Below are 144,179 nucleotides of genomic sequence, written 5' to 3' on the forward strand. Positions count from 1 at the left end.
TTACGAGAGGGAAGAGGGAGGAAGAGAGAGAGTAAGGAAACTTTATTTTTCAGAGGAATCCGGGCCTCCAAGGCCCCATGGGTTTCCGCACGACCCCACCACACTCAAATGTTCATGCCTAAAAGGTCTATGAGGCTGGCAGCACGGCTAGAAACGAGTTGCACTATTGCATACATCTCCCCTGCTAACTGCATTTCGCGAAAACAAAGAAAATATCATCAAACCTATTCTTCATGGTTTTCTCCTTTGCACGACTCAACCAAAGCTGACGAACCAGTGTGTGGCTTCAACGAAGTTCCGAGGAGCCTTAACGGGACCACTGAGATGACCTGCTGGGAAGTAATCGCAAAAGCTGGTTCTCAAGGCTCGACTTCGCTGAGCGGATGGACGCGTCATCCACAAGAACCAGGGGATAAAACCACTACCTCTCCTCGTCGCTGGAAAAATGGTACTTCGGACTGCGTCTGCGCACCGAGCTACGCGCGTACTCAGTTCGGTGAGTGCGTTGCAGAGGTCGATTGCTTGAAATGCAAACCCAAATTCCGAGAGGACTTTTCGACCTGTTCAACGGACTGTCAGCTCGTCTGCAACTACACGGTGCCCGACAAGTGCTACTTCCTCTGCGTCAGGGGTTGCTTCTGCATTCCGGGCCACGTCCGGTACGTAATTTGCACCACGAATGCCAAAGTTGGTTCAAGGAAGAGCGCCACTAACGTCTAAATATAGCATTTTTGAGGCTTATAAGTAAACAAGTGCTGGTGTAAATCAGAAAAGAGATGAAAATTTGATCTAGGTAGCTTGTTATCTAAATTCTAATTGTTAGCTTTTACAGATACACCCTTACTAACAATAATAAATTTGCAGCTCGTAACTAAATAAGGAAGAGTCAGTTTTAGAATTTCGTGACCACAGTTGCGCTTCGCGCTGCGCTCGACTGATTATGCCCATATGTAGCCCACATTCCATTGTGACCTTCCGTCCACGCTTCGTTGAAGCTTCAAGCAGCGGTGAGCCCCGCAACGAGGAGCGGGATGAAGGTCACATGCCAGGTCAACGTAACGTCAGGTTTGGCTGATTTGCGCGCAAATGGGGACGCTTTTGCAACCGAAATTTGAACTTGGCTCTTTTGATCTACTTTTCATATCTAAGCTAAAAGCAAATAATCCGCCCCATCCTTTTTTTCGAAGGTTCAAATATATTTGCGCTCGAGTGCTCTAAGATGTGGTATACTGACATCGTTATTTCGTTTTGGCTGCCAGAGTATCAGAAGTTTACACATAATCATAACCTATTTTTAGCAGAATACTTCTCGCAGTATTTGCCGGACTTGACCTTTCAGGCGATACTCCAAAATCCCCTTCTCTGTGCAGTGTTTCTAGTTTCTGTGTGTGCTTCTCCAGAGCCATACAAGACTTCGCATCGTCATTCTCTAAAATGTTCCCCAGTCGAATAAGGAATTAACGGGTACTTAACGCACACACCTCGTTTCCTCAACATCATCTTCATCGTCATCAGCCTGACTATACCCACTGCAGGGCGAAGGCCTCTCCCATATTTCTCCACTTAACCCGGTTTTGTGCTAGCTGCATCCACTTGACCTCTGCGAACTTCTCAACCTCATCCGCCCACCTAACTTTCTGCCGCCCCTGCTACGCTTTCTTTCTCTTAGAATCCAGTTTGTTACCCTAAGCGACCATCGGTTATCCTCTCTTCGCACTACATGTCCTGCCCATGCCCATTTCTTCTTCTTAATTTCCACTAGAATGTCGGTAACTTGAGTTATTTCTCTGACCCACTCTGCACGCTTCCTATCTCTTAATGTTACCCCTACCATTTTTCGTTCCATAGCCCTCTGGGTTGTCCTCAACTTAAGTAGAACCCTCTTGGTTAGCCTCCACGTTTCAGCCCCATAGGTGAGTACAGGTACGATGCAACAGTTTTATACTTTCCTCTTGAGCGATACCGGTAAGCTGCTAGTCTTAATCTGCGAATGCTTGCCAAATGCACTCCACCCTAATTTTATTCTTCTTGTTCCGGATCTGCGGTTACTACCTGTCCTAAGCAGACATAATCGCCTACTACTTCCAGTACTTCGCTACATAATGTAAACTTCTGTTCCTTCCCAAGGCTGTTGAACATTAGCTTAGTCTTCTGCATATTTATTTTCAAGCCTACCTTTCTACTTTTCCTGTCTAGGTCAGCAATCATTATTTGTAGTTCATCTCCCGAGTTGCTTAGCAAGGCAATGTCATCAGCAAATCACAGATTACTGAGGTATTCTCCATCTACCCTTATCCCTAACTGCTCCCATTCCAAGTATCTGAATACTTCCTCAACATACTACTTGTTTTAAGCGTATTGACTAGTTGTCGGTGGCGCATGGCAGCCTGACAGCCCATCTTACAAAAGTGAAGAGCTAAGGGGGCCATATGGGCCACAGTGCGCAGTTGAAAAGTAAACTATGCGACCTGGGAGTATTTTGCCAATAGTGCACATGCTATACCTTGAATGCATATGAGCTGCAATCGAGGAACAGCCCGGTTTTGCAGCAGAAAGTGGGAAAAAAATACAGGAAAACAAAAAAACAACGAATATAAACATGCGCGTCAAAGGATGTGTTTGTTTCCTTATAACACTGAAAAATGTCATGGAAAGGAATATCACGCAAAAAAAAACAATGTCATATATACGCAGCGTATGTATGGGAAAACAGTTATGGCCACTGCTGCTTCACTGGCCCTAAAAGCCTGCTCTACATGACGTCACGGCTGTCAGCAGGTAATGAAAGTGAATCACGCTTGCTTTCATGTATCCTTCAAATCCTATCATCTTCTCTCATTCCACCTTCCCTCTCATTTACTTCTGTGTAGCCTTCCTTGCAAGGGAGCAAGCCGAAAAACGTTTCTGGCGACGCTCTCTGCGTTTTCTTTCACCCACAACACGTATTTACCTTTAATGGAAGTACTGGAGCCTGATGTAAAGCTGAATGCATTCAGTTTTACACCTCGGAGCTTCAAAACATATGACAATACACTTACCGATCAACATCTTGTTGCATCGTTGCAAACTCGACATCAATACCATATTTGTGAAGCAAAACAGTTTTGGCCCAATCTTAAATGCTGACCGCGGAGAAACTTCTCTGAAAAGGCGTTTTGAGGACTCGTACGAAAAACACCATTGCTTCTAAGTAAAAGGCTGGCCAGCGAGTTCGGGGAATTTTATCCTACAATACTGTTGAGAGCTCAAATAGGAACCTTTATACGAGGCAAAGATAGAAGCTTCTCTCCAATGAAAATTTTCTGCTCGAGTAGAAATCTGTTCTTTGCAGAGGAGCTTACATCTAGGCCGATGAGGTTATCTCGAACCCTAGGGTTCCTACAGTTCGAAGTAATCTTCTCTGTATCAAGCTTTCATGCCATAAAAACACTATGGAGTCACGTTGCCTTTCTAAATATCAGATAGAACTATTGTTTGCAGACAACCACACCCGCGAGTATCGCTTACTCCCGGGTGTCCCATTGCCAGTAAAGTCTTTGTGGATTTCTTGCCGAAGTAAACGGTCTGGTAACTGAGCCCGTGCTTGGTGACAATGTGCAGGTCTACGCCAACGGGGCCGTGCGTGCCATTGAAGCAGTGCCCGCCTAGGTGCAGCCATCCGAACATGGTGTTCTCGTCGTGCGCCTCGGCAGACCCACCTGTGTGCAACGTCACTTCCCTCATAGCCCACCGTGTCTCCCGGTGCCTGAACAGCGGCTGCCGCTGTCGCCCCGGATACGTCCTGCACCCGATCCAGTACAATACCTGCATCCCGCGGTCGCTGTGTTCCGAAACATCTTGGCACTAAGATGTCACGGACAGCCATTTTGAACCGAGTTTACTAGGGGGTAGAATATAAAAGGTCACGCATCTGTGATAAGCTCATCAGCGTTGATAAAAAAAGAAAAGCTCACAGAACGTGAACAAAACATCTCGGGCAAGTTGGTTCATCCCGAGGCAGAACAGCGCAAGCTAGACAAGGACGAGGAAGGGAAGACAAGACATGTACGGCAGTGACTTACAAGTGAAGATTTGTTTTCCTGACACTTCGCTAAATATGCAGCAGCATCAGCAATCCGGGAGAGCAATAAAACCTGATAAACAATAATTGGCACCAGAAATCACATAGGATAAGCAAGATTATCCAGCTCCTAATAAGAAACGCAATTCCTTTTTTTTAAAGAGGGGCTATTGGAAAGGTGCTGACACAACAATCTTTACGATACGCGATGTTTATGACTTCAGCGATTTCTCACTTGATATTGTTATCGCCCCTGCGCATCACGCTCGTGTCGCTCACGTAAAGAGCGCATTCACAGTCATAGCAGTGAATGCCAAGGTGGCCTGAGATTCGTTGTTACATTTTAGTTGCGCTCGGACAATCTCCTATTAAGGCATTTGCCGGTCTGGTCTATATAAGCCACAAGATAACGGGATCGATGTACACGAAGCCATCGCAGAAAATGAACCGGTCCCGATGATTTATGGTGCATCTGACGTTCTTGTGGCACATTTAATTAGCAACAGAATCACGTATGACAACAGTAATGAACTACTAAAAGTATATATAAGCCAATAAAGCATAAATTGTCAAAGAAACTAATCCCACAATCAGGAATGTGCAAATGGACGTAACGTTACTCATAGAATCAAGCACTGCGGTTGGCAATTGTTGGCACCATTCAATGGTTTTAATGTGATAATATTTAAATGGAAAACTTTTCGATTCTCATCACCATTGTCAGGCAAGAGGAAAAAGTCAGAAAACTCGTGATTCAGAGGTCTCACTTGGCTGTTCACCAGTCATGGCTCGTTCACCATCTCCAGCAACCTCTCCCTTCCCTCTTCCCCGTGCCCCTAATATCAGTGGGGAGAGGGGAGAGCTTTTGTTTCGATGTGAGGGTCCTACCTGAGCACGGAAGTGGTCGTGTGATAACACGTAAAGGCAGTTGCACCTCCCACAAAAGCAGCCTTGGTCACGAGCGTGGCAGCAAGCCGACGGGTGACCAGTCTTTCGTCGCACTTGCTGCACCTCGAACAACCGTTCCTTCGGCATTAGCCATTATTTTCTACCAAAAACCGAACAAGCCGCAGGCAGCAGACACCAATAGTTAACGCGCCTGTGCTCACCGTGAGACGCCGTAGCCGCTGCAGGGAGTAGCACGCCATATTCCGCACTTTTGCAAGCAACTCATGAAGGCTTGGGAGCTCGCTTCCGCGTGAGACTGCGAGCGTGTCAGCCACGTTTTTAGCAGCCCCTCTCTTGACAGAGCGGTACATCATTTGCTCCTAGCAGAAATGTATAGCTGTCTGGAGTTGCAGGGGATCGACGAATGTCGTTGAGCACCTCGAGAGTGCTGTATGTTTAGCGCACTAGCGGATAATTTGAAGACAAGAACAGCGGTAAGGATTTGGAATTACGTAGCATGCCCACGTTGTTCCCCTATTTCGCAAGACGCCAACTGAAACTAATTATTTCGACGGAACTGTCTTTGTCGCTGCGCTTAAGCTTACGATGAAACGTATCGCGTAAACCAAAGCTTTCATACAACTGTTTACAGCAGATATGATTTTTCCTTTTGCATACTACGCTACGAGATAAACTTCTTGGCTTGTAAATCCAGCACGTCCTTCTTCTTGACCTTTTGAAACATGGCGCATACTCACATGGGGCATATAGATGATTTTTTTTCAACTGCGATTAGGAACATTTGATAGCGCTAGGTATGAATTTTGGAAGAATGCGTTGATACAAAGCGACCGAGCAGCAATTAAAATAAAATAAGAACATAACATTTGGTGGAAAAAGATCTGAATGAAATTTAAAAGAATTAGCACTTAAACTTACCAGTTGCAGTTATGTGATATTGTCGCATAGCGAGCTATGCCTATGTCGCGCGCCGTTTTCCGGACCCGTGCACAGCCGGGGAGCGGTCCTTTTTTTCTTTTGCACGGCGTCGCTGTGCTTTCCCCTTCTTTTTGGGGGGGGGGGGGGTATTCACGATGTACGCCGTTCGGAAAATGGTTAACGGCTGTGAAGGAGGCGAGCTGTTGAAAGCTCGCGTCCCAACCGGTTAACGCCTGAGGGCTTGGGGGCGACGGCTGAGAGCACGGACGGAGCTTTGTGTTTTGTGCCGTCTGCGTCCTTGCGGCCCATGTGTTTTTGGTTTACCTTTTGTGTGTTTGGGTGCCAGGCGGAGATGCGCCGCGTCTTCTAGAAATTCACGCGGTGCTCGCCAGGAAACAACCTCGCGGGCACCGGCGTCCTATTGGTTTCTCAGCTGTAAAGAAAGTCGTCTCATTGGCTCCGATAAGCGCATTTCCGCCTGGTAACAAACACTGCCTGGAGAATCCTGAAGAACGTGGACAGAGGGGTTTTGGCGGCAAGTAAGGGAGGACGGCGACCATCCGAGCTGCTGCTCGGGACCCCTGCTCGGAAGATGTCGCGTTGGCGGACTGATGTGTTGTTAATTTGAATTAGTTGTTTATTTGGTACTACTGGATTCGCTTTAATTATTGTTTGAGTTCATCTTTATTAAATTCAGTTAACTTGTATTATCAAACGAAATCGCCTGGTCCCTTTCTTCAATGCGGCGGAGCCGTCGTGCCGTCAAGAAAGTTCAACGTGCGAACACTTCGTTACAAGTGGTGGAAGGTGCGTGGTAACGACGACCCCGCTCTACCGGAGATGCGCCCCCATCTCAGGAGTGATCCGGACATGCAGGCGACAGCTGACTTCGCTACGATGACGAGCTCTCAACAGAGGATGTCCATCCCCCCTCCTGTTTTTAAGGGAACCCCTGAGGAGTCCGTGGCGGAATGGCTGACCTGCTACGAGCACGTATCATCGTTGAACGCTTGGGACGACGACACAAAGGTGAAATTTTTGTACCTTGCCCTTGATGGCGATGCGAAGAAGTGGCACACCACACAGCTGCTTACCGGTGCGCCGATTTCGTGGAGTGACTGGGCGGCGAAGCTCAAGACCTGCTTCAGCAGCCGCCACGCGACGGAAATCGCTCACCTTCGGCTGCAGAATCGAATACACCTGCCGTCGGAGACTCCGGAGCAATATTTTTATGATGTGCTGCAGCTGTGCGCCAGGGTCGACCGCAAAATGCCGGAAGAAGACAAATTGCGTCATCTGCTGCGGGGCCTGCAACCGGCGACAATGGAGAAGATGATAATATCCGATCCGTCCAGCTGCGCCGACTTCCTGCAGACACTGCAACGCCTCAGTCGGGCCGCGCTGATGGGTTTCACTTCCCGGGTGCTGCCGGCCACCGCAGCAAACACCACTTACCTGGCAACGGGACCCTGTGTTTGTAGTTCGGACATCTTGCCAACAGCTGGCAGCGCTAACGAGCCTCGTCCGTTGACTGTGCCGGGATCTGGGCAGCACCACCTACTTCCCACCTACACTGCTGCCTTCCATGATCAACAACAAAGGCTCGCAGGTGAGCAAGATTTCAAGGCGATCGCCGCCTCTCTAGAATCATTATCCGGACGTCTAAAGACAATGGAAGAAGAAATTTTTCGTAGGCGCGCGCCATTGCCCCAGAGAACCTCGCGTAACGACGACGGACGGCCGCGATGCCACTACTGTAACCGAAGCGGTCACATAGCTCGGAATTGTCGCCAGCGATGGAGAGACGAGGACCGCGAACAGAGAAATGCGCGCGACGAGCAGGCTCCCAGTCCGGGAAACGGGAACGGCCGGGCTTATTAGGTGGTCAGCCTGGCCGATCTGTGAGCGTGATGACCGAAGACCAACTCCTCACGGTCCAAGTCGAGGCAAATAATTTGAAGACCACCCTTCTCATCGACACTGGCGCCTCCGTAAACATCATTTCTTCCAGCTTCGCGGCTAAAATTGCTTCAAAAGTCGAACTAACTGAGGGCACTGCTTTTATCAAAGGAATCAGCGGAGACTTATTAGCACCTGTAGGAGAAACAGAAGTAGTGCTTCAATTCGGATCGACCAGATTCAGCGTAAGATTCATTGTCCTCAAGGACTGCCCTTATGAGTTGATAGGAGGGCTCCCATTTTGCCGGCAGTCAAACCTGCTGATTGACTTCCTCCGTAAACAACTAAAAATAGGGAGTGAAGTGTACCAGCTGCACCTCAATACTAGCGTGCAATCGCAGTCAAATGTGGTCACTGCACGAAGTAAAGAACAAGTTTCCATCGAGCCTCGTACGGAAGCCATTTTAAGGGTACACATACCGAGAGACGGAATTCAGCTTGTCGAGCCAAAGTCAACCCTTAGAAGTGGACTGCAGGTGGCGCGGACTGTCGTGAACGTGGTTGGTGGGATCGGCATCGTCCGTGTTGCAAACCCTACCTTGCTGCCGATAGTGGTACATCGCGACGCGAAGATCGGCTGGGCCACATCACTTCATGAGGCGCAACTCGGACTCGCCGTGCCACACGACCCCACTGCGACAGAGGACTTTGACGTCCAAACTGGGCCACACCTGACGCCATCTGAGAGGGATGAGCTCTTGTCCGTTATTCATAAGTTTCGTCACCTGTTTACCGGCGAGCACAATCCGATTCAGCGCACTCACGTAACGGAGCATACTATAAACACGGGCAGCTCAGCACCCATTTGTCAACATCCGTACCGCCACTCACCCTTCGAGAGGGAGTTCATTAAAGCGCAAGTGGAAGAGATGCTTCGTGACGGAGTGATCAGAGAGTCGCACAGTCCCTGGTCATCGCCCGTCGTTCTCGTGAAAAAGCCGCAGGGAGGTTGGCGTTTCTGCGTTGATTTCCGAAGGGTGAACGCGGTTACCGAGAAAGACGTGCACCCATTACCGCGAATCGATGACATTTTGGATCTGCTGCAGGGTTCTCGATATTTCACGACGCTTGACCTCACTTCAGGCTATTGGCAGGTAGGAATCCGCGAAGAGGACAAGTCGAAGACAGCATTCGCATGCGGCTCCGGTCTGTACGAGTTCAATGTCGTTCCTTTCGGTCTGTGCAATGCTCCCGCGACATTCCAGAGGATGATCAACAAAGTTTTGAGTGGTCTTCTCTGGAGGGTGTGTTTGGCCTATTTGGATGACATTGTCATTTTCTCGAAGACCATGAAAACTCACCTAGAGGACTTGGAAAAGGTGTTAAGCGCTCTTGATGAAGCCAACTTGCGTCTGAAGCCGGAAAAATGCAGCTTCGCGCAACAAGAAATCAGGTATCTCGGGCACGTGCTGACTGGAGAGAACATCAGACCAGATCCGGACAAAATAGCCGCAATCGAAAAGCTCCCAGCGCCAAAAAACAAGAAAGGAGTTCAGAGTTTCCTGGGAATCTGCAATTATTATCGGCGTTTCATCAAGGATTTCTCCCTAATCTCCCGACCTTTGACTAATTTGACAAGAAAGAATGTTTCGTTTGAGTGGGACACGGCATGCGAGGCGGCCATGCAAGCGCTCAAAGAGAAGCTGACTACGGCGCCAGTTCTGCGTCAATTCGAGCCAGGCAAGCCCATCGAAATCCATACGGATGCCTGTGACTACGGTCTTGGTGCTGTGCTGGTTCAAAAAGACGAGGGTCGGGAACATGTCATCGCCTACACCAGCCGTCATCTCAACAAAGCGGAAGCTAATTAAAGCACCACAGAAAAGGAATGTCTGGCTGTCGTTTACGCCTGTAGGCAGTTTCGACCTTATATATTCGGCAGTAACTTCACCGTGATCACAGATCAAGCCAGCCTCGCATGGCTGATGAATGTCAAGAATCCGAATGGACGCCTCATGAGATGGTCCCTGCTGTTGCAAGAGTTTGACCTGACTCTCAAACACCGCCCAGGTTTGAAGAACGCAGATGCAGACACCCTTTCTCGCCTGCCACGCGAGCCGGCACCGGTTAGTGAAGATAACTTTGCACCGCTGCTTGTGCTAGGTCGCGTGGATGTAGGCATGAAGCAGAGGGAAGACCCTTGGATGAGAAAAGTGATAGGACACCTGGAGAACCCGGATTCACCCGTTGCCAGAACACTGAAAAAAAACGGCACGGTGTTTTCGAATGATCAACGGTGTGTTGCACAGGCGAGCGAAAGGTTTCGAGTCAGACTACGACGCACTGGTTGTACCAAAATGTTTGCGGTCAGAGGTGCTAAGGGGCTGCCACGATGATCTCACGGCGGGACACCTCGGGGTCAAGCGCACATGGGAGAAGATACGTAGGCGTTACTTCTGGCCTAAGATGTTCGCGCAGGTGTCAAACTACGTGCTGTCTTGCCCTGACTGCCAGACGCGCAAAGCCCCACCGGGCAAACCAATCGGGTTTCTCCAGCCTCTTCCCCCGGTGGGAATGCCTTTTAAACAGGTTGGAATGGACTTTTTGGGACCATTTACGAAGAGTCAATCCGGAAACCGCTACATCCTCGTGATGACTGATTACCACACGAAGTGGGTCGAAGCAGTAGCATGCCCGGCGGCTACAGCTGCTGAGGCCGCGCAGGGCTTTGTGCGAGAGATCGTCCTACGCCACGGGGCACCAGGCCGCATCATTACGGACCGCGGACAACATTTTGTTGCTTCCTTGATTGAGGAAATATTTAAAGCCATGGGTACAGACCACGTGAAAACAACAGCGTACCACCCGCAAACCAATGGCTTGTGTGAACGTTTCAACCGCACGCTTGCCGACATGCTCAGCATGTATGTCTCCTCGCATCATCGGGACTGGGACGAATTCCTGCCTTATGTTCTTTTCGCCTATAATTCGTCGCAACACGAAACGACAGGTTTTTCACCGTTTTTTCTTCTTCACGGACACGAGCCAACACTTCCTGTTGAGGTGGCCCTCGGTATCGCACAAGACGACTGTGACGAATTGGATGCTCACAAGGTGGTGCACCGGCTTCGCCAGGCGCGCCAAGTAGTAGCTCAGCGTGAGAAAGACCGGCAAGAAAAGAACAAAAGGGCATACGACTCCAAACGACGGGATGCTGTTTTCTATCCGGGAGACCTTGTGTACCTGTGGACGCCTTCTCGATCGAAAGGAAAGACCACCAAACTGCTCCACAGATACCACGGGCCGTTCCGTCTGCTCCGGAAGGTACCAGAAAATAACTGGGAGGTCATCGATCGCACCGGCCGAAAGCGGGATGTCGTCAACGCTGAACGTCTGAAACACTACCACCCACGGCTTGCTTCTGATGAGGACGCCGACGACGAGTCAGCAAACGGTGATCGTGGTGATGGTGTGCATGCGTTTGAGCGCTGTGTTCGTGTCTCCGCAAGGCCAAAACGTGTAGTGGCCTCGACCGTGAAAAAGAGTGATCGCGGTACCTCTGCTGGAAGTGCGACTGAGACATATTCATACTCCGAATCAACATTTCAGTGTAGACCCACGGGAACTCGCACCAACCCCAAAGGAGTAAGGACCGATTATGACAGTGATACCGAGATGTATTACAGCGCGGACGGAAGTGTTAATTAATCCGCCGTGACTTTGTATATACTCCCGAATGTTTTGTGTTTTGTGTGAATACGTGCAAGTAGACATTTTGAGTGTGCCCTGTAACATTTTTACTGATATGCCAATGTTTTATTGCGTGTAAGTGTTCTTCTCTACCTTCCTGGTTGTAATCTGTTTCACCTGACATTTATATTTTCTCGTTTTGTCGGGATTGCGTATATTTTATTCAATTTTGGTATTGTTGTGTGGTCCTATCCGGTAGACGTAATTTCATTTTTGAACCTTGTACATAGTTATTCATAGCATTTCCTTGCGGTTTATTTGTACGGGCATGATTGTGACCGAGTGGGACACTCTTTTTCATAGGGGGGAGGTGTCGCATAGCGAGCTATGCCTATGTCGCGCGCCGTTTTCCGGACCCGTGCACAGCCGGGGAGCGGTCCTTTTTTTCTTTTGCACGGCGTCGCTGTGCTTTCCCCTTCTTCTTGGGGGGGGGGGGGGGGGGGTATTCACGATGTACGCCATTCGGAAAATGGTTAACGGCTGTGAAGGAGGCGAGCTGTTGAAAGCTCGCGTCCCAACCGGTTAACGCCTGAGGGCTTGGGGGCGACGGCTGAGAGCACGGACGGAGCTTTGTGTTTTGTGCCGTCTGCGTCCTTGCGGCCCATGTGTTTTTGGTTTACCTTTTGTGTGTTTGGGTGCCAGGCGGAGATGCGCCGCGTCTTCTAGAAATTCACGCGGTGCTCGCCAGGAAACAACCTCGCGGGCACCGGCGTCCTATTGGTTTCTCAGCTGTAAAGAAAGTCGTCTCATTGGCTCCGATAAGCGCATTTCCGCCTGGTAACAAACACTGCCTGGAGAATCCTGAAGAACGTGGACAGAGGGGTTTTGGCGGCAAGTAAGGGAGGACGGCGACCATCCGAGCTGCTGCTCGGGACCCCTGCTCGGAAGATGTCGCGTTGGCGGACTGATGTGTTGTTAATTTGAATTAGTTGTTTATTTGGTACTACTGGATTCGCTTTAATTATTGTTTGAGTTCATCTTTATTAAATTCAGTTAACTTGTATTATCAAACGAAATCGCCTGGTCCCTTTCTTCAATGCGGCGGAGCCGTCGTGCCGTCAAGAAAGTTCAACGTGCGAACACTTCGTTACAATATGGAGAATTTCGCATATTGAACCCAATGCGAATCCTTTGGCGCTGATAGAGACATGGAGAAGCCTAACCAGGAGAGAGCGACCTCCAGGCAGGAGAGAAGAAAATGGCCCACAGATATAAATTCCCCGCGTGAGTCACATGGGTGTGTCGGTGTCCACCCAAACTAGCATAGATATAGGTTCCAACTGGGGATCCTGAATCGCAACAGCGTCATTAATACCTCACATATTCTCGTTTTACATGAGCAGGTGTTCCAATTATACGCTAACTGCTGATAGTCTGTGGTATTTTGGAGCCTAGCTGATGTATGTTGGAACCGCTGAAACCTGCAAATCGCCAGCAATCTAAAGTTAGGAACGGCGTATGTAACTGACGCATTAAGAACCGGTCTTGCTACGAAATCAGCCACCCAGCGGGAATGAGCAAGTGCTTGGCCAGGGACCCCGACAAAACGGACTTTTTTCAAAGTGCATGGAATAAAAAAAAATCGAAGGAAGCGGCCCAAATAATATTTTTGTGATGTTTCAAACCAGGCTAAACTGGCAAACAATCAGCAAGGTTGATAAATTGTGTCATTAGACTAGGAAGTTTGCGCATGCAGAGCCAATAAAAGAGCCAAATATTTCGCAAATAATATGGGGATGTAATCCGGGATGCGTACAGAATAGCACCATGACAAATCCTGCGGAAACATGTGAACTGCGGCTGGTAGAGGCACCTGTTGAAAGAATAATGTCATGAGTATATGCTTCCAGTTGATCAGAAAAAAAGGGTTTTTAATATGTTTGCAGGTATGTGTTTCATATAAGAGGGGTAAACCACTGTTCCCTGCGAGTCACCAACCCACTGCAAACAACTGAGATAAACACTAGTTTTGCACGTGCTCATCGTTTCTGCAGGTGCAGCGGGGGCGTAGCGGTAGAACATCCGCCTCGCATGCAAGAGGACCGGGGCTCAAATCCCGGTGCCGCGCGGTTCTCCACCAGATAAAAAAAAAATCCGCGTGTCGATGGAATTGCATAAACAGGTTTGGGATGCGACCGGATGCCGGTAAACACCTCCGGTAACGCACTCCCGCACCAGAACAGGCGTTGGCCACCCTGGTGCAGTAATTAGCCGCAACCTTTCATGATTAATTCCATAAAACCCCGGCCCTCAGTCACCAGCGGCTGCGGAACAATTGACCACGGCGGCGGTCAGACCTGCGACGCAGCAGGGGGTGCTAAGAATTCCTGGCTCCGCTGGACAGGCCGCCATTGGAAACTGACCCTGGCAACATTTAACACTAGAACCCTAGCTAGTGAAGCTAGTCTAGCAGTGCTGTTAGAGGAAATGGAATTAAATGGGATGTCATAGGGCTTAGTGAGGTTAGGAGGCCGAATGAGGCATATACTGTACTGAAGGACGAGCATATACTGTGTTATCGAGGTTTATCGGAGAGGCGAGAACTAGGAGTAGGTTTTCTTGTCAATAAATATATAGCGGGCAATACAGATGAATTCTATAGCATAAATGAGAGGGTGGCAGGCATCGTAATTAGGCGTAGTAAGCGGTATAAACTGAAGGTTATACAGGCCTATGCACCTACATGTAGTTATGATGACCAGGCAGTTGAAAGCTTCTACGAAGATGTAGAATCGGCAATGCGAAAAGTAAAGACGCAGTATACTGTACTAATGGGCGACTTCAATACCAAGGTAAGGAAAATGCAGGCAGGAGACCAGGCAGTAGGTGACGATGGCATTGTTTCTAGGAATAGCAGGGGGAAGTTACTAGTTGAGTTTGCAGACCGTAATAAGTTACGAATCATGAATACCTTCTTCAACAAACGGAAGAACCGGAAATGAATATGGAAAAGTCTTAACGGGGAGACTAAAAATGACTTCATACTGTGTTCAACCCCCGCCATTATGCAAGGTGTAGAGGTAATCGGGAAAGTGCGATGCAGTGACCACAGGATGGTGAGGTCTCGAATTAGCCTAAATCTGAAGAGGAAACGCCACAGGTTAGTAAGAAAGAAACCCATCAATGAATTAGCAGCGAGGGGGGGGGGGGGCAGAAGAGTTCAAGATCTCGCTGCAAAATAGATATTAAGCTCTAACTGAGAATGGCGACAATACCCTAGAAGCAATGAACAATAAATTAAGAGATCATTACTGAGTGCGCAGTAGAAGTAGGCGGTAGGATAGTTAGAGAGGGTAACGGTAAGCTGTCTAAGGAGACGAAAAATTTGATTAAGAAACGCCAGAGTATGAAAGCTTCCAATCCAACAGACCAGATAGAATTGGCCGAGATATCAAAGCTAATCAATAAGCGCAAGGTGGCCGATATAAGGAAGTATAACATGGAGAAAATTGAACATCCTGTAAAGAACGGGAGAAGCCTTAAAGCGGTAAAGAAGAGATTGGGCATAGGAAAAAACCAGATGTATGCGATAAGGGACAAGGCGGGCAACGTCATCACTAATATGGAAAAGATAGTCAAAGTAGCCGAGGAGTTCTATACAGATCTCTACAGCAGCCAAAGTAGTCAGGACCGTAATGAGACTGGCGGTAGGGAAAACAGTCAGACGTTCTACCAGTGACGAAGGATGAGGTCAAGAAAGCATTAGAAACTATGAAAAGGCGGAAATCAGCTGGAGAGGATCAGCTATAGCTACAGATTTGTTGAAGGACGGGAGGGATGACCGTATTGAGACTGGCGGTAGGGAAAACAGTCAGACGTTCTACCAGTAACGAAGGACGAAGTCAAGAAAGCATTAGACACTATAAAAAGGCGGAAATCAGCTGGAGAGAATCAGCTATAGCTACAGATTTGTTTAAGGACGGGAGGGATATCGTGCTAGAAAAACTGGCCACCCTTTATAAGCAGTGTCTGGTGTCATCGACGGTACAGGAACCATGAAAGAATGCAAACATTATCCTCATTCATAAGAAAGCGGACTCTAAGGACCTTAAAAATTACAGACCAATCGGCTTACTGTCTGTTACGTATAAGGTATTTACTAAAGTACTCACTAATATAATCAGGACAACCTTAGACTGCAATCAAGCAAAGGATCAAGCAGGTTTTCGGAAACAAAACTCTACTCTCGATCATATCTATACCATCAACCAGGTGACAGAAAAATGCTCGGAATATAACCAGCCCTTATACATAGCATTCATTGATTACGAAAAAGCATTTGACTCAGTAGAAACCTCGGCGGTGATGCAGGCATTGCGAAATCAGGGGGTAGACGAGCCATACCTGAAAGTGCTAGAAGATATATATAGTGGCTGCACAGCAACCATAGTTCTGCATAAAGAAAATAAGTAATAAGTATGTTTATTATAAGTAACAAAATTTCCATAAAGAAAGGTGTTAGGCAAGGAGACACAATCTCCCCAGTACTATTCACAGCTTGTTTACAAGAAGTATTCATAGACTTGGAATGGGAGCAGTTAGGGATAAGGGTAGATGGAGAATACCTCAGTAACCTGCGATTTCCTGATGACATTGCCTTGCTAAGTAACTAGGAGGATGAACTGCAAATAATGATTGATGACCTAGACAGGAAAAGTAGAAAGGTAGGCTTGAAAATCAATATGCAGAAGACTAAGGTAATGTTCAACAGCCTCGGGAAGGAACAGCAGTCTACGTTAGGTAGCGAAGCACTGGAAGTAGTAGGCGAATATGCCTACTTAGGACAGGTAGTAACCGCAGATTCGGATCATGAAAAGGAAATAACCGGAAGAATAAGATTGGAATGGAGTGCATTTGGCAAGCACTCGCAGATTATGACTAGCAGCTTACCGGTATCGCTCAAGAGGAACGTATACAACAGTTGCATCTTACCTGTACTCACCTATGGGGCTGGAACTTGGAGGCTAACCAAGAGAGTTCTATTTAAGTTGAGGACAACCCAGAAGGCTATAGAACGAAAAATGGTAGGGGTAACATTAAGAGATAGGAAGCGTGCAAATTGGGTTAGAGAAATAACTCAAGTTACTGACATTGTAGTGGAAATCAAGAAGAAGTATTGGGCATGGGCAGGACATGTAGTGCGAAAAGAGGATAACCCATGGTCGCTTAGGGTAGCAAACTGGATTCCAAGGGAAGGAAAGCGTAGCAGGGGGCGGCAGAAAGCAATTAGGTGGGCTGATGAGGTTAAGAAGTTCGCAGGGGTCAAGTGAATGCAGCTAACACAGAACCAGGATAATTGGAGAAATATGGGAGATGCCTTCGCCCTACAGTGGGTATAGTCAGGATGATGATGATGATGATGATGATGATGATGATGATGATGATGATGATGATGATGATGATGATGATGATTGTTTGTGCGCTGAATTTCTTCTCCCGATTGCAGACGCCTCAATGCCTCAGTTAGAATCCGTATTTTCCACGAAACAACGCGCGCCAATGTTGTAGTCGGAATTGCTTTACTGAAAATATGATGTAACTTTCTAGGGTTTCCTACTTCTTAGGTTAAAGGAAAGACGTTAACATTTAGTCTCGTGTCTTCGAGACTTCGTATGGTTTTGTGATTAAATTTTCATGTCATATATCACAAACGAACTAGAACTTTCCCGTTATAGAGACGCAGCATCCAAAGGCGGCTCCGGAACACATATATATACCGGGTGACGACAAACACAGCTAACCGCGATTGGCTGTTAACCGTGGTTAAGTTCGGGAACCTCGGTTAAGCGTAACCGTGGCTAAGCCTTTTTTGCCGAAAGCCATCGTTGCACCTACCCCATCTTGCCTCCGCACGGGCGCTTTCTTTGCTCTGAAATTACAAAACGTGCCGCTAACGATATTTAAAAGAGAAGCGATCTGGAAGGAATGGGGGGAAGGTATAGATATTGGCTTGGGCGTAAGTGAGAAATCAAGTTAAAAGTTGTTTTGATCAAGTGACCTTTCCCCGTGCCTACGTCATCAAAACAAGTATTTCTGGACCCACGGTTAAAACACCCAGCATACCGAGGCGGCTCCAACCGGGAGAAAAAAGGCTGGGACGCATAGCGAGGCAGGAGAAGAAAGAAGGGCAGAGGAGTGCCTTTCACTACAAAAACCAATTCACAAGCGAAAGCGGGCGATTTTGTTCATCGGGCAACGCCCGTTTGACGTCACGTTGTTTACACCGGGGAGAGATGTATTGTTACGGGGTGCAAGAGCGATCTGTTGCGGAAGAAGGCAAGAGGCGCTTGGAGGAGTATGGCGAAGCTTCCTATTGTCTACTTCGTTTTGTTTTAATCTTTTCGGTCCTCCAATTCCCAGAGCACACTGTATGAACTCACGCGTCAGAAGAAAGTAAAACCAAGGTAGGTGTCCTACAAGTACATGACGTGGGTCGCTTAATTCGTTCTTTACACCACTCGAAATCATATTTTGCGCCGCTTCTGGGGCGAAAGAACCAAGTGGCGTGAGTCTCATTGGATCTATTATCACATTACACCGCGTGGTTAATTTGTCAGCGTTCAGAAAAACGCAGAAAGCTGTCACTCCATGCGACCGAACCCTCCGTACCACCCAGCCAGCAGTAGAATGATTTGCCCACAAGCCAAACCACACCTTTCGTCCCTTCTCCGATATGTTATTCGTGACGTAGCCCTAGAGAGGTCTGTTCTTATCGTTGCCAAAACAAACGCACAGAGCAAAATTCAGAGAAATCCAAATAATTCCTGCATTGTACTTGACCGTAAGCAGATTTTTGCGGGTATACCCATGTGAAGGAAGAAGCAATTAGCTTGTTTTCGTCCTTCCGGGCGAATCGTACTAAAATGTTAACGGGTTAGCTCACGCAGTTACTGGCAATGCTCTAAAAATTTCTTTTTAGACATTTAGTTTATTCCATTGCTGCAGGCTGTCTTAGAGAAGCTGGCTTTTGTCACCAGACAGCTCCCAAGGACATGTCAGTAGCATGATCGCTCAAGTACAAATGCATTCTAGGCGTAATCCTAATAGATTGCGTTCGAACGCGTCGTATCCTAATCTAAAAGTGGTTTCGCCGGCACCATTCGGGTGTTCTCGTGAGTAGTAGTGCACTCTGCATCAGTACTGTCAGAGTCCTTCAGGACTATGGTACTATTCAATGTGGTTCAAACATGCTTCGTTGCTTTACGGGTGCCGCTGGTTCTATCGATACGCGTCGCATTCGTTGTTCCACATTGCACTTATGTTCCACATTGCACTTGAATGGTGGACCAACTAAAGCGACCAAACGTGAGAGGGAGGCATGTTCTCAAAAGTGAATTTATTGTAGTTTTGCTTCTCACATTCGCATGGTGTTGCTAACAATAGATATAGAGTTCACGCTCGAGGCGAAAACTACACAGCGACGGACAGCTTCACGCGACGCGCCTTCAGAAAGGAGACCAGGCAGGAAAGGAGGCTTTTGCCCCACGAACGAAGCCGGTTTTCATTAGGTGCGCCCACCTGCCGACATGCTTCAATGACGTCACATTGTTCGCAAACAGGGAGAGAAAGGTGTACCGATGGCGCTGCTTGCCTCGCGCTCCGAACGTTGAACGATGCATGGCCTCCGAGATCACCCTCACGCGCGTGTTTCGCGCGCGGAAGTGATCTCGGAGGCCATGAACGATGTCTCGCCGTTCCGCTACTTGCCGATAGATGGCGACGCAGAAAAGCGGACTGTCTAATGTCGCAGGGAATTTATAGCAAGGTCACAAAAAACGGAAATAGACGAAGAAGGGGAGTGTAGTCTGGGAAGCGATCATAAACGTATAAGTTTGCAGATGGGGCCCTTGATGAAAAGAGAAATACAACTTAGACAAAAAGTCAACGCAAAATTAAACGACGATCAAATAGCGCAGATAGCAGCAGACATAGAGGAAGCAATAGAGAAAAGCCCCATGGAAGACTGGGATTATGAACAGGTAGAACTACTCATAAGGAGTAAAATTAAGGAGGTTAAAGTAGCAAACCGCTGGAATGGAAAGAGGAAGCCACGGAGCTGGTGGAATAAGGAAATCAGGGAAGCTATTGAACAACGACGGGCTTCTTCAAGGGAACACCGAGTGGCAAAGAAAGCACAGTTATCTCCGAAGGAAATCGACCAAAAATGGGAATCATATCGACAAAAGAAACTTGAGGTACAGACCCTCATCCAAAGTAAAATAAAGCAGTCCCCCGATCGCTGGATGGCTGACATACACGATGCCTCTAGAGGCGGAGCAAGAAAATTCTGGAACCATATAAGCTGGCTAGAGAAAAAGAATCAAAGAAAGCAGGATCGAATTCAAGATAACGCGGGAAATTGTTTAAAGGGAGACAACACAATGAACTACATTACATCAGTTATAGCCGAGTCATTTAAGAGCGACGATAGGGTAATATCCGCAAATCAGGAAGCAACACAAGATAGCAGAATGCAAAGCAGCTTAGAACTGACCAATCTAAACTGGAAAAAGGCAGAAAAAAATATTTTTAAAAACACATCTACAAGAATAGATGGAATTCCGATCAAGCTGATTAATGAACTTGGTCCAAAAAGTAAGCAAACGTTGTTAAAAGGTTTTGGAAACAGTCATAAAAATAAGCAAATTCCAGACAGCTGGCGACATAGTAAAATGAATTTGATTTATAGAGGGAAAGGAGAAAGGATGCACATAAAATGCTACAGGCCGATTACCATAACATCTGTTATGTACAGGTTGGCCATGCAGGTGGTGAAATTAAAGGTGCAAGCATGGGTAGAAAGTAACGATACTCGGAGAACTTCAGAACGGCTTTAGAAATGGTAGGCGCTTAGAAGATTAGCCTGTTCGTGCTTACCCAATGCATCTAAATATCTAGAGTGAAAAATAGACCTTTGTATTTGGCCTTCCTGGACATAAACGGGGTGTACGACAACATAAACAGGGAACTCCTGTGGAACATAATAAAATAAGAAGATATCGGTTATGAGATAATAGAGTTCCTACAGAAAATATACCGAGATAACAAAGTAGAAATTACATGGGAAGGATTAAGAAGTACAGAAGATGACAAAGTATGCAAAGGATTATGACAAGGCTGTCCTCGATCACCGCTGCTGTTCATGCTTTATATGATAAACCTGGAACGGAGGATACAAAAAAGTAACCTAGTTTTTAACCTGCCGTATAGATTAGGTGGATGATGATGATGCTCAGGGCCATACCCTTTGAAACGGATCGGCACCAAAACTGGTGCGCAGGCCAAAAGTGAAAGGGAGAAAGAAGAAAGTTAGAAAAAGGAAGAACAAACAAACAAAAGACGATAGAGCAGCGCCTACCCGGTTTGATGTATGCACACGATATTGTGCTGCTAGCTAAGAGTTTATAAGAATTGCAAACTCTAGTTAAGTATTGCGGAGACGAAGGGGACGCTCTAGGCTTCAGTTTTAGTGCAGTTAAGTCGGGTCTGGTGATTTTCAACGGCTGAACTGATCAGGGTCTTAAAATACAAAGCCATGAAATACCCAGAGTAGCAGAATATAAATATATGGGGGTATGGGTAAACGAAGGATTGGCATACATTGGAAAGCATGAGCAATCACTTAAGGCCAAAGGGCGAAGAAATGCCGGGATAATGAAGCATAGGGCATTGTGGGGATACAACAGTTATGATGTTTTGAGGGGTATTTGGAAAGAAATTATGGTGCCCGGACTTACTTTCGGAAATGCGGTTTTTGTGCCTAAAATCAGAGGTACAGTCGACATTAGAAATATATCAGAGAGCCGTTGACGATCAGCACTAGGTGCCCACGGCAAAACCACAAATGAGGCGGTACAGGGAGATATGGGCTGGACATCTTTCGAAGTACGGGAAGCTCAGAGTAAAATATTATATGAGGAACGCTTGAGGAAATTGGACAGTAACAGATGGGCAGCTAAAGTATTTATATATCTATACTTAAAAAGCGTTGACTCACAATGGAGGAAAAGAACCAGGAAACTAACTAGTAAGTATGCTAGTTACAAAGACGGAGAAATAAAGAGCTTAACGCAACAGGTGAAAAACACAGAATGTAGAAATTGGATAAATTCGATGGAAAAGAAAGAGAGTGCGGAATTATACCGAAAGTGGAAAAGGCAGATCAGGAAGGAAGCTTTCTTTGATAACTCAAGAGGCAGTGCCCTACTTTTTGAAGCTAGATCAGGGTGCCTTAGAATATGCAGCTACAAAAAGAAATTTAACAATTAAAATGACGCATGTGTTGTACGTGGTAACTCCAGTGTAACAATTTACCATATTATACTCGAATGTAATGGTATCCATCCGGAAGTTGATGCAGGCGAAGTCACTGTTCCCGAAGCTCTGGGGTTTAGAGATACCAGGGGCCGGGTGAATAAACCGGCGGTGGAAGCTAGCAAAAACGACTATTGGTGGCTTAAAAGCAGAGAAGTGACGTAATGTTAGTAACGTAGAAACAAAAATTTAACAAATAGAATGATGCTATAGTTAACCAATATAAAACAATAATTAAGATAAAGGGAGAAAAATGAGCATGGTAGCTACTGCTACCACCCCGTTTCAAATGGGACGCTCCTATATTCTATCCATCCATCCATCCATCGCTAGGGCACGGCCGGTCTCAAGGGTGAGCGCGCGAAGAGAAGCGCGCTCGCCCTCGAGACCGGCCGTGGCACCCTAGCGGACGCGATCGTTCGTTCGATTCAGCTGCACTCTTCGCACCAGTTCCGTAAAGTTCTGCGGCGGCGCCGCAAGGAAGCAGCGCCAGTTCCAGCAGTTCAGGTGCAGCATCGGCACCAGCTGCTTCCAAACGAATGGTGGAGTGCAGGCCAGGCCGACTGCTAGCCTTAGCGTCGCCAACAAGCTGCGATCGGCTGTGTGCAACATCGCGTCATCCGACGCCCACGTCCAGGTTAACTTGATGAATTTTCAAATAGCACATGACAACGAAGTTTTGCAATCATCCAGCCGCGATGCTTTTGGCCTGTGCGTTGTAATAAACGGCACTTGTCACAGGAACACGATCGAATTCGCCAAGGTAACGGCTACGCGTTCTCACAAGTTGACACACGCATGCGCTGTGATGCATGCTGATTATATACTTCAATCCTATGACCATGTGCGCTTCTATCACCGGCGATCGAAGCGCACATAGTCATGATTGAAGTATACGTATAATCAGCATGCATATATGTTACCTTGGCGAACTCAATCGTGTTCTCGTTGACAAGTGCCGTTTATTAAAACGCAGAGGCCAAAAGCATCGCGGCTGGATAATGCCAAAACTCCGTTGTCATGTGCTATTTGAAAATATATCAAGTTAACCAGGACATTCTGGCGCGATGTTGCACACAGCCGACCGCAGCGTGTTGGCGACGCCAAGGCTAGCAGACGGCCGGCCTGCACTCTACCATTCGTTTGGAAGCAGCTGGTGCCGATGCTGCACCTGAACTGCTGGAACTGGCGCTGTACGCTTGCGGCACCGCCGCAGAACTTTACGGAACTGGTTCAAAGAGTGCAGCTGAATCTAAAGGACCTACAGTTTTGCAGAACTTTTCGTGAAATCGACCTGCATGACGTCTGCACTTTTTGAAACGAACGGCGTGGTGCAGAGGGTGCTATGTTGCATTGCTGAAACGAATGGTGAAGTGCAGCGCCACGTGAACCAGTTCACGTGGTTCAGGTGAGACGAATGGACCTGATCGTTTAACATGTTTTTTTTTTTCGACACGGACATCCAATTCGGTCTCTATGGTTGTTTGACTTCAACATGACTGTATTTTTATTGGGGGGCGGGGGGGGAGGGGGGGTTGCCGCCGGGGCTTCGGTGTTTTGAAGATTAAACGAAAGTGCTTTACTACGCTACCGTTTGCTGCAGCATTGACCTTTTATCTGAGAAGCATTTTGAGCCTCACCTCATGTCGAAAAAATTAGAAGTCATGTACTACAAGGGACCCGTTCATTCGTACGTACACCGCGGTGACGATGCCTTCCCTGACTGCCCTGCACACTTGTCGAAAGTCAAGAAGGAACGAAAAACGCCTGCTGAGAGGCATGATATTGTTCCAGTGCCAAAGACACAGCGTGTTCCTTGCGGGCCGCTCTACGCGGTCCTCAATATGATGCGGCGAATCAGGACCTGTGCGTCTACGGAGGATAGCCCGCAGAAATTATCCTCCTCGGACAAAACATATCGTGTCGCTTCAGCTAGTTGTTTCGAATCTCGCCGAACATTTTACTTTCGAGATCTTGCCAGGGCTTCCATCGACTCTAACTAGATGGAGTCAGAAGCGTTTCTGAGGTCCGTAATTTTCCTGCTGTTTGTCTTGTAAGTCGTACATGTGCTCTTTCGCTCACCAGTGATACCGATTATGTCTTGACCTTTGAGAGTAAAGCTAGTCATTTGCCCCCAATCACTTGCATGAGGTTAATTACGAGTGCAATATACAGAGTTTCAATCAGTATATAACATGCAGACCGATTCACAGCCCAGGTAGCTCAGGCCTGCGTACATTTTCTGATCGTGCGTGAGATAGTTCCTCGCTATGCAAATAATTTCAGTTTTCGTGTATTTTCATATCCATAGTAATGCAAATAGAAGACATCAGATTGTTCCTAACTGAGCTAGCCTAAAGAATAACGATCGCTCATCGCGGTCCGCCCCTCTGGCTGGTGGCTGCAGGCGCTGCGCCGAGCTGGCAATGGCGGCTTCCTCGTGTTCATCCGCTTGCGCCGCAATCTTAGCAGCACGTGCTGGAAGGGCCATGGAGCGCAGCGTCTCCTTCGCTGTCTCCGGAGTTAGGGCAGCGCGCTGTGCTACATGCACTCGATCCATCTCCCCAAAAGCGGTGACGAATCGAAAGACCTGTCGCGGCGTGCGCTGTGCGAGCGAAATCCCCCTTGGCTGATTTCCGCCTGCTTTCGCAGCTCGCGGCGGCGGGTTTCTTGGGAGGACTCCATGGCCGGGGCCCCCGGGAGGTGATTATCCCAGGCCCGGGCCAGGGGCTGCAAGACGTTCGAGCAAGAGGGGCTCAACGCGAGGAGACGAAGCGCGCGGCCAGGCCAGTCCGAAGTTGAGGGAGCATGAAAAACACGCTCTGCTCCGTCGGAGGTCGGCGAGGGTCTCCGGGAAGACAGGCCGCTTGTGTCAGCAAAATACTGCAGAAGCGTATTCACAACGAGAGATAAAATATTTGGTGATATATATATATATATATATATATATATATATATATATATATATATATATATATATATATATATATATATATATATATATATATATATATTTGAAGTCGACATTTCGACAGGAGCCCTGCCTTTCTCAAAACTGAGGGTACAACTCAAGAGGTGATAAAAACAGAATATGGGTACATACAGGTGAACCAGCTGCGTACGCACAACACACAAGCACACACACGAGCGGAGAGTAGGGTAGTAGGCACAAAGGGTCATTCACCCAAGGCGCCGCCCGGGAGTTAGCTGTATACAATACAGGCAGCGGCGGAACAACCTCGGGAGAGAAAAAAAAAAAAAGAGAAAAAAAAGGAAGAGGTGGGGGACGCTGTTTGCTGCAGATGGTGAAATAATTTGCGAGTCTCTCTAAACGATGGGAGCGCCAAGCGTGAAGAAGATTTTTGCGAGAAGTGGCGGACTATGAATGATGAGTGCGTTCCCATTGAAAAAAAAAAATTTTCTTTCCTTTTTGCTGTATCTGTTATCCTCCCCTCCCTTGCTCGGACCCGCTGGCCCAACAAGATGAAAAAAAAAAAACACAACCGGGTGGACATTGCTGGTTAGAAGAACCTGTCAGCGGCGAGTGAAGTTCTAGCCTGCTTAGAGCGGTAAGCAGCTTGCGACGAGAGATGAACCTCGGAGGAAAAAAAGAAAGAACAAAAAAATTCTGCGGGACAGTAGAATGGTGAAATACTTTGAGGTTCTCGCTAAAAGATGTGAGCGCCAAGCATGAAGGAGGTTTTTGTGAGAAGTGGGATATAGAGGACTTCAAAGAAGCGAAAAATAAAAAGGAGAGAACAACCGGAGGGAAACGAGGAAAACTTTTAAGAGAGAATGATTGATATATGAGCTTAGCATTCAACTTGCAGGGCTCGTATAGAAGACATTGCCCCAATGTTTTCGTTTATCCCATTATAAATCGCCCTAAACTTATAAATAAAGTGTGACTCACGTTGCTCCCGTTCCCGAGTATTATTGAATCCCCCTGACTGAGTCGAATGAGTGCTGTTTCTGGTTCGTATGTTTTGAGAAAGGAAGGTTGGGCAGAGAACGGACATGAGCAAGGTGATTATTAGATCGCATCCGTAGAGGGGTAGCTGTCATGCCAATATATTGCATGCGGCATACACCACATTCTAGGAGATGTATGACGTTTCAGGCATCGCAATCAAAGTTACCATCTATTCTCCACTTAAAATTTGACGCTGTGCTTGTTGCGCAGCTTGATGTCTGCATGTTCTTGCACACATGGCATCTACTCTTTCCGCAAGGCCGGCACCCCAACCGTGAGTTATTACCTATTTTTGAGTGAACTAGAATGTTGCGGATGTTTTTCGGTCGTCTGTAGACAACCTGGGGAGCAGTCGCGAAAATATTGGAGAGATGTTCGCTCTGTTCTAGAATGTTGAAATGTTTCTTTAGGATTTTGTTCACGTTTGGGGGGTTACTCGTGAAAGTGAGTACCAGACTTGTTCGACGGTCTATTTTTTTCCTTTCGTGGGCGTCCCTCCAGTGTTTCCTCTCGGTTGAGTTCATATGCCTTTTTCATGGCGTCGTCAACAATATCTGGCGGGTATCGCCGTTTAGTCAGGACTTCCCGCATACGTTTTGCGTTTCGTGCAAAGTCCTGATCTTGAGAACAAATTATTTTGAATCGATGAGCCTGAGAATATGTGATGCTTGTTTTTGAATGATGAGGATGAAAGCTTTGAAAATGTAAGTATTGTTGCCGGTCCGTGGATTTTCTGTATATGCTGGTGGTAAGCGAACCTTCATGGACCGCATTGTCAACATCCAGAAAGTTAATTTCGTTTCGGGAATATGTGTGCGCGAAGGATATGCTAGGATGGAGGAAATTGAAGTTTTGAATGAAATGCAGGAGTGATTGTTAAGTAAAAATTAAGATTCAAGGCTATGCATGAAGATGTTAGCATAAGTTGCCCATGGCGGCGCCGTTAATTTGTAAGTAGTGTTCATTGTCGAATTCAAAGTTGTTGTATTCTTGTACTAGTTTCGTCAATACCTCTAGAACTTCTGGAGTGGGGGATCCTTCCTTCCTATTCTGATTATATGCCTCAATTAGAGCTTTGATGCCGTCGGAATTCGGGATATTTGTATATAGGGAGACTGCATCTAATGTTACAAGGAAAGCCCCCCTGAGGAAGATTTAGACCTGCTATTTCGCGAAGGGTGGTTTGTTTCACGTATGTGGGATGGGTGTGTTCCAGGTATGTGTCCAATTAATGTGTCAATGTAACTGGAGATTGGTTCTGTGATTGTGCCGATGCCGGATATTACAGGGCGGCCAGGGTTACCCCTTTTATGAATTTTCGGAAGCACGTAGAATCGGCCCGGCGACGGGTGTGAGGCGGTCAGGGCTTTGCATAATCGTAGGGAGATGTCCCCACCTTTCACCAGCTCATTTAGAGTTCCTGCTATGAAGTTTTGATGCTCTAGAGTGGGGTCCGCTTTTAGGTGTTTATAGAATTTAGGGTTAGAGAGTTGTCTAATGCCTTCCTCAATATACTTGTCCTTGTCCATGACAACTGTGCCGTCTCCTTTGTCTGCGCGCAGGAATTTGTAGACAGTGTTCGGACACTTGCGCTCAAGCGACACGAACTCGTTGTCCTTTTTGTATTTTGTAAATAATGTACAAAGCTCCCCTTTCCTTTCTTCCTGTCGCTCCCCTCTGTATTTCCATCGCTATCCTCTCCCTATCCCCTTGTCTCCCACCGGCTGCCGCTCAGGTGCTTCAGATTTTAGATAAGGTTGCCGCGGCCGGCAACACTCTTTTCCTTATTTTCGATTAATAATAAATCACTACCACCCCCACCACGGTAGGTCGTAGTGGTGGTAGTGGTTGATTTATTTATTTTTTTTTAATAATCAAAAAGAAGGAAAAAAGTATTGCCGGCCGCGGCAACTGCTCTCTAAAAAACTGAAGCACTTGAGCTGCGGCCGGCGGGAAGGAAAAGGGGATAGGGAGAGGATAGCGAGGAGAAGTAGAGAGGGGAGCGATAGGAAGAAAGGACAGTGGGAGCTTTGTACATTATTTACAAAGTACAGACGGTCAACAAGTTCGCATCGCTCGCGCGCAAGTGTCCGAGCACTGTCCACAAATGCCTGCGCGCGAGCGGCCACTGCAATTGTTTACAATATATATATATATATATATATATATATATAATATATATATATATATATATATATATATATATATATAATACCATTGATGTATATACATAGTCGCGCGCACGTCCCTCTCGCCCCTCAAATTGGCGGGGGTGACAGTACGAGCACAATTCTCTATTATGGTCCGCAGGGGCAAGAGGCACTTAGGAGCACTATTTCAAAGGCTCCCCTGCTTTTCGCAGTGATGCAGACACATTGTCCCTGTTTCCCTAGCTCGCCTCAAGCGAGGAGACATGGCTAGGTTCGCCACCATCATGTTGTCAAGGGAACGAGCAATCACTAAAAGGATGAATCAGCCGAAGCTAATGTTAACCATATGATCAGTGAACAGCAGCAGGGCAGCGTCTTTCGCTTCCCCTCTTGTTATCTGGCGTGCGGAAGGGAGCTAGCTGGCTCCGGTAGCCTGCTTACAGTTGCCTTAGTGAGCTAGTGTGATACAACTTCAGGGCAGTATATTTCACAGCTCACTTCCTCGAAAGCGACCTTGGTCAGCGCACTCGCCGTGCTCGGCGAGGGGGTCGCTTTCGGTGTTGTTTGTCCGGAAGTTATTTTTATGTAGCTGGATTCTCAGATTTAGGACTTTAATGCGATACATATGAGAAGTACCGGGTTAAGTGGAGATATATGGGAGAGGCCTTCGCCCTGCAGTGGGTATAATCAGGATGATGATGATGATGATGATGATGATGATGATGATGATGATGATGATGATGATGATGATGATGATGATGATGATGATATGAGAAGTGCTGTGGCGAAAAACGAGCTTTTACCAAGATACATGGAGGAATGGGCAAGAATGAAGGAAACCAGGATGAAAAGATAGATAGGGAGGAGAAAAGGAGGTACATGAAGCAGCTAGAGCGCGCGTCGGAGAACCGAAAAGTTGAGCGAGGTGAAATATACCGCGGTGTTTAGGCGACCGGACCAGGCAAACGTACTTTACTCAGTGCGGTATTGTCAAAAAAATGTCCATTAGTACCTAGAAAACAAAGGGCAGAGCTATGCAGAGCTCTAGAAGCCAATCTCCTGAGAACCACAGCTATACTCGATCTGGGTACATACTTCTTGGTAGCGCTACCAAAGCTACCCCGCACCTCCACCAAGATGTTACGTGAAGACTCAATCTATTTACAGTATATTTACAAGACTGCAACTGGCATAGCAGCGAGCAGCACCACGGCAGAACAGTCCCACTTCTTCGCGTAACAATATATGTTCAAACGCTGCAGGAATGCGGAAGGCTGAGATACCGTACTTTAAAGTGCGCTTGAGCCAAACGAAAATGTTGATGCTGATGTTGCAGTGTGATTTCTGATCAGTGCTTTCGCATGCGACTCGTATGGTTGTGGTAGTGGCTTATTATTAAATAATCAAAAAGAAGGAAAAGAGTGTTGCCGACCGCGGCAACTGCTATCTAAAAGTCCGAAGCACATGAGTGGCGGCCGGCGGGAAAGGAAAGAGGATAAGATAGCAGTGAGTACGATTCGACCAAAGTGCAAGAACGGCATGCAAGGCTGCTTGATATTTGCATAGGCAATCCGGGATTTCTCGCGATAGTGGTAACAACACGGAATGCGTTGATATTACAATCGGCGCGCTTTAAGATTCAGTGCAAGATTCATGAAGTTTAATTAGAACAAATGGCTTGACCTCTGCCCCAGCAACTCCTCCCACGGACGTGACCGCACGTCAGAGGACGTCCCGGTGTTCGCAGTTGGTCAATGTTCGCACGCTCAAACCGTTTGATACTAGACATACGCTCTGTCCTGTCGCAGGCTGATGATGATCGCAGTGTCAGCGGGTGAAACCGCTCTATGTGAAGCGGACGTTTTTCTAGTTGAGCATCGCGTTTCTTTTTCGTGTTCATCAGGGTTACCAGATGGGTGCGAGCACTCATTGCAAAAGGTGTTTAAAACGTAGCCCAAATGTAGATGTCATGTAGCCCAAAAATAGCCCAAAATAAATGCTTAAAAATACGCACGAAAATTAATACGAACAACATCGCTCTCTTGCCGCTCCCTTCTGAATCGCTCCGTTCCGCCATTCTCTCCCTCTTCCTCGGATTCTGCAGCCCGTGCAGCTATCTGCTGCTTGATTTTTTTTTTTTTTGTTATTGTTGGTTTTCTTTCTTTTTTTTTGCAACATGTGAGCGACGCACGTGGCTCAGTAGTAAGTTAAGAGTGCCTGCTAGATGTCATGTGAGGATCGAATCATGGTAGACGAATATTTTGGGTGGCGTTAAATGAAACGGCTTTATTCCGCATGTGAACAGCCCGCACACTTGTAAACGTGCACAGACGTACATACATATTTACACAACATACATATACAGAAGCAACATATAAACAAGAATATGATAAAGGCGAAACGAGATTACACCATCCAGGCTACATGTGCATGTAGCTGTTTTGTACTACGTATGCATGCATGCAGACATTTATATGCTTTCTAAAAATAATAAACAGATCAAAAGTACGAAAAATATCGAGTTACATGTATACAAACACCACTTTAGCTTGCCTTATACATGTGTACTCTCAGTACATATATAACATATTCCACCATGCGCATAACATATTTATATAATACAAATATTGAATACGAGGAAGCATACATGTACAAGAATGAAAATAACAGAAAATGAGGAGCACATCTAAAAATACCAGTATACACTGAAAATGTATACACCCGACCTTTCGGATCCGGAATGGCAGTTCTGAACACAACTTCACGAGGCCTGCGATGAAGGGCTTGCCGTGGCATCACCCGTTGTGCCATACAAAATATGTTGAAATGGGCGAGGAACTCTACTGGTTGGTTTGAAATCTTTTCAACCTCCGCATGTCCTGGCCAGCCCAAACTTGACATGCAAGACACTTTCTAGTGTCCCGCTTGTCATTCTATTCTAGAACTCTGTTTTTGTCAAAGACATTTGACTGAACCACACGCTCAGGGCTGCATTAGATATCGGCGGTGCCAGTAGGGAGATAGCAATCGGCGAAATCAATGAAAACATAGAATCTCCGGCAGAATTTTTTAAGTGCCACACGCTTGACCAAAACTGCGTGACACCGCCTTCTGTAGACAGGTTGTCAAAGTTACCCTGCAGGAGCATGGTATTCAGATTCCAGTGCAGGTACACTCACTGGCAATATGAATTCGGCGAATGTGCGGCGGAAAATGTCAAAGCGAAAAAAATCTTTGTTCTTTGACTCTAAAAGCCGGATGTTTTCAAACAGCTTCATGTCATCCGGTAATCGTTTTAGCACGTTCTTGATACATACCGAAAGGAATAATCGGCACCGCTCTAATAGTACGGTCTTAGCACTTTTTGAAAGAGTCGAGGAAAACTGATTCCAGCGTGCAAGCTAACACATGCATTACGTGATTTTCCGTTGTTAAGTAAGACGGCAAAACTATGCGTGCCATAAGGGCTTTAACGAACAAGCTTTAATCCGCATTAATTTTTACAGGGTCTGGGTCTTCTGATTGAAAGAGATTGTTTACTCGGTCGAAATCGTCAACAATGGGGCTCAGAAATTTAATAAAGAGCAAATTCTGCTCGTCGCTGAACATTTCGCTCAATAATTTTGCGGTGTAGCATCGTTCTGCCGTTTTAACTGAGTCAATTAAAACTTCGGGCTCTCAGGGCATCCCATTTTTTGAGGACTGACCTCAGTGCTGGTGCTTTGCTTAGCCAACGCGTAAAACAAACGCCGATGAGTTTGTTGTTTGTTGGGTAACTGGCCAGCGTTCATTGATGCGTAGGTAGTTTTGTACACCTGTTGTGTTTTTGGCGAATGATCGAACCAGTTGAAGGTCTCCCGGACAATATAATTTGTATGTGTAGGCAGCACATCAATTATTTCATTACAAGCCAGTTGCAAGGAGTGGCAAAGGTACATGGCCAGTATAAGGCGATTTTACTCTTTCCAGCACGTACCTCGCTGCCTATCGCACCGTTCTACCCTTCCTTGGCAGTTGAAAATTAGTTTAGTTCATAAAAAGTTTCACCTCCCAACCTTCCTTTCTGATCAAGTGTTTATAGGCACGTCCCCAGAATATCGGAGGTTACTCAAACGTTCACGACTGAACTTTTATCTCCTGCTCTTATCCCAATTCAATCCTCTGAACGCATCCTGCAAACACAATGAACAGACAAGATAAATTAGTGTCACGTCGCTCTTTAAGATAAAAAAATGTCTGTGTTTGCATACCCCATACGAGTGAGGGCCTCTATATGTCTGAAAATTTTTAATGGGCTTAACGTGTTGGTGATGCTTTCGTGATGCAGTTCTTGAGGTGGCCTACATCGACGACAGCTGACGACAACGAAAACAAAGGGAATATGCTTCAGTACTAGAAGAGATAATCACCAGAAGGTTATGTTAAGGAAACAGAATGCAGTTAAATATTGCGTGAGAAGGCTGTTATTTAGTGTTTTTTTTTTTTTTAAGACGCGACGTCACGAGTGCCATCTTTGGTCTCGCAGGCTAGCCAGCCTGATTCCGCAGTGTACGCAGAAACCGGTTGGTGATAAGCGGATTTCACTGCCCTTGCTGAACCCGATGAAAATGTTGGTGAAAACTCTGTATCTATTGAAAAGGTTGCACAGAAAGGGTAGGGAGAGGATTTTCTATAAAATCAGCCCTTCCAAAAGGGGCAATAAGACACCTCCCCACGTGCCACTTCACCATCCCCCGGACACCAAGAGTGCCGCCGCGACATTAAGCCGGCATAACCCGTGTCCGGTATCCCCCCCCCCCCCCCCCCCCCCGTGAATATCCCAAAGTCCCCAACCAACCAACCAGAATCTACTCCTCCATCAGGTGCAACTGTGGGCGAGTTGCTTGCCTTTTGAAGCCCTCGTTTAGTCATCCGCCGGGTCACCGACTATATATCCTGGATGTAGTGGAAAGGAAGAGTTTCTAGGGAGACGCCAACATTCCTCTGTGTCTGCTGAATGTGTTATGGTTCAAGAATCACTCGCGAAGATGCGGCTCTGTGTCCGATACTCTATGTTGGCTATTGGTACAACGATTCCGCGGAAGTTATTCTTGTGGAGACATGTCTCCTATGCATGAACGCGACAGGATGCGGATCGAGTTAATTATTCGAGAGAAAAACTGAGTTTTGAAAAGGAAAAGCCTCTATTCTCTTCCTCTACGTTTTCCCATTTCCCTCTAAAAGGGGATCCGACTCGACCTCTGTCAAGCCTTCCAACCCCTTGTTAGCTCTTCCATCGCTGTTCATTTGTTTGGCATCCGTTTTGTGCTGCTCTCCCTGGTGTAAACAGTGTGATGTCAAAGAGCTGTTGCCCGATGTGCAAATTCAGCCACTTTCCCTTCTAAACTGGCTTTTCTAGTGAGGAGCCTTCCCCTCCGCCTTTGTTGTCCCTATTATACACGCTTCCCCCTGCATTCCAGTCTTTAGAGCCCCTGTGGTACAGCAGTACACGTTCTACCCACCCGTCCAGAAACAGGACATAGGCCAGGAAAGGTCTATTCTTTCGGGGAAGTTCTTGGTCTCACCATTGTGCGACGCCGAGCACTCCAACGAGGGGAGCTTTTTCTTTCTGGCGAGGGAGTGGAAGTCGTTTTTTGTGTCGTTTGTAGGCCTTCCTTTCCGGGAATAAGGGTAGGGGCAAAGGTTTCACTGACATTTTCACATACGGAATGCAAACACGTTTTTACCGATGACATGTGCTTGGGCCAGAGGTAGAATTCTTTTTTTTTTTTTTTAGTTTTTTCTGCCCCCGTTCGGTAACACTACTAGCGAGATTGCCTATTTGGAAGGATAAGAGTTTTCCGCGACAATGCTTATCTGCACCTACCGAGCACCGTACACCTGCCGCATTTTCGGGGTGGTGGCGTTTTTGGGAGTGTGGTTGGTTGCGGCGCTTCGTTTTTCTTTTTCCTCTTTGCATTGCTCCCTGAGCAATAGACCCTCACTTGGTAATAACGTTCCCTTGTCCCTTGTCTTGTTGTGTGCGCGAATTATATTCAATGAGAGAAAGACCCCCATAGCTGTTCCTGTGGTTTACTTGAAAAATTGACCTTGAAAAAGTGAAATAGGTACTGAGGAGGCATGACAGCAGCGGGAGATGTGTCGCACCAGCAGAGGAGGCTGCACTCCTCATTCCCATTTTCTTCCTTCCACGAGACCATTAGCCAGAGCTTCATTTCAGTAGAGTGCCCTTTTATAACTTCACCGTGGGAGGCAGAAAACAGGCTGGTTCACACTGCCGACTCGCGAAGGTCACGCGGCTCGATTCGTCACGGAAGGGGAGGCCCGTGACAAGTGCCGATCGACACCGAGTATTCACCGACGTGCGACTCGCATCACAACCCCATCTCCGAACAAGATTTGAAGGAAGAGCCGACTTTCGCGCCTTTACGGCTTCTTCTACCGCGCTTGGGGTAGATCAATTCGGATTCATTTCGGGTATGATTATGTGTTATCAGCGAGGAAGAAGATCTTATGGTTATACCCATGTTTAGGGCTGTTTCGACAGCCAAAAGCGCTCTAGTTTCACGAAGACGGAAGCGGTGGTGATGTACGCGCCGTTTTTTGCGGTCTCGCAATATAGCAGATCATAAAATCACCTCATGCCCGAGCGTCGAATACATGACCAATACGAGTCAGTTCAGTTCAATTCAGTCGTTCAGTCGTGTCCGACTCTTCGTGACCCTATGGACCATATCACGCCACGCTTTCCGGTCTCTCACTATATCTTCATAACATCACATAACTTCATCTGCAGCGCCTCGAGGATGCCATCTAACTATCGCGTTCACTGCCTACCCCTTCTCCGGTGACCCTCAACCTTCCCAACATCAAATCTTTCTCCAGCGACTCCTCTTTTCTCATCAGATGACCAAAGTACGAGTACAAACGCGAATTAGTACGTTTCACTCTCGCAGTGATCCTTAACATGTGTGCCCAACCATTGCGGGCGCAGTCGATCGTGCACACGAGCGCATGCACTCTTGAATTTTCTCGCCCTAGGAAGAAGGCAGAAGTGCTGCTGATTGGCTCAGTAGTTTTGCGACTTGAACCCGCGTCGCAAGAAATCGGTCAGTGACTCAAACGGGTTGCTGGCGACTCGTTCGAGTCTCCCCCTCCGTGACGAATCGTGTCGCGCGACCTCCACGAGTCGCCAGTGTGAACCAGCCTTGCACGAGCAGGTCGTGGCAGCAGGTGGAGGTAGTTCAATACCTACCCTTTATTAACGCTGACAACGCCCCCCCTCCTGGGGCCCTATTCTCGACAATTCGCCATTTTGTTAAAATTGTGACGTACGCGTAACGTGTGCAGTAGGACGGTGCCAGGACACAAGCACACAATCGGGTTAAGGACTTGGTCGTCAACAGAAAAGATCCACAGATTTTCAAAGTAGCTCCAGCACTGACGAAGAGGCGCCGGCGCAGCCGGTAATGTCCATCTCTGAGGACAAAACTCGCAGTCTCAAAGTATTACTGTTAGGTACTGGCTGTGCTACCCACCTGTTTCGAAAAGCCGCGTTATGACCAGCTACCGTCAGGCCACCAAGTCTGCTTAAATTTCTAACATAATGTGTCGGCTTGAGTTTGTAGACAGCGAAAAGCAGCACAGAGAGAGAGAGGAGGGAGAGAGAGAGTCTTCCACAAACACACACACAAACACACACACACACACACCACACAGGGGAAGGCACACACACACACAGGGGAAGGCACACGCTGGGCCTTACACCTAGCCCGTTAAATTTTCATGCGCTGGCGTGCGAAAGGCTCTTGCGAAACGCAAAAGACGTCCGTCCGAGAAAGAGAAGGAAACAGAAGAACGGAGTAGCAGGAAGGTTAATTAGGCGATTCTCAGGCTACCGTACACGTGCAGAGGGGGATAAATGGAGAATAAGGAAATAAAGCGAAAGATGACTGAGGAAATCGTGGTATGAAGCTAGGGCGGCGCCGCGCATGCGTATTCTTTACTGTCGAGACGGTAAAATGCAAATCAATAAAGGGAGATTATTTTCAGGCTGTATTAAAAAAAAGCAGCCAACACAAAATGTCATTCAACTATATCATATAATTAGAGCGTACCGTCATAACGTGCTCTGGAAATTTTTTTTTTCTAAAAAAGTATAAGCAAATAGTGAGCCCGCATGCATATTAAAAGAAACCTTTATATATGAAACATATCACATATGTGGCAAGCAAACATGTGTCATGTACATGGAACATACATTCCTTTATTAAAATAGAAGCTGTGAGTATTTCTGCTTGCTTTGCCCATCGTGGAAAGGCTGTTCAATTCATGAACATTGCAGTGAGTGCATAGCACGCAAGGCAAAAAAAGGCAGTGTTTAGGGCAGACGTTTAAGAAAGTCTTTGGTGATCCCTCGCTGCCTGTCGCGCGAAGTTACTGCACAGCCATCGAGCCATATGATCCCCTCAGGTACGTTATACTCACGAACCGATCACAGATAATTAGAAAGCATCGCGGTGCTCTCTGAAATTCATGACGGTTTGGTGGGCGCTGTTTAACACAGAGACAGAGAGAAGAAAACACGCGACTGGCGTCTTTATTTTTCTTCTTTTCTTTATCTCTGTGTTAAAGAGCGCCCACGAAACTATCATGAACAACCTACAACTCACCCAAATTCCCTTTCTGTTGCTCTCTGAAATGTCTCGTCTCGCGCAGATCAACCGCTTGAGTCAGCGGGTCGCATTGCTGCGCATGGCAACGACGGCACGGATCGATGGTTTCTCTATGAGAGCAAAGCATTTGCAATGGAAGGGTAGCTACGACCCTCGTGCCTCTAAACGCAGCTGAAAAGTTCCCTTATGACGTCGTTTCAGCGATTTCTGCAATTACAAGAAGATGTGTCAGCTTGCTTAACCCCCCACCAAACTCTCTACCAAACTGCAGTGAGCTAACAGCCGCCTACACTGCACGTCGAATTCGCCATGTTTTTTTCGCGACCGCCTCAAGTGGTTCAAAATGCGGCGCCCAACTTTGGTCATTTACAGCAATGGCAGAACATCATTTGCGTAATGAAACGTCATTTTGACGTCTTCATTAAATGTTTATGTATGGTATTCGCCGCCACACAACGTCAGCCAATCAGATTTCAGGAGTCGGCTGTTGACAGTGGGTGGTTCATTCCAGTACATTCGTAATACAAGCGTAAGTGCTTCCTTTTCTATCATATATACCTCTGTTTTCCCTCCACAGTTACTTATATATACTCTCCATGCATCATGAATACCAGTGCTAAATAATCCGTTTTCATGCTTACATCATATTTACGTCACCGCAAAAAGCCATTTCGACACACCAAAATTTCACGCCACAAATTTGAAACACATGACTGTTCTGAGAGCCAATCAGAGGGAAAAAAATGACGCCGAACGGCGGCCATGTGTGTCAAGAATAGGGCCCCTAGGCACTAGGGTCTAAATATAGCCCCAAAATAGCCACCTAGCCAAAATTGTTTTCACACCAGACAGGACAAAAAGTGGCCCAATTTGATTATTTATAGCCCAATCTGGTAACCCTGGACTGTTCATCGTTTCCAAAATGGCGGCTCACTTTGACGCCGAACCCATCGCTTATAACAAATTTCGTAGCTTTAGTTTTGGTATATTTTTGATACAGAGTGATGATTGTGCCGCAGAAATGGGACCTAACAATAAGTGTTGGTTTTTTTATAAAAACAGCTACTGTTCTAACAAGATGGCGCCAGTAGACTGAATTAACTGCTGAGCCAAAAGTGCAGAAGTGACAAACAGCGTAATGTCTTGCATAATGCTTTTTAGCGTGCGTAAACCTATCTGTGCTAATCTAATACTTTCTTGCATAGGTCGGCGCACTTGTGAGTGCACTCATATCGCCTCACTCACACCCACGCAGCAAGTGTTAGTGGATGCGTATGAGAGTGGTCGTGAGTGTGAGTAATCAGTGGCGATGAATGGGAGCGGCCGTGAGTGTGAGTGCGAGGCCGAGAATGGGAGCGGTCATGAATGTGAGTGGCCGCAAATGGGAGCAGCCATGAGTGTGAGTGAGTGGATGCGAGTGTGGACAGGCATGAGTGTCAATGGCCATGAATGGAAGCGTGCATTAGTGTGAGTGGACGTGTATGAAAGTCACCTTGAGTGCAAGTGAGTGGCCATGAATGAGAGAGGGCATGAGTGTGAGCATGAATGAGTGGACGTGTACCAGTGACCGTGAAAAGGAGCGGCCATGAGTGTAAGCGAGTGGTGGTGAATTGCAGCGAGCATGAGTGTGAGTGCGAGTGAGTGGGGTTGAGTGTCACTGGTCGTGAGTGTGAGTGAGCCCCTCCTAATGGTGCTGACCTATACATGTAGATGGCGCTTACGCTTCTCGCTTGCTATTCCCACTGCTTGGTGCAGTGCAAAGGACCACACGCTATGTTTCAAAGCAGTCAATTTATCTGGTTTATAATTTGAGTTTATCCGGCTAAACCACACGACACATACGTCACTGCTGCTTTCACACATGCATATGCAAGCGCGAAAACAGGTAACTAACAAGTGACGTCACAAACAACGCCGACCATCAGCCTTACTATTTCACCTGGTAACTACTGCCTGCTAGAAGCACTCGCCAGAAGGATGATGATCGTTGCAGTGGCCGACACTTTGGAATGGGTTGCCTGTTTAGTTCCACAAAGCTAAAGGCATAGCTAAAAAGAGTAACAAAAAAGATAGAAATAGGCAGTTCCAGCCGGGTCTTACTGAAGTGTATACTGCTGCGCGTGCAGCCACCAAAGTCCAAACGTCTCGTTGTTACCTTGTCTACTGAAGGTATCTCTCTACTGTCAAGTTTATGGTACCGCTATAATACTGCGCCTCTTTGTACGGGGTGGTGACAAATCAAGCGGTGCTTGCGGTACATTTTGTACATCTGTTGCAGAGGCTTGTTATCATGGTCAATGGTGCACATCTGGAATTCCTGCTTTCGGTGCTCAACATTCACGGTGTATTGTCATTCACAGTTACTCCACAGTAAAGCAAAAAAAATAATGCAGAAAGAATGACAGGGAAAGGAGCACATGCACAATAGGGAGCTGTCAACAAGCCTTTCTACTCAGTGTAATTTCCTTCATGCAAGTGCAATGACTGAGCTTTATGCGAAATATGTGCTTTTAGGCCAGAGTTGTTACAAGTTAGCTAGTTAAGATAGATCAGCTAACTTTAAAAATTGAAGAACCCACTTGCAGAAAAGATGTAAATGACATGTTTCACTTTCTCATGCATATTATATCCCCAGGGTGCTGGGCTAGGTGGTCATCTGACATTATAGTGATTTTGTCGAGTGCAAAAGGACAGGGCAAGAAAAGACAATGGCAAAATGAAGCGTTACCCGTAACTGTTTATTGTAGTCAGAGGCATACTCGCTGGCCTACACAAGTGCAACCATGTGCAGCACTTGAAGATGCATTAGCGGCATTATCATTATCGAAAAATACATGAAATATTAAAGGTTTTACTTCTTGACTGGCACTAGGTGGAAAGATGACTATGAGGACACAGACGAATTGACAAATGAAAAAACTTTATAGATCAGAATAGCATGGTTACAGTCAACACGGACAAAACTTTAGAGTATAAACAGTCTGCATGGAGCCGCCTGAGCTTTCTCTCTCATTCAGCTCAGGAGTAGAACCCTTAGATTCTCTCCATCTCTTCTTAATCCCTCGGCTCATTGCCGATTGGGCAGACCCTCTCACGGGCAGGCCTTCCGACGCAGCAGTAGCCTGTAGCTGCTTAGATAGGCTGGCCCACCGCTCTACCAGCAGATTTCACGTGACCCGGTAATGCCCAAACCAAGAGAAGCACTAAATGGCATGCACTGCTGGTATCACGTGACCACACATAATATAAGAAAAAGAAATTGCATATGCGCACAGATTTCAAGCGATCTAATAGACACCACCAATGTAAAACACAAATGACCAAACGAACTCGACGGCGACAGCGTTTACCCTCTGCATTTCATCGCGGCGCGGGCCAACCGAGGACGAAGTACGCACGCAAAAACAAAATGGCCCTCTTCCTTCCGTTTTCCACGAATGGCACTACCTGGCCGAAGCCGAAATGCCTTAGAGTGAAATCACCTTCGCGTCACCATTCAACCTGTCAGCTCAGACCAATAACGGGCAAAGGTTTATATCTTCCCTGCTCAGCGCATTATTGATAGGATGGCACCAGACGGCAATGACGCAACCATAAGCTGGCAAAACACAGCATGAAGGACGGTCGCTCTGCAAGCACGATGTTTACACACTGGCAGTCCCGCATGCTTTTCTGGCCTCGCTCGCGCGAGCCAAGGGTGCCGCTTTTTTAATGCCTTCTTGAGATTCTTACCCTCGACCGGCCAGAAATGTACATACATTTTCGGCGAACGTGGAGAAGAGGGGAAGGGGGGGGGGGGGGGGGGGGCGACACAGGCGCAAGATTGTTCCCGCGAAGTCTCTGTTTAACGTAAGAGCATGCACTCTGACAGGTCCGAGTTCACGCTTCCATTGTGATACATTTCTCTTCCCGTAAATATGCCCAGCCCCTCAGCGTGAGCCCTGAACGAGGTTCACGCATTTTGCCTGATACGTCACCTCAAGCTCTGGGACTCTACAGAAATCTGTTTTCAGCGTTATAAAGAACTATTCAAATATTAGTGAAGCAGTTTGGCATTTCCTTCTTGATAGGAATAGTTTTCAGTTTAACAAGCTTTTTCTTTTGTTATTTACAATGAGTGCATGCCAAGCAACGCTGTGCACGATGTGTGCCTTGTTTTCATTATCACTTAGATTTTTTTTTGCATGCTCCTTAAGTTTATTGTTCACATGATGCCCTGGCTGGCTGATATACTTGTCAAAGACAAATCTTATATAAGATCTTGTAGACAGCGTTAATGGCATGTTAGAATAAACTGTTCTAATGTTATTCTCGTAGCCAGACATTTCCTAGCTAATAATGTGGCAGCTCACCAGGCCACTTGTGTTTGTCTTCTTCTCTCTTATTCTGCCATTTTGTGTTACTTAATAAAATCACCAAAGAAGTTTCAATGCAATACTTGTACATGATAGCGAATGGGTACCAAAACCAATATACCGTTGAAAATATCTTGTGCAGTTTTCATATACATTACTAGCAAGATCCCAAGATCTTTCAGTTATTAGCAATTAGACTAAATTATGACTCATCACAGCACAATTATGCAAGAGACACAAAGAGTCAAACAGCGAATGGCTGTTCATGACCAGGTGCCTCAGTGCCATGCATGCCAGGGGAAATCAATTCGCATCTGCATTTCACTTTTAAGAAACACATTACTTGCAGCCATGATGAAATGAAGCATGGTTTCGCCTTTTCAGTTTGTATACATGTCGGGCACTTTCCAGTGATCTGGTTTCAATTGGGATTTCCACTTCTATGCTCTAGATCTCGTAGGAAGCGGAACACTCCGAGCCTCTTTTTGTGTCTTTTGTGTGGTAGCAAAATCTCCAAAGCAACCCAATTGCGCAGCATGCACAACAATCATCCACTCTCGCCTCCTAGTACCACTGTGGAGGCTGGGTGGCACTGGGTAGTACAAGTGCAGTCACCACCTTGAACGGCGGTGCTGCTATCAAGGCACCCTAGACAAGCTCAACCCATTGCCCACAGTGAGTAACACCATACACGAGGACAGAATATATAGTGGACAGTCAAACACTATGTCATTTGTAGACTCCTCTGCCACACCACAGACTGCGCAAAAAGTGTGGTCCATCTTAACTCGACTCTGAATCTGCTACAGTTCATACTATATGCACTGCCCATGCCCCTTTCTTCTTGATTTCCACTAGAACGTCAGTAACCCGAGTTATTTCTCCGAGTTGTTAAAAAGGAAGCAGTCAGTGTCTTGGAGGCAACTACAAATTCTTATCCATGCCTGTCTTTATACAGCAAGATACATTCGACCGTATACAGGGACACATGTCCCTGGTGTTGACAAAAACCGACAATTTATCATATTACATGGGCCTGCCAGAAAATAAGAGCAGTGCCTATAATTCACAACGCCACGCCGGAGCAGTGGGAGGCTGTGCTGTTCAGTTCGGAATCGAAAGACCAGCTTTGGCTGATTGAATAGGCCAGCCGGACAGCAAAGGCCACGGGAGTCCTGGAATGAGGACTCAACCACGGGAGCTCTACAGCTCTACATTTTTTTTTGCATTATATAAAGTCTGCTCTCTCTCTTCTCTGACCCATTCTGCAAGCTTCCTATCTCAACATTACGTCTACCATTCTCTGTTCCATAGCCCTCAGTCCTCGACTTAAGTGTAACCTTTATCGTTAGCCTCCGCGTTAAAGCCCCATAGTTGAGTACAGGTAATATGCAACTGTTGTACACTTTCCTCTTGAGTGATACCAGTAAGCTGCTAGTCATAATCTGCGAGTGCTTGCAGAATCTGCTACAAATTACAGCGAACGTGCCACTGAAGGTACACTAAAGGTGCGACAAGATTAGACATTTTATACTCGCATTAAAAACACCTACAGTGAGTCAGTGACCATCCTGCCTCCACGACAGGCATGGGGGCATGGGGAGCCACCCAAGAATGACTGTGGAAGCAAACAAAAACATGTTCAGAAAGTTTTAAATTATCTCCTATAGAAAATAATGGCCCTCAGCCATCATGGGATGCTTATAGACCGTTTACAGAAAGTAGTTCCACTATTCCTAACAGGTGACGCCACTAGGACGGCCGTCATTGCTGGCCTTCGGAACGCATCGGAGCGCAGTGCAGACTGCTGCTGTGCATCTTGTGTAAAAATGCCGGCTGACTTTTAAACACCGCTGCTTTGATGCAGGTGTCATCTATATTGTCGAAGTATTCTGCAAGGAAGTAGAGCTAATGACCCTGTTGTTTATCGGCGGAAGAACAGACGATGCTTTCTACATAAGGTGCACATCATGGCCTAGGCCACCGTTTTTCTTGGAGGTGTAGCATGAGTTCATGTTCCTTTCTGGGACAAGAAAGTGCGTGAATTGTAGAGAAAGGCTATACCTCACACACCAGCTCATTTTAGCACCGGCAGTAGCCATGGGAATGCGAGAATGACCCAGACGTTTTCTGAGTAGTTGTATATTGCGTCTTCGCACTGCTGCCGCTTCATTTTTGCAGGGCGTTAAGAAGTACCTTGATATGGCTATTAATGTCTATTCATTTATAAGAATTGATTGTGCAGAGAAGGAAAGTCAGTGTGGTCATGTCAGTGAATCTGTTTGCTTTAATTAGGTACATTTCCCAAGGACATGGGGTATCGAATCCCGGCCGCGGCAGATACTTTTCGATGAAGCTGAAAACCCAGGCGTCCGAGTGCTGTGCGATATCAGCGCACGTTAAAGAACCCCAGGGGGTGGGGATTTTCGCAGTCCTCCACTCACAGCCTGAGCCGCTTTGGGACGTTGAACCCCATAATCCAAACCAAGCTTTAATTAGGCAAGCACTGCTGCAATACATGTAATGACTGCTGCTTTTATGAAACTAATGCACAGGCCAATGATGAAATTTACTATTATAAGATTTTTTATATCCCCGCTTGCTTGGGTTCCCTACTATGGGTTCTGAACTCCGGTGCAGTTTCCAGTCACTTTTGCCCGAGTGCAGGTGAACGCCGCTGAGCGTCTGATGTGGCCCTCAAGCAGCCTAATAGCCTTTTGAAGCCAGGATGTTTACCGGAGATAAACCTATAACGTATCAATTGTTCAGGGATTACACGCGCATCCACATTGAGCAGTAAATATTGTGCACAATGTTAAATGGTGAACATTCATAATGCGTCTCAGCCAGCACGGTCTGAACATTCGCGTCCGCCCTTTGCGCAAGAAAATTAAAAAAATTAAGTTTGAGGGGATAATCAGTTTGTAATCTGTTCAGTTTTAACCTAAATCATATTTTCCACAAAGAGTGCTAGAGAGGGAATAGTTAAAATAATAATAAAAAAAAAACGAGTCGACGGCTGACTGGTTTGTCGAAACGTTCTAGCCAATGCAGACAGTTAGGAGGACGCAATAAATGAACTGCATGGTTAAATTGAACATTTTTAGCACCTACACATACTATGGTCATTCACATTAAGTTTCTTGGCTGTTTACTAGCTCGTTGCCCCCGGCGATAGCGGGTACGCCGCACTGTGCAGCCGAGTACCAGCGCGGCGAAAGCCGTCAAACCAGAAGGCCCGAAGGCCGGCGATGGCAGAGGGGTCACATGATTACCTATGGCAGCGCCCATGCGCTCGTGCTGTAAAGGGTCTATAGGCGCTTGACATTATAGACTATGGTTCTCAATGGCTCCAGCAGACATGATTCACTGTAACCTGTTTTGAATATGTATAGCAACATAACAAACCTGTTTCAATCACTGACCACTGGAGGTTTCTTTATTTGGTACAGGACTGATGGCGGCTGATGTAGATGGTGTGTTCCAAGTATGAAGCTGCATCTGGGACATTTTCGGTGACAGTTTTGACGCACACAGCAATTTGTACCTTTTGGTTCCTCTCATGAAGGCTTTCAAGGAATTCAATGCTGGGGCAGTCATTCCCCAGTGCCAGCTTTCCGAGGCCATACATGCCTTCTCTAGTCAGAAGAGGTACATTTGGGAGCATCCCGCCAAACAATTTGTGTACAAGTGCTGATGCTTACAAAATGCACCCTGCTGACCTGAGCAGCAAGTGCATAAGTCAACATAAGCGTTCATGTCATAGATCTTGCTGTCACTGCTGCCACTTGAAACAGCATAGCTGCTATTGTCTTTGCAGCCTATTTTCGCTTCAATGCCCTCCAGCAGTTTTTTTTAGCAATCGATCATAGAGTGCTGTGTGGTCAGTCACGCGCAGACATGGGCATCCTCACGAGGATGAACCCTCATGAGGGCGTCCTCACCCTCACCTCGTGAGGATTTGATTCAATGAGGTGAGGGCGAGAGAGGAACGGCATTGAAAAATTCGTGAGGACGAGGGTGAGGGAGGGCAGAGGCGGTGAGGTGCGGGTGAGGGAGGGAAAGATACAGAGTTTGAGGGGAGAGGGCAAACCTTCCACGAAAGGCGTAGTTTCTGTATAGTGAGAAAAAGCACCTGGCAACACGAAAGGCACGAGTGACCACACTTTCTCCTCCACTAGGGTTGTGTTGTATAGAAAACAGATGGAATGGGGCACAGGCGCTTAAGCAAAAAGAAGCAGGAACGAAAGCCACAAAGTTGCCCCGGTGCTCGTGGTAAAGAAACGTGGTAAAGAAACGTCTAAAAACGACACTAGAGAGCTGCAGGGAGTCACTGAAAGCAATTGTTTCCGGCCTCACGGAACACGACGGGACCGGGAAAATACACAGGACAGCCGTTTCTAACTGCTAACGTTTCTTTGCCATTCAGGCAAACGCAGGTCCAGAGAAAAAAAAAAAGCGTGTCCAAAAGAGCTGGGACACGCAGTAGAAACGTTGAACACAAAAGACCGAAGTGGGGTGATCTTATCTGCTGCGACCCTGCCATACGTTTTTTGTTATTTTTCTCCTCCTTCAGAGTGGCTTGCATGAGTAGTAGACGTATGAGAAGTATTTCTTGACAGTGTCTCATGACTGTCTAGTTAGCAAGAGTTTACATAAAACTTTCATAAAAAGTGTAAATTACAATTCGCAGCAAAACCAACGAAAAATAAACAACAGTGAATTTGTGCTGATAAGAGCTCCAATAAAATCAACCGCAGTTCAATATCTGATGCAATCTTTGTCATGTGTTTGCAGAAACAAGCAGAATTTTCTCATTTCTTTTACCATTTTTTGCTTTATTGTGAATTAGCAAAATCATCATATTGTGTAATATTAATATGCACAGCACATAATTACAATGCATTGTTTTTCAGTAATTTCTATAACATCAGGTTTTAGTTTATCTATGTTCTTAAGATAGTTTTCTTCAGATGGGTTTTAATATCATTAGTGAAGTAATAGCCTGTGAGCACTGAGCGCAATTTCACGAAAGAGTTGTTTCATTTCCAGTATCCAAAGAGTGTGTTCGCATTTCGTGTTAACCTGTTGAAGTCCTATACCGGAGTAAGGTTCTCCTATTAACATCCATTCTGTAGTCAAAATAAGTTTAATGCATCGTAATATCCGAAGATCGTAAGACATTATTTTATGACAGACTCGCGCATTACAAGGGTATGACAATGCCGCACCGGGTTCTATGAATCTTTGCCGAATGCGCTTCCAGGTTGACTTCAGCTATGAGGTGCCAGCGCAAGGGTGCTTGCAGTTCTTAGATACATTTGTTGCTGTTCGCAAAATCAAAGCGTGCTGATGGTATGAGCCTCACTAAAAAGAAGGTATTTTAAACCACACAGTCAGCTCATTTTAAGTTTCCAAGGGTATTGCTAAAAAACTACCTGCATGCCGCTCTTGACAAATCGTGCCTACATGAAATGACACATAGCATAGATGTTTGGCTGCAAACACTGATCAGTGCAGGATTTCCCTGTGAGGTGGTTACCTTGTTTTAAAGGGCCTTGCTAATGATGCTAGTAATGTAGAGGAGCACCGCTGAGCTGAAGAAGCGCAAAGTACAAGACCCGTTGTCGTTCCATATTACTATCAAATCTCCCACCAATTAAAAAGCATGGCTCAGAAAGGTGACGTCCTGTTAGTCATCACTGCACCAAAAATTCTGGCTGGAGTGTGCAACATGATGCAGGGAAAGCACAAGCAGGGATGTAGCATCAATCGCATAGACAGGTTCGTCCCGAGGGAGAGTACATTCCTTTACCGTACACGGCTGCCATATGCCAAAAGCTACATAGAAAAAATTGGATGTCGCAAAAACGGTACACTTCAGGAGCTGCACGCACGAGTAGGCGCACTGGCGGGAGGAAAAGTAGAGGGGAGGGGGGGGCAACTGAACGTCTGCTGCCGCCACTGCATCAGGCTGCAACTCGATTCCGTGAAACGACAATCTTGAAGAAGTTCACGTCTAAACTCAGCAGAAAAGTATATGAAGCATACTGCATTAAGATGGAATTCACACTTGTACTCGCAATTGAGACCTCGGTCGCCTTATCTGATAACTTAAGGAGTTTAAATATCCCACACATGTCAGCGTGCCAGTCTTTAGTTTGCCATTACTTTGCCAAGATCAGCTTCACTCTAGGGGTGACCATGTTTATGTCAGCTTTCAACGGCTTCTTATCCAAAGTATGGTTTCCTGTGCTTCAATGTTGCAGAAATAATGCAACCGCTGAAATGAAATTTTTAACTTACACATAGTGGGGTTTATATCAAGGAAAGCTACAAAGCGTCTCTTCACACTTGGTGATAGAGATCCGCACGGGCTAGGCCCGACCCGCCGTGGAGTGTTTACCCACCGAGATGAGAGGGTGACATCGAAGTCCAGCCCTCCAGGACGCTTGGATCTTGAGTACAGGCTGTAATTTTAGCTTACGACTTCATGAGATCGTTTTAATAAGTATCCCAACATTTTCTTAACATAAAGGTGGCAAGCTGAGATGAAGTACCTGTATGCATGCTGCCAAGGCTAGAGTCGCACCAGAGAGCACCTGTCTCGCATACTGTTAAAATGTCTGCCAGGTCTGAACAAAAGGAAGACTTCGGGGAAGAAAGCTTCGAGGGTTTGCGTGATACCTGCTCTCGAACGCTACCCTTCAGCACCTCACACTCACTCTAAGAGTGACTCAACAAAGCAGACAGCTGAGGTTAAACGTTTTTGTTCTGTGCAGTATAATGCCTTTGAGGACCCTAACGGTCACTTCAGAGTATTTATTAGTGTTATGGCCTCTTGTCTTTGCTGACAATCTATGGAGGAGGACCGCTCTTCTTCTTCCTCCAGAGAGTTGTCCACATGTATGACGAAACCCTCGTGCACCTGTTTTTGAATGTCTTGCTTTGCTGCTTGAAGTGTGTCTGTGGTGTCAGCGTACATGAACTGCAATTACAAGAGAAAGAAAACATATTTAAAATGTAAGCACCTAAAAAACAATGTATAGGAAAGGCACCTAAGAGATTTATAAGTTGCTACAGTATTTACGCATGTGCTTAATTGGTCTGTTTGGTCGGGAAATTCCAGAAAGAATGAGATGCTTGGCATGTTTTGTTTGAAGACCTTGCTAAAGGTTAAAAGGTTTTCACTCGAATTGTATTCCTATTTGCTCAATATGTATGCACAATTGTTGCATTGTACGCATGTACTAGTGTCATTGTTCTGGGAATAATTTTTTGTACACATTCGGTGTTTCACCATACTGCCTGAACAACCAACAAGCATACTGTGCTTAGGTTGGACAGGAAAACCAATGTACTAAACGAACGTGAATAAATTTTGATTTGATTTGACTAAGGCATAAAAGACCTGCATAAGGGCATAATTTCATGGTTTATTCATGGCAGTGAGCACAATGCAAGCTGATCAGATGCACTGAGTGAAAGAAACACTGTTCCAAAATTCAGCATATAAAATTGCTTAGGGACATAGCCAAACATTATTCCTCTTGCTCTGCATCGTATTAATCTCATGTTTATGGCCTAGACCCTGACTATTCTTCAGAACCAGTAGTTTTACAAACTTCATGTTTCTGGTCATCAGTGGGGTTACAATTATGCCCCTGAGAATAAGCAGCCATTGTAAGGCACGTGAAAAATCAGGTACAAACAAAAAAAATTCCCGTTTGATCCTTATTTGCACCAATCTGCCAAGAAATCTACTAGCTATACTGTATCTTCAATGTGTTTCTTTTTTCTTATTTTTTTTATGTTAGCAACTTACTAGGTATATAATGACCAGAGACAGCACTCCTCAACACGTTTTGGTAGTGGGTGCATATTTCTGCTTGTAAAGTTTTTGTTCTCAGTTTTGTAAATTTTTATGGGCAATTTGATGCTGACCCTCAGTTTCACCCGTTCTTCAACCAAATACCAAATGCCTGGATAGCATACATGCACTGCATGCTCTATTAGACATTCCTATGACATCTTGTGACAGTCTCAGCTGCTTAAGGCCTGGTCTTTTTCTGCTGAATCGGTTTCCGATTACTGTTTCTGCACACACTGAAATTTTTATATAACTGATAGCAAATAAACTCCATACCTTTTTCACACTATGTTTAGCAAGTGTAAGACACCTCCACACTGCCTGCACGACATGGAAGTGGCACAGGAGTTGTCTGGCTTGTGATCGGCTTTCAAGGAGGACGGCCTTCTCTGCAGCACTGTCATCAGTCATAAAGCTTTTTGGTGCCTGCAGATAACAACTGGCCACATATTCATACCTTTGTGAAAGCCAACTCATTCTCAAGACAGAAATTTGCAAGTGCAGTATGCATAGATTGAGTGGACCTCTAGAGGCTACAGATCCAATTGTATTGTATGGCAGTTCAGCTAACTTTGCTACATTACCCTGCATTGCTTTGATAGCTTTTACCACAATATGGTTTGTCAAATCAACTCTATAGTTAATCATCATCATCATCATCAGCCTGATTATACCCACTGCAGGGCGAAGGCCTCTCCCATATTTCTCCACTTAACCCGGTTCTGTGCTAGCTGCATCCACTTGACCCCTGCGAACTTCTTCATCTCATCCGTCCACCTAACTTTCTGCCGCCCCCTGCTACGCTTTCCTTCCCTTGGAATCCAGTTTGTTACCCTCAGCGACCATCGGTTATCCTCTCTTCGCACTACATGTCCTGCCCATGTCCATTTCTTCTTCTTAATTTCTACTAGAATGTCGGTAAGTTGAGTTATTTCTCTGACCCATTCTGCACGCTTTCTATCTCTTAATGTTACCCCTACCATTTTTCGTTCCATAGCCCTCTGGGTTGTCCTAAACTTGAGTAGAACTCTCTTGGTTAGCCTCCACGTTTCAGCCCCATAGGTGAGTGCAGGCAAGATGCAACTGTTGTATACTTTCCTTTTGAGCGATACCGTAAGCTGCTAGTCATAATCTGCGAGTGCTTGCCAAATGCGCTCCATCCCAATCGTATTCTTCTTATTTCCTTTTCGTGGTCCGGATCTGCGGTTACTACCTGTCCTAAGTAGACATATTCGTCTACTACTTCCAGTATTTCGCTACCTAATGTAAACTGCTGTTCCTTCCCGAGGCTGTTGAACATTACCTTAGTCTTCTGCATATTGATTTTCAAGCCTACCTTTTTACTTTTCCTGTCTAGGTCATCAATCATTAATTGCAGTTCATCCCCCGAGTTGCTTAGCAAGGCAATGTCATCAGCAAATCGCAGATTACTGAGGTATTCTCCATCTACCCTTATCCCTAACTGCTCCCATTCCAAGTCTCTGAATACTTCCTCTAAACAAGCTGTGAATAGTACTGGGGAGATTGTGTCTCCTTGCTTAACACCTTTCTTTATGGGAATTTTGTTACTTTCTTTATGCAGAACTATGGTTGCTGTGCAGCCACTATATATATCTTCCAGCACTTTCACGTACGGCTAGTCTACCCACTGATTTCACAATGCCTGCATCACCGCCGAGGTTTCAACTGAGTCAAATGCTTTTTCGTAATCAATGAATGCTATGTATAAGGGCTGGTTATATTCCGAGCATTTTTCTATCACCTGATTGATGGTATGGATATGATCGATAGTAGAGTACCGTTTCCGGAAACCTGCTTGATCCTTTGCTTGATTGCAGTCTAAGGTTGTCCTGATTCTAGTAGCGATTACTTTAGTAAATACCTAGGTAAAATAGGTATTCACTATAGTTAATACAGACCATCAGTTTGTGCCTCAAGTTTTAAAGGACATGAATTTCTACTCAATTTAACTGACATGATTGGCGATAAAAATTTAGGAAGCATTCGTTAACTCAGATATTCATTTTTGTGAAGCAAGATGTGAAGCCCAAAATATTAAGGTTCACAGAATCTCAAACCAACCCTTGAAGCAAACTGCTGAAGCTTCTTAAAAATTGTAGACACTACTGATAGTCATTTCTCATATTGTTAAGCAGTGCCTCATCTGCTACTTTCAAGAACAAGCTGAAGCAACCCCATTTTATTGCAGGAATGCACTTAACAGCTGAATTAAACTTTCACCTTTCTTTGTCTGCCCATCTGCATCACAAGGGAAATCTCAACGGGACTATTTTCACCGCCACTCGAACACAGAAGGGAGTTAAAAGAAACAGATGCAAAATATAGGTGCATCATGGTAATCACGTCCATCCACGCAATTCCGAAGCAACAAATAGCCCCAGGCAACCAAGCGGCTGGTGCAAAAGCAGACACCCCCGAAAAGGACCTGCGCGCATGTAATGGCTAGCTTGCAGCTCATGTGACACTGGCATCACTCTTGCAAAAAGATGGTGCAAAATTTGTGCACAGTAAAGCATGAGGCCGGAAGGGAAGATTTATAAATAACAAAAATAGAATCTCAAGCTCGTGAGTGAACAAATGTTGTACATGGTACATCACTGCTGCTGTTGTATGGGTGCTTACTGATGTGTCGTCGGCAAACCTTGTCATGACCACGTGATGTCATCCCGTGGACATAACGAAAGGGACATAATGAAAGAAGTGTAAAAGCTTCTTTGGTGACAACTTTCCTCATGTGGTGTTTAGTATAAGGATCAAACGGAAACATTGAACAGCATGCGTGCACTTCTACATTAGCCCATTAAGGACCGGTTTCTTTTTTTTTCAGTTTTCTTGAAATAAATGTTATATTTTAACTTAATTCCATACACATATGTCACATATAAAAAACTATCGCTATTGTGTTATTAGTTTAGGAAATATAGCCCGTGACCATATGGTCACGCTGGGCCTTCAGGCTACAGAAAAGTGCATGGAGTAACAAATGTTTATTTCAAGTGGCGAGAAATGACAAAAAAAATACTAAGTGAATATTTGGCCACTTATTTAGTGCGGTAGGGTTTAAAGCATGGAATACACATGCCAATGTCGCACTTTGAGCATTGTGTGCGCACCGCGCTGTTGCAATTGTCCCCAGCGCATCTTCGCCTCTTGCTATTGGGAACCGGTACAACAAAGTGGGCCACTTGGTCATACCGTGCAGCAGTCAAGACGTCACCAGTCTTTGGGGTTCTTCGTCGACCAGGTCCTTTAGGTTTATTGTCCCATCGCATTAGATGACTTTGTGCGATTTGCCTACGGAACTCAAGCTGAGTGATGTTGGACCCTGTGCTACGAATAAGCGCCCGGGCATTGCTGATTGACACATCACAAAGCCATGTGAAGATCGGCCACCACCATTTCTTGCCACGGATTCCGATCCTGTAGGCACCTACATTCGCATCCATCTGGTCTGTACCTCCCATAAAGCTGTTGTACTGCGCAACAGCATTTGGACGGGGTACTTTGATTCTTTTTTTCTGAGCGCGGGAGTACCTGTCCGCAGAAGACACTGGCTCTACACCGTGTATGGTGTTCACGATGGTTACAACAGTATTGTCCATCCAGCGGACAACGATTATGCCATCGTTGCTCAACACGTGCTCTTCATGTCCGCGAGGTTGGCGCTTCACGAAATCCGGTCGAGCGATAGGGCACTCTTTCGGAACACGGTTCTGCCTCACTGTGCCCGTACCTTCGTAGCCCTGTCCCTTGAGATGCCTAAGTAGAGGGATGCTCGTGAACAAATTGTCAAAAATAGAAAAAGAATGGAAGATGGTGAGCTTCTGCCGGGAGTTCATCCACCATTTGAAGAAGTGGCGCCGCAGCTTTACCAAAGTTCTTTTCATATTTTGCAGACGTCCCTGGGTTTCCCTGCTTGCCTTGATACACTTCAAAGTTTACAAGGTAGCCATTCTTGGCGTTTAGACACCAAACTTCACACCCGAAGCAAACTGGCTTTCCCCGTATGAATTGTTTACAGCCATGGCGACCGTAGTACTCAATCATACTTTCGCCATAGCTCAAGTGACGCGCAGGCTGAAAGTGCTTCAGAAACCTCGCTTTCAACAGCGTCATCAATGGGCGCAACTTTGTCAACTTGTCGCTGAGTGTCAGGCTCGCGTTGTCCGCACAGTGCACAAACCTCATTATCTGTATGAAGCGGTTTCTTCGCATGGCGTTGTGAACCATTGTGCTGCGCATGTCCGCACCGCTGTCCCAGTAGCACTTTTTTCCTGGCAAGCGGGTATAGCCGGACAAAACGAAGACTCCAATAAAGCATCTAATTTCTTCTCTGGTGACCTCCGGATCAGGCATATTCAAAAATAGCGCATATTTTCGTGTTTGCTCAACCAGCAGCTCCACTACGGCTTTATCGAAAAAGAGTTCGAACAATTCCACAGCGGAAAAGTCCCTGTAAGCGGAAAAGTTTGGATCGGGAAATATGGCAGGACTCTTTTGAAGATCCCCCTTCTTCCACTTCAAAGTCAGAGGTAATTTCGCAGAAACGCCTGCATCACCTGCAGGTAACGAGGTGTTCGATGCCCCGTCGCCTTGCCCGGCATGGTCGTCATCGTCGTCGTCGGAATCACATCCACCAATGCGGCGTCCGTCCGTGAAAACAGTTTCGGCTCCGGCTCTCAGCTGCCTCCCACTCAGGTTGTCAATGAGCCCGCCGGAATCCTCATCTGCAGAGTCCTCATCCGAATAGCTGCTAGCCTCTGGTGGTTCTATGTAAATTGCTGACACGTCATCATCTTCCTCTTCGAGTATCTTCGCTATTTCTTCCAACATCAACCTATTTAGACAATAGTGCATTAAATGAGTATTGCGGGCACAATCTTGCCATAGTGTGAGTAAAAACAATGCACATATGAAAAATAAAAAAATTTACGGAGCCCTAAGGCCCAGCGTAACCATATGGTAACGCAGCAAAACATGGGCTCTTTCCTTCATAAAACAAACATCAATCCCTCCAAAACGCTCACCGGTGGTCGCATATTCAAAGAGCTATACGGAGGTAAGCGCATCCTCCTATTGCCTAGAGGAACAGTGCAAAAAACACACTTACCCACGGAAGCGTTGCATGGCGACACACCTCTCACAAGAGCACTATTTCCCGCCTTTTAGAGCAGCTGACACAAAACACGGACAGCTCGTGACACCTGGCGTCCAATAAAGTAAACACTAAGCTTTCAAACGGTGCATAGGAGGAGATTTTGGCGCGGGTTTTTGAATCTGTATATATCGAAATGCTTCATGCATACTAGCGTGACCATATGGTCACACTGATCCTTAATGGGTTAGGGTAATCTGGGTATAGCATAAGTTAGACCACAACTTTTCAGCAGCAATGTTGGCTAACCTGTGAGGTCCAAGTATCCCTAGCATTACCCCACATTTCTTTAAAAAAGAATGTGCAGTATGGTTTACGCTCTTCCTTTGCCAACATTACGTCCTCCAAAGCAGAATGGGTAGTTCTTCTTGAGGAACTTGAAGGCAGCTGTGTAGCACTCAGAAGTCTTGCTGCTGTGGACGATGACTCCTATGACACGGCTCCAGCTGCTATTGCGGTATCACTGTCACAGTACTCGTTGAGTGACACGATGCTGTAGAATCAATGAATATGATTTTGGAGAATGATTCAAGTAGCTGGGCACACCTCATGATTGGAGTCACAAGAACGATCCTTTAACAGGGCATAGCATGACAGCATAGCATGTGTCACAAAAAAAGTTAGCGCCATCATGAGACCCTAAAGGCAAATAGAAATGATCTTAAATTCATGGTTTACTGCTTATATAGATGGAGACTACATTTTGGCTAAAAGCTAAACTTCAGTAAAGTAGGAAAGGTCACAGAATGAAAGATATGCACATTGCTGCCACCACCTGTTTCTACAGTTAGATTTCAGTTGCATCATAATAGATTTGTTTGTTCAGGAGAACAAAGAACGAAGGATGACGCACCTGAATAATATGGCAACATTATCGCTACTGGCAGTTCTCATTAATTTCTCCAAGAAAATAAAAACAGTATGCACAATGAAAATAAACTTATTACACGGTGTCAGCACTGCTATAGTAAGTTTACATCAAAGTAGAAGAAAAATATTGCAATGCTAACTACTAGCATTTAAAAAAAAACCTAATTCTGTCAGACATCTCATATTTATTTTATAAGAAGAAAATACTGGTGTTGTCCTTAGTATTCCCTTAATATGTTACTCCAAAAGGCAGCTCATTCTTTTCTGACACTATGTATTACTGAAACTTATGCTGCACATTTTTTTTATTCCCTTGTTCATGATAACTTTCACAAAGCTTGGTGGACATGCATCATTTTATTGCTCCACAAATCATTTTAATGTCTGCCATCTCATGGGGTATCTGAGTACATTATTTCTAAGGCGATGCTTCATTTTTAGCATCCCCGCTTCACTAACAAAATCTTGGCACTTGTGTTACATTGTATCAAGCATTTTACTATAAGACATATCATTTTTAATCACTGCTATAGACCTCTTCAAAAAGTTGTCGGGGGTTCTGCCATATTGGATACTGAGCTGTGCTCACAGCATGGGGAGAGCTGAGGATTATCTCCCCCGAACCAACTCCACAGCCAAGTAAAGCTGTTTCGCCGAGGCTGTGAAAAGGACTATATATCACTTTCAGTAACAGATGTGAAAGCTTTCAAATATTGTTTGCGACTTCATTGGCACATCGCACAAAGCATGTCCATTACCATAGGCTGATTTTTAGTTTCAATTTGCTGTTTTCACTGTTCTGAACAGGTTTTTCTCAATACCTTGACAAACGGAGAGAGTGGACCCTGAAACGTGATATAACAATCAACCGAAAACGTTCAATAACCCCGGAAGCTGCTCTTTAGAAGTGCTTGAAGTACCCTATTAATGCCAGTTGTTTCAAAGCTTAACTTTGTTTTTTTATTTTATTTTATTTTTTTTTGGTGCTCATGTAAATGAACTGTCCTTCACTTGGAAGTCGTTCTGTCAAGGTTCACTACAGAAATCTTTCACTGACATACATCTTTTTCCAGCACGAAATGCTTCTTGGATCTGTGCTACACAAGGAAATACAATTTTTGCGAAGTATATCACGTATTAACATCTTGGCATTCAGACGTTTCACCTGATATATTGGCGGTGCTACATGTAGTTTTGTCTAATTCGTCTAAATACAACATATGGCTGAAACGGGTTTCAGTGTAAGGTTTTTTGCAAGCAGAAACATGCACCCACTACCAAAACGTGTTAAGGAGTGCTCTCTCTGGTCATTTTAAAAGTAGTAAATAGCTACCATTGAACAAAAAAAAAAAAATTGAAGACACAGTATAGCTTCTTGGTAGATCGGTGCAAATAAGGATCAAACGGGAATTGTTTTTGTTTGTACCTGATTTTTCACGTGCCTTACAATGGCTGCTTATTCTCAGGGGCATAATTGTAACCCCACTGATGACCAGAAACATGAAGTTTGTAAAACTACTGGTTCTGAAGAATAGTCAGGGTCTAGGCCATAAACATGAGATTAATACGATACAGAGCAAGAGGAATAATGTTTGGCTATGTCCCTAAGCAATTTTATATGCTGAATTTTGGAACAGTGTTTCTTTCACTCAGTGCATCTGATCAGCTTGCATTGTGCTCACTGCCATGAATAAACCATGAAATTATGCCCTTATGCAGGTCTTTTATGCCTTAGTCAAATCAAATCAAAATTTATTCACGTTCGTTTAGTACATTGGTTTTCCTGTCCAACCTAAGCACAGTATGCTTGTTGGTTGTTCAGGCAGTATGGTGAAACACCGAATGTGTACAAAAAATTATTCCCAGAACAATGACACTAGTACATGCGTACAATGCAACAATTGTGCATACATATCGTGAAAGGATCGTAAACTTTTCTGTAGTTATTCTCTCGCCATTTTTCGTACATGTAGTAGAAGCACCTTTTTGTGGGGACTCTGCACCGCTGGAGTTAAAAGTTTAGGTAGCTTCAGTCCTCTGGTTTCATCTTCCATGAACAAAGAGCTTTCATGGAGCCACACAGCCTCAACTGGAGCTAGGCTGTCCGAGAAATATTGATAAAAAATCTGCTTCACTTCGTACGAGCATCGCAGAAGACTGAGAGCTGCTGCCCTTTCTGCAGCATGATTGTGCTCACTTTGCAGCTTGATGACTGCGGGCAGTGGTGGGCCTCGTCGAAGAAATGGGTCATTCTTACTGGTGTGGTAGCTGACTTTTTTCACTTTTATGTCCACCACTGCCTTGCAGTCTGTTGACCGTTTCCTTGCTGCCTTATTCAGCTTGTTCGGGTGGCACTTCCACACTCTGCGGCACACCATTCTGCAAAGGACAAGTGTTGATCCTGTAATTAAAATACCACTCCTTTCAATTTTACGATGTATAGCTCGTATTGGGAAATGACAATAAATGCAAAAAGAAAAAATAAGTTGCAATGACAGTAACACAGACACCGCAACCATTACTTTTCTTACACTGTGTAGGTGGCAACGCTCCCGAAAGGGTAAGCGGCTATAAATTTTAGGCATATTCAAAAGACTGAATCTAAGATGGAATAAGCATATACTAGAAGTCGCGAAGCAAGCCACGAGGAAACTTGGTTGCCTGAGAAGAAATCTGCGACAGTGTACCAGCGAAATGGAATTAGTAGCATATAAAATTTTGATCGTCCTATCATAAAATATGGACCAATCTTGTGGAAGCCACCAGAGAAGGCAGCATGAGAAAACTAGCATCCGATCAAAAGCAAACAGCTTGATTTGTGTGCCGTTCTTATACTGGTGGCATACTTCCGCCAGTGCTCTGGTAAAAAAGGCAGGCTTAGAGTATTTAGAGAAATAATGCCAAAATGTTTGGTTAAAATATATGTACTTACTGTACCGCGATAAACTTGGTGTCTGAAAACTTAAGTACATGTGCAGGCAAACCACCAAATCACATCATAACAAAAAATTAAAAGATTATTCCTGCAATACAAACACGCTCGCAAGCTCATTCTTACCGAAGACGGTGAGTGGAATCAACTACTGAACTATTCGTGAAGTGCCTTTAATTGTGCATTAAGTGCTTTGAACTCTGCCATGTGTGACTTACTTGTCTCTCTGTATTTTTGCTTTCCTTTTTTTTTTTTTTTGAACAGTACTGTTTTCTAATCCGTGCTTGCTTTTACGCGGTTATATGTGTTTGTTTGTGGAAGCAGGCTTGGTGTGCCTTGGTCTGTTTTTCGAATGTGTTACTTAAGTCTGTACTTCATGTCTCCCACTCCTGCACAGCCTTACCTTGAGGCTAGCAGTACTGCATAAATAAATAAATAAATAAATAAATAAATAAATCAATAACTAAATGTGCACATTGATATGCTTGAGACACTATGTTGACATAATGCATAATGCATAGCAGCACTGTTGCACTGCACCCATTCCGCGGCCTCTGCTTCGCTGCTAAGGTTCCTTCGTAGCACGACAGTGTCCACTGTCACAGCCAAAACGTCCCAGAGGTGTTGCCAACCGAAGCTAAAGTATTCCTCAAAGGGAGCAAACAAAGTTCCATTATCGAGCTTCACCTTCTAGAGAAACATGCTGGGAAACACTATTTGAGTTTTCCAACCTCGAGATTGAACACCCCTTATATCTGTGAACAGCATGTCGGCAGCATCGTGAACAAACGTTTAGTTGTTTTGACTTTGGTGTTTGATAAAAAAAGAAACACTATAATCAGTAAACACAGCTTTTTGGTGGTCAACAGAAAGCGGCAGTTTTGCTTAACGCACCAATGCATATCCAAATTATGCAACATACTAAAGATGGTGGCCCCAGGTGGCCACTTTGCTCACAGTTTCAAATCTGCCTGGGCAGCATACGTGCAGCTTCTGTGGGACATTTGGATTTTTCTTAGTGTCATTTCAGCGCCTTAACTCAGGTTTGCCTCTTTCCCACATTCTGTTCAGAGTTTTGTTTCTTGGTGCTGGTTGCTGCCTGAATTTTCCCCTGAGGTCATAAGGTCTAGAGCTGCCAGTTCTGCTCGTATGGGGTTGTTTGATGGTCAATACCAGATTGTGAAGAAGTGCTCTACTAGTGTACAAGTTGCTTAATCTGACTAGGTGACATGAGGTAGTTCCTTAAAAATACGCTCACTTTTCCCCGCCCTCTTGAATTGTATAGGTGGCAAACAAAACAAAAGCACATGTTTTACATGCACCTGTCCAAAGAAACTAGTCACTCACGACAGGATGAGGCAGATTCACTCTTTGAGCAATGAGTGCCGCTACTTGTAAAGTATCAGTTCAGTTCAGTTCAGTCGTTCAGTCGTGTCCGACTCTTCGTGACCCTATGGACCATGTCACGCCACGCTTTCCGGTCTCTCACTATCTTCCTAACATCACATAACTTCATCTGCAGTGCCTCGAGGATGCCATCTAACCATCGTGTTCGCTGCCTACTCCTTCTCCGGCGACCCTCAACCTTTCCCAACATCAAATCTTTCTCCAGCGACTCCTCTCTTCTCATCAGATGACCAAAGTAGCTGAGCTTTAACTTTAGAATTTGACCCTCCAATGAGCAGTCAGGGTTTATGGTCGACAATATCGACTGATTTGATCTTCTGGCAGTCCAAGGAACTCTCAAGTCTTCGCCAGCACCACAATTCAAACGCGTCAATTCTTCGACGGTCAGCCTTTTTCACACTCCAACTCTCGCATTCATACATCACAACTGGAAAGACCATAGCACGAGTTATACGGATCTTGGTTGGCAGACTAATGTCTCTGCTCTTTACTAGGCGGTCAAGGCTAAACATTGCTCTCTTTCCCAGAAGCAGGCGTCTCCTAATTTCATGGCTGCAGTCTCCTTCCGAGGTAATCTTGGAGCCCAAGAAGAGAAAATCTGTCACAGCTTCCACTTCTTGTCCATTGATGCTCCAGGACATGATAGGGCAAGACGCCATGATCTTTGTCTTTTTAATGTTCAGTTTAAGCCCAAACTTCTCACTCTCATCTTCTACGCGCATCAGAAGTCTCTTGAGTTCCACTTCACTTTTTGCCATTAAAGTGGTATCATCCGCATATCTAAGGTTGTTGATACGTTTTCCAACAATCTTCACTCCAGCTGAAGACTTGTCCAGACCGGCCTTCCTCATGATGCACTCTGCATATAGGTTAAATAGGCAGGGCGACAGTATGCTGCCTTGCCTCACTCCTTTCTCAATCGGAAACCAATCAGTAAGACCATGCCCAGTTCTGACTGTGGCCTCTTGTCCTTCATACAGGTTCCTGAGGAGACAAATCAGGTGAATTGGAACTCCCATCTCTTGGAGAGCTTGCCACAATCTGCTGTGATCTACGCAGTCAAACGCTTTCGCATAATCAATAAAGCAGTAGATGGGTTTCTGGAACTCTCTTGCTTTTTCCATGATTCAGCGAAGGTTGGCAATTTGGTCTCTAGTTCCTCTGCCCTTGCGAAACCCAGCTTGCACGTCCGGAAGCTCCCGATCCACATACTGCTGCAGCCTACCTTGGAGGATTTTCAACATCACCTTGCAGCATGCGAAATAAACGCGATCGTGCGGTAGTTGGAACAATCTTTGGCACTGCCTTTCCTTGGAATGGGGATGTAAACTGACCTCCTCCAATCCTGTGGCCACTGCAGGGTTGTCCAAATCTTCTGACATAATGTATGCAGAATGTTAACAGCGTCATGGTTGAGGTTTTGAAGCAACTCAGCTGGAATGCCATCAATTCCGCTAGCTTTGTTCTTAGCAAGGCTGGCTAAGGCCCATTCAACTTCACTCTTCAGGATGCCCGGCTCGAGATCAGTAATCACAACCGTCTTATGTTGGGTTTGCACATTCGGGTCCTCCTTGTACAGTTCTTCTGTGTATTCCTACCACCTCTTCTTTATCTCTGAGGCTTCAGTGAGGTCCTTGCCTCGTTTGTCCTTTATCACGCCCAGCTTAGCACAGAAGCTTCCTCTGATATCTTTGATTGTCTTATACAGAGCTCTTGTGTTCCTTAATTGGCTGTTGTCCTCAACTGCTTGGCACTGTATGTTCAGGAAGGCATTATTATCTCTCCTTGCTATTTTCTGAAAATCCGCATTGAGAACCTTGTATCTTTCTCTTTCCTCCATAACTTTTGCCATCCTCCTTTCCTCAGCTATTTGCAAAGCCTCTTCAGATAACCAGTTTGCTTACTTGCATTTCTTTTGCTTTGGAACAACCTTAATAGCAACTTCTTGTATTATATCACGAACATCAGTCCACATCTCTTCGAGCTCTCTGTCTTCTAGATCTAATTCTTGAAATCGATTCCTCACTTCCACAGCATATTCTAATGGAATTTGATCTAGATCATACCTGAAAGGCCTTCTAGTTTTCTGCATTTTCCTCAATCGAAGCTTAATTTTGGCAACAAGAAGCTGATGATCGGTGCCACAATCGGCCCCAGGCCTTGTTTTTACGGCTTGTATAGCGCTTCTCCATCTCTGCCGGCAAAGAATATAATCGATCTGATTTCTGTACAGACCGTCCGGTGAAGTCCATGTGTACAGGCGCCTCTTGTGCTGTTGAAAATGAGTATTTGCTATGGTCAGGTTGTTTTCTTGACAAAACTCTACTAGCCTCTGCCCAGCTTCATTTGGCTCACCAAGACCGAACTTGCCTATAATTCCGGATATTTCTTCAATCCCGACCTTAGCATTCCAGTCTCCTATGAGAAAAACGACGTCTGATGATGGGGTGCAGTCTAAAAGGCATTGTAGGTCCGCAGAAAATCTCTCAACGTCAGCTTCTTCAGCAGTAGTGGTCGGTGCATAGACTTGGATAACTGTTATGTTGAAAGGGTGACCTTGGATCCGAAGTGAAATCATTCGGTCGTTTTTGGGGTTGTACCCTAGCACTGCTTTGCCCATTCTTCTGTTTACTATGAGAGCGACCCCATTCCTTCTCTTGGATTCGTGCCCACAATAAAAGGCACAATGGTCGCCGGAGTTAAATTGTCCCATTCCGGTCCACTTGAGCTCGCTGATACCCAAGATATCAATGTTCAATCTGTCCATTTCTCGCTTGACGACATCCAGTTTACCTTGCGTCATAGATCTTACATTCTATGTTGCTATATCTCCTTGCAACATCGGACTTTCCGGTCCCTTCCCGACACATCCACAACTGAGCGTCCTTTTGGCTTTAGCCCAGCCGCTTCATTCGTCCTGGAGCTACTAGGAATCGCCCTTTGTTCATCCCCAGTAACATGTGGGACGCCTTCCAACCTGGGGGGCTCATCTTCCGGCGCCATATCATTATTGGTATTGTGACTGGCCATAGGGTTTTCTTGGCAGGAAATACTGGAGTGGGTTGCCATTACCTTCTCCAGTGAATCACATTTTGTCAGAACTCTCTGCCGTGACCTGTCTATCTTGGGTGGCCCTACACAGCAGAGCTCACAACTTCGAGTTTTGCAAGCCCCTCCGCCATGACAAGGCAGTGATCCATGAAGGGGACTTGTAAAGTATACATTTGTGTAAAGTTGCAGGTTGTTGTGGTGATGCATGGTTTCTTACCTCATGTCACCATCTGTACTGCATAAGATGCCGAAAAAAAAAGTATGCACATATGGTTAAGCTTATTGTACTCAGGCCTAAGAGTGCCCCTAGATAAAGCCTTTTAATGATGAGTGTATAACTGCACACAGTTTTTGTGCACATCTGCTTATTTAACCATGGCTAGCAGTAAAATCGGGCGATTAGCAACTGAAAGACCTGAGACGACGTCCATGATTAACACATTGAAAGCAATCACAGTTATTAGTAGTAAAATTATGCAGCAAGCATAGAACTTAAAGCACTGAGTGCACAGCTTGATTGCACCAAACCATAGCCTCTCCTTGATGATACTAAGTACTATTGCAGATGTTATCGAACCCCTACAAGACCTCCTATGCTGTTCATTGAATAAACCTTCCACACTGTTGAATTTGGTTCAGCACAATCAACTCTTCAGCAGCCCCAGCGCTGCTCCTCTGTTTGTCCCAAATTAGTTGTTTTTTCTCCCCCATATAGATATCTTTAGGTTCTTGAATTTTTTTTTCCTACTTGGTTCCCAGTAGGATACAAAAAAGATTATCCATGAACGCTTTCATGAAGTAATCTTGCTGTAAAGAATGCTGTGTGTTCAGCTTGGTTTTCCTGACAGCTATGCTTTGAACAATTTGTGAGATTTGCTCAAAACAAGAATTTCTCCAATCATTGCACTTGCTTAAAACTCGGTTACACGTATAATACGCGCCGGCGCAGTAAAATGCTATCGGTTTATTACGAGTGCATATATAATCCCGGCTACTCTAGATAAGCAGAGCAACGACAGATGGAAAAAAAAAAAAAAACAAACAAATTGTGTTGCACACGAGCAGATAGATGTTCACGTGGACAATGGCAGGACGCTACGTAGATGCCTGCAGAAACCTTCATGCGTTTGTTCTAAAATTCGTTCCATTTTCCAGAATGTCGCGCCTGTGTGAAAATACATTTCTTAAAAGTGGGTGGTACCTACAGGATAGTCCGATCATCCTGCCGATCTCTTCCCATGCCACACCATCTTTACTTTTGAACTCTGGATGTCACCACCGTAGTTCGGCCTAGTGTCGCTGAAGCCACGTTGGCCACAAATACCCCAGTACTCCGACGTAGCCGGACGGCTTGCCGATGTAGAGGAGGGCTGTAGTCGCACACATGACAGGTGCGAGACGCAAACGAGCGAACAGTCTCTTGCAGGCTGCAATCATGCTGCAGTCGCGGTGAACCACTTTTCCCGCACGTCAGCGAGGGGATCTCATCAAATAACAACTCTCTGGACTCTTTTTCTCTTCGTGACTTACACTTGAGCAGCACGACATTTCATGTTCAAATTATGCCGGAGAACACACAACACATTTCGCGCGCACTGCTCCTTCGCGCCTTCGCCTTGCCTTCACTGCCTTCGCCACTTCGCTCCTCCGAGCTGAGCCAACTCAAGCCGAAGTAAGCATCAAAATGGCGCCGCACAGAGGTTGGGTGCCATGGAGGAAGGAAACAACTTTGGGTGCGTTCCGTCAATAAAGCCGGTCGTGATTCCGTCGGCGTTGGTCTGCATGACTGTCTGCGTGAAGGAAGCTATGTGCGGCCCTGGAACAGGCAAGCCGATTATTGCCACATCAAACCAACCAGTAATCTCGTAAAGTGAGAGTGGCCAACATCATGTTGATCGTCATGGGGCCTTCACTGCTGCTGAACTTGCGCGCTTGATAGGAATATTTTCTGAATACCTCCTCCCGATCCTAATACCCGCTGCCTAATGCACTTTATTTCATCATTCTAATGGACTGCTGCCCTTCTGGACTCCAAGGCAATCTCCACTGCTGCCATAAGCGTTGCTCCCCTGTACAAATAGCAGGCCCGAGGAGTACTCGTCATGGTCACTTTTCAGTTATGCCTGATCTCTTGATAGTTTCAAAATATTCTGCTAATGTGTGCAGTCCCCAAATCACGTCCGTAATCAAGGAAGGCTTTTCGAAGAGTGAAAAGCTCCTCTTGCACATAACATCATGTCGAAGAGCCAAATAACCATAAATAATGAAGACAAACAAAACAACCAGTGCTGCTTCTAGCCGGGAATGTTTGTTCTGCTTGCCTTCTGCGGACAGTCAGTAATTCTATGATCGGCACCAAGTAGTCATGCGTGCTGCCAAGGCTGCTGTCTACAAAAATTAGGCCAGACAGCAGCTGCACACTAGAGTGACACTGCAGTCCTCATTCAGTGTGCATGTGTGCCTGAATTGCGTAGAAGCTAGCCTCGCGTTTATTAACGGCCTGTTTGCTTTTTGTTTGTTTGTTTGTTTGCTTGTTTATTAACATTTCTTGTTTGCAACATTGGGTTCTCAGCTTGGTTGGTTGGTTGGTTCATAGGAAGGGAAAGGCGCAGTATCTGTCACACTTGCTCTGTGGACACCTGAACCGCGCCGTAAGGGAAGGGATGAGGGTGGGACTGAAAGTGGATAGAGAGAAAGGGGGGCCGTAGTGGAGGGCTACGGAGTAATTTCGACCACCTGGGGATCTTTAACGTGCGCTGACATCGCACAGCACACGGACGCCACTTCGTTTCGCCTCCATCGAAACGCAGCCGCCGAGGCCGGGATTCGATCCCGGGAACTGAAATCAACTTTTGAGGCAACTTAATTGAGAGCAGCCTGAGGACTACAGTGCTACATAAAATGCAATTCCACAAAATTGTGAACTGCTGCTAATTGCACGTGTTAGCGCTTCAACTGAGTGCTGGGGGGCTGAACATAAACAGTGATGAGTGGCCTCAACCTAAACAGATGTAATTGAAAAAGTGAAATGTTGATGCCTGTACCAGTGCCTCCTCCTGCACTCGCCAGTGTTCGGAATAACCACTCACTGTGTTTATCTCATCAAGCTGACATGTACTGTCATATACAACACAGAGAGTTTTAACTATTTTCAAGCTTGCAAAATGTGATGCAGTGCCACATGCCTTGTTATAATCCGAAATAACCTTTTACTATGCCAGTGGCATATATTTCCATTTTGTCAGTCGTGCAGTGCCCTAACTTCTGGTTTCAGCTCGCAGCTCACTTTAGAATTTATCTCGGCCTCAAAGCATCTAAATGCAGCCACATGAACAAAAAAGTCCGGTGATTTGAGGAAATTGTTTTAGAGGTTGATGGCGTTGCGAGGTCACATCACCTCTTCTTCAACAACATGCTAAGTACCTAAGAAGCAATATATATATATATATATATATATATATATATATATATATATATATATATATGTGTGTGTGTGTGTGTATATATATATATATATATATATATATATATATATATATATATATATATATACACACATTTTTTCACTGGAGCATGTAGATGCTTGAAATGATGCATTCTGGTAGTAGTATTTATTATTTTTTTGTTGCATGTGGAAGAAAGGATGATTGGTATGCAGATTAGTAGACAGTCTGTTTTACTTATTTGAAACTGCGTAATTTCTAGAGAAAATAAAATAGACTGCTTTAGCTAAAACTTTTCCCTGTGCTATTGATTCGAGCATAATGAGCCCAGACGAACAGCATATAGGTTGCCATGAAAGCATCCTCAGTGCAATCACAATGTGCAGCTGTATTCTAAACATTTGCAGGTTTAATTGGATTGGGATCCTAGATCACATTGGCATACTGAAATGTAGAACTAAAGTTTCCTTTTTCAGCAGTGGCAGCCCTGAAATTTCGCTTGATGAATTAAGTGCGCCCCCAGCCTTTGTAATTGCATATTCTGCATTCATTCTTTGTGAGGTTTGAAGGAAAATTTTATCAGCCAAAATGGTATTCTGTTTATCCAAAGAATAAATTTTCTCCTCATTTGTGTTCTTCCTGCTGAAGCAGCTGCAATAGCTCTTGAAAAAAATTTAGTTTTGTTTTTCATTTGTGGTATGATGATACTATAACATGATTAATATCTGCTTATAGGTGAGAAGTATCTGCCAGTGGGAATATATCCTTATATATGATACACCCGCCAGCATGTAACCCGATGTCTGAGATGATGTGCCATTTATGGAATTTGGAAAGAGTAAAGGTGCTAGAATTGTTCTTTGTATAGTGCAAACTGATCGGGAGTAAGGAGGAAGGGGGGGGGGGGGAAGTAATTGCAGCTCAAAAGCATCTTGGAATGCAGCCTAAAGGGGAACATACCCCTTTGGTAAAATGATGTGTGCTGTTGTTTCTCAGTTGAAAGAAAAAAAACAAGAGAATTCTCAAGTCCAGAGATTCGAAATATTGTCATTCTCATTCACTGTGCTAGTTTATTGTGCCACCCAAGGAACCAATGGGATTGGTAGTTTTAACCTTGTTTTTAAGTGTTCTCATAAGAATTTTGTATTTCCCACTAGACAGTGTTGCTGGATTTCTTCATGCACGATTTCCGGCACTGAGGTTTTGATGCAGCAGCATAACTGTCATGTCAGATGTCCCTGATTGTAAGGAAATATCAACTGGGTCAACTAAGGAAATGTCAAGTAGGTGTTACTACATGCAGTGTACACCTAGAGGGTTAGAATAATGTCAATGCATCACGGTGCCGCAGGTCTGAAGTTGGTGTTGCTGGAACCATTTAGAAATTCCCAGCAGCAGCTGCAAGCTTGGCGGGTGGGGGAACAGCAAGCTCCCCCCCCCCCTTTCACTCTTCTTTAAAATAAAATAAATACATCTTGGCCTTGTGGAAGGGTGTTATTCCAATAATCGTGGCTTACCCTTACATTATATTGCATCTCTCTGCAGCAGGCTGGCAACCAAGGAGGCTGCTTTGCAATGTCCAACTACTGAGCCTTTGCAGGAACACTGGCTGCTTCAACCTTGCTGAGCCATGAGGTATGTTTGTCACTTTCACCAATAAGCGCGCTGAAGTAAAGTGGTAAGCTATCTGTCCTTGTAGATCAGTAGTGGCTATATAGTGGTCTGCTTCTGAGCATTATGCTGTGCGTTGATGAGCTAAGTTTTGCCATCATAAATGCAGTGCTGGTTTTATGGAGATGTTTATTTATTTTTAGAAACATCCTCCAGTGTTCATCTCTATATATGGTATATGTGTAATGATAAGCTGATATTCCATTGATATCACAAGCACAGACACTTCCATCACCAACAAAACTAAGTAATGGGCATATCATTGAAGTCACTTCCACCATAGGCTCCAAATGGTGCATTACTTGAAATTGTCCTTGCATTCAAGTGCGCCTTCCATCTCAGGTAACAATAGTGAATAGTGCACACAGCGTAAAGGTTCAAACAAGAATGTCTTTCATGCATATGCAGCCTTATATGGCCCACAGGCAGCAGTGGAACAGCTCGAACAAGAATCTTCTTTATTTTTCATTATTCCTGTGGTATGGTCGACAAGTACTGTCTTGCATAGTTACGTGTAATAATAGCATGGTGCTTTGTTTGGATCGATGGCTGATATCAAACGAGGCGTTTTGTAAGCAGTCCCTTGTATGCTGTACTCTTTGGGCACAAAGGCAGGCCACATTGATGCAGTCGACAATTGGGCTGCAGTGGAGGCTCAGAAGCTGCAGCTCTGACAGGATGGACTCATATATATTTTATAGATTTATGCACATGCCATTTTGCTCAGTTACTTTCAAATTATATCACTGTGCCTGTTACCGATGCCCTTCAGCTTTTGAAATATGGGTAATGGTACTTGTTCTGATTGTGGGTTGCCTGTTAGTTCTGGCAATAAATGAATGGCGTACAAAGAATATTTATGCTCATAACATGCAAATCTAAAAATGAAGGAACAAGAGCCTAGTGGCACTGTCTTGTGTGTTGGAGCAATAAGCAAAAGAAAGTAGTCAACTACCCTAACATTGCTGCTGCAATCGCAGCCCCAGGAGGTACTGAAAACCTAAAGGAGGAGGTTGTCACAGCTGCTGAGACAAGTATGCAAATGTTATTGGATAAATGTGATGCTGTGCTAGCATGTCTCGGCAGACAAGAAGAAGAGGTTAAGACATGAAATTGAGAGTGGACCTGATTCAGCATGACAAAAATGGTGAAGAGATCAATGTGATAAAGGCAGACCTCAATGGGCATGTTCAAGAGGAAGATGAACCTAAACTTTCACACTATCCAGAAAACTCAATGAGGAAGCCTTCTTGGGACCTTTGAAGCTATGCTTGACATTCAGGAGCTTACACAAGAAGATGTTATTGTCGTTCATTCAGCAACACAAGGTGCTTGGAATTATATTGTACTCTTCAGGAGGCAGTGTGACAGATCTGCCGTGCTGTGAAACCAGAGGAAAGTGAATATTCCTTCGGACATGCTCACGACAAAAAACTGAGCAGAACAGAGGCCCGCCGCGGTGGCGCAGTAGTTAAGATGCCTGACTACTGTGCCGGAGTACCCGGGTTCCATCCTGACCGCTGGCGGCTGCATGTTGATGGAGGTGAAACGGAGAGGTGTCCATGTGCTGTGCGATGTCAGTGCATGTTAAAGATCCCCAGATGGTCGAAATTACACCGGCGGCTTCTCTTTCCACTTTCACTCCCACCCTCCCTTCCCTTACGGCACGGTTCAAGTGTCCACAAAGCAAGTGTGACAGATACTGCGCCTTTCTTTTCCTGTAAACAAATTAATTTAACAGATTTGTGCTCTTTACAAGCTGCAAGTATGATGACAGTTTTTATTTTGCCCAGTTTTTCAATTGAAAGTACTTATCTGGCAGAAAGAGGATGAACGTGCAGTTGTTACCAATTGCAGAGACGATTTTGAGGCACTTGGCTAGGTGGCAGCATGCCACTGATATTCCACATTTGTTCTTCTTTCACTTTCCTCCACATCATGGCTCTTTCACCAGATAGCCTAGGAAAAAAAATCTTGATACAGATTATATCATATTTACTCGAATCCAGGCCAGCCTCAATTCTGAGCCGACACACGATATAATGCTCCATGAAAAAGCCAGCATCTTTTCCATCCTTCCAGCAATAGTATCGTTAGAAGTGATAAGTGCAAATTAAAATGTGTGCGCCATTTCTTCTGCGCTCACTGAACATTTAGCGCCAACTCTATGGACAAAATCTCGCTCGCTGAAATGTCTGCAGCACAACTCATGAGAATAATCACTCGCTGATCTGCCCATTCAAATTTTAATTAAGGAAGGAGCATTCTGTGAACTTATTGCTTCAGGTAACAATGGGAGCTTCCGCCGGGTTGCCTCACTTACGTCCGGGTATAGAGCAGTAACGAACTGTAGTAACAGCTTAAATAAACTTCAGCAGCATCAGTAACGATACAAGATCAAAAAGAGCAAGGCTGGCACTCCATATCAACCCAAACTACAGAAATAAACACGACTATTAGCTTTTGAAACACACAAATTCAATTGAGCGTCTGCTTCAGCAAGCAGCAAGCGGAGTCACGTGATCCCACTTTCTCCTCTAGGTCGAAACCAGCGCCATTCGCTCCAGTGGTGGTGCCTGCGCCCAGTACTATATGCAGGTTTGGCGGGCCCCACAAATGTTGCGCGATTAGCATTGCTGCTAAAAATGATATGAAACAGCTACATTCGCTTGCTTTCTCTGCTCAAACTGTTGCAGTAGCCTGCCTCTAGAAATCATTGAAGGGTAAAAAGAGGATCGAAACCTGCCCTGCATTACTTGCCTCACCGTCCTCGTGGCCACTGGTACGGCACCGCCTCTCTGTATCACTTAAAAGTTACACACAAATTGTAGCCATACTCGTAGTCCCTGGCCGGCCCAATTAGGCGCGTAAGTTCCGGTCATTTTTGTCGGAAGGGCTGAAAGGAATGTAGACACCAAATTTTGGTGCCATTTTTATTCTTGTTTACGATGTGGAAGACACTTCTGTATATGGATCACCATGTGGTTTTCACCTACAACCGCTAAATAATTTATAGTAATTGAATTTTGTTTCCTCGCCGGTTTCAGTCTCAGCAGCTGAAAAATGGCTGTGACGTCACAATCAAGTCTGGGTCATGTGAGGGATGAAAGAACAGGGATATGATTGCCGACTCTTCACTTATTTTGGTTGCTGTTCTTGAGGCAGGCTGGCCTTAATGCTGTAGCAAATTCCAACGAGAGAGGAATGATTATATTGCTCCTTTCTCATCCCACACGTGACCTAGACTAGACTTTGACGTCACAACCATCGCTTGGCTCTTGAAACCGAAACCAACACAGGTGAGAAAAGGAATTCGATTTAATTATTCAGCGATCATAGGCAAATGTCACATGGTGATACATGTACAGTAATATCTTATGCACCATTACAAAGGATAAAACACAAACCCAAAAATTAGATATATATTGTTACGGGCGATGAAGAAGCGGGCACTGGGGTGGGCCGGCGCGCTCGCGCTAGGTCAGCCCTCTTTCATTAAACGTCATCTACTATCGCCATCAGTCATGTTCAGTCTCCTTTCTTCATCAGCTTGCCGCCCGTAACATTTTGGTTGGAGGTGCGGGGTACGTTATCATCACTCATCATCTTGGCTTGGAGCTTCGGCACCCTGTGTCTTCTTGCGCCATCGGCAGTGGATTCCTGGGATGATGCATCGTCTAGCGATTCCCCAGCCATCCGGACCCGACGTCCAGTCCACCGCTCTAACCACAAGAAGCAAAAAATGAGTAGTAGCCTGACGTAAGACCTCACCAACCTGAGACGCCATGAACACTCGAGAACACATCAAAAGACACAGCACACAACAGGCCTGACCAAAGGACCCGACTGACCCAAAATGCCGACCAGACAACGAACCCACCGACCCAGTTCAACACTACACGTGAAGACATCACCCCTGCCTGTGCTGTTTGATGCGAGCCAGGGAACCAGCCTTCAAATCCAGACGACCATTGCAGCAAAAGCTTCCTGCACCAGGCTTCATTGCTTGGTGGCCCCGGGTAGTGTTACGGGCGATGAAGGAGCGGGCACTGGTGTGGGCAGGCGCACTCGCGCTAGGTCAGCCATCTTTCATTAAACGTCATCTACCATCGCCATCGGTCGTGTTCCGTCTCCTTTCTTCATTAGCTTGCTGCCCCGTAACAATATGCTCTTTTAACTGCTGTTGAAAAGGTTTTTTTCTTTTAGTCAGGTACTCCCAGAAAGCAAAACATTTTGCATGCGAAGGCTCCAAAATGCCGATGTTTGCTACTTATCTCCTGTTCGGCGGATGCCGCCACACATACCAACATGGCGCTAAATGGCACCAACTACACAAAACGGCAACGCCCATGATAAAACAATTTATATGCCACATTTCTTGCACTTTTATTCTGTCACAAGCAGACATTCTCTGGGCTCTCTAAATCATTGTTTCAAAGCTGGATGGGTTGCCACAGTTGTGGCACGTTATACTCATTGACGAAAATAGACACGGTTTTCTTGGTCATAAGCGACTGGATGCTCCTACTCAAATGAATGCATATTGGCACAGAGCAGCCACTAATGGCCAGTACTATTTACTGCAGCTTTAGTGGCAAGCTTTGACCAGCCTTATTGCCCTTTAATTTTCAGAGGTAACATGAAGGGAAATCATTGCTGTCTGTACGAGATGCACTTATACTACTGCATTATTTTCACAAATCCTGCCTGCTATAGGACATTCTCCCGGAATTCAATTTTGATGCTTTTGTTTAGAATAAAACGGGGGGAAAACAAAAGAAAATGGGGAAGAACCATCAATTTTGCAGGCTGCAAGGCAATACCCAATATTCACCAAAAAATGATACCTTTCAGATCTTGGTGTACTGCTCACTGCTGTTTCCCAAAAGGGTCCATTTAATGCAGCACTCTGCCCCATTTCGAAAGTGTGTGCAGCAAAATTGGGTTGCATTCCATTTACTTTATTTGTTGATGTATGTGCATGCATTGCTTCTGTTGCTTGGCAGCTTACACTTTCTTTTCACTTGTGCCCGGGTATAGAGCAACACCCATCTTTGACATAAGCAAGGAACAGGGGTACTGCTCTCGCTGGCTGAGCCGCATGGAGGTAAAAATATCATCTCCTACAGGGCATGGCTCTGTTTCATTTGCTTTCGATGGATTCTCACAAACGCTTTTTCATATAATGCTATCTAGCTGGTTTGGTTAAATTTCACTTCTAATGAGCTAACATGGCACATGCAGTAGTGTGCTTGACTGCGTGAGAAACTTGTTTCAGAGAAACACTGATGGTTAGAGTGGCTTTACAAAACATAGGTAATGCAGCATTTTAAACAGATAGTTCCAAAATGGCGTAGTATATTTTGTCACACTCTTCTCCAAGGTACACTCTGACTAATATAATGAACGGCCACCTCCATGGGGGCTCAGTGAAGTAGTGAAAAACGTTTCGTAAAGTTTCGCTCAGATGTGTGTGATTGTGCTTCCACCCTGTACTCCCAGCAGTAGGGTACTCACGTGCACATATTGCTTGTGATGTTTTCAAAATTAAACACTCTTGAAACAATGTTTCATACTTTCATGATCAGTTCTAGGTGTAGCCAGCTTTCCTTCGTGTAAGGGCGACATAATAGGTGCACTTCCTTTCCGGTCAGACTCACATTTAAAAATCACCTCCCGCTGCATCCGCCACCCACGTATGGTAGAATAATTAATGTCTAGCCGTCGAGCTGTCGCAGAGTTTTCGATTTCTTCTGCTATCAGAATAGCTTTCTTTTGAAATGAGCCTCGTATTGTGCACAGCGAGCGTGTTGCCATCATTCAAAATGCAATAACAACAGAAGTAACCGCACTAATCCACTGCGAAAGATGTGACAAGTTCAAGATAAAGGTGATAACTTGATTCTCAGCCTGCGAGCAAAAAGCACATTTTGTTATTAGTTAAATCCATTGAATTTTCGTGCAGCTCATCTAGCGTGGAGTGTATTCTAGGTGATTGTATACGCACATTTTTTTCTCTTCTTCTGGGTCAACACGATAGTTATTGCCAGGGTCACTTTCATTAGTAATTGGGTTACAGGAAAGGAAAGGCGCAGTATCTATCATGGCTCTCTGTGGACACCTGAATAATTTAATAATAATTGGTTTACAGAAAAGGAAAGGTGCAGTATCTGTCACGCACATCCTGAAGGCCTGACTAGACCTCGTGAAAGAATTAGGTTTCTTAGATGTCAGTGGCGAAAACCTACCCTTCCTCTCCTATCATTTGCTTCTCATCGTTTGTCTCTTATCGGCGTTTGTCACAGTGTTACATATAATTTGATTTGCAGGAAAGGAAACACGCCGTATCTGTCACACTTTCTCTGGCAAGTGTGAGTTTGGACGGTTCACCATCGCTTCTTTCATGTGGCGTTGCTTGGCGCTCATTCAAGTGTGGGATTGCAGATAGCAGGAATGCTACACAAAGAGAAATCGCGACGGATTCGAAATGGCTGCACCACAGCACTGCTTTGGGCCATCTGAATCGCAGTATTCAATTATAACATGAGGGTAGACTTTGATAGCCAAAAATGTTGGAAAAAAACTCGAGTAAATACCGTATTTGTACTTTGCACCTCAGTGGGCTGCAGTATTCATGAGCAATGTGTCTATGTTTGGAAACACCATCTGTGTTGATCTGTTCACAAGCATTTAACTACTGTATTTTTTTTTTTTTTTTTAATGGTGAATGCTGCTGTAGGAACGCCGTCCTTGAAGAAATATCATGCCGCGCACTTCTCCCTCTAGACTTTGTCCGAAATTTAGTCCTCCTGTGTAGTATAGCACTTGAAACCTATATAGAAATAACAAGCCTATATGTGACCTATGTATCTATATCTATTATAAGCACCTTGATGCAAATAGGATCATGAGGTGTAGCCTATGCCACTCATTCTGGTATTGTTTAGCTTAGTGCATTACTTGGAAGAGCGAACAGATACACTTGGCATCTTTTTATCTTACTTCCTTTCCTCCTGACACAATGTCTTGTGCCTCCTTACAGCTTCCTCCAAAGCCCATGGTGGTGAAGTTATCTTTTGCTGGACGTCGAACAGCACCCCACTACAGAGTCAGACACTGCAACGATCATGGCTGTTTCCTCTGACACCTTGGAGAGTGTGAAAGCTGGTGTACAAAAAACAAAACCACTTGCAGTGCAAAGAGCAAAAGGTGAGCACAAACTATGCAGCATAGTATAACTTTTTAACCTGTTTTCTGACCTCTGCATTATCTGAAATCTCACAATGCATGAATTTTGCATGCCTTTTGCACTGCCCACAGTTACAGCATCAACACAGGTGTAGTTAATTATGGCCACAGTGACTTGTGGCATGGCAGGGAGAGGTCCAACCAGTGATGCGGAAAATTATTTGGAAGCACCAAGCACGTTTTTGTGACGGGGTGTAACGGACTCGTTGCTGCACAAATTTAGGGAAAACAGTGTATGTGTGTGTGTGTGTGTGTGTGTGTGTGTGTGTGTGTGTGTGTGTGTGTGTGTGTGTGTGTGTGTGTGTGTGTGTGTGTGTGTGTGTGTGTGTGTGTGTGTGTGTGTGTGTGTGTGTGTGTGTGTGTGTGCGTGCGCGCGCGCGCTGGGATTTTTATAAGTTATACTTAGATGGTGCTCTATGCATATTTTATATTTCGTATACTGGGGAAGAGAGCCATGGCTAGCCTTGACCACCTAGTAAAGAGCAGAGACATTCCAACCAAGACCCGTATAACTCGTGCTATGGTCTTTCCAGTTGTGATGTATGGATACGAGAGTTGGACTGTGAAGAAGGCTGACGGCCGAAGAATTGACGCATTTGAATTGTGGTGCTGGCGGAGACTCTTAAGAGTTCCTTGGACTGCCAGAAGATCAAATCAGTCGATATTGCCGGCCATAAACCCTGGCTGCTCATTGGAGGGTCAAATTCTAAAGTTAAAGCTCAGCTACTTTGGTCATCTGATGAGAAGAGAGGAGTTGCTGGAGAAAGATTTGACGTTGGGAAAGGTTGAGGGTCACCGGAGAAGGGGTAGGCAGCGAACACGGTGGTTATATGGCATCCTCGAGGCGCTGCAGATGAAGTTATGTGATGTTAGGAAGATAGTGAGAGACCGGAAAGCGTGGCGTGATATGGTCCATAGGGTCACGAAGAGTCAGACACGACTGAATGACTGAACTGAACTGATACTGAGGAGGGACTAGTTACGTTAAATCCCCAAAAACAAACAAACAAACAAGCATATTTTATATTTATCACTTGTATATACTGTCAGCAGATGGCAGCACTTGAGAAAGTTGCTGTAATTTGTAGGCTTTTTTTTCTCTCTCTCTGTGCTTTTTCTTCATGTTTGACGAAAGCGGGAGATGCTGAACGCTGTTTCGTACATGCTGTGCTTAGCACTGATTGCGTTAATTGTCCTCTTTTCAGCGTAAAACCTATGGTCTCTGTGTGCATGAGTGAGCAAGAAAGTGAAACCTGCTCCCCCACTATTAGCCCTACTTTGGTTGATTAGTTTGTGCATGTTTGTAGATTAATGATGATGCTTGCTGTTCTTCCGTCTGCGGTGAAATTCAGTGTTCAAAGCCTCGAAATTGCACTGCTGTGGCAATGCATGATAAACACTTCCACACATAGCTAGAGAGGTCAAGTCAAGTAATGAGCAAGTTGCTCGTGTTTATATAGAGTACAAGAAATAGGGTATCCTTGCTGGATATGACATCAATTTATTTATCAGCGCTTAACTAAAGCCACGCTGTAGTTGTTTCACACTCGGCGACACCTTTTCTTGGCAAAGAAGGGAAGGTTGCAGGGGCGAATTGTTAACTGCTCTAAAATAGCGCATAATCTGCATATTGAAAATCAATATGCGGAAGACTAAGGTAATGTTCAACAGCCTCAGGAAGGAACAGCAGTTTACATTAGGTAGTGAAGTACTGGAAGTAGTAGGTGAATATGTCTACTTAAGACAGGTAGTAACCGCAGATCCAGACCATGAAAAGGAAATAACAAGAAGAATAAGATTGGGATTGAGCGCGTTTGGCAAGCACTCACAGATTATGACTAGCAGCTTACCGGTATCGCTAAAAAGGAAAGTATATAACAGTTGCATCTTACCTGTACTCACCTATGGGGCTGAAACGTGGAGGCTAACCAAGAGAGTTCCACTTAAGTTGAGGACAACCCAAAGGGCTATGGAACGAAAAATGGTAGGGTTAACATTAAGAGATAGGAAGCGTGCAGAGTGGGTCAGAGAAATAACTCAAGTTACCGACATTCTAGTGGAAATTAAGAAGAAGAAATGGGCATGGGCAGGACATGTAGTGTGAAGAGAGGATAACCGATGGTCGCTTAGGGTAACAAACTGGATTCCAAGGGAAGGAAAGTGTAGCAGGGGGCGGCAGAAAGTTAGGTGGGCGGATGAGGTTAAGAAGTTCGCAGGGGTCAAGTGGATGCAGCTAGCACAGAACCGAGTTAAGTGGAGAAATATGGGAGAGGCCTTCGCCCTGCAGTGGGTATAGTCAGGCTGATGATGATGATGATGAATCATCCCCTATCACTTTATCCCCCCCCCCATCTCCACGCTCGCAGTATGCATTCGTACACAGTGCAAAATAATAGAGGTTGTCCTGTGGCACGGGCTGAGTGGTAAGAACGTGTATCAAACGTCTCAAGAGTTCAAGCTATATCGCAAAATATCCATGAATGGAACTAAATTTGCGAAGCCACTCGCACTCAGCAGGCTGAATACGGCGAGGCGCACGATTGGCTCACTGAGATTGGTGCCGTGGTCCCGAAGAAGACCACGACAAGTTGAGGAATGAATGCATAGTTAAATTGGTTCACAGGAAGGGAAAGGCGCAGTAACTGTCACACTTGCTGCTCGAGTGTTCTCGAGCGTATAAATGGCATGTGTGGAATGAATGCATTGATCTCGTTTTTGGGTTGGATTTTGAGGAATATTTCGATAGTTTTGACAGTGATTTAAAATGCAATGGTCGCAATGAAGCAGTATCGCAAGTTAGCTCTGCTAAAACAATGCAGACTGCATCGCATGCTTTCCGTGGCCGCTGTTTTCTTCAGTCGCCATCTTTGTGTGGAATCGAGGAAGGGCCCCTCTCTTGTTTTGCTTGATTTATCTCTTGAGTAGAGGGGGTTGCTTTCTTGGTATTTTTGCAGTAGCCCGGTTGCACTGCGGCCCACCTGGCAGCCTGGCATGCTGCTGTTTCCATGATTGCTTCACTCTATCCCCTGTTTAACTGCTGCCATCTGTGGAAGCACCTCGTAACCAAACAGGCCTCCTAAAGTTGTGGCATTAAAAAACGATTTGCATTTTTTTTACTTTTTAACATTGAAAGTTTGCAGTTATGTTAAAAATATAATGGCAATAACGACCAGAACATAGGGATGGGAAGTTTGATTTGGTTTTTTGTTTGTAGGGTTTAACTGCTCAAAACGACTGAAGCTGTGAGAGATTACACAGTTTAGGGCTGCGGAATTTTGACTACCTGGTGTTTTTCATGTTGCTTTGGCACCTTGCTTTTTTTCCTGCATCGAAAGGTGGCTGCCATAGCTGGGATTTTACAATAAAGTTTTACAATAAAGGGATTTGATATTGCATCCTTGGGTTCAGCAGTCAAATGCCCTAACCTTTGAGTTACTGCGGCAAATTTACAGGCGATTTAGCTCTGTTGCTGGGCCAAATGTGAATCGTTTTTGCTTTTTGTTTTTGCTTTGCTTTTTTGCTTTTGCTTTTTGCTTTTTGCTTTGGCTTTGGGTCGCACTACTCATTAGCATACATTCGCAATCTGCCACATCATGTGAAAGCCCATCTTATATAGATATAAAGATCCTGCTTTAACCGAGCATATGAATGTGCGTGCATGGCCTAGAAGTAGTGTCCATTCCATTCTACTCTGGGAACAAAGAGAATATGTGGGTCTAGCTATAATGCATGATAGGCTATGCAAGTATAAGATGTACCACACAGTTGCAACAGAGGAAGTGTAAATTGCTCGGCATTTTCTTGTGCCTGTTGCCTGCAATGGTTAAGGCACAGTCTCAAAACCAGTCCTTACAATGACGGCAGAAATTCACAGTCTGAAGTTTTCATGATTGAAAATTGGAAACTAACTGGAACTGATTTTATGGCTGTGTTCCTATAACTGTTCTCGAAATTTCTAGATGTTCAGTTTCTCTTTTGCTGGATTGATCTTCATTCACGGTTGCATATTATGTATCCTTCACTTCGTAATGTGTGGGGCCTTCTTGTCATTCACTTCTTTGTGCAGAAAATTGTGGTATATTGTAGGATTCATGGCAAGGCTTTCTACTCATTCCGGTAGTTTTGTTTGTAGTACCTTCATTGTTTGCGTTCTCTGGAATGACTCTCATTTAGGCTCATCCTGTCAACTGCGTACCTTTGTACAAAGTTATCCCGTATAGTCATTATTGTTTGCAACTGTGCACAGGCATGAAAGACCAATTGAAAGGCGCATCTGAAAAGCTGGCTACATTACTGCACCCAAGATAGTGAGGAAAAACACAAGACAGGTGCACATTGACAACTGCAGTTTATTTTTATGTATGTGAGTTGTATAAACTTGCCTTTCTTTTTCGTGGATAAACCACATTTGTCAGTGGACACTTGTGTTATGTTATTGATGTTTGTTTCATGTGCAGTTTCCCAATGATAGCATGCAAAAACCTGCTGTGTGAGGTGAATGGTTCATGCTTTCTAGATTATTTTCTTCTGCTTCTTGCTTAATTTTTTTTAGATCTTTATTTCTGGCACACAGTAATAACATCAGCAACTTATTCTGCTTCTTCTGCAGCTTTTTTAATCCACAGAAGTGAAGTCAGCCTGTAACGTGAGTCCTGAAGAACTTGGGCATTAGTATTTCATGGGGAATTTGCAGCTTGACAATTGGAGAGGAGAAATGTATAGTACTAGTAGACTGACACACAGATCTTGGTGTTTTAGCTGGAGTGTTGAAAATTTCAGTTTCGACACTGCTTCAGCCAAGGCATCCTTTCGGGCCAAGGTTGTCCCAGTGAATGTTGTTCTTCATGTGTTTAAACATCTAAACAGTTTGGTGTCTAGGTGCTGAAAGGGAAGCAGAAATAATGCTCAAAGTGCTTTTATATGGGTATATCATGAAAGTACAGGCAACCCATTGGTGCAACGTCCATTTTTTTGGAGTTTGATTCTTCTGGTGCTAGGTTGAGCCATGCTTTCATGCCAGCAAAGCACAATTTCAGCAGCCAAAGTAAATTCAGTGTTTTCCCTGTAGCAGTGTGTTAATCATGCAGGCTGCTGCATAGCTTGGAAAGTCTCTACTAATCGATTTTTTACTTTGACGTGTAAACTTGGCTATAGCATGGAAAGAATTGAAATTTTCTTGATTAAAGTGTGTCATGGCATTTTCTGTGAGAGACAGAGGGGGGGTCAGTGCTCGCCTTTGGCCTAGGTCGTGGACCACTCGACACATGGCACCCCTAACTCGGTAATTGCTTTTCCTTCTGCTGCTTGGAAGCATTTTGTGTAAGGCAGCTTTGATAAGAAAAATGGTGTCTGGTAGAGATAATGCGTGTATTACTGGCCCGCTGTCACAGAAAAGCTTTTCTTCGTCTCCGTCCTCACCTCACCACCCAAAGAAGTTGACAAAGATGACATTGTTTCAGGAAGCAAAAATAAAAGTTTTGGCATTGATGTGAGTAGTTCTTCCGATGAAAAAGAAAGCGACTATTGCGAGTGTGCATCAGTAGATGAAGATTGACATCAGAAGATTTGATTGAAATATCCTCCATTTTTGTTTTGGACTGTCGAAACACAAATAAACTTCATTACGCTGCTTTTACTTAGTTTCTGGTTCAAAAATATTTTTTGACGATAATGAATACTTCTTTTTCATTACAATACCGATCGAAATCAGCAGTAAAAATAATAAGCCATTTTGGTAAGAAATTTCTCAAAGTAATAAAGCGCTTAAGGGATTAAGCCCCACATTTCATATCACCATGTTCTGGCCATCTAGTATTTTAATATTCTGAGCTGCAAAGCTGTGTACAGGTTAGTGCTCATTGCTTTTATCCTCTTGGTAGGGTTTATTCTCTTAGTAGAGGTAGGGGTAGGTTAGGGAAAGCTTTTGCTTCCAGCCAGGCCTCTGATGTGTCATCCAACATAAATGACATACCTCTTCCCACACACTAAAAGCTTTTTGTGGACCTCACTGGGGGCCTATGGTGTGACCATGTTGGGAACGCATGTGTGAGCTGCACGTTATTAAGGTACCAGTGGGCTCTGGGATGAACCAAAGAAAGGAAAATAACTGGAACCACAAAAGGGACACCAGGAAGCAAAACAGCTATGCAAGAACCAAGCCGTGATTTATAAGACACTTATGAAGCCATAGCATATATATATATATATATATATATATATATATATATATATACATATATATATGTATATATATATATATATATATGTATATAAAAAAAGGTAGCATAGACTAATGCCATGCGTGCCTTAGCTTCCAGGTTAAATGCAACTTTTTTATCGTTCACTGTGGATTGAGAGCACATATGCGTACTTGTCTGTATTTGCTATGTGCTTTTTCTACGAAATAAGCCATTTGATTAGTAGGTATGCTCGTCCCACTGTTCTCTTTTCTCACCATCTATATTTTAAAAGGGTGTAAACTAATGTTTCTCTTCAAATCTCAGCAAGCTATCTGTACGGCAATTCTAGTCTCTTTTGATGTTTACGATGTACTGTGCCACTGTTTCAGGCTTAGAATCAAAGCAGAATCAATGGAATATGACTTCAAATCATTGGGCATTCCTTCAGCTTCATCGCAAGCAATTGTTGCTACTTGATGTGCATTTCATTTTCGGAATGCATTAGGTGACTGTCATGTGCAGCTTCTGTTAATATTTTTTTGTGGCATCATGCAGAAGGAACTGATCTACTTAAATTAAAATTTTTCTTATTGTGTTGTTATCTGATTGTGGGATTATATGTATGTAGTGGATATTTGGCAGAATGTACACGTTTATGTTTAGGTGGTAAAAGAACTGTCTTTATTCAGCTCATCCAGGCTTCCTTGGTTTTGTTAACGGACTGAAAATAATTATTTCAGGAAGCAAGCTTTCGTGCATATCCTGCATGCGGTAGTAGCATCATTGCTTTCCTATTTGCTGAGCCTAATGTGATGAATAGCATTCCTCTTGTGTGCGTATGCATGCACGTGTCTGCATAAGCACATCTTAAAAAAGGGAAAAAAAGGAGATGCATCAATTTCAGTATACCTGCAGTCTGCGCAAACTAGTCAATTTGATAGCAGATGTGAAAATGGAACCGCTTCACGAGCTGCCTAGCTTGAACAGCAGAGCGCAAATGCCACTGATAGTGCGGCATTCTGAGCTTACTGCTTACAGCGACCACACGTGCAGCCCCAGTGCCTGGGATGCGAGCTGAAAGATTCAGTGCTCGTTTTTTTTTTTTTTCTTTTACATCTTCGACACTCTTCACACCCTTGGCAACGCTCACTGTGCTGTTTTCCTCATACTACACACTTCCATGGTAATTAATTACACTGTGACAGTGGAGTAGCATTCCTCAAGAAAGCCTGAAAATATGTCGCAAAGCTCAGTTGTGCAAATCCACCCATGGCGGCACTGTGTGTACTTCACTTTTGCACGATTTTGCTGGCTTATAAGAATCTTGCTTCTAGTAGAATTATATATTTGCTATCAGGTGATGCTAACCAATCAGTGTAAGCTGATTTAGTATTTGGCTTTAGTGACAAATTGAACGGTAACTCGCAAATCAGTTATGCACAATGGACAGGCGTGGCTTCACATACAGGAGTATATCTGGGCCAGTTAGAAAAATTGTTGCCACACAGGCACTCTTAGTAAGTCAGCAGTGAAGCTAACCTATGCATAGGCCTTGCGATAGCTTCACAATCTTCACATTCTGCACAACGCATGGCCAAATGGTTCTTGCGTGACCTGCTCTCTGTATCCTTTGCATGTTTACATAATCTGTTATTGATGCAGTGCCCTGTCTCACCGATGTAAAAACGACCGCATGACGTCGGAATCTTATAAGCAACGCCATTTCTACAGGGAACAAGTTTCTTCTTGTGCTCCTTTTGGCAGCCTCTTCTTTCCATTCTCGTTCACCTGTTTACACAAGCCACTTAGTTTGTTCCTGGACGAAAAAAAACAACCTAATGCCTGCTTTGCTTACAATATTTTTCTGGTCATGCAAAACTTGGTGCACGCAGGGAACACATGTTACTCCCTTTTCCCCGGCTAGCCAGCATCGATGCACTTGTTCTTTCGCATTCCACATTCAGCAAGCTAAGATTCCGCTTCTCTTGACACCATCTTCAGAGGGTATCCTGCTGCAGATAGCCATTTTACTTGTGCATTAAAACTGGCTTTTGTTTGATGCAAACAGGACTTTTGCAAAGTGGCTTTCATGCATGTCTTGGCAATTCCACGTTTAACAATCTTCGAATGAGCCGACTGGAAAGGTAGAAGGCTCTTCTTGGACCGCGCCGAGTATATCCAACAAAGATGATTGCCAGAAATTATAAGTTCCATGTCTAAACACCTGAGCTTGCTATTAGTAGGAAACTCAGTAGTCAGTTAGAGATCACTAACTTCGTTACAGAACACGTCAAAAATCTGTGCAAGCAGTTTGCTGAGCGTCATTAGTTCGATATAAAACTAAAAAGTCATCAACGTATCGCATAACTTTAACAATGGCCGCATCATTGAGCCTGGTTCGAAGACGCCTGTCATAGAAAGCTAGAAGTAGGTCACTGGCAGGTAGTAGAGGATCCACTTGAGCCGCGTCTGCAACCTCCTTGCTTCAGACGCGTCAGTAGATGCGGTGGCTTTCATATGCGTATAAAAGTCTGTTTAAAAACGCGAACGCTATTTTATTATCCGTTGCAGCAATGCTAGATCCGATGCAGACTCCTTGTTTTTGGATGAACCATTTGTTGTCCAGAATGACAAAGGTCGACTTTCAAATAAACCTGGACCAATTCTAAAAATCTACTGATTTCCATTCCACATGCGTTCTGGAACTTTGTTACCCCAAAGCGGTCTATGCAGAGGCTGATTTCTGCAGTCACGGAGCTCTGAGGCAAGCAATAGTACAAGTCCTTCACGTGAGGTAGGCATTCATTCTGAAGTAAGTCCAAAACAGCCACGGGCCTCCTGATGAGGAACGGGTCCTCCACTTCCACATGAGAAAGGCACTTTTGCAAGAACAAGGCAACTTCACGCTGCCACGTGCCTCTTTCGGGCACAGTTCCGCGGAATGGGCACTGATCTTTGTGTGTCTTTACGCTGAAGAACGCTGGCACCTTTCAATGCCTCGATTGACGAGGCTAGTCTCAAGAGTCCAGCTTGCTCACAAAGCTGGACTGCTTTGTCTTGCAGTCTTAAGGGTTGTACATATCTTACTTCTCAGAAATTTGCATAAACTGCTTCTTGGGCCTTTTCCTTGTTTCCAAGATGTTAAGGTGCTGGGCAACGCCAGCGCCCCCCCCCCCCCAAAGGTAGACAGCCCGCTGAAGCTCGGGCCAAAGTTCTGTGAGCATCCGCGACTCGACAAAACGGAGCTACTTTCACTTGTTCTGACAGTTGCAAAAAGGCAACTGCGGATGACGCCAACCGTTGCATCTTAGAAGGTGTGGAGTCCCTTCCCAAAGATGTCAAGAAAGGAAGCACACAGCACCTCACTACCGTTGTTTCAGCCCATGAAAGATTCCGGCGTCAAGGTGCTTCAGTCTGATAAGAACGGTGGTTTGTCATTGTGCCTAATGACATTTACAAGGAAAAGACCCAAGGAGCAGTTTATACAAATTATACAAGAAGTGAGATCTATACAACCCTTAAGACTACAAGACGAAGCGATCCAGCTTTGTGAGGAAGCCGGACTCTTGAGACTAGCCTCGTCAATCGAGGCATCGAAAGGTACCAGCCTGTAGTGTTCTTCAGCGTAAAGACACACAAAGATCAGTGCCCATTCCACACAGTTATGTCCAAAAGAGGCACGTGGCAGTGTGAAGTTGCCTTGTTCTTGCAAAAGTGCCTTTCTCATGTAGAAGTGGACGACCCGTTCCTTCATCAAGAGGCCTGAGGCGGTTTCGGACTTTCTTCAGAGTGAATGCCCACCTCATGTGAAGGACCTGTACTATTCCTTGCGTCAGAGCTTCGTGACCACAGAAATCAGCCTCTGCATAGACCGCTTTAGGGTAACAAAGTTCCAGAACGCATGTAGAATGAAGGTCAGTAAATTTTTAGCATTGGTCCAGTTTTATTTAAAAATCGACCTTTGTCACTCTGGACAACAAATGGTTCATCCAAAAACAAGGAGTCTGTATCGAATCTAGCATTGCTCTTGAGTTAAGTGACCTACTTCTGGCTTTTTATGACAGGTGTCTTCGAACCAGGCTCAATGGTGCGGCCATTGTTAAAGTTATGCGATACTTCGATGACTTTTTAGTTTTATATCGAACTAACGACGCTCGGCAAACTGCTGCACAGATTTTTGACGTGTTCTGTAACGAACTTAGTGATCTCCAATTGATTACTGAGTTTCCTACAAATAGCAAGCTCAGGTGTTTAGACATGGAACTTATAATTTCTGGTGATCATCTTTGTTGGATATACTTGACGCGGTCCAAGAAGAGCCTTCTACCTTTCCAGTCGGCTCATTCGAAGATTGTTAAGCGTGAAATTGCCAAGACGTGCATGAAAGCCGCTTCGCAAAAGTCCTGTTTGCATCAAACAACAGCCAGTTTTAATGTGCAAGTAAAACCGCCATCTGCAGCAGGATACCCTTTGAAGATTCAGTCAAAAGTAGTGGAATCTTAGCTTGCTGAATGTGGAATGCGAAAGAACAAGCGCATCGATGCTGGCCAGCCGGAGAAAAAGAAAATACCAAGTTTTCCCAGCGTGCACCAAGTTTTGCACAACCTGAAAAAGATTGTAAGCAAAGCAGGCATTAGGTTGGTTTTTTCCGTCCAGGAACAAACTAAGTGGTTTGTGCAAATTGGTGAACTAGGATGAAAAGAAGTAAAGAGGCTGCCAAAAGAAGCACAAGAAGTGTGTTCCCTGTAGCATTGGCATTGCTTGTAAGATTCCAAAGTAATGCGGTCATTTTTACATCGATGAGACAGGGCGCTGCATCAATTACAGATTACGTGAACATGCAAAGGATATAGAGAGCAGGTCACGCAAAAACCATTTGGCCATGCATTGTGCAGAATGTGAAGATTGTGAAGCTGGTCTCATTCGGACCATTATCATAGCTTGGTATAAAGACGAGACCACGAGGCTCATTTCCGCGGCCCACAGTATAAAAAAGCTAGGTCACCTCTGCATCAGCATCCTGTCGATGGCTCTCTCCGCAAAAGAATACACGTCTCGATCTGTGTTGATGGGTTTTTCAGTCGCGTGTGTGGTTGTCAGACTCCTTTTCTTCCTTGTCTTTCACTTGTCCTGTAGTATGGAAATAGCCTAATACAGGCCTCAAAATTTCATGATCACGCGGGTAGTGGGTAGTAAAATTGTATAATGCTTTTGGCGTCACAAGCACAGTTGCCCACAGGGATCGTCTCAACTGAGGCCGCAAAAACGACATTTTTATATCAAGTAGCGCACCAATGAATTATTGCACAGTGCCTAAATTTAGTAAAATGCATCAGGGCGGAGAGGAAGGCCTACAGTAAAATTTTTACCAGAATTTGCGAATGTTGAAAAGCCTCCGGAATTGCCCTTTAAAGAAAAGACTACACGATTTCTATGCCACATGCGAGGCCACCTACAGTGCCAACCAGAAGATGTATTAAGTTAGTAAAACGCTTTCATGCGCAAAATAATTCAGTAATTTCCTGTTTTTGGTACTGAGTTTTCTTTGAAATGTTCTATTTGCTATGGAACTGATCTCTGAACATTTCAGCTGAAGAGGGACTTCACTTTAATAAAGTTAAATTAAAGAAACCAAACACTGGAACTTAACCCTTCAATTGCCATTCCCGAGATATCTCGGGAGACCCCACACGCACTCCTCCGCCACTCCCGGGTATACTCATGCTGCCCCTGCAACTCACTCCCGACACTACTTGTAAAAATAATGTTGCGGGCATGTCGCATTATCTCTAGAGAAGCCACATAAGTACATGATACCTGGCATGTAAATTTCAATTGACATAAAGAGTGGATGTTTCTCCATCCGCGTCACCATCATCACCAACACCACGTCGCTTTCTCATCAACAGCAGTGCAGCCATGGCGGGACAATGTGCCATGTGCGTCTGCGGTTTGACGCGCGAAGAAAATGTAGAACTGCTGATGAATTCTGACTTAGATGAAAGGGAGAACGATGAACCCATTTATTTAAATGTCTTGTCGAACGATGACAGCGAGGAATTGCTCTTGTCCCCTATGAATCCAGGCAATAAAGGAGACCTGCCGAGCGTAATAAAAATATTTAATAAACCTGTCCTGCAGAGCATCTCAGTGCATTACCAGCATAAACTTTCCATGGAACCAGCATCTAAAAAAAATACCCGGCAGAGAGTGTGCAGCAGTCCCAAAAAATATTGATAGTAAAGAGGTCAAGTGTCTAGTTTTCTTTGGCACATGGAAAGCTTGCTGTCTAAAGTGTTTGCTTTCATAACGGTTTCGTTGGAAGTACTAGCCAAAACTTTTTACTGAGCCAGTCATCTACATAGACCACATTTTGTTTTGCCCTATGTTTTCTATACTTCTGAAGTGCATGCGCGCATTTTCATGCCCATGACCATTACACACTCTTTCGGCATCATAATTGCCGTGGAACTTATAAAATCTTCAACGTTGTAACAAACCTAGTACCACCAACCCACAACTATGCTTCAGCCTCAAGCTGTTGATTACACGCCTTCGCAGGCCATTAGCATGCAATGTACTCGTGTTGAGGATGTTTCTTAAGCGTCCGTTTCTTTGTCATATTCGGTAAATTGCCCAACTTCACGACACGCTGCCAGGTGCAGGCATCGTCTGCTACTCAGCTTTGAAACGTTTGTAACTATAGAAATAGTTTCCTACGAAGCGTGAAACTTTGTCTGGATTAGTTTTAGTATTCACTGAGCACATTGCAGCCAAAATAAAATTTCATTTCAGTTGGTCTTTAAGCTCCGATTTTAAGAGTTAACAGGTATGCACCTTCATTCATTTGAGCTTGTGAGCCCTATGTGCACATGCTACAAAAAGCAAAGTGGTGTCGAAATGAGCACTTTCGCAATTTTTAACAGAAGAGACACCATCGCTGCTCGCACAGACTTCACTTTTTGTTTATTTCCACTTGGTGTTCACACTTGCTTTCACATCAAAAAATACAGGGTGGCACCCACCACTTCTTTACTATGTTTATCTGCTGCTCAGCATTGAGTTGGGGTGGTGCGGTGCTTTCCGCTGCTTGAACATTGGCAGAGAAAAATGTCACATATAACCCCCCTGTCACGGTAAAGCACTTCCCTGAAGAGGCCTCCTGATGAGAAAAGAAGCAGGTAGAAGCCAAGTGACGAATGGCAGGTACACCCATTGTGCTTAATATATGAGGACTGCAAAATGCACAAAACACTTAAGATTCATCTTATGTTAGCACTTCCTACTAGCTGTATTTCCAAACTATCCGCATCACAAGCATGAAAGGGAGCAAAGAAGAAGCAGAAGCGATGAAGCAGCTACTCTGATGATGGTACTGCTTGAACTTCAGGTAGATGCGACAGGTCTAGAGAGTGACCAAATATTTGTTATGGACACCTGAGGTATCCATAAATGAAGTAGTTGGCATATACACTTTTGTTAGTTAGGATCATGAACTGCCTGGAGGTCAGACGAGACAACAAGCTGTATAGCACGTTTGTTTTTAGCAGTTCCCCATTTCGTACAATGTCCACAGCTGATTTGCAATTTGTACTAATGAGAAAACTGCATATGCACTATGTTTCTGGGGAAGCTGACATGACTTGTACTGTTCTCAAAATGGCCTGCATCAGTCTGATAGTTGAAAGCATTGGCCTCAATAGAGCACAGTACAAGAAATTTAAAAGCAGGTAGTGGTTTTCAAAAGTAATCTGCAGTCTGCCGTGTAGCTAAACATAGACGATAGAAATCCAGGTGCAATTCGAAAGCAACTGCAGATGCATTGCAGACATTCAAGCCTGATCATCTCTTACTTGCACATACATTTCTCTCAAGAAAGTTTTTCATATTTGAAAGAAGCTTCCAACTTTTGTTTACCACTCATGTAAATTTGAAATGAGAAGAAAAACTTGGCTGAATCTGACTCCTCACTAAACTGGCTGTACTATTGTGTTTTTCTGCGCCAGCTGCCGCACACTAGTACATTTAATTGTTACTTTCTAGAAGAACCATTAAAACAGCTGCATATAAACAAGTTAAAATGTGATGCTGAACAGTGCTACATCCGAAATCGTTAAGTGCACCAAAAAAATTTGTTGTGGTTTAGCTCTGGTTAACCTTAGTTCTTGAATTGCAAAAGCAACAGCGGAAACTTCTTTTGTCTGCTACATTATTCTCTTATCACACCAAATCAGTGTAAGGTGCTACATTATTGGGGACACTTAAGCTCATCGTTTAAGGGTATGACGCGAGAGCGAAAGCTACCAGCATACATATAAAGTTACGCTTCAGCCAAGCCGTATGGACGTGCCTGCGCGTCATAGGGGTAACGAGAAAACAAAGGGTTTTGGCACGCTTATTCTGATCATCTACCTCCCATATGAAAGGAGCGACCCGAGATGACAGCTCCTGCTCGTGGCATAGGGATAACGTGAATTCAAATGTCATGGCAGGCTGATCTTTTTACAAGGAGACCGTAGCTACGCCGCTTTATGGCGTAGCTGCGGGCACCCGAGGTCTCACTTTGGCTGTCAGAGTATTGCTTTCTCAATAAAATGTAAACGGCATAACAATCAGCTTGAAACCATGTCCCCTGTTCAGATAATTATTTGTAATAAGTTAACACAGCTGCTAGACAGTTTCCTGCGTTTAAAACACTAGTTACAGAATGTACAACCACTAGTGCATGCTTTCAAGTGATGCGCACTGCAGCACAGTTCTTTTCTGTGCAAGAACAAGTGTATTTATATGTCGAAGAAGTGCAGCGACGTGCTGCTATCAAACTTGCTTGTGTCATCATCATTCATATTTTGTAAAGCGCATGTCTTAAATTCTGAATTTCTCAAGTGCTGACTGTACTGATGCTTCGATGAAAGCGCAGCTGTCCTGAAGCAGTAGCGCTGCAGTGTTGGCAATGGGAACTAGGCGCAACAGGCTTGTTTCGCACGAATGCGACAGGCCGCACGCTTCCCTTGGGTAGCCGTGGTTAGGTTGCCGGTGTAAAGGATGGCCGATGTCTGAAGTTTCAGTTATGATATCATTGATGAAGAAGTTCAAAAGTATTGCTTGACTAAAGATAAAGTGCACAGGAAACACACACAAGAGAAGCAGACACAGGACACACGCTGTGTCTGCTTCTGTTGTGTGCATTTCCTGCGCGCTTTAGCTTTAGTCAAGCAATGCACCATCTAGCCTAATTTCAAGTTTCAAAAGTATTGCAATATTTACAGTGATAACTTTTGTGCAGTTACAATGCATAATAATAATAATAATAATAATAATAATAATAATAATAATAATAATAATAATAATAATAATAATAATAATAATAATAATAATAATAATAATAATAATAATAATAATAATAATAATAATAATAATAATAATAATAATAATAAATTGGTTCACTGGAAGGGAAAGGTGCAGTATCTGTCACACTTGTAGCTGTGGACACCTGAACTGCGCTGGAAGGGAGGAAGGTGGTAGTGAAAGTGGAAAGAGAGAAAGGAGAGTCTAGTGGAGGGCTACGGAGTAATTTCGACCACCTGGGGATCTTTAACACACAGCACAGGGACGCCTAATGGAAACGGAGCCGCCGCGGTCAGGAGCATAACCTAGAATGATAATTTTTGGGCAGGTACTTATACTCCTTTAAGCTAGCGAGACAAAAAGGCGTGGAATTTGCAACAGTGACAGCAGCTGGTCTCAATTGTCAGAGTGAATGCATCATGTGCATACGCTGCCATGTGTTTTTGTGCTGAAAAGTGACCTCTTCACTCACTTTTTGCCTCATTTTACTTACAGGTCAAAGGTGACTCCTCTGAAGATCTGCCTGTGATCACTGCATATTCTCGTGTATGCAGTGACCACCTGAGTATGGAGAGCATAAATGGGCAATGTAATAAACGTAACAAGAAGTTCTTCATTTTGGTGGTGCAATATACTCTGCCTTATTTTGTTCTACCAATCAATGAAAACATGCTAATTCACTGCTGTCATGGCTTACAAACTGTACAGAATGCAGGCAGTGTGCTAAACTGTGTCATGTGATAGCAGGATTTGAAGACAGTTGTAAACCCGTTCTCAGTCGCTTTTGTTCTAAAAATATGGCCAAATTCTGAAAAATAAAATGCACAAAACACAATGCCTTAATTGAAGTGGCTCCTGAAAATTTCATCAGAACCACCCTAACACAATTCACTCAATCTATTAATGGCATCAGTCATGCAAAAATTTGCACACTTGGGCGCTTTTTTTTTTTTTTTTTTTTTAGAAAATGTGCCTTTTTCTGCCTGTATGTCAGTGTGGAACCTCAAAGTGAACTCTGTTGTTCAAGATAGAATCACTCTGAGTACAGCTGAAACTTTGAATTTTACTGCTAAGTCACTTATTGTAGTCAGTGCTAATTAGGAGGCCAGCAGTATAAGTGCTAAGTGTTAGTTTCTTTTTTCCTTTTTAATCTTTAAAGAAGCCAAGTGGGCTTCTATTGTAGCCCCATGGATGCTGTGCTGAAAGCAAGCCTTTCTCTGCAAAAAAATCATCTCTATTGCTCATTCCATGTATGGTGGCATTTGTCCAGCCACGAAAGATACATATTTAGTACACAGAAATTTTAATTAAAAAATTTTCCCACCGCTTCATTCAAATCCATGAAGTCTATGCCCAAAGGGGCTGTGTTTTAAAGAGAATGGTTGTTTCACCTAAACTTGCAGACCCACAAGGAAACTTCGTCAATGCGCTGCAGCTTACTTGCAAAATTGCTCAGTCACAGCAGTGTCTGTTTTTCAATCTTCAGTTTTTTCCAACTCATGGTCTCTTTAATGATTGGATTGCGGTAATGTATCAAAACTGGCTGACCTCAGTTTGTCCTCAGTGATGTTTTACATATGCAATAGGCCTACTTCTGCTCTAACAAGCGTGCTGCATCCGCTCTACCATGACCAGCGCTTGGGAAATCACGTGCCAAACTAGTGTTGCGAACCTCTGCGCTATTCGCACCATCACAGTTGTAGAATATGAAGTCGAATAAATGGCAGGTATCTAGTAACATTAGGGGTATTGGTACAGTAGTAAAAAACTCGCATGAAGCACCTTCAGTGCATGCGGACTCAAGGAATTTATTTCCTTTTTTCTGAGAATACTAGTATGTTTGAACAAGGAACATTCCTTTTGCTCTTTGCAATTTTACTGAAGTCTTATTTGGCATGTCAGTAGACCTTGAATACAGCAGATAATGTAAGAACCTATTATTTGCTTTGCAGTTGGCCAAGCATGTACGTACATATTAGGCATCTCAGCTCAATGTAATCAAGCTTTAAAAAAACATGGAGTGTCCTGAGACTGATTAGCTAAATTTTTAATTATTGGCTTCAGGAACACAATGTCATGTTTTTGTCAAGCTGTGGTTTACGTAAAACAGCTTTTGAACGGCCCTTAAACCATAATTTATGCTATGAAAAAAGCTTCCACGGGGCAGTGGTGGCAGTTTAATGTCCCTAGATGGGTCTTGGAGAACAAAATCTGCATTGTGAGAAAGAACACTGAGGCAGAGCCAGTACATCAGTCACACATTAAATATCTTTCAAATAAAGCTATTTGAATCATAACTTGATAGAAACATTGCATATAGCTGTTTTCAAGATGCTCTAAAGCTCTTATACTGTCCCTTTGTTTGTCAAGCCAATAATAAAGGTATGCTGATTGCTCTATAATAATTAACTTTGGCAAACAAAAAATACATTTGACTAGGGCAGACGACTTATGACAGCTCTCAGTAGGTTTTACTGCTTTAGGGCACTCTGTGTTTTTTAAAAGCTTGGTTATGTTTAGCCAGAACACAGTTGTCATCAGGGCTGCTGTATTTCAACCAAGCACAGCCTGACAGTTTGTGGAGAAAGTAACTTTTCTTGCTCACCAGTTTTAGCATGATACTGTTAGGCCCATTCACTAGAAAATGCGGCGTTGCCATCGTCAGTGTCAGCGTTGTGAGCAAAAAAAAACGAGTATGGCATTGACAAGTGGTAGCTGGCATAGCCACGTGCTGATTAGACACAGGCTTTCCTGACGTTATGTTTGGCAGGAGCTGACAGCTCGGACCTCTCCCTTCACATGGGAGGATATCAGAATCAGCCTGCCATGACCCTTGAATTCACGTTACCCATAGGCCGCGCAGGCACTTGCATACGGCTTGATTGAAATGGGGCTTTATGTATGGGGTGTTATAGCCTACACTATTGCGTCATACCCTTGAAGGCGGAGCTTAAATGTCCCCCATTAATTTGTTTTAATTTTCTCTCATTTTGTTCTCACAGTCAACCCTTGCTATTGTGTCTGCATCAGAGTTCACAAATGGCAATCCTTTTTAGCGGCGTCTCTTATAGCCCGAGTTGCTTTGGGACGTTAAACCCCATAAACCGACCAACCTTTTTAGTATTCTAGCACTATAGCCCTCCCTTATCCTATTTCACCAGCGTCTGTCTAAAGCTGTCAAGTTAGCAGGGTATGACAAATTTGCACTTTTGAGATGGGAATATAACCCTCTGGGTTAGGCACGCTACTCCCACATCATGCCGGCACGTCTCTATGGCTTAGTAAATGGGGAGCCCCTTACATGTATTCCGGGTGGTCTTTCACATGGTGTGGTAGTACAACCCAAAACTAAAGTGAAATATGAAACACTAGCAGTCCTGATTTGCCTTCTGCCTAACCACACTAAACTGGACATCACTTTTTGTGGCATCGACGAGAAAATTTCCAATTTGCGTCTTCATGTACACAGGGCGCACCAATTCGAAGCTATTGCGGTAGCATTGTTTATGACGCCTTGCACAAAGTTGTTATTACGATGAGTAAAACGGGTATGTATAAACTATCAGATAATCACCACAATTGGCATTCCAGAGTTTATTCCAAAGAACAAAGAGCTGCTCCTTCCTTCTTCATGTTGATGTACTTTTTAAGTAGATGATATTGTCCTGACAAACCTGCAAAGACAGCTATGTAGGCATCACTGCAACCCCAGTTCAAATGCACTCACCATATGTTGCAGTGTTGTGTATTCAAAAGAAACAAGACATTGAAACTGGCTTCTACAGGGAGTTCAGTTTAATTTTGCCCAATGGGGAAAGGCAAGATTGCAACGGATGGCAGAGAGTCAACTAGGTGGATGAGGTTAGGAAGGGACCAGATGGCTGCACAGGTCGCAGGAGGAGGTTAACTTAAGCTCATTAGGAGAAGCCTTTGTCTTGCAATGCACATTGTGTGGCTGACTATGGTGATGGAAGAAATCCTCATACACATAGGAAACAGTCCTACAGATGCATGGCAATAACCCAATGCGTTCATCGTGCAGAGAGATGTCAGCGAAGCTCATCGCTGGAGGACCATCAGCTGCTGTGCGTGATCATCATCAAGCACAGACCAAGTTTAATGCATCATCACATGGCAGTGCTGATCTCGCTGCCTCTTACATCATCTGCCCAACCTGCACACAAAGTACCCATTGCATAACACTCGCACCAAACACGAACTCAAATTAGGAGCTGATTGAATACTACCTGGTGAATAGGTGATTTTAATTCTATGTGCTACCACTACAAGAACTGTGAGCAAACATTGCATTGGAAGTTGAAAGGGGAACACCAAAGGTTGGTGTTTCATGTGCCATGAGGAAGTGTATATGGTACTACCATGAGGTAATGCGATGAACTGGTCATAATTAAGTTGTATTGCAGAGGCAAGCAGGTGACAGACTCAATTGGTTTGCTTTTAAACTGCACTCATTATACATCATGCTTTAATTGCTGCACGAAACAATTTGAGTGTACATTAATCATGCATCAGTGTGGTAATGCATGCTTAGTAGCCTTGCATATATAATGAGACCTGAGCCAAATTTATAATTCTACTTTTTTTTGCCCACTGCTATAGGTCACAGATCACTAAGTTTCATTGACATTAATATGATGTGTTTGTTGAGTGTATCAATATGCAATTTACTGCATCAGTAGCTTAACTATTTATTCCTAGTCATCATATATGGGGCATTTACGGCTGTTTTCAGCCTTTATTCTGCATGGTCTATACGTCATGAGGCATATATTTGGCAAGGCAGTTTGCTAACCATATAATCGGAACAGACTGGCAAGATGCATAGAGAGCGAGAGAGATACAAGGCCTGGTACATAAAAAAATGGTGCTTTTACACTGCTAGCTCCCAGAACAATGAGAGTTGTTTCTTTTCATGAAATATTGTAGATTTTTATGAATTGCATTCAATGGCTAGCTAAGAAATCCAGAATGAGAGAAAAATGCTCCACAGAATTGCTTCACACAAAGTTTGGTGAGAGTTGTTTGACGGTCGGATCAATAACAATAAAAAAGTAACCTGACAGGTAGGGTTACATTGCAGATGAGTATGAATTCTGTGCCACCAAAACGACGATACGAGTTCATTCACGTCACCATCCTCTGCTCTCTGTAATATTGAAAACGCACTACAGTTTCGGTTTCGTCTCACGTCGTCCAGCGGACGCGTGCGGCACACTGGGCCGTGCTTTCGCTGAACTACACAAGGCCGCCAAGTTTGTTGTTCCCGACTGCGTAACGCCGAGCGGACAGCTTGCGCAACGCAGGATGGCGAAACCCAGCCACGCGAGCTTCACGCTCCTTATCACCCAGTCGGAATGTCCTACTACGCGGTGCACGGCCGCACGGCCTTCGCCGGATGACGCGCGCAAAAGAGCAACGACCTCCCACTTGCGGTAAACTCAAGGTAAACTGATGCTGCTGTCAACATGACCGTGTCAACTTCAATACACGTCGGATCACAGCACTGCAGGGACAAAATACTGAGCAGGATTACACGTTTTCTCAGGCAGAACGTCGCTAGAATCTGAAGCAGTCTACAGCATGGGTATTTCTAAAGTTATTATCAAATTTCGGTTGTCGAAAAAAAAAAGAAACAAAAATCCACCTAATTTGCAATGAGCAAATTTTAAACCTCGTGGCTGCAGCTAAAAATGGTTTTGGAGCCTGTAAAAGCGTTTAAAGAGGACAAAACAAACGTCAGCGGGTTGGCAGCGCGAACTGACGGGTGTCAGTTTCGGTTGACCGCTGGCGCCGGCCGGTCGAAGCGGGGGCAACGCACAGGCCTGGGTGCTTTTGCACGGGCGCTCGTGCGCGCCGTGTGCAGAAGTGCACCACGTGAGCGCTGCCGGCGGTCCGTGTGCAAACCCCTTCTTTGTTCCATTGCCAGCGTCACACCGTCGTGTCAAGCTAGAGCTGCGGTTGTCTCAGTCTACCACGTTCGACGCCCAGGAGACCTTCATCGCCTTTGCCTGCAGACCGGGACGAGCATCATGAGCAGCCAGGAGTGCTACTGCTGCCACAAGACAGGCCACTTCGCCCGCGAGTGCCCGCAGGGAGACCGCTACGGGAGCCGGGACGGCGGCTATGGCGGATCGTCGTTCGGCGGTTACCGCTCCGGCGGAGGTGGGTTCAACTCCCGCGGTGGAGGCCGCGGCGGCGGCGGTGGAATGATGCGCGGGGGGCCGCCCAGCCGCATGGGCGACTCGCGAGGCGGCTTTTCTTCAAGCCGCATGTCTTGCTACAACTGCGGCAAACAGGGCCACATTGCCCGCGAGTGCCCTGAAGATGGCAAGACTTGCTACACCTGCGGCAAACAGGGCCACATATCGCGTGACTGCGACGAGAAGCCGTGAAAGCGGACCCCGCGCGTGAGCGAGCGAGCCAGGCAGAACGGGAAAAAAAATACCTCCGCCGCCGCACACGGATGTTCCAAAAAGAAGTTTGTTGTTGCGTTGTCATCGTTCTAGGCCTGCCGTGAAGAGAAAAACATTCGACTCCCCTCCCACACCTCGCATCAAGTGCACCCCCTCGTGGCGGTCACGTTAGGACTGCATTTGTTTTCCCGTCAATGCATTTTCCCGTGTCTTATCAGCGCACCGCTCGAAATTTTTTATTCCCCTGTTTTCCCCCTGCTCCGCCTGCCTGGCCGAAGAAACGGCAGCCGCTTCTGTAGCTGCGGAAGTACGAGGAAGCAGCCTGGCCCCATTTTTTTTCCCGCCGAGCGTCCATCTTTTTCAGAGGAAAGAATGCCGGCGGAGGCCGTGCGCTACGCAGCGTAGGCCTAGCCGCCCACAATGGACGCTCACACGTGGCTTGGCTTCCCGACGGAGAAGGGGAAAAACAAGATCGGCGACCTTTGGGCACGACGTCGGCGACTCGTCTCTCCTGCACTACCCCTTCCCTGCATTTTTTCTCTCGTTTTCTTTTTTTTTTATCTGATCTCCGCTGGTGACTGACTGTGAACAAGGGTGTGTTTGCGTCCTCAGTGCGCGTTTCTGAGCCGTTCTGTGTGCACCAGCCGCGTCCGGCTCTTGTATTTACTTTTTAAAAATTCATTTTACCGATCGCGCCGAAGACGGAACAAAAGAAAACTGCTAAAGAAAAAAAAAATTTCCGATGAGATAGAGGGTTGACTTTGCGGCTTTATATACAGAGCTTGTTCGAAGACTTTTGTGTTAAGAAACTTTCTTTAAACCTCGTGTGTGGTGTGCGCGTTTGGTGCGTAGGACTGGCGTTCGCGTCTCTCTCCTCCTTCTATTGGCTGTGTATAAAAAATGAGAAAAAGCCTCATGTACAACATTCTTTCCCGAGGATGATGAGTGTGCCATGCAGTTGTCGTTGCAGGGAGCACTACGCGAGGACAATAAAAAGATGAGAAAGGCTGATCTGTGTCACGGCATCGTCTGGTTTTGAAGAGTTACTCGGCCTGTCGCAAGCACGACATTGAGCCAGTGGCCTTCCTTTCTTTTTGTTTCTTCTAGGGCACTTCGGCAACCTGTAAGCAACCGTTTGGGTGAACTCTTGTACGAGCTGGGCTTGGGCTCTGTTCTGCCTTCGCCGCCTCGGGGTTGGCTGGTCTGGGTATGAACACGCATTCTTTTCCATTTGTGCCCCCCACCCCTTACCCTGTCTAGCCTGTAACACCCTCTTCGCCTGCTTGGAGAACCTGCTTTTGTGGAGAGATGAAGGCTGGTGATTGAGGTATTTTTTTACTGGCTTGATGGTAGGGGCCAGGATAGCAGTGCTGCCAAAATTGTTTTCAAGGTGTCTGTGTTAGCTATATTTTTATGCATGGCTGTTAAATGACCTCTAGAAAAAATACTGGTTGGTATTGTATAGTGTGTTGCTTGGAAGGAGGCATGCTTGACCAATTCTTGCCCCATGATGGCAATTCCCTACGATTTTGTTTTGCTTCTGCTTTGATTTCTTGCTGTCATCAGTGTCTGGGAGGAACCTCTGTGAAGGAAGAATTTTTGTCCAGTTTCTGTAGTTAGGTTGGAATGTGTGATTTGCCACAGTTAGGCTGAAGTGCGTCAATTGGTAGTCTGTGCTGTCGTGTTTGGCGATTGCTGCTTTTGCAGGGACCTTGTTTTTATTTTAAATTGACAATTTGTTGGAACAGTTAGCTGATTCATCCTAATTCATCATGCTATTGGCAGTGCATTTTAGCATTAGCAGAACTAGGTATATTGAAAGCCTTTCCATTGAAGCTTTACTTAACACCGATTTGTGCGCTTTCCCTTCTTTGCTTATGTTTTGTTTGTACATCCATGGCATGCAGTAGATAAACCTGGATTGCATGCTGGATAGTTCTCTAGAACAGGTGCAGAACTTTGCTTGTGCTGTTTCGGAATGTGCACAGAGATTGAAAATGCTGCAGCCTTTTTTAGCTTTTTTCTTTCCCCCTATGCTGTTCCATTGGTCCAGAATTATGGTGTGCTGACATATTGCCGTCAGTTTTTTTTACTCTTCTGTTATGCAGATAAAGTTGTGTTCATTACAAGGAAGTTAGTGTGAACTTGGGATTTTTTTTTTCACCGCTGTGTTCATACTTGCGGTGATATAGGGGCTAATTATAAACTTTGTGTTCAGTGACTGTAGGTGAATCGTGGCATGGTCCAGCTGCACGAGGTTGGCAGAAGGAAGTTCTTTGTTCATGTGCCTGCCAAAAGAAGGCAGGGTAGCCAGGGTTTCATGTTTCAGCCTTTTCCTTATGAAAGCTCCGTTGTCAGTGAAAGTGGCCTCAGCATTACAACATGTGATCATTCACTGTTGGCCAATGTGAATTTGCATTTTAAGTCTGTTTAATGTCAGTGTTGGCTTTGTTTACAGACCACCCTGCAACACGAAGGTTCAGTGCACTGGTAGTGCACTAGTCTGGTGATCACAGGTTTGCGAATCTCGTGATACTGGCTGCAGAATGGCATCTTGAACAAGCTGCCAAGACTAGGCTAAGAATTGATATCTGCATTTTTCACTGACTATGTATATTGAGTAAATCCATTTTGCCTTGCTGACCCTGATGTGAGGGGCTGCGTTTTTCAAATCTGCAGTTTTAAATTCTTTTTTAGAAGCCAGACAACATAGAAAAGCAGAAAAAAAACTTTAAAGCAAGTGTAGCCACCTCTGGAACTTTTTTTGCGAGAAACTACTGCAATGTATCATGGCAGTTAGTGTGCACATATTCCTGAAGGTAGGCTGCACTGCTTGCTTCCCTGCTGTGGTCGTGGAGGTTCTCTTAGCCCAGTAGAAGAGTAAAAAATGACTAAATGTAGAAGAGCAATTAGTGCATTTTTGATTTGGAGAAAATGTGCCGTGTGGATGGTCAGCTCTGCTTCTAATTTTAGTATGTGCTGGGTCCTTATTCAGAGTGTATTATCAAAAGTGTCTTTTCACCCCTAGTCATCCGATTTGGTGTTATCAAAAGTGTCATCTTTTCACCCTAAGTCATCTGATTTGCGTAAGCATGATGGCAGTCAAATGCATCTGGTTACGGTGTTTCCACTAGTCTGATGACTCGAGGTTGGGAGGTGCCTACACTTTCAGTAACGATGCAAACTTGGAAGGTGGACCCTTCTCTTGCTGTCTGCGCACAATTGTTGAATGCTTCTGCAGTTCCCATGGTCCACTGTTCATCATAATCCTGCGTGGTGTTCTTTATGGTTTGCGGCACTTTCCTCTGTTGCTTGAGCGGTTCTGTATCATAGACTAGTTACCTTCAGGGTGAGCAAAATACTGAACTACAGAGCATGTTGTAGCAAAAACAAAGCAAAATGAACACTGCCTTGTAATTGGGGGCCCTCTGTGTCCTACTGGCTCTTGCAAGCTGTCTCTTCAAAGTCTACGACATGCTGCAAACAGCTGAGCTTAGTTACAATATGGATACAGCAGCGAAAGCCTGAAGTCCCATAGTTAAGACTCTACTCTACCATCCACCAGGTCTTGTGAGCTGTTGTTGGAGGCGAGGCTTTGCTGTAGATTATTAAGACTGCGCTTGTTGGGAGGATGCTGAGGACATTTCCATCCAGCCTGCATTCTTGATGAAACTCTTATTTTTATGACTCGGTCAGCAGTAGTATTCGCTTGGTAGTTGGAGGCAAGTTACTGCTGAGACAATTGCATCTGAGTAATAGCATTGATTTCCCACCATCCATTTTGTACCATCCTACCATCTGATTGACAGCGGCGTGGTTTATTAAAATCTATAAGAAGTGAGCGCTATTATTCTTAGCGTAAAAATCTAAAAAAAAGTACCAGGTTTTTGGCACTAACCTGTGAACAAATGCTGCTTTTTACGCCCAACTGCTCGGACAGTTCTAACTGCTGGTTTGTTCATGGCAGCCGACTTGACCAGCAGTTCTGCGATGTAGCATGGTAGCTTTGGCTTCTTCAATGCTGGTCAGTGGTCTGATTCAAACGAGTCATGTAAAATGATGGTTAAAGGCTTCACCGATACAGAATTTCTTCTACCAGTAATAGAATACCAGTTATATCTGTGTGTTTCAGTGACCACGTCCTGTGTGATGGGCACTGAGTTAGTAATACAGTGTATGTGTTGGAAGAATTTTCGTAGTCTCGGAGCCTGTCGTTCAGACATTGTACTTGTCACTAATTCAACTGTCTATACGTCCTACCCTACGTGATGGGGGAAAGTATCTAGACAGGGTGTATCTATGTTCACTTTCCATTTAGTCCTGAAAAAAAAAAAAATTCTTTACCTGTTTCACTGAAAAATTGGCAGACTTACTCAGGCATACAAAATCAGCCTGAGGCATTGTACCTACGAACAAATTTTAAGGAGAAAGCCTTTAATGGCTCATCGTTGTCATCAGCAAAAGTGTTGCACTTTTGTGTCTACTCTCGTGCTTAAAACATTAATAAACCTTGTCTCCCACCGAGGAATCGAACCTCCATCCCTTGGACCCCAGCCCAGCGCTTTACTACTGCGCCACGCCCCGGAAATGCTCTTTGTAATTCTCCTTGTCTACAGGGAAAATGATAGCGAGATTCCACGAGTGACAGATACTGTGCCTTTCTTTTCCTGTATAGAACGCCGGTGAACTTTAATGTGTTCAATGAAATGCTGGTTGTGTTCGACAAGAGGCGCGCGATGTACCGCCACGACAGGTCATGATGTCACAAGGCGATTAATGCATATACGAAGCTGACCCCACCAGGCGTCCGATCCAGGCATCCGTGCGCCCTTTCATTTGCTTCCTCGAACGCCACAGCAAACAGAAGTAGACCCAGATGTCTAGGAGGCATTGGTACAGCAGGCATCAGCGGCGTTTGAAATTTATTTACAGGATAGAAAAGGCGCATTATCTGTCACAATTCTGCGTGTACACATGTACCATGCCATAAAGGAAGAGAGGAAGGTAAAACAGTAGTCACCCTCTTTACTCGAAGTATCATTCACCGCCACATTTGCAACAAATGCGTAGCAGAATGCGGCACTTGGGCTTTCGCCTTCCACCACTTCAGTCGCCGAAGTGTCTTGTAATGCTTTATTGTGGCTCTAAAGAATGGGAAAAATGAAGCGGTGGTGACAGTTATCATCATGAAACAGGCACAGCTAATTTTTAGGCAATAACTTTTAGATCTGTGGAGATTTTTTTGAAGTTTTAGATAACATCCCTGCAATGGCCTTAGATTGGTGGTGGCTCTGCAAGTTTGTCTCAACAACGTTGCATACATGCTTGGTGAACTTGAAGAGTGGATCAACACACCTGGCATGGTTATTCAATACAGTGCAAAGGTTTGCATATGATTTGGGAATTAACTTTCTTACCTTATGAGCATGTAGGACAATGGCATGCTGCAGTCGTTCCATCGTGGAGATTATTGGGCAAACATCAGTCTTGGAGAGTTTGCATCGGCCACTCTTGTGGCTTCATTGATTGCATTTATATGGGTTCAGATTAGCGGCAGTATTGTTGTCTGGCAGCATGTCATGGATTGAATTTTTCTACTGAAAGAGTTGTGCTAATTTAAGTTGTGTCGACTTGCCTACCACAAATCAAACATGCCTGCTGGAACCATTGTTCATCTGTTTTGTTTTTTGGGTGCTGTATATATTATAGCTTAGTTTAACTGGGCTGGGTTAAAAATAATTTCTGACCAAATTAATTTTGTTTGTGCTGTTTCCATTCTGTGCTGTTTCAAGTTGGAGCTCATTGCGAGCTGCATGGCCACACTGAAAAGTGTTCATAGTGGTAAGACTCTTATCAAGGCGGCACTACCACCAGCACTAAATGGAGGCAGGCTTGTGCCTTTAGTAACTGTCATGATAGCTACCGCTTTACCACTGCACTGCTTACTTGGCTTAATTATTATCTTGTAATAATTGAAAGGTAACATAGTTCAGGTCAAGAATTTCTGAAGCTAATATTTCTGAGAGTGAACACCTCAACATGTCTTGAATAGCTAGGAAACTGCCATTCTTTTCAACTGCAGCGTCAAAAAAAAAAAAGTGTTCAACGCTGCGGAACCGAATGTGGAGTGGAAGCATTAGCAACTAACATTAGTGACGATGAATGACGCCAGCACTACATATAACATTGGTACGAATTATAAAGTGGCATTTTTCTGGATGCACACTGCCGTATTTTCGAGGCCGCTATTTTCAAGGGTGCCTTTCAGCACCTGCCAACCGTTGTAATTCTTTTCGGCTTGAATCCTGCTGTTTGAGTGCAGTTTGCAATCGAACCAGCATTTATTCCAAAGGGATAGGCTCAGCATACTTGTACATCATGACCTATACAGCAGTGGCGTAATCGCACAGTTCTCAGTAGAGTGTCAAACAACTATAGCTCGAAAATATTCGTGCTTTAAATACAGTGATAAAGCATGCCGGCAAAATGTACAAACAAATCCAGCACTGACCAAAATATGTAGTTACCAATGCACACACGTAAGGCCGATTGGACATGTAGATGGGAGCTCATGTGTGAAAGTCCCACGGGAAACAATGTAGGGTCACACCGATGGTATACAGTCCTCACTGTCGCATGGTGCATCAGTCCTTCGCATGCCGCAAGGTCAGTTTTATAAGCACCAAGCACTTTGGAAGAAACGAAAAGCGTGCCACAATGGCACAACAAGACAGCACTGGCGCGTGTAGAACGAAAAAATGACTGACATACAATCATAACAAAGCTTTATGCTTGTTGAAAAAGTAGTTTTCTTGTTACAGCCATTTCAAGATGTGTGTAGCAAAGATGCATGCACTTGGCGGCGTGTCGCAGTGTTGGGCAACATAAGGATGCGACATAGAAACGCACACCCGAGAACAGTCCACAGGGTAGGGGGAGGAGGAAAAGCTTTATTTAATGAAAATTAAGTAGACACTCCCTTAGTCTAGGAGTCGTCTGGCAGACCGGGTCCATTGTAGGTGAGCGGATTTCGGATGGCATGCAGTAATGAGCCGGAGGCTGAAACATGGCTTGGAGGCCCTTAGTTTGTTACAGTGATGATGTTTTTATCATTTATGCTGCGATACCATGCCGAAATGCTGTGTAACCATCGGGAGCATGAACGAGGTAGGTGTGAAACACATTAGGTAATATGCACGTCGCATATGCTTCTGAAGTACAGCAAACTTATAGGGCTAAACAAAATTCTGGTTCATGTTACAGTTGTCGTTTGTTCACAGTGATGTAAATTCATTATAGCAGCTTCCACGTCTCTCTGCCTACTCACAGATGTTTTACAAGCATCAGAAAGCCGCCAAAACGCCACCACTGCAATGACCAAGGGTCTGATTGTGCCCATTTCTATATCATTTCTGACTTTTAGCAACGGCCACCCTTTTTGCAGTTTGAGCAGCACGCAGTAGTAATTAAGAGCATAAACAAAAAGCGTGTATATGTGCAGTAATAGAAACAGCCCCTTGAATACTATGCATTTGAAGCAGGAAGACTATATGTACTATCCATCAGTTGAGTGGTCCATGAAGTACCACATTAGAGTGAGGAACCTATCGTGAATGTGTTTGCAGCTCTGGTGCTTCCCTCATTAGCACTTGTTTGGCATGTATATATGCCTTGCAGCCAGGTCAAGTTTCTTCCAATTGAAGGTGGCTTTCGTGACAGTTAATGACATCTTGGTATGGCGAGCCCAGAGTGAAAATGTAACTGTCTTGGTCATGAGAAACTACAGTACTTGAGGAGGCAGTGGCCGTATTGGACTCTGCTGCTGCCTTTTGGACGCCTGTATGATTTTCATTTCAGCTTTAAATGCTCTGAAGATGGCACTTGATGCCACAATAGCACTCTGTGAGGCATCGGTTTATCCAAGTACAATGCACATGTAGAGAATATATCTCTAAAAGAGAACTTGCGTTTCTTTTCGTCTTTGTCCACCAATTCTAGTACGTATTGCTTCATTTCATGCAAGGTTTTTCCATAGCTGTGCTGATTTGTTGCTGTGTATGATATGAATGTCCCAGGCTACAGAAGTAGCCTGTATTACACTGCTAATTGTGCTGAAATCCAGAACAGCAGTGCAGTTCTGAAATGAGAATGCTCTGACACACAACTTTGCAAAATATAAGAGGTGCAGTTCAGAGTCCCGTTTGCATGCAAATGCGTTAGGAAATCGAAATTATAAAACACGACACCAGTGCAGTTAAGTAAGAAACTGCTTTCTGCTTGGCTTTAACACGCCTGGTACATAATAGTCATGTTTATTTTGTGCCACTACAGGTAAGCAGCTTTATATCTACCTGGTTTCTGGACCATCTCTGGTAAGCGTGCGTGAAAAAGGGGACATTTCACTAAGTGTATTTAGCTTCTGTGTGAGATCTCGGGATCTGGTTGCCCTATTTTATGATGGTTCCGTTAGAGAGACTCTCTTTAAAATCTCAACACAGTTTTCCATGCGTTTCCATACACTATCGTTTTCTTCAATTATGCTCTGAGGCTGAACGAACGGACCAAATTCATTGGCATTTGTATGTCAGTAAAACAGACCAAAAATGAATGCTGTCCCAGTCTCAAGGAAGTGATTTATGTTTAAACTCAGTTATTCCATTAATGTCGATCGGTCAGCTGGCTTGCATGGTTTAACGTTGCAAAAGCTGCAAGCTATGAGACAATGCCACAGAGGAGGGCTTCAGAAATTTCGATAGTTAGAGGTTTTTCAACATGCACTGGCGTTGCATGGGCACCTTGGTTTTTGTTTGTATCGAAAAGCGGCCACTGTGGACGAGATCAAACCTGTGTCGTCGTGATCAGCAGTCGATCACCCAGAGGGCTGAGCTAACGAGGACTCAATAATGTGGTTTGCATCATGGCACATTCCTCTGAGGCTGTTCCATCACCTCTGTGCTAATTACATGTGTGCTTTATGGGCACTTGTGTGAATGCACGCGCGTAAAACCACGCTATGAGTGGTGCTGTTGCTTTGCAGTTTAACTTGTTGCTATGAAAAATCGATCAGTGCCACCTTTTGTAGAAAACACAAATGCAAACAAATATGATATCTGAAGGCATGCAATCCCTGTAAATGAGAGTGAAGTCATTTTTTCTGGTCCTAGTCACATTGTAGGAAATGGTGTTAGTACCAATGTTTCACCCTCAAAGTTTGTTTTATTGTGTATCTTGCCTAATATAATATTCTGTGCTGGTTTGTAACTATTGTTTTTTTCAGCGATGTTATGCCTTATTCTGTAGCTTAAGTAAAAGTAATTTGATTTACACCACAAAATAAACTCCTATGGTCAGCTGTCAGTCCCCAAGAAAGAGGGATGCCTGCCGCTTTTACTGGTGCCTAGAGGCAGCACAGAAAGCGAATACATCTCTCAAGCTGTTAGCCTTTGAAAGAGGTTGGAACTTAGGATGGCTGTTTAATTTTATTTTGTTGGCCTCTTGTGAATAGTTCTCACTGCTGCTATGACACATATGATTTTTCAGAAGTGCATAAAGTTTCAGTGACGTCTAATTTGTTGAACATTCTGAATGTCTTTACAGTACTGACAAGGGATTGTTAGCTCTCCTCACCCACCCACAAACACACTTTTTTTCATAATGGGAGGCATAGTCTTCAAAGTCTTGCTTTGGTTTCATTTTGTCTATAGTCAGGCATGCTTATGAGCTTGACACATGACTTGCACACAGAAACAGTAGTTATCGATGCTAACAAGACATTAGATTATTTGCATCACACTTTCAGTGGAGTTCAATCTTTACTAAGATTATTCCTTATGAGAGGCTTGTGTACACAATGTTACTGTATGCTACATCCACTTGAAACCCATACTAATTGCCTTAAATTTATGCACTAGAAGTAGTTGTGAACAGCTGTTTCTTTTTCATGCTCTGTCATGCACCAAAATTTCCTCAGCCTATCACTATAGCGAAAACGTCAAAGGCTTCCTTGGGCTGTGCGATGTCACTGCATTTTAATTATCCCCAGATAGTCGAAATTATTCCATGGCCCTCAGCTTCACTTTCTTCCCTCACCTCATAGAGAGGGGGGGGGGGGGTCAACTGTTCACCTATAAGAGCTTTTTTCAATAATTTTCAACTGTTCAAATAACCCGTCCGTGTCTGTTGCACAAAATCTACCATTCCAATTCTTTATGCAGTCTGCATTATTGTTCATCATGGTGCCACGCACATTTACATTAGCTTTTGTTCAGTTGCTTTACCACATTTTCACACCACTAGTGCATCAATTATTTTACGCCTAGCTTTTTATTTTTAACAACTCTTCATTTATTTTACTTGTGGCGGTGTAACTTGGGAGGCACCTTGGTTACATTACCTTTCCTCTGCAAAGCCGTGTTACTTGAGGGTACAATAAATAAATATCCCACAAAATCTTTCAAAATGTGGTGAACGTAGTCCTGTTTGCAGTAGCTTGTTTCAGGGGAAAGTTGTGGTATGGTTGTGCTCTTTATTTATGCATCTGTTTGCAAATGGTTACTGCAGATCGGAGAAACCAGATGTAATTAGGTGAAAAATTTCCATATAGATATTGGTTTGAAGACCCTTTATATGTATATAACATTGATTTGCATTTATGAGTCAAGCAGTGTGCTTGAACTACGCTCCGCACACGTTAAAATGGTGAGGTGCAGCAACTAATTAACACTGCTCAGTTACACAAGAGCATCTAATAAACAGATTTATTTTTATAGCACCCTAAATAGGTCACCTGGCATTATCGCAGTAATTGTAGTGGTAGTACTGCACTCTATCATTTGTGATTTCATAAGTGATGGTGTCTGCAAGTGTTCAGACTAAATGGAAGCATGGTGTTGCCCAGTAGGCTACCATGTTTTCGCGACAAGGGTGCTATACTTTCTCCTAAAGTAGAGGAGTTATAATTGCAAAACATTAAATATGCGAGGCCGGCACAGCTGTTCTGCTGTTCTCCCAACGTTCGCTCGATTTGTGTAGAGAGTTTTTGTGCACAGATCCACAACTCTGGGCCACAGCACTATGTTGATTGGACAGGGCAAGTCATAATATTTACTACAGAAAGTCATTCAGGGCAAATTCTCTGGTCCACGGCATTTTCACCTTCACAGAGGGGATGATGCACAACACAATGGAGGAACGTAAGGGGTGTGTGGGGGCTGTCATATGGACTGCCCCTAACACTGCCACTGAATGAAACATGGTGATTGTATTCAGTGGAGGCTGTTTATACGTTAAGGCACTTGAGAAGCAAGCAGCAAGTGTCAGAGGCAGATTTGTAGTGCCACGCACAGATGCCGCAAGGTATACCTCGCTTTTATTGCAGGAAATATCTGTACAAGAACCAAAGTCATTCATAAAAGAGCTGAAGTGTTCACATTTGCTTTTGTCATTTCCAATGTCCTGGGATTGGTTTAAGATCAGATGGCACCCCTAGGCTAATGTTGCATATAGTTCATCTGAAGATCAATTCACTATGCATTTAAATTAATTGGCACATTGCATGTTCGTAAAATGGAACACAAAGGTGCTTCCTCGATTATTTTGTATTATCACAAAGTCCATAAATCAGTGATCGCATAGTTTGCATGTTTCAGTGAAACATGCTCTATTTCAATGCCTACATTACACCACATGAAAAATAAAGATTATTCCTCTATGTGTGCTTTCTGTTTTTTGCTTCCCGTCATGCTACATGACTTTTCCTCCAGCACATTTTAGCAGGTGATAGTCATGCTGGCATCACAGTTGCCTGCATCCTATTATAGTTTGCATAGATTATTGGACACTGGGAGTTTCTGCCACTTGTAGGTGGAGCATACATATTGTTGCATGCTCTAAATGTATGTATATCTTCAGCAGCGAGGGTACTAGTACAACAACAGAGGTAAATATACAATTTGAAGCACTTCCTGTATTTTGGAGGGTTCACATCCACATATGGGCACCAATATACAGTGCTTGGCTGTGAGCACAGTCAAGATGCACGACCCTTGTACGTCATGCAAATAATGGGACCGACCTGCAATGGAGCTTAAAATTTTGGATTTTTAGCTTGACTTCTATGTGATTTAATTCTTCCAAATGGATATGTTACCTATACCTAAAATGGAAGCTTCAGTGAGGACTTGAAGTGGTGCATCAAAATCCCATTTTTAGTGTCAAGAGATTTTTGTGGAACTGTGTCAGCATCAGTGGTGCGCACTTGAAAACAGATAGGTACTGAAGTGTAACTAGCTTTCCATGTCGTATTTCATGTTTTTAAAAGGCAACTGTTAACACTCCAGCACTAGAAATTGTGACTGTCGGGTCGTGGAAAACTGTACCCACTTGGCTACATCAAAGCACCCGGAGTGGAGTTAACGAAATTTCCATCTGAAATGGCAGTGGTGTACCTCTCGGTCTGCTACCATTTAAGCCTCTGAACTCACTAATTACAGGCAGTTTTGATCAAAGCGTTGAGAGCACTGCATTTTGGCACGTTGGTTAAGATATAAGGTAGCTCTGGCAGCTCTTGGCCCGTGATGTAATATTGTTTTCGAGCAAGCTGCTCTACTAGCATGTGGGCCCGTTTTCTGAACTGGGTGAGAAAAACAAAGTAGTGATTATTATCTTCTTGTCAACAAGTAACAATAAAATTCCACCACTCCTTCCTAATAGTAAAAAGTTGTCCCAAATGAAAAAGGCAATTTTGTTTAAAGAAATTGTAGATACACATGGTGCTCTTTGGGACGTCGTTTTTTTTTTTTTTTCTTTTATCTGAACGAAATAATATACTTCTGCCCAAATGGTACACTGAGGCCTTATCATTTTCTCCAGAGATGTTCACAATATCATACAAAGTGTAATAATTGATGGAAATGTAAACATCGATATCCCGCCAAACGCCCGAATGATCGTGAACGTAGTTCATATTTAAAATGTGTACATTACACTTGAAATAGCTGGGAATAGAGCGCGGGCTAACGGATCCGAGGTAGAGCATACGCTTCGACAAGCCTGTGCTTTGTAATTAGACGGGGAGGAAAAAAAAAAAAAATCGTAGCAGAGCGTGGTTTCGATCCACGGACCTCTGGGTTATGGGCCCAGCACGCTTCCACTGCGCCACTCTGCTAGGCGACAAACCACGTTTTTAATAAACAGTGCAATAGGCGCGGAACTACTTTGTGAACAAATAAAAACATGTAGCAGAGCGTGGTTTCGATCCACGGACCTCTGGTTTATGGGCCCAGCACGCTTCCACTGCGCCACTCTGCTAGGAGATGAACCAAGTTTTTAATAAACAGTGTGATAGGCGCGGAACTACTTTGTGAACAAATAAAAACATGTAGCAGAGCGTGGTTTCGATCCACGGACCTCTGGGTTATGGGCCCAGCACGCTTCCACTGCGCCACTCTGCTATTTTTTTTTTTTTCTTTATTGCCGGTCATCACCAACACACAACAACCTGTTCCGGCCAATTAAAGACGGAGGTCTCGGGCTTGCTCACTTATTTGTGCGCCAGCTTGTAAACAGATTTATTTTCTTTCGCGACGTTACCGACCCCTTTTTGCGCACTGTGTGCCAAGTGAGGCTCGCGCGGGCGTTGCCCAATTTCGTTGTTGCTACGGAAAGCATGCTAGGGCGTCTTTCTAGTTTTTTCAAAGAGATTGTCAGCAGTGTTCGAATTCTGTCAGCTTGCTTCTCGACAGAATACTTAAGTTCAGTGAAAAAGAAGAACCTGTATAAAGCTGTTTGTGACGACTTCTTCCCTGTTCCTGTGTACAGAGCCTTGTATAGCGGCCGCCTAGGTCAAGACGTACTGAAGCGGGTCAAAAGAATGCCAGTTTCTCCTGGGGTAAAGACGTTTTTCTTTAAGTTACATACAGGAACATTATCGGTACAAACTTTTTTTGAAAGCAAGGGCTTTTATCTGCCATGGGGTTCACTTTGCTTAATATGTAAACAGCCAGAGACAATAGACCATGTATTTCTGCACTGTTGGGAGGGCGTCTATTTTTGGGACGTGCTGCAACGAACTGTTAAAAAAGAATTACCATTAGACTCATACGGGATTAGATTCCTGCCAACTGAAAATAATGATGGGATTCCACTTGATACGGTTATGCTAATAGGCCTGCACAGTCTATGGCGGTCCAGAATGGCGGGTTTTCACTGTGACCCTGACGCCCGCCCTGCAAGGCTCTACTTCCGCGAGAGTATACACGCATTGGTTGAAATGCACAAATTGAAGACCACTGTGCCAGACTGGATTTTAAGAGTCGAACCACTATGCGATCTGAAGGAATTTTAACTTGACAAAGGCAACTCGTATGAGCCTGCCGGCTTCTGTATTAAGTGTCATGCTTGTGGTAACCGCTCTGCTGTGAGCATTTGATTGTACTGCGCCACTCTGCTAGACATTGAAACGGGTATTTAAAAACAGTGCTATAGTGCTCTAGCAGTGGGTGCGGAACTACTTGTGCGTGTCTCCAGCATGGAAGGAGAAAGGTCTCCAGTGCCATACCGGTAGTACTGGTATTTCATCAGTTCCTACAGCGGTGTCAAAGTGTCCATGGAGGTTGCTTAACTGGCTTAACTGCGGCTGACGCGAAGAAAAAAAAAAGTGTCGGCCCAGAACTTTTGGCAGTGGTATATCAACGCACGGAAGTAACGTCATAACAAAACGTGACGTCATAAACCAGAAGTGACGTTGAGACCAAAAGTGACGTCGTCGTTTTAATGGCGGATTGCTGAAGATTTTTGTACTGTTATAGTAGGCACTATAGTACTGTCATCCGTGGCTAACTGTGCTAGTGACTGTGCTTTGCTGCCCGGTGGACCTCGTCGACGCGATCGTGTTGCATCTTTTTCTAGGCGTGTTGACCGTCACTGTATCGCATTTTGTGGTCTTTAGCATTGTTTATAGTCACTGCAGCGCTTATTCCAAGCCCACATGGCGGTTTAGTGCTAGCGCTCTCCATATTTGTGAGCCCACGCTTCTGCAGCCTCGCTGAACCGTTGTCGCGACAGTTCCTAGCATGATTGGGGCCTTCGCTGAAAGCAGACCTTCTGGAGAGGGTACCCAAGTGCAGCTACTCAGTTGCGGCACATTCTGTGCGCGACTAGCAGCGAACGTAGCCTTCGGGCGCCATCGTCGTTGGAACGCTGATCATTTTTCTGCATCGACCTCGCGGAATTAGCTTCAAAATGGATATATCACGCTTAATCGACAACAGGACAAATGCAAAGTGCGAATATCATCATATTGGTCCGGCATCGGCCGTTTCACGACACATATGAAGAGATACCTGGCAGTGCCCATGTCGTTTGATTTTATTTACGCCGCTTATTTATTGCTCGGTAGGTCCTAAGTTTCAGCAAGTGTCATTCCCAAATGTAAAACTAAGTTCTCCTGACTTGCTGAATTGAGGTAGAGGTAAGTGAATGGTGCTTTTCTATATTTCATTTTATGACAGAGGCCTTCAATGATTTATGACAGAGGCCTTCAATGATTTATGACAGAGGCCTTCAATGGGAGTACTGAAGGACTTTGGTTATGAGTCAAGTTTTACTGTCAGGATCGTCTTTGTAGTGCAGGATCCAGCTGCTTGAGCAGGAAAAGCATCGTCTGTGCTGCCCGGCATTGGTTTGCTGTCCAGAAGGCTTCAGCTGGAGAGCATAGTGGATACGTATCTAGCAGCCAAATGTTTTTGTTGTTAAAATAAGAGATAACCTAATTATACCAAGAGAAGCTCCATTAATCCAACCTTTCTTGACATGTTCGCTGCTGATGACAGTATCTTATTGTGATACTGCACTACTGATTCCCTCACACACAAAAAAATTTGCATTTTACATATTGGTGTATAAATTAATTTGCGTGGCACTCCCAGTCAGTGTGCTAACTGATGCTGCCTAAAGCTTTCTCTTGCTAGCAAGGACACTGAGTGTCGAGAATAATAGCAGTCAGCACCATCACGGACCCTTAGTCAAGATCAAGTTCAGTGAGAGTTGTTTCATAAGTCAGGTGCACCAGTTATGATTCTCACCGGAGTCTTTTCTCCTCACCAAGTGGCCAGTGGTTGCACCAATCTTCAGCATCCCATAGGTTAACTCATAGGCCTCTGGTTCTAAAAAGACAATCTGTGAGGACTCTGACCTCTTGTGACAAATTCCTATTGGCCTCTGAGTCTCCACCGCAGATGCTGAGGTGACTATGGACTACTCCACGTCAGTGATGATCAGAGAGAGCCCTAAAGCAGGTGTTCCCTTCTCAACTGCTACAAGGCCAAAAAGCAGCCTCCAGTCCAGCTGTTGCATAAAAGACAATATGTCAATTATAGCTGCTTGTTCCCTCTTCCCCACTTACTATCATGCCTACTGAGAGTATCATCCATTGGAACCTCTGAAGGTATTGAAAAGCAAGAAACACAAACTGACACACAATATTTGGGACTAATAATGTATTCCACAAAGATAAGCAGAGCATGGCAGACTCACCAGTCAGGTGATGTAGCCATTGTAACCCAGAAGTCCATTCCGTGTTGAAATTTGTCTCTAGATAGCAGTCTACATGGGTGGTGGTAGTATGAGCCTTTACTTTTGTTATAACATTGTGTTTACTCTACACTCCACTGGATTATAGGCTGCGCTGCAAAGAGCTAGAAAAACTGATTGACCATCTCCCAGACCCGTCCTTGTTAGTTGCAAGCTTTAATGCACATTATCTATTATGGAGATGTCCAATAGCTGACCCATGAGCTGTACTAATAGAAAACCTGTTGTCATTCAGATCCTGCTTATTTAACAAGCAAGATAAAGCGTACTACCAAATATCCCACAATACGTACGCTGCAATAGACCTTGTCATTGGCTGTCGACCTCTCTTTGCTACCATTGAAGTGGCTATTATTAACCTCTATGGAAGTGGTCGCTTCCCATTTCTCTAAAAAACAAAAACAATGAATCCAGGCATAAATAATCCTAGGAAGTTTAAAGAACATGCCGCTGAGTAGAAATTGTGAAACTCTTGGCGTTGTCCTCTTCATGAAACACTGAACTAAGTGTACATTAATGTCAATCCTTGATCATACTGCATAACATAAAAGGTGCATGGAAATACATTACAGAGCTATCGGGTAAAGCACAAAATAAGTGAAGACCATAGCTATGCACTCTGGTTTCCAGTCTTAAATTTCCTCCACATAAAGTGCAACTGCTTGGAAATGCAGACTGTTAATTGTGACCTATTCCTCGAGGTAGGAAAATATGGCCTATCAACTGCTGTATGATATCACTTCATGCCCTTGCAGGCACAGTACAGGTGCTGTTGAGTTTTACACAGACCCTTCTCAAGTTCTCTGGTCTTGTGTGCAGCATATGGGCCCCAGTTCTCAAAACAGTGGGCAAACACGCATTTGCTGCCTGTAATGCTGTGGCATCCTGTTAGCTGCAAGACGCATCATAGAAAAGAAAATGCGTGTCTGTCATTTGCACAGAACGTTGGCAACTGCCTTTATTCTCTGTGAAATGCCATAGACCAATTTCCTTTTCGAAAACCCCATGTGATGCCTGCAAATCTAAGTTTGAAATTATAGTGTGCTAGGTGCTATATTACCGTAACATGCCTAGATATGAGGCAGCCACCAGACTGCCTGTGTCAGCCACTTTCTGTGATACTATGAACATTGGGAAAAAGTACCACACCATGACCTTAAACCACCTTGGGGACACAATTCACAGAATTCAGAGACAAGAAATGATACATGCAAAGCAAAAACAAACTACATGCAATAAAGCCAAGAATAGTAAGCTATATTACCAAAGAATGAGACTGGTTTAAAGGAGTAGCTTTGTGCAGGCTGAGGGTAGGACACACACACACAATACATTTATTATCTCCTAAGTAATGTGCTGCCACCACATTGCAGTAAAAGCCATGACCGGTTTACTGTCATCCATATTTTATTTGTCTGTTGAACCTGAAAAGCACATAAAAACACAGGACACACGGGTGCTCGTGTATTCGTGCAGAGGAAAATGCAGTTTCTGAGAAACAAAGAATAATGACGTCAGCTACAAGACGAAAGCAGCGGCCACATTGGGAATAAAGTAAAATATTGTTATTTTTACCTTCAAAGAAAATAACCAAATTATCCTAAAGTTCAAGTTATTGATGGCCTTGAAGCAGTGCCGATAACAGTTTGCATTGAAGCAAATTTAATTGAACAAAGCTGCCGGCAGTTTGGCCATTCAGTACTAGTTCGCTAGGCTAAGGTCTGTGTAATGGCCGCGGAGCTGAACGAATTCGTAAGTAAAACCAAATGAGCGGAGCATGGAGAGCAAGTAGCCATGTTCTACGCTGTCGAAGGCCTTCGCCTTGTCCGAGGCAACGAACTTTAGCTCCAGTGATCCGTTTGGCACAGGGGATTCGAAGACGTCTCCCGAGGATAAACTAACACCGCGGAGTGCGTTAACATGGTTGTTTATATACTTGAAATGTAATCTGACAACTAAGCTTTTCATGGTCTTGTCAAGTGATTTGTTTTCCGCACACTGTCGAGAGTGTTGAAGAATTAATCCAAAATCGCAAGTTCCATCACAGCCCTTTTCGCAGTGCGACCCAGTAGCAGTGGTGCCTCGTTAGCAAATGGCCCTGTTTTATTTTGAGGATCCTGTACGGTGCCGCATCGTCAAAACGCAACGGTTCCGCTGAACTTTGCATATTCAAAAAAAAAAAAAAAAAGAAAAGCGGTGGAAGCACGTGCATTCAAGAGCAAAAATATTGGTATGCATTACAGCTGCTTGATGTAGGCCCGAGATAAAAAGCAAAGGACGCGCGATGCAGTGTCTGAAACGCATTACTGGCCACATCAAGTCACAGAAAGTGCGCCCTCTCCCCCCCCCCCCCCCCCCCCCCTCTCCCGAGTAGAGCAAATCTGAAGCCTTTTTTTTTTAACTGATTGATTTATAGGAAGGGAAAGGCGCGGTAACTATCTCACTTGTTTATTCTGTGGACACCGCAACCGCGCCGTAAGGGAAGGGAGGAAGATGGGAGTGAAAGTAGAAAGAGAGAAAGAGGAGCCGTAGTGGAGGGCTACGGAGTAATTTCGACCACCTGGGGATCTTTAACGTGCGCTGACATCGCACAGCACACGACGCCTCTTCGTTTCGTCGTGTGCTGTGCGATGTCATCGCAAATCTGAAGCCTCAGGTGGGCAGTGCTGAGCAGATTGTTGGAGATGAGGGTGGTTGACATGAGAGATGGGAAGCGAAACTACTGCCGACCACAATGGGGAGAACACTGATTATAACATATCCTGAGAACATTTTGCTTGCTGTTAGCAAGTTTCTCGCCCTTCATAGAATTTATGAAGGTAGTTGGAAAATATTTATGTGCAAACATGAATAAATATGGAGACATCCCCGCCGGGGTGGTGCAGTGGTAAGACGCCCGACTACTGTGCCGGAGTTCCCGGGTTCGAACCCGACCGCGGCGGCTGCGTTTCGATGGAGGCGAAACGAAGTGGCGTCCGTGTGCTGTGCGATGTCAGCGCACGTTAAAGATCCCCAGGTGGTCGAAATTACTCCGTAGCCCTCCACTACGGCTCCTCTTTCTCTCTTTCCACTTTCATTCCCACCTCCCTCCCTTCCCTTACGGCGCGGTTCGGGTGTCCACAGAGCAAGTGTGACAGTTACTGCGCCTTTCCCTTCCTGTGAACCAATTTAACTTAAGTAGGTTTTTATGTATCAAGATGTTTAAAGGCTTCAAAAACATTCAAGTTTCGGAGTGCACAGTGAAGCTGAGGCTTGCCTGCATGATTACTTCATATTTTGCCTTCGCAGGTTATCAGATGAACCTTCCTTCACAAGAAAGTTCATTGCGTATGAACGATGTTTGCTGGACCTGACAAAATTTTGCAGAATCTGTCACCTTCCTGCAGAATCGTCAGTGGAGGTATGCAAGGGATGTTTGCTTTTGCGACCCTGGTGGCTTTTTTATGCCCTTGCTTGTCACGACAAGTGTTTTATTTGTGTATATTATGCCTGCATGCATTGTGGCAATGCTTCCTTTCAAGTTGTAACCTTAGATCTTTTGTATTCCCTTCAGAGGCAAACTATTGTACAGGCAGCAAAACCTTAAAAGCTTCAGATTCTATGAGGGAGCCTGGGGCATCCTCTCCACGAGACAGCACCTTGCCAGATTGGGTATCGTACCCAATGACCAGTGTGCCGACTGCGGTGCTCCCGAGAACCTCTCGCATGTTTTTTTCGAGTGTTTAGTTGTGAGAACAATGTGGCGGCTCGCATATAGGATGTTTATAACGTCCGTATGAACCCCGGCGTCAGGCGCCGGCGCAACCCGTTCGAACATCTTGTGTTCACTGTGGTTCTGTTTGTGTTGTGGCGTCGCAGATGTCTCGCTGAGGCGCGCCGCACTCCTTCCCGCCCACTGTATATCCAGTCTTACAGGGACTGCGCCCCGTGGTCTGGGAGTATCTGTCTAGCTAGTTAGAAACGGATGGTGAGGCGTGGTTTCTGCGGAGCTGGCACACGCGCTTCTATGTTGTACGGGGGAGGAGATGCCTGTCGTGATTTATTAGACCCCCCCCCCCCCCACACACACACACAAACACTTTCTATTGTTTTTCACTCTCTGAAGAATTATGTATTTGAGTTTATGTTTTATAAGTACCTTTTAGTGATTTGTACAGTGCAATTGGTCTGTGAGTAATGGGCGTTTTTGTATGTATGTATGTACACAATAAATTCTCTTTGGGGGCTGCTTTTTTCTCTTCTGAGAAATTATCTTTGGCTGACAAAAACAGAGTTCTTTGTGGTGAACATGCATATGTACAAGCATCTCTCAAATTCGTTGCCTCCATACATCGCAAAAATGTTTACATTGCTGCGCTAAACAATAATAGTATCTTAACCGTCCTTAGAAGTTTTTCGTTTTCTAGGTCAGGCCGGAAAGATTTGCGTGTTTGCTTTTGAAAAGAATATGTGACATTATTCCTCTGTGACAATAACTGGAGGACATAAAGATCTTACGCTCAATCCCGTCTCCCTTCGTACTACATACACATACGCCTGAGAGCACACCAGACAAGCGTAGCTTATATGACCACGCTGTTCCGAGAGTAGTGGCAGTATTCTAGTTCACTGTACCGAGAGTAATGGCAGCTGGAACGTGAGAAGAAGAAAAAGAAGAAGAGACTGACCGCCTAGCCGCACGCTTCGTGTTCTCTTTGCATTCGGCCAGGATTTTCGGCTGCAGGCCCTGGACGTCCGGAGTCAAGGTGAGTGTACGAGGGCGGCCAATGGCATTACGAAACCTAAATGCGTCCAGGCTCTCCTCACTGCAATGGGTGCATTAATTTGCCATTCTTGTAGAACTGCTATTTTACCGACTGTGGCTCCAAAACACATTTGTGTTTTTAATATCCATGTATACCCTTAAGGGAAAGACTCGAGAGTTCGGGCATTTTCTGAGCAACGTGTGGTTAAACATGCTTTAGGAATTTAAAGCGACAACAAAAACATATAAAAATTAGGAGGACGCTTAAGCTTTTATCAGCGTCTTTTCATTCCGCGAATTTTTTACATTGGTATTCCTCTCTTCCTTTAAGGCGCGGTTCAGGTGTCCACATAAAAAGTGCGACAGATACTGCACCTTTGCTTTCCTGTCAACCAATTATTATACACTGGCACATGGTTTGACAAATAAACGTTATCAGTAATAATATTTGCTTCACAGGAAAGTAAATACACAACATCTGTAAAAAAAAAAAAAACTGATTTATAGGGCCCCGCCCGGGTGGTGCAGTGGTAAGACGCCCGACTACTGTGCCGGAGTTCCCGGGTTCAAACCCGACCTCGGCGGCTGCGTTTCGATGGAGGCGAAACGAAGTGGCGTCCGTGTGCTGTGCGATGTCAGCGCACGTTAAAGATCCCCAGGTGGTCGAAATTACTCCGTAGCCCTCCACTACGGCTCCCCTTTCTCTCTATCCACCTTCACTCCCACCTTCATCCCTTCCCTTATGGCGCGGTTCACGTGTCCACAGAGCAAGTGTGACAGATACTGCGCCTTTCCCTTCCTGTGAACCAATTATTATTATTAGGAAGGGAAAGCCTACTTGTTTTCTCACTTCACTTGTCTCACTTGTTTTCTGTGGACACCTCAACCGCGCCGTAAGGGAAGGGAAGAAGGTGGGAATGAAAGTGGAAAGAGAGAAAGAGGAGCCGTTGTGGACGGCTGCGGAGTAATTTCGACCACCTGGGGATCTTTAACGTGCGCTGACATCGCACAGCACACGGATGTCTCTTCGTTTCGCCTCCATCGAAACGCAGCCGCCGAGGTCGGGTTCGAACCCGGGTACTCCGGCACAGTGGTCGGGCGTCTTACCACTGCACCACAACGGCGGAGCCTTTTTCTTAGTTGCTTTGGTTTTTAGGGAAAGGTAGGCGCTATGTCTGTCTCACTTCCCGATTACCATCGACACTTACAATACCATTAGTTCGAATCTCCATGCTGACTAGCATGCTAAATAGGATGAGGAATCGTGCGACATCACCATGAAAGCTGCGCAAAGAATTGGGTTGCGTCACAATTTCTATCGGACATCTCGTGCGTTTCTTTTGCGCGTTTTCTCAATTTTCGGTTACGGCAACGCCTTTTTCTTCCGAACGAGGCGTACAATAAGACCAGACTCGTGAGGCACGCTTGTATGGAAAATAAGTTCGTGGAACCTTTTTGAAGCATTGCGAAGAATATGAAACATAAGTGGCTATGTGTTCTATTGCTCACCACTATTGCATGGTTGGATTGGCGGCGCTCGCATTTAATGGATCGAAAATTAGATTTAGGTTTCTCTCTATCGAATGGGTGGCCATTTTAGTGACGCGCCTCACTACTTTGCGCCAGAGAATCAAGAATGTTTCCTTTTTGGGTGGATTTGATATGCGAAACAGACAATGTAATCAGATTTCAGATCGTTAAGGAGCCGGAAGTGGGAAAAATTAATGCGGTAGTCTCCGCCATGATCCACCTTAGAGCCCAAATAATTTCGCAGGGGTGCAAAATTATTCAGTCATGTAATCCATATCTTAATAAAATGATTACATGACACCTCATTTTCACTCGGTTACACGTTTAGCGCATCTGAGAGAATCTTTTGAACCTACTGGCTGGAGCGTAATGAATGATTCAAGAGCTATTTGCTTCGCCTACAATAACTTAATTGCTTATACCGAAACTGTAAAGCACAAATGCTGTGTTGGAGCCACATTCGTTATATGCTCAACCGCAAACGACTGTCGTCAGTGAGGATTGTGGATTTGCAGAGCTGATATATTTAGGTGCTCACACTGTGCCCGGCGGTGCGATCAGATGTTCGTCGCGATCCATTTGCTTATCTTGAATATGGCCATGCCATGGGTTCTGTACCAGTTGCGGAACTCCGGCTGCCGTCATGCAAGCGCAGCGGGATCATTCGGTGCCCCGGCGTGTTCGTGTGCTTTGTTAAGTGCAACAAGGGCTCAAAAAAATTGACACTGCTTCCGGCACCTAATAAGCTTTCACTACTTCGTGCTTTACTTGCTGGGACTGCGTAATGAGCGCAACAGCAGCGGGAATGCGGCCCCATGATCTGTCCGAACTCGCTAATGAAATGCATGCATTGGAAAGTTTTGTTGTTTTTTTTTTAAATCGTCACGACCGCTAAGATGCAAGTTAACTATACTGCCTCTAATATAAAAGGTGGGTCCCAACCAGTATGATCAAAGTGCCTAAGTGTGCATTCAAACATTGCTTAAGCAGTGTAATGCGTCGACGTTGTATGATTGATGATGTCCACCGTATAGAGAATATGTTGGGCACCTGGGGTCTAATGAGCAGAGAAACCTCAATGGTGTTTCCGTATTTCACCTGTATAAGAAAAACTGCCTCCTCAGCCAAAAATAGAACCTGCGCGGTTGTGCTGTTCTGCGGTACGCCTTCGCTGCAATATGCGCGAGCGATGGGATCAAAAAGAATCCGAGCTTGCATTTGCGGGTGAGTGAGTAACGACTTTATTTGTCCCATAAGGGAAAGAGGCAGTGGGGTAAGGAGGGAGGCTCTATACGCTGGATAAGCCTCCGCTACTTCCTGAGCCCAGTCCAGCCGAAATCACTTAATATTCATTCAAATGAGCAGTGAGAGGCCGCCCTGCGCAGCCCAGCATCTGATCATCATAACCAGATCCTAGGATCTGGTTATGAAGATCAGATGCTGGGCTGCGCAGGGCGGCCTCTGATTATGAAGATCAGATGCTGGGCTGCGCAGGGCGACCTCTCACTGCTCCTTTGAATGAATATTAAGTGATTTCGGCGGGGGGTGACGAACACAGCTCCACATGATATGGTCAAGGTTGGCTCTGGCAGGACGGAAATGACAAGGTGAGGAGAGATATATAGCTGGGTGAATGAGGCAGTGGAAGGCAGGAGTGAGAAATGTGCGCGTGTGAAACTGGCGCCAGAGAATCTCGCGATAATGAAAGGTATTGCGGCGTGCCGGAGAATACACAAGGTGACTGAGGTAATGATGACATTTCATGAAAGGAGAGGAGGCGGTCCCGCGAAGTAAGCAGTTCCCCGAGGCCGGAGGTGGACTCCATTGCCTGCGGCCAGACAAAGAAACCTCAGGCGCAGGCGTGAACCACCTCGCTACCATCTAGGCCCGCATGTGCGGGAGTCCGGAGAAGGGTGATATAATGGGTTAAAGGGTGTTTTAGGAGGAGAGACAGAACTGGACGGGATACCCGACCCACGCCGAAATTATGGATGGTTTATTTGGAAACAATAACAATGGTGGCAATATCAGGAGCTATCACAGCAAGAGCGTAAGTTGCCTCTTGCGCCTCCTCTGAAGAGGCATATGTATGCGACGTTTCAGTGGCTGATGCAGTGCACTATCAGTTATGCGACGCGGAAATCATTGCTTATGTATGCCGGTACTTCTCCTGCCAAGCTCATCATTTAAGAGAACATCGACGACGCTGAGCGGTTGTTTACCATGAGGAAGGACCGGCGTGCTGACGTAGAGGTAAAATGCATGGCTCTGAACTGGTACGTATTACCGGATGTCAGTTGAGGATAATTTCAGTTGCCTGTTAAAGCGACTTGATCTCAGTAATTTGGGCCACGAAATTTTCCATCTGGCGTTCTCGAGACCAGTAAATTATGCTGCTGCATATTGTGTATAAGGCAAGTGTTCTGCCTTTCATACCACCACGTTTTGTGGCACTAATATGTATAGCTGGCGTAAAGTCACCGCGAGATCACCGACCGAAATTAATTGATTCACTGCCATGGTATGTCGCATCTGGTGTACCTACTACCTATGCATCTGCTTCTTCGAAACGTTGTCTCATCCTTACACACAGAGCGTCATTAGCAGCTTCAATTCTTTTTTTGTTCATTCGTTGACTTCGTGACCTCCAGACTTTTAAGCCCGAGGATAACTTGGAGATCAGGGAGCTCTACTGCCGAGGCAGAGAACACGGGTTTATTATGGGGTGCGGCTGTCGCGAAACAACGCAAAAGGTACCCGTGTGCAATGTTACTTAATTTTGATCTCTTCCTTTCTGCTTTCATTAATGCTCATATGCCGCTTCAATACTTAAAACCGCACAATTTAATATTTTTGTCAGAACACGCTTCAAATAGCCGTTATAAAAACAAACATTTGTTAATACTTTTTGTATATTTTAATATAATATATTTATATCTAATCACAGTAGCCACATTTATTACAACTACTGCCCATTAGAGTAGAATGACGGTGGCGGGTGCAGGCCTCTTGCTTGGCTGCTTGGCGCACGTGTCCGTAGACTTGTTTTCTTGGAGGCTTTCTTGATCGTTTCTGTTTGCTCAGATATTTCGAACACATGGGAAGAATACTGATGACAGCGTTCCCCGACAGCAGCGCAGTTTCTTCTTGGCTACATTTCAAAGCGCATTGCCACTGAACTCTACGTAAAACAATTTTGATGTTATATGCTCCGGAAATTGCTTCGCGCAGACATGGCGTTCAGTTGCAACATCCTATCTGCCCCGGAGATTGCCCGGCGCCACAGATCTATAGGCGAGCAGGGTGCGACGGAGTTTTAAAGTGACACTTCGTCCGGACACGTCTGGTTGCCCGACCTGCAGTGGGGTGCGAAGACCTCTCACTCATAATAACGTCTGGTCAGGCTTTGAACCCATGCTGGGTTTCTGTGATGCGCGACAGCAGCAGCCAACACATCACAGGTTTGATGAGAACGCCCTCGAAGTGATTCTCAGAAAGATGTACAAGCGCGCCCTCGATCTCCCGATCAACACATCCAACCAGTGTCTAATGGGCCTGGGGATGGTTAACACATTCGCGGAGCTCCGGGAGGCGCACTTGACCAATCAATACACAAGACTTTCAAAAAACGCCGTTGGGATGCCGCCTATTAGCCCGAATACGCATCCAGCAGCCAACACTTACGGTAGACCGCGTATGCGTTCCTGAAATCTGGAGATACGCTCTGCACATATGCCCTCTTCCGCCAACATGACACGTGACGACCACAGTGGCAGGTGCCTTGCGCGGGCGGAGGCACTGGCTCGTCACTATGCGAACAAACACGAAATCTTCTACGTGGACGCCTCCGGCTCTCAGCATGGGGGGCGGTACACTGCCGCAGTCGTCCATTAAAAAATTGTGGTGAATGGCTAAAGTTCCGAGCTCAAGACATAACACATGTGGAAGAAGTCGCCATCGCGTTATCCGCTGCACACCAGGACTCGCGAGTCATCGGCACCGACTCGAAAGGGGCCTGCAGAAGTGCTAAACAGGGGTAAATTCTCTTTGCGCACCGCATCATTCAAAACAGTGACTACTTCGGGGGCCGCCGTGTCTACAACGATTGTATGGGCTCCAGCTCACATGGTCCGCGAAGGCAATGAAACGGCAGACGCCGCCGCCCGCGTGCTCACTCTCCGGGCAATGCCTTCAACCCTTTTGATACGGATCCCGAACCCAATTTGGCCCTCAGTTTTCGAGAAATTACTTAAATATTTCAATTTGGACATGGAATTTATCCCAAGCCTTGTAAGGACCAACAAAGGAGTGCACACAGGAAGAGTGTACGTTCCTCCACAAAGGTGGAGGAACGTACGTGGAAGAACGTACACTCCTCCGTCTTTACACCAAAACGCTGCTGTGCCCGGCAGTTTTAAAACACTTTGATCCGGCCTGTACAGGAAAATACCCGCACTGTGCGGAGAAGTCTTCGGACACCTTCCACATGGTTTGGATATTCCAGTCAACCCCGAACCTCGCCCCCAACCCAAACCCAACCCCACCTGGAAGGACTGGGAGGCAGCCCTGCTCGGCTGCTCCGACCTGGCAAGCCAAGTCCACCGAGCCCGAGCCGCGGCGGTCGCCAATGGGCTCCTGTAATGAGGAGCCTACCTAGTGATTGCGAGAGGTTGCCCAGCTGCCTCAAGCGTCCTCCTCCCCCCCCCCCCCCATACACACACAAAGGCACCAAATAAGCTGCGACCATCGTCCGCGGCGTCGGCTCGCGCAACCACTGGAGTTTGCAGAACGATCACTGCGGCCAGTCCCAAATCGCGACACAAAACGCTAGTTTTAGCAGACTTTGTTCGTGCATGTGCCTGCCACAACGTGAAACTCCGAACCTATAACGTACAGACCTTGTGATGACAGCACAAAGCTTCGACAAACAGGCATTGAAAGCCGACCACGCCTCTTAGCCGCGCGCGCCACTCCGCAAGCGAATGGACACTAGGAAGCCTCGATACAGCGCTATGGACATGGTGACGCAGGGCCCTCGCGCCGCAGTGTTCGGCGCATGTACTAGAGGGCGAACACAATCTAGGCGCGCTCTCTACCGCGGCAGGCGGTAGAGAGCGCGCCTAGGATGTGGGCTGATGTAATCGTTATTGTATTTTCGTTTTGGTACTGTTATTAGTTTTAAGGACAACGCAAAAAAGACGGAAGCAATTAAGTCACATGAAGTGAGAGCGACGCCTTCTTTCATGTGCCTTTTTTGTTCGTCCCTCTTTCGCGCCTCTCAACTATCTACCGTAATATGAGTCTGCTAACCCATACCAAAGCTTTACTCCGTGCTGTGGCCTCATCATATGCATCATCACTTCTGCGAAATTTCATTTAATTTGAACAAGTTCGAAATTTAAAAATTAGGACTGGTGCTGTGATAAGACATAACTTAGTCTGGAAACAAATAACAGAAACTACTATCTCTTCGTCTATTACAAGACTCTGACATGCCTGCATAACATATTAGCACACGCAATGTTTCCAAGTTTAACCTTGAAATTTACAGGAACAGCCTCAATGATGCGATTCCCTGTGCGTCCGTCGTCCCACCCACGGACACCTGGACTTAGCCCGGTGATGACGCCATTGAATCCTGCGAGCCCTCGCGTGAGCATAAAACTATATATACTGTAGCTTTTCTGCAAGCACTATGTGCCTCGTGCTTAACGGACAGCTTTGTAGAGGGTTTGTTATTTGTTTTCTCGCAGAAGTGTGTGGCACACGACGTAAGTTTTCATTATGGCAAATGTAAGACAAGCCTGTGTTGGGGCGATTAACAGTTGAGCAATCTGGCGACCACCGTTATCGGATCACACTATTGTTATCAGCGCGACACCAATCTGGAAGAGACGTGTCCTCTTTCTGCTTTGTTATCAAAACACGCATGCCAGCCGTTTCTTCATAGTGGCGACAACATCCGTCCTATTACAGCAAAGGTAAAGCTTTCGAATCAGCGACTGACAGTCTACAAACTATTCGCAAGCAGAAACAGCGCGGACACTTAATTGGCATGCTCAGGGCTGTCTTGTGGAGCAGGTGGACATTGCGCACGGAGCCTTCATGACTTGTGCGATCATATGGAGAGAATTAACTACAGTGAGGCGCCCCAAATTACGATGAACACGTGCCTTCTGTGTGGATATGTCAAGGTTTGTCTAAACAAACCCAGCGAAAATGGTCAAAAAAGAAAGAAGTCTCTTTTCCGAGAGTGTACTTCTTCGCGGCGTTCACTGCTGGCAGTAAAAAAGCCACGTGGCACTATATATCTCAGTCCAGAAAGGCCTTGGACGTGCGGCATTGTGCATCTTTTTATGGACCTGTTAAACCTTTGGAAAGCGCTCGAGGCAAATAAAAGTGCATCTTAGCTGTTCTTTTTTTTAGGACAAACACAAAGTACCGTTTGGCATTTACCTTTCAACCAATTCTAGAGGTCACTTGCACCTTTCCACGCCCGCCCCAAGGCTTGAGGTCCCTGTCAGTGTGATACAGGTATCAGGTTTTTCTTTTTATTGAGCATGTTGCTTAAATATACTTCCAGAGCTACAGGTTGCACTTAGCAGGGTTCACACGACGAGGACATTGAAGGACCTAGGGAGGGGGTTTTGTTTAGCTTCCGTTATATGGTGTTAATAAGCGAGTTCAGTTTAGTTAATTCTCACTGCTGAGCCCCCACTGTGATCGGAATCGGTATACAGCGCAAGCCAACGACGGCTGGCCGCAATTAAAAAAAAAAACACGTACTCGAACGAATGACATGTATATATACGTATCGATAGCAGTAAAGTCTTGAAACCAAGTCCACTTGAAAATGACGAGCAGAAGATCGTCGCAAGTAATACGCTAAGGAGTCGAAAGTAACAATCAACAGCAGGGTCGCCTCCGTCAGAAAACCTTGTGACGTCATGAGTCCCCATGGCAAGGCCTAACTGTCAGGTGCTGTCAACAGCTCTTTTGGCATTGTAATCGAACTCTCCAAGCCCCTTGGATCCTGAGTCAGGCACGCTATACTCCTAGGCCATGCTGACACTTTGGTCCGGTCTTTATGATGTTTTGGGTAGCCTTTCACACGACTTACAAATGTACGTTTATTAAAACGTGTGTGTTAATAGGGGCACAGATTAAGGGATTATTGACTATTAGCGATTAGCAAGGTGCGTGTTCGTGAACGAGCCTCCGCAAGGGCAGTCACAGATGGGAGCCATTGATGACTGCATACCCTTAAAGGCGGAGCTTAATCTTCTCCAAAACTTTTGTTTCTTGTTTACTAGCCTAAACTCCTTCAAACACTGCATTCAATGCGTGTGTTGTGGTATAATTTGGCCTTTCTGCTGTGACAAACATGAATATTCAAACATTCTTTTGCAGGTCTTCGAAGAGCCCATCAAAGACGCTCCAGGATCGGGGTCAGCCACCCTGGTTTGTACACTTTGTCCTTTACACAATTCTTTTCTCTGAGTCGCGGTAGTTTTCCGCCTGTTTGGCTAAAAGCACAACACACGTATTTGTAGCAATGCCGGCTTTGAAGACATCGGAACTTCTATCTCGGCTTGCTCGGGGTAATATATAAATAGAATCTTTCACCCGTGACGATGCTTTCTGAGCCATAGTGTAGGTGGCTGCACAGGCTTACAGCAAGCAAGCTCAGTGCATGACAACTTATATTCTGTAATTAATAAATGCAGGAGCAATACTTAACAGAAAGCCTATGTGTCTTGGCAGAGTGTCAGTGTCACCAAGTTACAAGAATCTTGCAGTTCCTTTGCGGGTAGTGTACTCGGCAACAGCTCTTCTAGGCAATGAAGAGATATCTACAGAAGCCAATTAGCACATGCATGAGCCATTTGAGAAGAGCTTTATGAAATACGTTTTACAAGACTTAACGTTATCCCCCTCGAATTCTGGCGAGAGTACCTTCTGCCGATCCACTACACTGTATACTTATATATTTAGGGAAACGTACAAGGAGGTAACCGCAATAGGACACACCAGCGAGAGGTCAAGGACGCACCGCCAGAAATAACCCAGCCTAACTGCAAACGTCACCTACAGTTAGGCAACATCATACAAGGACTTTTACAAATGCAGTGGAGGTGATTTCGGCTGCGATGAAAGGCTCACTCAGTCCAAGGCATAGCGTCGTCTTTGTTCACCACGCCGCATCAGCATACCATCGTCGTCTCGATACTGTATGCCGCAACGGTAATCCCCGCTCGGGAGAAGCACTGTTCCGGCACTATTCTGTACTATACAGGGGAACTCTAATGATATGGTTTTGGACGGGTTACATGCACGATTTCTGGGTGAGTTCAAGCCCACGTTCGCGAACTCCTGGCGAACGATGGCTTGGATTAGCGCTATAATACCATCTGCCAGCTGAGGGATGAATGAAACGGGTGTCATAGCTTCTATCTCTTGGCGAACAATCCTGGTCAAGTTCGACAGATGAGACTGCTGCTGCAGTGTTGGTATATCTTTGCACGAGGACGTACAGCTGTGTTCGGGAAGTGCTTGAAGCGGAGAGCAATATGACGGTGTTTTGCTTGCTTAAACTGCCGGCAAACTTGGAGGACTGAGTCGACCGTCGTACATTCTTTCATCGTAAAGCAGCGCAAATTCCATTTTACCTCGGCCAGTTTTTTATTCTCGTTAAGTACATTCTTTGCTAAGAGTGAGATTAAAAGCTCGTCTGCGATTCTTAATAATAGTGGCCCGCCTTGTCGGTCTCGGACATGGCGCTATGCATTTAGCGGCATAGCTAGGCCTAGAACGTCTTGAATATATGACAAATATGATTTGGTCGATGACTGGGCTCGAGATGCTAGGTCTTTTTTTTGCGCTAACTTGCGTCTGATCGGCTTGCCAAAGAGGTCCCGGACCTTCTGCTTGCATATATCCCAGGATGTGAGATCTTTGAGCGTCTCAAACCAGATGCGTGCCGTACCAGATAGATAGAAAATGACGTTCACAAGCACGAGGGTCGCGTCGCAATGGTTATGCTTGCTGACGCGCTCGTACATAGAGATTTAGTCTTCTACGTCGACGTGAATGGTGCCGTAAAAGGTGCCCGGATCACGAGGCCACGCCATGACGATGGTGGGGCTGGTTGTGCCGACGGAGAAAATGTCGCGTCAGACGGCATAGTGCATGCTAGCACTAAAATGGCGTCCACTACGGCTATCAAAATATCGCTATTGAAGTAGTAACTGCAAGACTCCACCGAAACTTAGGGAAAAGTACACGGGGGTAGCCGAAACAGGACACACCAGGGACAGGTCAGGGACACACTGCCAGAGCTAGCGCAGTCTAGCTTAAGCGTCATCTTTATTCACATCACACCAGCACATCGTCATCGTCTCGATTTTGCATACCTTAACACACACACACACACACACACACACACACACACACACACACACACACACACACACACACACACACACACACACACACACACACACACACACACACACACACACACACACACACACACACACACACACACACACACACACACACACACACACACACACACACACACACACACACACACACACACACACACACACACACACACACACACACACACACACACACACACACACACACACACACACACACACACACACACACACACACACCTGTCAATCATACATTCAATTCATCAAGTATGAAGGTCTTACGGCTAGGACAGCTTTTGCAGCTCACTAAGGCTAGAACAGTTTTGGTGTGAAAGGGCACTAAGTAAGTGTTTAAAGAGCCTTTTTTTGCAGGGTATAGTGCACTTTGCAACGTTGATGATGCATTTTATGACTTGACAGCAGCTATATTTCAAATATTTGCCGTGCTGCTGAGCTAGCTGCCAGTTGTACATAGAAAGATGACTGAATTGTCAATTGAAGATAAGCTTCTGTTATTTTTAATAAAACTGAAGCATGCACTGCCATTTTCAGTGCTTAGTGTCTTGTTCGATGTGCACAGGAGAACTGCATTTCGCATCTTTAAAGGACTGCTATCGGATATTTTTGCAGCTAGCAGAGACTGACTTTAGTAGCCGTCACGTAAAGCTGTCTTCAGCACGTTGCCACCATGATTCAGGCAGTACAATCCCAACTGAAGGGTTATTATAGATTGCACAGAATTGGAAACTGAAGTGCCATCGGAAGTTGAAAAACAGAACTTGTGGTATTTCAACTGCAAAGGCAGGCACGCGGTAAAATACCTTATTGGTGTTATTTTGGTTATTGTTGGAGAGACTGACGACACGGACCAGCCCAGTTGTGAACAGAAAAGGAACTAAGGTTTATTGAGGGGTTTGCTTTTACGTAGGTGGCGCTGGCTGTGGAGCCTTGGTAGGAGGGAGGCGGCGACGTAGAGATGGCGCGACAGGGTGAGAAGCCGAGATGCTGTTGTGCGTATACATAACACGCCCTTCTTAACTAAAATTGAGAAAGTTGCGCAGGGAATATCCTGGTTATCTGAAGTCATTGATTGTGCTTGGATAACGTGCCGGAGGCTTGATCCTTCGTCCTGATCGAATAGTATAAGGTGGGTGAGGAGGTACTTGAAGTGGGAGGAAGGACCGGATATTCGTGGTTCTGTTGAGGAGGGCTTGAATCGATTACCTTGTAGCCTTCCGGCGAAGTTTGGGAAGTAGGACGTTCCGCCGTTCGATATCGCAGGTGGATTCGATTTTTATAAAGTTGCCTCCGGTGTCTGTTTTCACGGTGTACCTTCTAGGCTCTGGGCCCACGTTTGCCGCGGTGGCTTCTGTCCAGTTGCCGCTATTTCGGAGCCATATGGGTTGGCCAGGAACAAGTGGGGGAAGGTTTCTTGTATGCAGGTCAGCATGCTTGTGTTGTTTCTGCCTTTCTTGCAGAAGATTTTGGTGAGCTTCAGTTGGAAAGCTTGGTTTCAAGCACTTGGTTGTGCTTGAAACTCAGCCGGTGATTTTGCTCCTGGTATTGGTGTGGAGCGGTATGTGAGGAGCACTACTGCTAGGTCCTTGCCTTCCTCGGTTGCTTTAGTCATCATTGCCTTGATGGTCTGTATTGTTCTCTACGCTTAACCATTGCTACGGGGGTACAAGGGAGAAGACGGCTGGTGTGTCCCAATCACGGAAGAACTTTCTGAGCTCGTCGCTGTGGAAGGGTGGTCCCTGGTCAGATATGATTGTCGTTGGAATGCCAAACCTGGCAAATGTTTCCTTCAGTACCTGTATCAGCGAACTTGCTGTGGTTGTCCTTATCTACCGGACCTCTGCATACCTGAAAAATAATCGACAATCAGCAGGTATGTCTTTCTCTGCAGATGGAAGAAGTCCATGGCGAGTTGTTGTCAAGGTCGATTTGGAAGAGCTCGGTCCAGTAGAGTCTGGTTTGGATTGCCGATTTGATGTGATTGACATATGTGGCAGCTCTTGACCAAGGTCTCGATGTCCTGGTTTAGTGTTCGCCAATACACACTCTGGCTTGCCAAACCCTTGCATGCAACGATTCCGCGATGTGCTTAGTGGAGCGTGCGAAGCACATTTGCCTGGCATGCGGCTGGTATAACCAAGCGTTGGCCGTAGCATACGGAGCCTTCCGTTATGTAGAGCTCGCTTCTCACGTGGTAGAATGATTTGACTTCGTGGTCCACCTGTGTGAGTTTCTGAGGCCATCCTTTGATGCATTTGGTTACTGTTTGGAGAGTCGAATCTCGTGATGTCTCCTCAGCGATCTCGTGAAGTCTGCTAAGAGTTGCTTGAACCAAAGTTGAAACGTCAAGTCCGGGGTCATGATCTGCTATTTTGAACGAGAATATCTTCGGTGGAACTCCGCTTGGTTGGGTACTTGAAACAAATATTTGAGAGACTATCACCAACCAAATTATTTATTATAACCTGATGTTTCGGGACCAATTCAGTCCCTTCCTCAGGGGCGAATAAAGTTCGAGGCCCGCAGTAGCAGGCAGCGGCCTATGCTTCCCCTTTCCTAGCACGTGGCGAAGTCCAATTGTGTACGTGGAGGGTAGCGTTCCCGGATTCCTGTTCACTGCTGCAGTTGTCAGTCGATGAACCACGACTCGACGTGACGTCTTTTGAAAGGGTTGGTCTCGAGTGCTCGGCGAGGGGGTTGCTTTCCGAGTTCAATTGCCGGACGTCATTTTTGTGCTCTAATATCCGCCGACAGAGATTTTTCCCCGCCGACGGGGAAATGATTCGATGAAGATAGTTCGAGAGGGCTCGGAGCGGAGATGAGGTGAAGTCAACGATGGGGCGCAGCGGAATTCCAGGTTTATGAAGTTTGGGGAGTCCGTAGAATGTGGGTGCAGAGCCATTCCAGCATATCAGGCGTAGGTATACGTGTTTAGACTGAGGGTAGCGTTTGAAAATGGAAGCCAAAAGCATGATCCTGTTTGTCTGAAGTTGAGTAGTATGATTCTTACTTAATTTTTCGTAAGCTGGGCTGTTGAGGAGTAACCTGACTTTTTGCTCGTAACCCTGTCGGTCGAGCAGTACCGTTGAATTTCCTTTGTCTACCGGCAGAATGGCAATGTTTTTGTCCCCGCGAAGTTCTCTCAGAGCTGATATTTCTCTTTGGGAGATGTTCGCCAGTTGGCGGCTCGGTAGCTTGGACAGGACCCCTATCACCATTTGCCAGAGTTTTTCACGGGCGGCAGGCTCAACGTGCCACATACCATCCTCCAAGGCAGCAACTAGTTTTCGGAGTGGCGGCAGCATTGACGCGGTGTTGAACCCGTGGCCTTTCGCCAAAGCAGAAGTTTCGATTGGGGACAGCGGTCTGGAAGAAAGATTTGTGACAACTTCGAAACATAAACAGGTGGCCTACTCGCCTTGTTGTTTTCCTGTCGTAACCTGGAGAGTTTCAATTCATGAGAAGATGTCTGTTTTTCGGCGTAGGAGCACTATCGGCGAACGATTTAAGTGAGTCGAGCACACCCGGTACTCGATGTTCAAGCTGCCGACGTAAGAAGAACAGGTCCAGCTCTTTCTGCCTCAGGATGTCATGGCTCTCATGTATCCTTGCGTGCACCAGTCGTCGTTCAGCTTGGGGGATGATCTTCCGGCCTTCCGGTGCGTGGACTATAGGCGCTTTAATCGGAGGCTTTGTGGAACCAGTTGCATATCACGACAGGTCTTGGTAAAGTCCAGGTGGGTCTTGTATGCGGCCACGCAGCGGAAACAAGCGACGAAGCGTTTGGCCAGCTGTGCAGTTTGGTGGCCGAAGTTGAGGTGCAATGACTTGTCCTTGAGGAAGGGACCGAGCTGGTCCCGAAACGCCGGGTTCTAATAAATAATTTTATTGGTGATAGTCTCTCAAACGTTTGATCTGCTGTTTCTATTTTTGATGACCCATGGGGAGCTCTTAAGGCATCTGCAACTGCTAGTGTTTTCCCTGGAATGTAAGAGTCACGGTGTACCGCTGGAGGCGCAGTAGTGGCCTTTGAAGTCTTGGTGACATTTTGTTCAGGTCCTTATTCTGCAGGCCAATCAGAGGTTTGTGATCCGACTGTATGTTCACTTTTCGTGCAAACGTGTAGTAATGAAATCTTTCACACGCAAACACGACGGCTAGTAGTCCTTTTCCAATTTGCGCATACTGCTGTTGGGTGGCTGTGAGAGCTGCTGTAGCGTAGGCCATGGGTCTGCCTTCTTGCAGTAAGACTGATCCCATTCTTAGGAGCTGGCGTCCGTAGAAATTGACACGGGCTTTGATGGACCAAAATATCGAAGCACGGGTGCCGTAATCAACCTTGACTTCACAAGCTTGACGATATCGGTATGTTGTTGCGTCCAGTGCCAGGGAACATCCATTTTCAGAAGTTCACGAAGTGGGCTTGTGAGTTCCGAAAAGTTGGCAATCAATTTCGTCAAGTAGGTAACCATTCCATGAAATCTCTGCAGTTCTTGCTTGTTTGTTGGCAGTGGCATAGATTCGATGTCTGTCACTTTTTCTGGATCTGGAGCAATCCCATGGGATGATAGTTGGTGTCCAATGTATGTAATGGACGTCAAAGCCAGCTGGAGCTTTTCCTTGTTAAGTTTCAGGTTGTTGGCTCTGGCGATGGTCAGCACCTGTCTCAGGTCGCTTGCATGTTCTTCAAGGTTTCTTGATGCCACGAGGATGTCGTCAAAATAGGGCTTAACAGTTAGTTGCTGCTCAAACACCCTCTTTATGGGTGGTTGGAAAAGTTGAGCTGTTGCAAGGCCGATTGGAACCCAAAGGAAGCGATAGCGTCCCCAGGGCGTCGTGAAAGTCCACAAGCGCGAGCTTGGCTTGTCTAGGACCAGCTGGTAGAATGAAGTTTTAGCATCCAGAACAGAAAAAAAATATTTGCATCAATCAGCGTGGCGAACAACTCTTCAGGGACTGGAACATTATAGTGTTGTCTTTTCACAGCTGCGTTCAGGTTGCGAGGTTCCAAACACAGCCTTACGTTGCTATCGTTTTTGTGAATACTGACAACTGGGTGAAACCACTCGGATGGCTCTGTCACCTTCATTATGTTGCCGTTCTCTTCCATGCGTTGCAGTTCGGCCTTCTCTTAGTGCTCTATTGCGTAGGGTACTCGGCGTGGAGCTGACATTGTGGGAATCACTCCTTTAGTTGTATGGAGCACACCCCAGGCAATTTCGCAATGCCTTCAAATACATCAGAAAAGTCGTCGAGCGCACGTTCCTTATTGTCTAGGCTGCTGTGCATGCAGCTGCAGTTGTTCGCTGCGGCTGTACTCTTTTTATGAGCTGCAATGTCTTGCATGCGTTGGCGACTAACATTGGCTTTAGTGACTGGTTGACGACGAGAAAATGGAAGATGCAGGAGTTTTCACCAGCTGAGCATTGCAGTTGGCATTCAGCATATATAGGGAGTTCCTGCCCGCTGTACGTCGTCACTCGTGCATGCGTTGGCTCCATGTCTGGTTGCATACGCCAGTTTCTGATTTGATGCATGGGCATGATGCTCACGTCGAAGCCGGTGTCTAACTTGAACCCGATGCTGTGACTATTCACGCAGACTGTTTCGAACCATTCTGAGGCGCTGTTTACGTTGAGGAGGCCGAGGCTCTCCAGGAAAAATTCTTGTTGCTGAACCTGCTGCTGAGGACCTTTAAGGAGCCCTATTCGCTGACTTGAGGAGATGCTGCCTCGTTGTCGTTGTTTACACATGCTCGAAAAATGCCCGAATTTGCCGCAGGCATAACAGTTGGGACCATAAGCGGGACAGGCGCGTGGCTTGTGCGTTGTTCTACAGCGCGAGCATTCGCGTTGCTGCTTCTGCTTCGGGATCGAATGCGGGGTCCTCGAAGCTGGTTGTTTTGACGAGTTCCATCTTTTATGATTCTTTATGGCTTGCACTTGTTTCTTAGAAATCTCTGCTGTTTTGCATGCTGTAATTATCTTGTCAAGAGTGAGGTCCCGTTCACGGAATAGTCGCTCCCTCAATGCTGCGTCTCTAATTTCGACAACGATGCGGTCCCCGATGAGCCTCTCTACTCTTTCTGCAAAGTCGCATTTTTCGGCTTGCCTCCGGAGGTCAGTTACAAAGTCGTCGAACGGCTGGTTTGCTTTTTGTTGCATGGTGTTGAAGACAGCCGACGCCTGTATTACGTTTTTGTATGGCTTGTATAGAGCGTCGAACTGCTAGAGCAGGTACGTAACTTGATCCGGCGTCTGCGCACCCTCGACGCTCGAAAGTTGAAGGGGGAATATCAGGGCGACGCGTCGGCCGCGGGACCCGAGAACATGAAGGAGTAGGGCCTTGCGAGTAGCGGGAGGATTGCTGGCGTAGTCACCTGCGAGTTTGTAGATGTTGTAGGCATCTTTCCAGTCTTCCCATGCCTGGTGCGGGTTGTCGCCGGGCTCGAAGGGAGGAGGTGGGGGCAGAAACGCACATGGCCATGTTTACGGGGTTCTACGTTACTCTGACGCCATGTTATGTTTGGTTATTGTCGGAGAGACTGACGACACGGACCAGTCCAGTTGTGAACAGAAAAGGAACTAAGGTTTATTGAGGAATAGCTTGGTTTGTAGTTACGTATGTGGCGCTGGCTGTGGAGCCTTGTTAGGAGTGAGGCGGCCACGTAGAGATGGCGCGACAGGATGAGAAGCCGAGATGCTGTTGTGCGTATACATAAAAATTGGCATTGCTCCAATAGTCTTGACTTTCTTGTCAAAGGGTTTTGGAGGCCAAAAAACAGATGCCACAATAACCATTGAATTTCGGCTCCTAAATTTGCTTGTACCAGGAGACCTAATCCTGGCAGATAAGGGCTTTCCTGGAATTCAGACAAGTGTTGGTGCTACCGAGATGCTGTTGTGCGTATACATAACAATTGGCATTGCTCCTAATAGTCTTGAATTTCTTGTCAAAGGGTTTTGGAGGCCAAAAAACAGATGCCACAATAACCATTGAATTTGGGTTCCTAAATTGCTTGTACCAGGAGACCTATATCCTGGCAGATAAGGGCTTTCCTGGAATTCAGACAAGTGTTGGTGCTCAGAATGCTAACCTGGTCATGCCTCCTCCTGCTACCAGTTCCCATTTCACTGAATCAGAAATGAATGCAACCTATTTAATAGCTTCTTTAAGGATCCATGTAGAAAGTGTGATCCAGTGGCTGAAAATATTTACCATTACTTCACAAAGGACCCCACATGAGTTGACATCATGTGCAGATGAAATCCTTTATTTACTAGCAGTAATCATAAATATGAAAAGTTCACTATCTTAAATGGAATGAAAGACAATCAAGTAATTTAGTGGACGAGTCACAAAGGATGATTAATGACAGACAGGCAATGCAGAATGGTTGGCCTAATCATCAATATGCAGAAGACTAAAGCAATGTTCAACAGCCTCAGAAAAAAGAGAAACTTGCCATGAGTAGCAAGGCACTGGAAGTAGGAAATATGTCCACCTGAGATAGGTAGTGGCTGCAGATTCAAATCACGAAAGGGAAATAATTAGAATTGGCTTAGGTTGAAGTGCATGCAGTAAGCACTTTGACATCATGAATGGCAGGTTACCATCATCTCTCAAGAAGAAAACATACAACAGCTGTATCTTAATGGTGCTAATCTTTGAGAAGAAATATGGAGCCTAGAAAAGAATTGAACTTAAATTTAGGACCATGCAGAGAGCTATGGAATGCAAAATTGCAGATATAGCATAAGAGATGGGAAGTGCGCTGAATGGGCCAGAGAACAAATGGAAGGTAATGACATTCTAGTCGAAATAAAAAAAAAAAAAACTGGGCAGGTCAAGTAATTTAAAGACACGATAACTGATGGTCCATTAGAGTGAAAGAGTGAATTCCTAGGGAAGGAAAGGGTGAAGCTACCACATGACTGGGTTAATTGGAAGAATATAGGAGAGGCCTTTGCCCTGCAGTGGAATAGTGAGGCTGGGGATCATGATGTTGAAAAGAGACAGATAACTGCATGCAAGCTGGAATGTGTTCACTGACGGTTGGCAGTACACTGGTTTAAGGATTATGCCTTGTAAAATATTTTATTGCATGTCTGAACTTTCTCGCGTATCCTGTCATTGTCCGACAGTTGTGCACTCGGGAAATGTGTTAAGAGAATGTTCAAAATAAAAGCTTCTGAGTTCGATCACTGCTGCTGCCAAGAACTCATTATTTCCTTCAACAGAAAGTATCGCAGTCTGCGTCGGAATACACAAAAAATGACACATTTCAAGGCCTAAGACATCCGGGCAGAGTTGAATTTGCGCGTTGTATTGATGTTTTGGTAGCTGCAGCTCTCCTTCACCTACTAAATACTTAAGCAAATGCCTCTCAGTTACTTTCTGTTGGTGTCGACTGAATTGGCACTTCGAGGAGCCCGACTTCCTCTTCATTTCTGGAAGGCGAATTTGTTTAGTTACGTAAGGGGGAACGTGTTCATCATTCAGCAAGCCATTTACCTGATAATGGCACAAGGACGACATGAAGCCATGGCTCTTAAGCCACTGAACTGAATGTGCCATCAGGGCTAAATGCCAGCCATAGCTCTTTGGACCACACAACAAGCCCAAATTGGGTACAATTTGCATTTTGCCGCCACAAATGACATACGCGCTCTTGACGTTTTTTCCAGCTCATACTGCACAGCAGGGCCTCTGAAGGGAGTCTCTGTTACAATTTGTTTTTTGCTCATTCATAAAGCTTTGCATCACAGCATGTAACAATCTGTGTGCCTGAGAAAACACGTATACACATAGTATATAACAGAAATGCGCAACGACTTCAACAGGACACAGGAAGAAACACACACAACAGTTCATGAGCGCAACTACCAACTGTTTAATAGGCTGAATCAACAACAGCATATATACAGACAGGCGGAGCATGCGTAAAGGTAGAGCAGGCACACACATCACAAACACCGCAAATTTTACAAAAACGAATCAAGATACGAAACTTCAGCATCATAGATCTGCAACGAAGCATCACTTACACAGCGATCAGAAAGTTTCTTGACATGGAAGGCCTCTAAGACAAGCCGGGCTTTCACATTGGTACTGCTGCCTAGAATCTTTGTCATCTCAAATCTTGCCCTACACGTGCTAATGCAGGAAGAAATGTGCCTTACAAGGTCTGAATTTTTATCATTATTGTCAACATTTTTTGCGTGCTTCCGTAGCCGGTCATTAACGCAACGGCCAGTTTCGCCTACATAGGAAGAGCCACAAGAAAGGGGCAAGCTGTATACCACTCCTGTGGCGCACTTAACATAGGAGGTGCCATGCCCCTTTCACAAACGCCAGAAATGCGGCAGCAAAGTTTTGATAGCTTGTTGGGGGCTGAGAACACCAAAGGTACATGGTGTCTACAGGCCACTTTCTTCAGGTTATGAGACACCTGGTGCACATAGGGAACCACAACCGGCTTTGAAGCCGAGTAGTCAGGTCTTTTTTGTACGCCTTTTTGTTTCTGCAGGAGGGTTTCAGCGATGGCAGATATGACCGGACCAGGGAAGCCTACCGCCAAAAGGCGGGAAACCTGATAATCGAGACTATCCTGCATGCTATGAGGACACGACTTGTGAAGCGCCGACTCCAAACAGAGAGACGCAATGGCTCTTTTCACAACCTTGGAGTGTGAGGAGTCGTATCTCAGTAGCTCCTTGTTAGCACGGGGGGAATACATATTGCAAACGTGGTTGCCACAGAACGCAAGCTTGAGGTCCAAAAAACGTAACTCATAATTAACTGGGAGTTCATGTGTAAAAACCAACCCTCGTCCCAATTGATTAAAAGTAGTTAAAATCTGTGAAACAACTTGGTCAAGGGATGTAAAGGTCCCAGACTTTAAAATGATTAAAAAATCGTCAACATATCTAAAAACTTTTAAAACCGGGCCGTCACATAAGGTTAGTTGCAATGAGTGGTCAAAATAAGATAAAAAGATGTCGCATAAAATGGGTGCAACACATGAACCTATGCAGATGCCTTTGCGCTGCAGATAAAACTGGTTGTCATGAAAGATGAAGGTAACATGCGTCTCTCTGTTTGGAGTCGGCGCTTCACAAGTCGTGCCCTCATAGCATGCAGGATAGTCTCGATTATCAGGTTTCCCGCCTCTTGGCGGTAGGCTCCCCTGGTCCGGTCATATCTGCCGTCGCTGAAACCCTCCTGCAGAAACAAAAAGGCGTACAAAAAGGACCTGACTACTCGGCTTCAAAGCTGGTTGTGGTTCCCTATGTGCACCAGGTGTCTCATAACCTGAAGAAAGTGGCCTGTAGACACCATGTACCTTTGGTGCTCTCAGCCCCCAACAAGCTATCAAAGCTTTGCTGCCGCATTTCTGGCGTTTGTGAAAGGGGCTGCAAATAAAAGGCATGGCACCTCCTACGTTAAGTGCGCCACAGGAGTGGTATACAGCTTGCCCCTTTCTTGTGGCTCTTCCTATGTAGGCGAAACTGGCCGTTGCGTTAATGACCGGCTACGGGAGCATGCAAAAAATGTCGACAATAATGATAAAAATTCAAACCTTGTAAGGCACATTTCTTCCTGCATTAGCACGTGTAGGGCAAGATTTGAAATGACAAAGATTCTAGGCAGGAGTACTAATTTGAAAGCCCGGCTTGTCTTAGAGGCCTTCCATCGTTGCGTAAGTGATGCTTCGTTGCAAATCTATGATGCTAAAGATTCATATCTTGATTCGTTTGTGTAAAATTTGCTGTGTTTGTGATGTGTGTGCCTGCTCTACCTTTACGCATGCTCCGCCTGTCTGTATATATGCTGTTGTTGATTCAGCCTATTAAACAGTTGGTAGTTGCGCTCGTGAACTGTTGTGTGTGTTTCTTCCTGTGTCCTGTTGAAGTTGTTGCGCATTTCTCTTATATACTATGCAGAACCAACTAGCCCGACAACACGCTCTTCTGAAGTATACACACATAATTATGAACTGTGGATAGACACTGCTGCTTCCTCATTTCTATCAGACGTGAACCAGACATGTTTGAATATTCTGTTAATCAGTTGTTTTTGTTCTTGTTTCAAAATATTTTGTGAGCTCTCATTTCCTTATGTAGTAAATTACTGTTTACTTGAAGTAGATAAGCTTACTGCTTCACACCAGCATTGCTTACATTCATACATGTGCATCTAAAAAATAAATTTCTGTAATGAATAAAATGATAACTGAAGCAGAAACCAAGAATGAGGGAGATGAAGCAAAAATTTCCTTGCCAATGTTTCCACAAGTGGAAATGTCCCGGAGCTCCCCTGCTCACTTGGTTCTGGGCTGTGTCGAATTCTGTATTCCTGCCGTCTCATCTACAATAATGGATAAGGTGAATTGCCTTTTTTGCAGTGATTCTTGGGAATCTCATTGCTCCATTGGCTTTTGTCATATAATGTCATAGTCGACAAAGCAGCAATATCATCAGGTCGCAGAGATGCATAAAGGTGTCTCTCCGAGTCTCGAAGCCTAATCAGGTTGAAGTACAGACAAGGCGAAGAGATACCCCAAATTATGGCGGCTCCTTCAACATCAATGTTGCATGCTTTCCGAATTGTTTCCACAGGGACGCAGACGATACCGGATGCAGTGCTGTGTGTGTAAAAGACAACAAGGGGGGGGGGGGGGGGGGAGGGGGGAGGTAGAAATTTTGTGTTAAAAGCATAGATAGTGCGAGTTTTGACAACATAACTGTGAAACTTCCTCAGATCCCTGTTCGAATGAAAAGCTCTGAGACTGATCGGAGCGAAGTGTAGAAGGTGGGGAAGCCGATTCTTCTATGGTGCCTGGTTCTGGACGAAGCTATCTGTTAGCGGGCATTCGATGCCACGAAAGAACTGCATCACGTGTGACTGGAAATATTTGAGCGTGTACTGAAAAAAAAAACAACATTAGGAGCGTTTGCGATGGGTTAAGTTATTTCTTGTTGCCTCTGAAAAATACAAATAAAGATCGCTTTGATCGATTGAAATGCTTCAATGTTTAGTTAAAAAAAAATCACAGTGTTCCAAAATGCCACCTGTCTCCTTTTTCGGTGCGCTACAGTCGAATTCTTGGGATACACTTTTTGCCCGATGGAACGCCCCAGGATCTAGCCGCGCTGGTCCTCGATTCTCCAGTATAGTGTTTTGCACGAACAGCGCGACAGCCACCGCATGCTTACACTTCCTCGCGAAGCCGGCACGACAGTCGCAACATGCAACGATGATTCTACTGTTGTTATCAATCTGAAGTAACAGTCAAAGATGCAAACCAGAAAAATACTAGCGATGTACTGACGTAACTTACCTCGATCTCCACGCTCTTCGGCGGCTCGTTGATTTTCGTCTGCGCCGTGCATTTCTCTGTTATTTCTGAGCCACTTGAAAGCATGAGCTCTTTCACGTTGTGCACGTGACCGGCTTCAAGCAAAAGCTCGCCCTTTTTCAAATGCGCACCTCGTAAAAAACGAATTCAGATCGTCGAAATCGCGAAATGCCGCCGATTTACCTATGGCGCTGGTTGTTCAGCGATCGTAGCGGCTCCTGACGAATGCCCGTTGCCTACATATAACATTAGAGACTAGAGCTCTATATGCGACCCAATGAAGACTTTTGCTCTAACATTAACGATGTGATGACCTATAGCAAAACGTAAGCATTTTTGTTTAAGCGTTAGCTCCCCTGCCTACCTGAGCACCCTTAAGACGACGCTAAACGGAGCTCTGCTCGAGAGATTGCGGTTAACAACATTCGCAAACACTCTGCTGCAAACTCTTAGAGAGCAATCTTTTATGAGAAAGTTTTTTTTCTGTTGCGGGGCTTACCGAAGAATAATTTTGTTGCTTATGTCGCTAAAATGTACTGCCTTGCAAGAGAATAACGTAACGTGATGTGCCATGCCAAATGGAACAAGAGGGCCTAAAAAACTAGCGTTTAACACAAAGCAAAGAAAAGTGAAAAAAAAAAGAGCGATTGTTTGTAAAGTGTTTCTTTATTGACTTGTTGTTACCTGCCGCTGTGAACTCTGTTCAGAACACTACGACAACAATTGTCTGCCATTCTTTCCTCGCAGTCACCTTGGACCTTGTACAAGCAGCTGCTCTCTCCACGTGCGCAGCATGAATCTTCGCCTCTCCGCAGCACCACAATTGCCGCAGCCGGCGCTGCAGTTGTAACTGGCGCCTGCTTCCTGCTTCTGCTCGTCATTTTTCACGGCTCGCGCTACGAAAAAATTTGGACGTGCGCAAGTCCCGCCTGCGGGGAGTTCGCTAAGCTCATGGTGGCATCCGTCAACATCTCCCTAGATCCGTGTGTCAACTTCGATGCGTACGTCTGTTCTGGATGGCGATCTAGACGGAAGTTCTCGGTGCACGCAGAGCTTGTCGCCAATGCAATCGACAAGATGACAGAGGTCTTGAGCAAGGACACGAGCCCACCGGCCACCGGCCAGAGCATTGTGCAGAAGGCCGGCCTTTTCTACCGCTCCTGCGACATGGTCTGGCGAGGGGAACGAGACGAGCTCCCCGTGATCCGCGAGTGTTTCCGCCGAGCTGGCATCGTGTGGCCGCGCATGTCCCTAGCGCCCAACGTTTTACGGACGCTACTGAGCCTCAACATCGTGTTCGATTGGGCTGTCCTCATTAGAGTTGTCCCACGTAGTACCAGCATCTGGATGTCTGTGGCGCCATCTTTTGAATTTTTCGTCAAAGAACGAGAAAGAGATTCCAATCTTGACAGCAGGCGGATTAGCTTCGAGTTCATTAGAGATCAATTTTCGGTAGGCGATACGGACGCGACAGTTACCTTCGAACAAATCAGCCAACTCGAGGACAAATTTGTTCCTAGTCTTGTTGCCGCCCGAATACGCTCCTCAATGGGGAAGCTCCCAGCACGGAGCCTGGATAAAGATAAATGGATGGAGTTGTTCGCCGAATTCAACGTGACAACCAAGCCAAGTTTTATAACATATACATTAGAGTACGTACTATCATTTCTAAAGCTGTGGGAGAAGTTCGGCGAGAATAAAACGCACCTTTTCCTCTCGTGGATGGCAGTAAGGTACGCCAGTCTGTTCGCAAACCGCGACCTTATCATTAACCGATATGGTACAACTAATCAGGATCTTATTAAATACGAGCATGGACGTTGGTGCTACAGACTTGTCTACAAGTTCGTCGGAGACTACTTGTTCGCTCCGTACAATGCCAAAGTCTTTTATCCGGAGATCCGTCGAGATGTGGAACGTATTGCCTTATCCATCAGGAAACAATTTGCTACTCGACTCTCATCGAAGATGGCGTTCTCTGCTGTCACTACCATAAAATGGAACTCACTCGATGTTGTGTTGAGAGCACTAAACCAGTCGGCAGCTAGAGACGAGAACTTTGACGCTGCAACTAACTACCTCCCTGACATGAATTTATCCCTCGTTAAAAACTGGGAGTTAGCGTGGGGAAGGTTTCGACTCGAGAAAAATATCACCATACCGCGCGTACTGGGTTGGGACTCTCTCGACGGTTTCGCGGCCTATTCGTACTGGCTCAGTGACTATGTCCTCGCGCCATACGTCCTATCATTTCCGCTGTACGACTTTTACCTTGTTGACGCCGTGAAGTACGGGGCGCTTGGAGCTCATGTCGCACAGGCGTCCGCTGACATCTCTCTCCTTCAGTACTCCAGGAATGATGCCACGTCGAGCTTGGTGGTATCCGCTATTGATTGCATCGGGACATCGGACGGCAGATCCAAGTTAGCAGGTCTGATAAACGTCTTGTCCTTGGACGTACTGGTGGATGCCTTCAAGAGCTACGGCTCTGAAACCAGGCTGGCGGACTTCAACAGCCTCACTGATGTGCAGTTGTTCTTCGTCGTGTGGTGCTACATCCGGTGCCACGGATTTTTGGAGGATCTTGGCGGCGACTGCAGCGCGGCTGTCCGGCATGTGGCCGCTTTCAGTTCGGCTTTCTCCTGTTCCGTGGACGAACCGCTGAATCCACAAAACAAGTGCGCAATATTTTAGCGGGTAGCACTTTTGCATATTTGACGAATGGCCAAATAGACTGTGCAGCTAAGCCGTTAAAAAGACGTTGATTTTTGTTCGTTTTAGCGGACTTTCCTTACTTATTTCGCAATATTTCACATTGAACTCTTGTAAATAATTGGCCAAGGAAATGTCATCTTGGTTTA

General features: G+C 45.2%; 1 protein-coding gene, 1 long non-coding RNA gene, 2 other non-coding genes and 1 pseudogene across 11 annotated transcripts; 3 read left to right on the top strand and 2 right to left on the bottom strand.

Annotated features, from left to right (window-relative positions):
* Positions 1–36,232: 36,232 nt before the first annotated feature.
* Positions 36,233–91,041, top strand: LOC146199810 (uncharacterized). 8 transcript variants are annotated; one of them, XR_014705125.1, is made up of 6 exons: positions 63,970–64,179; positions 67,298–67,387; positions 72,464–72,530; positions 74,466–74,632; positions 78,918–79,030; positions 90,694–91,041. It is a non-coding gene; the product is annotated as an uncharacterized LOC146199810 (long non-coding RNA). The 8 variants fall into 8 exon arrangements; XR_014705124.1 differs by lacking the exon at positions 78,918–79,030 and adding an exon at positions 79,281–79,316; XR_014705123.1 differs by lacking the exon at positions 78,918–79,030 and having other exon boundaries at positions 63,913–64,042.
* Positions 91,042–96,059: 5,018 nt separating this feature from the next.
* LOC146199811 (uncharacterized) lies at positions 96,060–97,643 on the top strand. Its single transcript, XM_084595255.1, has one exon. The coding sequence runs from the start codon at positions 96,249–96,251 to the stop codon at positions 96,609–96,611; it is 363 nt and encodes a 120-aa protein (XP_084451381.1). The 5' UTR covers positions 96,060–96,248; the 3' UTR covers positions 96,612–97,643.
* Positions 97,644–109,725: 12,082 nt separating this feature from the next.
* Positions 109,726–109,797, bottom strand: TRNAM-CAU (transfer RNA methionine (anticodon CAU)). Its single transcript has one exon. It is a non-coding gene; the product is annotated as a tRNA-Met (tRNA).
* Positions 109,798–110,011: 214 nt separating this feature from the next.
* TRNAM-CAU (transfer RNA methionine (anticodon CAU)) lies at positions 110,012–110,083 on the bottom strand. Its single transcript has one exon. It is a non-coding gene; the product is annotated as a tRNA-Met (tRNA).
* Positions 110,084–128,528: 18,445 nt separating this feature from the next.
* Positions 128,529–136,275, top strand: LOC146199814 (uncharacterized; annotated as a pseudogene).
* The last annotated feature ends 7,904 nt before the right edge of the window (positions 136,276–144,179 follow it).

This window comes from Amblyomma maculatum, chromosome 2 (genome assembly GCF_055883805.1).
Source record: "Amblyomma maculatum isolate TAMU_Amacu chromosome 2, ASM5588380v1, whole genome shotgun sequence".
NCBI classification, from domain to species: Eukaryota; Metazoa; Arthropoda; class Arachnida; order Ixodida; family Ixodidae; genus Amblyomma; species Amblyomma maculatum.

Bases quoted from the DNA above. Each gene is read 5' to 3' on its own strand.
- LOC146199811 (XM_084595255.1), top strand. From the start codon at position 96,249: ATGAGCAGCCAGGAGTGCTACTGCTGCCACAAGACAGGCCACTTCGCC.